Here is a 144,179-nt window from a genome sequence, read left to right as displayed (position 1 = left end):
AAATTATTTTTCTTAAAACATATTATCAATATATTAGTTTTATTATTGTTTTACACAGCCTTGCATCTTAAGATATAAGTATTAAAATACAAAGAAAAATAAATATATTAGGGCTTGGTAATTATCCTGCGCTCATACCAATGCCCTAATTCCACTGCTAATGTTTCCAGCTCTGAAGAATTTATTACAGCTGTTACAAAAAATGTGGAGAGATAATTTCACCACTCTGCACAATATTAAACATCTTAAGCTTTTCATTTCCCCAATAAGCACTCTGCTTTTTGCAGCTTATTTCTCAATTGTTTGATCAATTTGAAAAATGTGTCTAATCATTTACTGCCACCTTGTGGTCGAATTATAGAAGGACTGAATTTAAAACGACTTAAATACATCAATGCCCAAAAATGAAGGTGCTGCACTTTCATTGTAGAAGAAAGTATGGAACCACTAGAATTATTATTTTATGCCTTCCATGTAACTAATTGTTGTTTTCAAAGAACATTTCAAGTTTCATCATATGGTTTTAAAGTGCATGCATAGTTAACCTTTTTAGTTTTGGATACAGTAGAGTAGGTAAAATTTAAATCCCCTGTTAGTTTTTTTTTCTCTCTTTCAGTGACCCATTGGAAAGATTTTCTTTCAATTCCTGTCCTGGAGACCCAATAGGAGGTGAGTGAGGGGAGTTCCCCTCTTAGATAGTTGTCATTGTAACAGGTATTACCATGGGGAAATTGCCCCTTACCACTTGTTCCAGTAACAACTATAAAATATACATTGGATTTGCCATCATTTCTTATCCCAGTGTCACTGGCTGCCAGGACACATAGAGAGAATGTGTCATTTAATTAGTGAAACAGATAAAAACCTGACAGTGGTTCTAATCTATTCCTACTTTAGAAAAAAAAAAAAAACGAAAAAGTTTTGGTTAAACAAGAAAGTACTTTAGAGTCCTATCTGGTTGTTATATATATATGTTGTTTGTCACTATTTTTACTGTACTGATGCTAATTTCTCTGAATGGGAATCAACTGCAATCATGTTGCCTTTCCTCTGTGAATCGGTGTAGACTGCTATGCAAAGTATTTTTGAAAAATACTTTGTTAATTAAAAAAAATAATTGGCTATAGTTTAAATCAGCTATTCTCAACCAGGGTTAAATGGAACCCTAAGATTCCTTAAGAGATTGCTGGGGATTTCTTGAGCTCTTCCTTGAGCTCCTTTTGTGATTCTTTATCTGATGGTGTCTACAAAGTTCCAGGCCCAATAACACTAGGCAGAGCTATCAGCATGGCTGCAGGGGATAAAGGGTAAACAGAAAACAAATTGGACTTTTAAGGTGCCAGTCAAAGACAGCAATATAAAAGTTATACAATTTGTATTATAACAAATACCGTATCAAGATAAAATCACAAAAGGACTGTGGTATGTGCTAATCATTGGATAAAATATCGGCGGAACAGAAAAATTGTATCCATTGACTAGCTCATACCTCAGTTTTACACCACCTTTGTCAATCAGGTGTGTCCCCTGGTTACTGTAATAGACATATTACATGATAATATTTTATGCTGAACAGGCTAATTTAATTTATGTAATTTGTTCCAGTGTATATGCTGCCTTGTTATGACTTCCACACCTGCCCCCTGGGAGAGGTAGCATACGCTTTTGCCCGCACATTTGTGCCTCCCCCCTTTTTGGTACTGGACCTTCCTGGCTTGGTCAGTGCATAATATTGTTAATTGCTTGTTAATACTTATATGTGTATTTTTGTACCCTAAATTGTTTTGATAGTGTTAGTTCCCCTCTTCTTCTGAAGAATCAGGGTGTTCCCATGAAACGCGTTGAAATAGCCTACCCATAGAGGACACCTCATCTTCATTTTTAATCATTTATCCATGGAACTTGTGAATGCGATAGGGTTTGGTGTCTATAGTCCTATGGGAGGTATCTGAGAGAGGCTTTTATATGTACTAGTGTATATATATATATATATATATATATATATATATATATATATATATACACTGTATATACACAGCATCTCACAAAAGTGAGTACACCCCTCACATTTTTGTAAATATTTTATTATATCTTTACATGTGACAACACTGAAGAAATGTCACTTTGCTACAATGTAAAGAAGTGAGTGTACAGCTTGTATAACAGTGTAAATTTGCTGTCCCCTCAAAATAACTCAACATTTAGCCATTAATGTCTAAACTGCTGGCAACAAAAGTGAGCACACCCCTAAGTGAAAATGTCCAAATTGGGCCCAATTAATAATTTTTCGTCCCCAGTATCATGTGACTAATTAGTGTTACAAGGTCTCAGGTGTGAATGAGGAGAAGGTGTGTTAAATTTGGTGTTATCGCTCTCACTCTCTCATACTGGTCACTGGAAGTTCATAGTTACATAGTTGGTGAGGTCGGAAAAAGACATCAGTCCATCCAGTTCAATCTATGATGTGTGTGTGTGTGTTTGATGTTAAATGTACATTGTATACCCCTTTATGTTGTGGTCTTTAAGGTATTTGAAACTATTGATACTCCCCACTGATACCACTGCTTGTGGAAGAGAATTCCACATCCCCACTGCTCTGACATTAAAGAACCCCCTACGTATTTTAAGGTTAAACCATTTTTCCTCTATATTTAGTGAGTGTCTTATTGTATTCCCTTTCTCTGAAAAGTTTGTTCCTTCAGTTTGTTTGGTCTCGTAAGAAACCTAGGCTACAACGCGCACTCCTCACACTGCCGAAATGTCTGGGGGGTTTGGCCCTTCCTGATGTCCACAAGTACCAACAGGCTGCCCACTGGAACAGGCCCAGGTTGACATTTCCTTGCGAGGAGCCCTCTGGTGGTGCTACAGAGATCTTCCAGGCGTTCTTAAACTCCACCCTTTGATAGGGGTCACTCTCTACACGGTCAGACATGTCTGCGAGCGCTTCCGACTTGCCCCCGTGCCCTCCCCTCTACTCCCGATCCTGGGACACCCATCTTTTACCCCGGGCACCTCGGACCGCGCGTTAGTGGATCTTCATCGGCTTGGGGTATTCCAAGCCTCTCACTTCTTGATGGGGCGTCGTTTGCACTCCCCTTTTGGAGGGGGGGCTCATTTGCACTCCCCTTTTGGTCAGCTGTAAGGGTACGCCACTTTTTGTGCTCTCTTCCTGGCCCGGCTGACTTTCTTAGATCCTTGACGGTTTTGGAGGAATACTGTGACAGGGAGGGGATGCTAACCCGGACACTTTCGCTGTCCTACGGACTCCTAACGACACCTTCTGACCCGCCTGATTTGCCCTGTATTGGGAAGTGGGAAGCGGACCTGAATTGCCAATTTTCAGTGTCGCAGAGGCAAAAAATGATACACTTGGTGTTGAGCTCCTCTGTTTGCACCAGGACTCAAGAGACGAACTTCAAAATCCTTACGCGTTGGTACTATACTCCTACGGTGCTGCATAGCATTTTTCCCCGATACATCTGACAAATGCTGGAGATGTGTAAGAGACGTTCAGTTGGACCCAAACAGGCATTGGTGCGCATGCCCAGGCACATTACTGGGTATACAGGAAGAAATGTGCGTATGCGCATGCGCGTACGTGAACGCGTGCATGCATTTGGTGCCAAACGGCCTATTTATGCTGAGCAGTGACAGGAGCACATTGCTGAGTGGTCTTTCAGCTTGTTCCTGTTTACCTGTGCCCTGACCTGCTTCTGGATTACCCGTACTGACCCGGCTTACACTTGACTCTCCATTGGACTTCTGCCTGCCTACCTGTGACCCCGGCCTGTGTTTGACCCTGCTCCTGTCTTTATGCCTTTGTACGTCGCTGCCAGATTGTGTACCGGCTTCGGCTTGTATCCTGACACTGCTTCCGTCTCACGTTCCTGTACCCGCGCTGCCCGGCTGTTGACGACTCCTTGGCTTGTGTTCCGGCTTCGCTCCTGCCTTCTCATGCAGCATCACAGAGTTCCAGTTCCAGGTGCTCATCCGGTGATCCACAGCCATCAGTCTCCTGTCCAGGCACCACCTGCTATACCGGCCCTCGTGCCACTCTGTGTCCTACACCGCCTGTCATCTCTACCAGGGGTGTTGGACAGGAGGTGCAAGAGAAGCCCCCTCTATAGCTCGATCTCCACCAGGTACGTGATAAGATGCCAGAAAACTAGGGGTACGTTGCTGCACATCTCCTGGTCTTGCCTTTTGCTGTCACACTTCTGGAGGGAGGTCAGGAGGATCCTGGCGATGTTCACGGAACAAGTGATCCCGGACGACCCGGCTTTCTTTCTGCTACAGGTGTCGACCATGCTGATTGGCGCCTTTAAAAAATTGCTAGTGTGCCCCATGCTGAACGCTGCTAGAGCCTGCATACCCCTTCAGTGGAAACAGACATCCCCCCCCCCCCCCGAAAATTGCTCACTGGCTTCGGAAAATAGGGGAAATCAACAAGTTGGAGAGTCTTATCTTATGTCTTCACAAGGGTGATAAACACGTGGACAAATGGAGGCTATGGAATCTGTTTATCGCCTCTGGGGAGGGGGCACTCCTAATGGGGTCGTAAACCCCCTGTTTGGGAAGTTGGGTCTTGGAGACTCCATCGTCCGTACTGTTGAGTAGTCCTGTGGTCAGTAGCCTGGGGTGAGAAGGCCCCTTACCAGCAACTTTCCCTTTCCCTTTCCCTTCCTTCCTCTCCATCCCTTACCTAACCCCCCCCCCCCCACCTTTCCTGCTCCTTCGCTCTCGTCCCCTCCTTTTGCTCCTTGCCGCTACGTTCTCTGCTCCTTTGTTAGTCTTTTCTTCTCTTCTTTCTCTTTCACTTTCTCCGAAAGGGGAAACTCTGCACGAAAAAATGGAAACAGGCAACACTCCGGAGGGGGTATCCTTTGTGACACTTATTTGAGGAATTTGCCTACCTCTATACTTTATGCTCACGGATTTGTTATTGCTGTGGCTTTCCTTATGTAATGGAAACGGTTGCACAGAGCTGTTACTAATGTTTACAGTACTTTCCTTTCTATTAATCTGTTCCATATGGACATTGTTTTACCTGTTTTCCGGATGTTCATAATAAAAATTATATTTGCAAAAAAAAAAGAAAAGTTTGTTCCTTATGCTATGGTCACCAGTACAGTATTTGTACATTGATATCATATCCCCCCTCAAGCATCTCTTCTCCAGAGAAAATAAGTTCAATGTTTGTAGTCTTTCCTCATAGCTGAGATCCTCCATTCCTCTAATTATTTTTGTTGCCCTTCTCTGGACTCTCTCCAGTTCCAATACATCTTTCCTGAGGACCGGTGCCCAGAACTGGACGGCATACTCCAGATGTGGCCGGACCAGAGTCTTGTAAAGTGGGAGAATAATCTCTTTATTTCTGGAGTGAATCCCCTTTTTTATACATGCCAGTATTCTGTTGGCTTTACTTGAAGCGGCTTGGCATTGCATACCACTGCCAAGCCTGTTGTCCACTAGGACTAGAACTAGAGGTTCCCCCCCTTACGAGTAGCTTGAGTTCATGTTTCTGACGCCCAAGTGCATTACCTTACATTTTTCAACATTAAACCTCCCATCCCACCCCCAAGACCCACCCCATTATTTTGTTCAGATCTTCTTGTAACGTTTACAACTTTCCACATCCTGCATAGAAGATATTGGCATGCTTAGTTTACAGTAGTATCATCCACAAATACCGAGATTGTGCTAGATATCCCCTCCTGTAGATCATTTATGAATAAATTAAACAGGATTGGTCCCAGGACAGATCTTTGGGGGACCCCACTTTCCACACCTGCCCACTCCGAGTACTCCCCATTTATAACCACCCTCTGGACTCTCCCCTGGAGCCAGTTCTCTATCCAGGTACTCAACCTATGGTCCATACCTACGTACCTTAGTTTGTACAGTAAGCGTTTGTGGGGACTGTATCAAATGCCTTTGCAAAGTCCAGATACACTACATCCACAGGCCTTTCTTTATTTAGATGGCAACTCACTTCATCATAGAAGGTTAGTAGATTGGTCTGGCAAGAATGATTTTTCATGAATCCATGCTGATTACTACTAATAATACCATTTTCATTACTAAAGTCTTGTATATATAGTCCCTTAACATCCCCTCCAAAATCTTGCAAACTACTGGTGTTAGGCTGACAGGTCTGTAGTTACCCAGGATATATCTTGGCCCTTTTTTAAATATTATAAAGAATGGGAGGTTTGGGACTTTGAGTGAGAGACTTGACAAGGCTGGCAGGAAAAATGTACACATTTATTGGTACATACAAATGTAAAAACGTAACATATAAAAATATAGAGAGATCCAAAAGATAAGGGAGCTAGTAAGTAATCCCCAAGTCCAAATTCATAAAACCAACAGGCAAAATTCCAAGTAGTAGTAGAGTAATTTGATATATTCACAGCAACAATGAACTCAAATTCCAAATAGTAGTAGAGTAATTTGATATATTCAAAACATCACAAACTCAACACGTTTCGTGGACCAATGTCGACACTTTATCAGAAGTGGATGTATGATACATATCTATAATAAATGTATATGTAAGGAAATTACCACAATGATGATGAATAAAAAATGAAAAAGGGGGAGAGAGGGGGAGACAAAGCCCCTGGATTCCCAAAACTTACATGGCAGCTCAGGTAGGTATTGGCATTGGAGATAGGAACATGACCCTGACTATCTCCCACGGGAGCTGAGGGTGCACAAGGCAGGCGAACAAGGAAGAACACGCTGCACACATGAGTTTGTGATGTTTTGAATATATCAAACTACTCTACTTCTATTTGCAATTTGAGTTCATCAATGCTGTGAATATATCAAATTACTCTACTACTACTTAGAATTTTGCCCTGTTGGTTTTATGAATTTGGACTTGGGGACTACTTACTAGCTCCGTTATCTTTTGGATCTCTCTATATTTTTATATGTTGTTTTTACATTTGTATGTACCAATACATGTGTAAATTTTTTCCTGCCAGCCTTGCCATGTCTCTCATTTAAAGTCCCAACCCTCCTTTTCTTCTTTTTTAAATATTGTTACTACGTTGGCTTTTTTCCAATCAGCTGGCACCATTCCTGTCCATAGACTATCCGTAAAGATCAAGAATAATGGTCTGGCTATTTCTTGGCTGAGTTCTTTAAGAACCCTCGGGTGCAAGCCATCCCCTCCTGGTGATTTATTTATGTTAAGTTTCTCTAGTTTAGTTCCAAGTCTATCTTCTGTTAACCATGAAGGTACTTTCTGAGGTTTATTATTTAATTTAGCATTACAAGCTGGGTTAGTGTAGCCCCCCAATTCTTTTGTGAAGACTGAAGAGAAGAAATGATTTAGCACTTTCGCCTTCTAACTGTCCTCTGTTGCCAGATTCCCTTCATAGTCTTTTATGGGGCCAATGTGTTCTGGTCTCGCTTTCTTACTATTTACAGTCAGGTCCATAAATATTGGGACATTGACACAATTCTAATCTTTTTGGCTCTATACACCACCACAATGGATTTGACATGAAACAAACTGCAGACTTTCAGCTTTAATTTGAGAGTATTTACATCCAAATCAGGTGAAAGGTGTAAGAATTACAACAGTTTGTATATGTGCCTCCCACTTTTTAAGGGACCAAAAGTAGTGGGACAATTGGCTGCTCAGCTGTTCCATGGCCAGATGTGTGTTATTTCCTCATTATCCCATTTACAAGGAGCAGATAAAAGGTCCAGAGTTCATTTCAAGTGTGCTATTTGCATTTGGAATCTGTTGCTGTCAACTCTCAATATGAGATCCAAAGAGCTGTCACTATCAGTGAAGCAAGCCATCATTAGGCTGAAAAAAAAACAAACAAACCCATCAGAGAGATAGCAAAAACATTAGGTGTGGCCAAATCAAATGTTTGGAACATCCTTAAAAAGAAAGAATGCACCGGTGAGCTCAGCAACACCAAAAGACCTGGAAGACCACGGAAAACAACCAGGCCAAATCAAGAACACTCTCCATGAGGTAGGTGTATGTGTGTCAAAGTCAACAATCAAGAGAAAACTTCACCAGAGTGAATACAGAGGGTTCACCACAAGATGTAAACCATTGGTGAGCCTCAAAAACAGGAAGGCCAGATTAGAGTTTGGCAAACAACATCTAAAAAAGCCTTCACAGTTCTGGAACAACATCCTATGGACAGATGAGACCAAGATCAACTTGTACCAGAGTGATGGGAAGAGAAGAGTATGGAGAAGGAAAGGAACTGCTCATGATCCAAAGCATACCACCTCATCAGTGAAGCATGGTGGTGGTAGTGTCATGGCATCGGCATGTATGGCTGCCAATGGAACTGGTTCTCTTGTATTTATTGATGATGTGACTGCTGACAAAAGCAGCAGGATGAATTCTGAAGTGTTTCGGGCAATATTATCTGCTCACATTCAGCAAAATGCTTCAGAACTCATTGGACGGCGCTTCACAGTGCAGATGGACAATGACCCGAAGCATACTGCGAAAGCAACCAAAGAGTATTTTAAGGGAAGGAAGTGGAATGTTATGCAATGGCCAAGTCAATCACCTGACCTGAATCCGATTGAGCATACATTTCACTTGCTGAAGACAAAACTGAAGGGAAAATGCCCCAAGAACAAGCAGGAACTGAAGACAGTTGCAGTAGAGGCCTGGCAGAGCATCACCAGGGATGAAACCCAGCGTCTGGTGATGTCTATGCGGTCCAGACTTCAAGCTGTAATTTACAGCAAAGGATTTGCAACCAAGTATTAAAAAGTGAAAGTTTGATTTATGATTGTTAATCTGTCCCATTACTTTTGGTCCCTTAAAAAGTGGGAGGCACATATACAAACTGTTGTAATTCCTACACCGTTCACCTGATTTGGATCTAAATATCCTCAAATTAAAGCTGAAAGTCTGTAGTTAAAGCACATCCTTTTTGCTTCATTTCAAATCCATTGTAGTGGTGTATAGAGCCAAAAAGATTAGAATTGTGTCAATGTCCCAATATTTATGGACCTGACTGTATATACTTAAAGAATTTCTTGTTTTTTCCGTTATATGTCTCTTGTGTTCTATTTTAGCCTTTGGATTTTGCTTTTACATTTCTTATTGCACTCTTTGTACTGTTGGAATGCTGCCAATGACCCCTCAGTCTTGTATTTTTTAATGCCTTTTCTTTAGTATTAATATGCCTTTTTATGTTGGAGTTTAGCCACCCAGTGTTTATTTTTGCTCTTTTAAATTGATTCCCCTTTGGAATGCACTGGCCAATCCCTTTGTTTAGTATGTTCTTGAAGCACTCCCATTTTTGCTCCGTGTTCTTTGTTCCCAGGGTTCTATCCCATTTGATATTTTCTAGCAAAGAGCGCAGTTTTGGGAAGTTGGCTCTTTTGAAATTCAGTGTCCTTATATTACCCTTGTGTTTCCTATTACTATGATTAATACTGAAACTAATTAACCTATGGTCACTGTTTCCTATGTTGCCCCATATTTCTATATCCGTGATCAGGTCCGTATTGTTGGTAATCTGTTGATCTAGTATCGCATCGTTTCTTGTCTGTGCATTCACCATCTGACCCATGAAATTGTCCTGCAAAACATTTAGGAACTGCCGAGCCTTGGATGGATGCGTGGTTCCTTCTGCCCAGTCTATATCTGGATAATAAAAGTCCCCCATTATAATTACATTTCCCATCCTTGCTGCCATTCCAATCTGTGAAAGGAGGTCTGCCTCCCCCTCCTCCCTCTTGTTAGGGGCCTATAGCATACGCCCAATATTACTTTCCCCATAGTGCCTTCCCTTTGAAGTTCTACCCATATGGTTTCTACCTCCTCCTTAGCTCCATTATTAATATTGTCCCTCCTATTTACCTGTACACTGTTCTTAATATACAGACATACCCCTCCCCCTTTTTTACCTTTTCTATCTCTGCAATAAAGGGAATACCCCTGAATGGTCGCCAGCCAATCATGAGAGCTGTCAAACCAAGTCTCTGAAATCCCCACAAAATCTAAGTCCTCCTCATACATCAGCAGCTCCAGCTCTCCCATCTTGTTGGCCAGACTTCTAGCATTGGTATACAAACCTCGTAATTTTATCCGGTTGCATACTATATCCTTGTTTGATGTTGTTTTTAGGCTGCTCTTGTGATTTTTTTCCCCATACCAACCTTGGGTTTAGTAACTCTGAACACCCTACCGCTAATGTCCCCATCTATGCCCTCTGAGCCTTGCTCCCTGCTGGCTAATTCTACATCTGTACCCTCTCCCCCATCACCTAGTTTAAAAGCCCCTCTAACTTGTTGGCCATCTTCTCACCCAGTACGGTTGCACCCTCCCCATTTAGGTGCAATCCGTCCCTACTAAAGAGCCGGTAGCTGACTGAGAAGTTGGCCCAGTTCTCCAGGAACCCGAAACCCTTCTTACTACACCAGCTCCTCAACCACTTGTTTACTTCCCTAATCTCCCGCTGCCTCTCTGGTGTGGCTCGAGGTACAGGTAGTATTTCTGCAAATTCTACCTTGGAGGTCCTACTCCTCAATTTAGCTCCTAAGTCCCTGAAATCGTTTTTAAGGACTCTCCATCTCCCTCTGACTTTGTCATTGGTACCCACGTGTACCATGATAGCTGGCTCTTCCCCAGCCCCACCCAATAATCTGTCCACCAGATCCATGATGTGCCGAACCCGAGCGCCCGGTAAACAACAGACAGTTCGGCGCTTACTGTCTTTTTGACAGATTGCCCTCTCTGTGCTTCTAATAATTGAGTCCCCTACCACCAGAACCTGCCTTTCCTTTCCCTTGCTCCCACCCTCACTGGAGGAGTTCTTCCCCTGGCAGCTAGGGGCGTTGCTCTGCTCCAGCAATGCTGGTCCCTGACTGGATTCCCAAACATCACGCAACAGGGCGCGTTTATTGGGATGCTCCAGCCCAGGACCGGCCTCCTTGCCTTGTTCCCTTCTACCCTTCCTAACTGTCACCCAACTACTCTGCTCTGATGCCTGCACCCTTGTATCTCCGCCCTCCTCTGTGCAGGCCCCTGCCTGCACCTGACCGGTACGTTCCCAGCTCTCCTACAGTATGGAGATTCTTCACAGTGTTGCCAGTTGCTTCCCTAGATTCAGGACCTGTGCTTCCAAGGAAGCAATGTGTGTACATCTTGTGCAGCTGTACTCGCCCTCGATCGCATGATTGAGGAGTGTATACATGCTACAAGATGTGCCGCATATCCACACCCACCGGGCATTGTACCCACTATAATGGGGATTTAGAAATTTAAGTCTGTCCTGTGTAGCTGTTTCCTAGCTTCCTAACTCTAGTTTCTCACATTCAGCCTCTCTGCGACCCTCAGGTACTCTCTGACCCTCAGGTACTCACTGACACTCAGGTACTCTCTGACCCTCAGGTACTCACTGACACGCAGGTACTCAGGCACTCACTGACACTCAGGTACTCGGGTACTCCCTGATGCTCCGGGCACTCACTGACACTCAGGCACTCACTGACACTCAGGTACTCACTGACACTCAGGTACATACTGACATTCAGGTACTCAGGTACTCCCTGACACTCACTGACACTCACTCAGGTACTCGCAGACACTCAGGTACTGAGGTACTCGCAGACCCTCAGGTACTCGCAGACGCTCAGGTACTCAGGTACTCGCAGACACTCAGGTACTCGCAAGACACTCAGATACTCGCAGACACTCAGATACTCGCAGACACTCAGATACTCGCAGACACTCTCTTTCTTTCTCTTTCTTTCATTCTCTCTCTCTCCATCCCTCGTTCTTTCTCTCTCTTTCTCTCCCCCTCCTCCATCCCTTTCTCTCTCCCTCCCTTCTTTTTATATTTCTTTCCCTCTCTCCCTCCATCCCTCTTTCCTTCTCTCTCTCTCCCTCCCTCCCTTTTTCTTTCTTTTCTCTCTCTCTCTTCCTCCATCCCTCTTTTTTCCTCTCTTTCTCTCTCCCTCTATCCCGCTTTCTCTCCCTCTCCACCCCTCTTTATTTCTCTCTCCCTCCATCCCAATTTACAAGGCCGGTCACAGACGGATTGAAATTAGGGCAGTTCAGCAGGAACTGGAAAAATTTCAATCCATCTATGGGCAGACTGGTTTCACTGAAGTCGATGTTGCACTTTATTTGTTAAAAAAGGAGTATGCATTATATATATATATATATATATATATATAAACATATACACTCTCACAAACTTTTTTTTTTTAAAGTGGGGGGAATCTTGAGTGAGTTCCCACACTTTTTTTCCCAGGACTTGACCCCTGGTAGTGATGGTCTCCCTCTAACGCCTGATATGCACACTACTTGGTTCAATGTTATCCCAATAAAGTGTAGCATGAGAAACCTCTAGAAACCTGCAAGGGGGACCCCAAGCTGTGGACTGCCTAGGGGCCTCCACAGAGTTTATTCTGGCACTGTATAGATATAGATATACACACACACATTTCTTGGGCCCTTTCTCCTGCACTTACCGATGCACACAAGTGTGAGCCCTGTTCAGTGCAGAAGTATTATGAGCCCAGGCTGGTGTACTGTGTCCATCTGCGATCAGAGGGAGCGAGTTGAATGATGCTGAATGTCATTCCACACCGGAAAACTGGAGACTTCTAGTGGCAGAAAAGGATCCTCCAGATTGAAGGCGAGCATTGCAGCGAATGCTCCTTTTTTAAAATTTTACAGGTTTGATCATTTTTATTTTTTCACTGTTTTAATGAAAAAATTTTACATAAAGTGAAATGAGGGAACCTCAAAGAAAGAAAACAAACACACAAATTCTCTGAAAGTTAGAAATCTTTTAACACTTTATCAAACATCACCAAACGAAAAAAAACCTCAGAGGTTTTTCCCTAACCCCTGTGTTATTCATTTATAATATTAGAAAATAAATCTACCATTCGCGCTCCCATAAAGGTATTTTTTGTCTCTCATTTCTCTTCTGTCCATGGGGCTCTCCTCAATCCACATTGCAAGTGTAATGGATGGTTGACTACGACTCAATGCCACGCCATGCAGTATTAGTCCCCGTTCACACTAAGGCGACCTGGTCGCCTCACAGGTCGCCGTAGGTCGCCTTCCATAGGGAAGCTGCGGACCCGTTCTAATAGGAGCGACACATGTCGCTCCGACTTAGAAAAGGGGTCCGGAGCTTCTTTGGGGTGACCCGGAGGCGACCGCCATAGACTTCAATGTTATGAAGTCCGTGGCGGCCGCTCCGAGGTCACGGCGCGCTGCTCGCACCGCGACCTCGGAGGTCGCCCCCCAAAGTCGGATCGCCCCTGTGTGAACGGGGCCTTATATGTATATATTTATAAACACATACACAATAAATTGTGGCTATATGTAACCAATGCAACATGTATAAATACATCATTGGTCCATATAGTGAACTTGGTGTTGAGTTATTCACTTTCAGGTCATCACAGAGAACAACGGGGCACTCTTTAGGTCTGGAGGAAAAGAGATTTAACCTCCAAATATGGAAAGGCGTCTTCACAGTAAGAGCTGTGAAAATGTGGAATCTACTCCCTCAAGAATTGGTTCTGACCAGCTCATTAGAAAAATGCCTCGATTCTTTCTTAAATGCACTAAATATAACTGGTTACTAATATTTACTGTATATATGTAAAGTTGATCCAGGGAATATCCATTAGCAATTTGGATCATGCTTTATTGCTGTTGTTTTTTTGTTTTTTTTTACCTTTCTGTGGATTAACTGTGGTTATAGGATTGCATAGATGGAGGTTTTCTATTTGCGTGTTTTTATTCCCTGTGGGTTGAACTGGATGTGTCTTTTTTTTTTTTTCAACCAGACTAATTATGTAACTATGTTACTAATCTTGGAATAATTTTATTTTGTGATATTTATTATGTAGCATGTACAAATTTTCCCAATACAAAAGTTGCATACAAAGTACATGAATACTGTTGCATTGTCCAACTTTTTCCCTAAATATATATTTCAGACATAAAGAAACAAGGATGTCAGAAAAAGATCTTTACAAAGTTCATTATCTCATGACTCATTTTGCAAGAAAGAGGTGAAGTTCTACTTTAATTGCTCAGATTAATCTTTTTTTTTTTTTTTTGTTTTTCTGGTCATTATAACTGACAAGATAATCTTCTTACCGGGCAGAGGGCTGTTCTTTGGTTGCTTTTTCACATGTCAATTAAAATGTAATGACTAACAAAAGAATCGCACTCCACCGCAATATTTAAGGCAGGTGCTGACGCTGTGACATTTATAGTTTCACCCTTAGCAGGGAAGATGTTACACAATTTGTGATGTTACTACATAAACAATACCTCGCTTGAAAACATCAAGTCGTCCAAAATGGGTATTTTAAAGTAGCTTCAACTTGCTGAATCATGCTATTCACTTGGTATGATTACTGGGAACCTGGGTGATTTCTGCTCTTCTTGAGTTCCCTGTGCCCCCCCCCCCCACCCCCCCACCTGCTTCAAAGATTAGAAGAGGGTTTGATTCTCCAAGCTGGATTTGAAATTAATTTACTGTAAAAAGCAACTCCACCAGGTACTGATATTTTGGTTATGGATACATGCCAATCAGGTGAACCACTTTTAGTGTTGTCATATCTTTTGGTGGCTTTGGTAATGAGATTTTTCTAGAGAATTTGCCCCCTAAGGGGTTAATATAGCGCTTGCTATTTATACTAACAAGGGTGAGCAATTTCTTGTTCACACACCTGAGTGATAAGTAATAAATGTGAAGGAATATTGCTATTCCCTGAAGGTGATAGCAGGTGTAATAAAGTGCAAATGCTAAATAAATAATCAAATTAGCTTAATAAATGAGTGTACAGCCGAGGTAATAACAAATAAATATGTGCAACACTATAAATAGCCGAAGTGATAACAAATAAATAAGTGCAACACTATAAATATATTGCAAAAGGTAATCAGAAAATCTGTGCAGTGATAGTCCAAACAAAGTGTTCTTGTGCAAAAATGTCCTATTTGAATGACTCCAATATTCAAATTGCTGGTGAGAGCGGCAACTTCTAACATAAGGGGTGCAAACTCACCGGATTTGGTGGGTCCTGACTGCTATACGGCAACAAGACCTTCCGAGCTTGTGGCTTCACAAATTCTCTATTTATTTTAAAACTATAGCAGCTTCTCCATAACGTTTTATCACTTAACACCATATATTTATTTATTTATTATCACTATAAATCCTATGTTTATATTAATTTAATTTAAGCCTTTCCAGAGGCGCGAGGATATATACCCTTTTAGTATATATTTCATTCCTAATGAGATTTTTCTACTGCAGGTTCCATCTCTTATTCTACTGTACTCTGGGCAAATAAAAAAATATCACTTGCAATGGGGCAGTGCTGCTCTGCAAGGGTTAGTTGTTTGTTTATGCTAAGGATAAACTGATTATTGGCAAGGCCGATTTATCGGTGGCCAGTATGCACTTTCCCCGATATATCGGTATCGGCCCCGGAACTGGCCGATATTGCCGATATTTTTGTGACGTCATTCTGCCTTCTTAGGCCACCTCCCTTGCCTTGTACAGCCTCGTCTGGAGTCGGGACTAGTCTTGCGGGAGTGTATCACAGCCATACACTCACCCATAGCAGCCCGGTGCCAGCCAGCCACCCACATCCACAGGCCCTGTACCAGCCAGCCAGTCAGCCACAGGCACTGTACCAGCGAGCCAGCCAGCCACCCACAGGCACTGTACCAGCCAGCCAGCCACCCACAGGCCCTGTACCTGCCAGCCACAGGCACTGTACCAGCCAGCCAGCCACCCACAGGCCCTGTACCAGCCAGCCAACCACAGCCCCTGTGCCAGCCACCCACCACAGGGTGCCAGCCAGCCACCCACCACAGGGTGCCAGACAGCCAGCTACCCACAGACAGGGTGCCATCCAGCCACCCACAGGCCCTGTACCAGCCAGCCACAGGCACTGTACCAGCCAGCCACCCACAGGCCCTGTACCAGCCAGCCACCCACAGCCCCTGTGCCAGCCACTCACCTACCACAGAGTGCCAGACAGCCACTCACCACAGGGTGCCAGCCAGCCACCCACCACAGGGTGCCAGCCAGCCACCCACCACAGGGTGCCAGCTAGCCACCCACCACAGGGTGCCAGACAGCCAGCCATCCACCACAGGGTGTCAGACAGTCAGCCACCCACCACAGGGTGCCAGCCAGCCACCCACCACAGGGTGCCAGCAAGCCAGCCATTAAGCATTAAACAAAAATTAACATGTTCAGTACCAGGTTTGTGTCAAAAATCGTCTTTATTTTTCAAAACTTTAAACGTACAAAATATCAGCCCATATCTGCTGATAGATACCGATACGTTGTTACCAAAATATTGATATCGGCCCTGAAAAAACCATATCGGTCTATCCCTAGTTTATGCTTAGAAGGACATAAAAGTAGCTCACCAGATCCTGCACACAGCTAGACCGATCCCCGCATCTTCTGCACCCCTGTGATCTAGCAGTCTGGGGTGCTGACGTCATCAACACCAGAGCAGGACCTTGGGGGAGTGCCTCCAGTTATAGGAGAAAAATATCAGGTAAGTAAAACTATTTCTCCTCTTCCCTGGGCAAAACAAGCTATTAACTACGGATGCACCAATACGTTTTTTTACCAGCGACTTCAGATATTTTTGGTCAAGTATTCACCAATACTGAATACCGATACCTTTGCAGGGTGATTTAAGCTGATACAAAATGAATGGGCTCATATTGCATTGCAAAGAATTATATATCATTTGAACAGAAATGCAGTGCGATTCCTGACCGAATCACATGCGGTTTCTCTCACCGCTCCTGTGTGAACCCAGGCTGAAGTCACTATGACATGCCTAGGTTCACACAGAGAGGTGGGGAAAATTGCATGCAATTTGGACAAGAATAACACCGCATTTCTGGTCAAATCACATGCGATTCTTTGCAGAGCAGTTTGAGCCCATTTATTTTGCATGGGCTTCAATTCCACTGAAAAGGTATCATTTTCAGGCATTGGAGCATTTGCATGAGTACTCTTCAAATGCTTAGTATCGGCAGCAATACTGGTATTAGTATTGATGCAACCCTACTATTAACAGTTGCATTGCGGACACAGCCCTGCTGCAAGAGATAATTTTTTTCTCTGCCAGCAGGTGGGCATTATAAAATTACAACCTGGAGATATAAACTCTTTGCCTATGGACGGGTCAACCCTAACAAAACAGTCAACGTAGCTTGTAGATCAACATTCAACACTGTGCTTCACAAAAGACTTCATTATAGATGGAATCTGATTACATTAACATTCTGTGCCTTCAACGCCAATATTATGCGGACCAAAAGTTTCCACACTGGTATGAAGAATGCAACTCAGTATCCCCAAAAAACAGAAATATGTGCAGAGGACCCAGTTTCTCATTGTGGTTCCTGGAGATGGCAGGAATTGTCCAACCTTACAGTCCCAGGGCCACTATTAGTGAAAAAATAATTTGCTGGTCCTCTGTAGGGTCTTGTGATGCTACAGAAAAGCCCTGGGGCTATCCTAATGTAGCGCAGACCCGGGATTGGTCTGGTTGTTTGGTCCCATGTCCCATTCCCTGATAGGCACACAGCACCCAGGCAAACGGTAGTTCACAGTCACTTGAGTCAAAGAACAGGCTGCACATTTCTTTTTGCAGTTTTATTTTGCTAAAAGAATTGGGATAGGGTGAGGGTGAGCCTTGGGATACTACAAAGGACTTCAACAAACTGTGGTAGAGGACATTAAAATGGATCTACTCCTTCAGGGTGAGGGTACCCCCTTTAAAGTGAAGGAAAACTGGTACTTAACAGGGTACTTAACAGGGACTCCTCAACGGGACTGTAGTCCTGGATGTACTGAGAAGAAGCTCTCCCAAATTAAGCAAAAGAAAGTCTCCAAATCCAAGAAACTGGTACTCACTGAATACTGTGTTTCCACCTGCAGTATCAGTCAGGTTCTGTACTTGATTTGCCTGTGTCCTGGAACCTTATATGGGCTCTCTGCAAATTTTCAGGAGGCTAGGCCAGAGGTCCCCCAGCCAAAGCAGAATCTGGGATCCAAAAAGGATTCTTGCATTTGCAGATAGTCTCCGAGGGATGTCACAGCCCTCAGGCTGGGCCTTACTCCCCAGAACAAGAGAAATCTGTTCTGGGTCCCAGCCTATTTATACCCCTCTCAGCCCCCTGCTGGTCACTCACTCCCCTGACAAGGGATTAGCTGATGATGCAATTATATGCAGACTAGAGTCTGCATTCTTCCATCCACTATACCCCATAACCCAGTGGAATGCAGGGGAAAGTACTTAACAGAACCCAGAACAGACACTAATAAGCAAAAGAGTTGGGTGAACGGTTCAGGCCGAGCAAAAGTTCAGCCTAAACCACCCCTGTTGGCCCGTTCAGCGAACACCCGAATTTGTAGGGCGTTCAGCGACTGTTCGCTGAACACCCTGCAATGCCCTGGGTGCTGCACAGTGAATTCTAAGTTCTGATTGAGCGAAGCTTTGCCCAATCAGAGCGCAGTGAATAGCTGGTTGTTAAGGAGCGGGACCAGGAAGCTGGCCGCCGCATCCTTAACAACTGATGAGTCATCAGCTGTCAATGGGATTGCTGGCGTCCCCTGGCGGTCTGGTATGAATTTTGTGGAAGACCCCATGCTATTTTTTTTTTTAAATTTCGGCATGGGGTCCCCCTTAAAATCCATACCAGATCCAACGAGCCTGGTATGGACCGGCGGATCGATCCCCGCTGAGCAAAACAGATTCCGCCGAGCGCACCGCCCGTGTGAAAGGACCCTTATAAGTATGGAACTCAAGGGAATACTTTTCCTATGCTAATCTGGGACATATTGTTTGCTCCAAAATTACAGCAGCCTTTTAAATAAAGATAAACACAGCAGAGGGAAATATTACCGCCTGCAGATCTGTTATAACAAGTCACACCTGCAGTTAGGGACAAAGGGAAAATAAGCAACCAATCAGAGCAGTCGTCAAGGAGAAATAATGGACGCCTTTGTCTTGTTAACCAAGCAATAAAAAGGACACACAAAACATTGTGAAACTGGATAGCACCAAACAACTGGCTGTCTAATGTGTTAAGTCAAGACATTCTCTTCACGGGCTCCCAGTACCAGTGCTGCAAAGACTGAGCATGGCTTCACATACTAAAAGGTAACTAAAAACATTTTCCTTCTTTATAGAATCTGCATGGAACAAACATGACTCCATGAACAGGAATATAATCCCCCTATTCCAAAGTTGGCCATACACCAGTAAACAACTTTCGTTTTGAAAAGTTCAATTTTATGATGGTTAGTCGGCTCAAATCAACATTCAAAAGAGAAGAATGGAATTTATTTTCTTGAATGAACACATTTGTAACTGTGAGTGTGGAATTCCTTTAAAATAAATTGTAGATATGGTAACGAAACCTGTTTATTACGTCTGGGATTCCATTCGAATTCCATTCAAATAACAAGTCTGGACAAATGTTTGAACAAAAATCTACCCATGTACCTATAGCCAGCTTAACCCTACCAACAAATATACATAGCTCCCAACATTCCCTCATTTGTAAGGACTGTCCCAGTTTGGAACCAAATCCCTCTGTCCTTCTTTCCTTCTTAGTCTTTTGTTTTGGTCAGACCTATTTTTTAAAAATGTGATTTTTAACTAGCAAAAATGTTATATTTTTTACATGTGTTATTTTGAAAGCTATTATAAAGGAAATGTACAGGGGGGAAAAGCCCATGTAGATTTACCCAACCTATTTTTTTCGTACATCTGCAGTGGGTAACTTTTTGGAGGGAGGCTGACAGGTAGCTGGGAGGGGAAATGTTGCCTTCTTGATAAAGTCACGTGATTTTGTGACGCAACGCGTCGGGAGAAGCCGTGGTGACGTCACTTCCGGTCTACGGCCGAGACCGGAAGTAGAGAGAGGAACAGACCACAACAGCGGGATCCCTTACAATATTTTATGCTGATATCTCTCTACCTAAGTGTAAGTGCAATTGTATTTGACTTATTAAAGCTGTTAAAACTTACTACACTAGGGGAGTCCCCTTTATCATTTTCCTCTGGTAAATGAGTATTCCAGGAAGTACACAGCCATCTCTGTATACCGGAGGTTATTAGAGAAGTTATACCATCCCATCCATCCAGCATATTCAGTGTACTCTCATTGGAGGAGTGTGATTGATTGGAAACTTGATCTGGAGGGTCTGCAAGTTGACCTTACATACCTGAAACGCTCGTTTGAGTGTTAATGGAGGTGATCGGCCATTACACACTTATGTGGATTTCCTAGCTCATGAAAGTTTTCGCACTGGGCTGTCACCGGAAGCATTTTACTTCACTGCACTTTTATGAACATTTATTTGAAATTATTCATTTTCACCCCCTTTTTTTGGGCACAGATTTTGTGCACTGTTTTATCCCTCTTCTTGTCTCTTTTATTTATTATTATATATATATATATTATGGATAAATTATAAATATATAATATATTATATATTTATTATTTATCCATTTTTTTTGGGACACTTGAAAATCAACAGATTGTTATTTACTTGCTAATTCACTGGCACATTTATTGCTGTTCATTTGCTATTTGCACTGGCACATCTTCAACTTTATTTTATTTACCCGCTGTACAACCTGCCTGGTTGTAGGGGTTCACCTTTCAGAGGGCACTTACCCAATTATATTCATCACTTCACCTATTAGTTCAACTAACTATTTCACTTTATTATCTATTATTTACACACCCATTGTGCAACCTTTGGTTGCAGGGGTTCACTCTACAGAGGGCACTCACCTGATTTTTCACATCACTTCATTTATTATCACATTAAGATGTTCTCTTTCCAAGTTCTTAATTAATCATTTATAGGAGCACTTTTTACATCTTTGTATAAGTATTTTGTCATCAACTTTTATTTCACATATTAAGCACTTGATTTTTGCGCATTATTGATATTTTTATGATTTTAGAAGAGTTTAAGAATCATTTATCTTCTTATGAGTTTTATTCCTACATTTATGGTTCATCCAGTAGGGACATCTTGCGCTGATTCATCTTTCTCTCTTTAAATTGCCTTCTTATCGCCTGTTTTAAAAGGCTGAACCCCAATTTACTTGAATAAGTCGCCTTCAGTGGTGGTGTAGCCCGCAAAATGCAACAGGGGGTTTAATTTTTGCCTTGGCATGGCTGCAATCTCAGCATTAAGACTGAAATCCTGGGGCGGTAAAACCATAGCTGAATAAGGGCATGTGAATGAGTCCTTATTTTTTTAAGTTAAATGAAAATAGGTGCCAACATACTTGTATACACTATAAATATCAATAATAAAAGTTCTGTGTGGGTAAGGCTTCATTTATCTACAAAGAGCAGCGTAAGAAATGCTATTTTTTTCTATTATTAATTTGTTTTTTGCCTCATCTGTTCATCCTTCTTGATAGACTGATCAGAATTTTCAATATACACTATATTGTCAAAAGTATTGGGACAGCTGCCTTTAGATGCACATAAACTTTAATGGCCTCCCAGTCTTAGTCCGTAGGGTTCAATATTGAGTTGGCCCTTCCTTTGCCGCTATAACAGCTTCAACTCTTCTGGGATGGCTGTCCACAAGGTTTAGGAGTGTGTCTATGGGAATGTTTGGCCTTTGTTACAGAAGCCCATTTGTGAGGTCAGTCACTGATGTGGACAAAAAGGCCTGGCTCACAGTCTGGGGTGGAGTCGACCCTTGATGATGTCAGACGTGGGCTGACGAAACAGTGTTGGGTGTTCTCGAGATACGTCACTTCTGGTAGTTGGAGTGCAGGTGGAACGCAAACTGGCTACTATAAAACTACTACTATATTTATGTTGATCTTTGTCTACATAGATGTAATTGTAAGACCCCTTTCACACACGGTAGTCCGTCGGCGGACTCTGTTTTCTCAGCGGGGGATCGATCTGCCGATCCCCCGCTGGGCAGGTGGATAGCAGCTCTGTCTCCGCACTGTGTGTGTGGAGACAGAGCTGTCAGGTCCCCATTCTTCTCTATGGGGAAATCGGATGAGAACGGACCGTCTGTCCGTTCTCATCCGATCTGATCCACCAGACGGATGAAAAATAGGGTTTCCATCCGTCCGTATTTGACGGATCAGATCGGATGTCAGCGGACATGTCTCCGCTGACATCCGATGCCCCATAAAGATGCATGGGGCGTCCGTTCAGATCCGCCTGAAAAACTGGCAGGTGGATCTGAACGGTCCCCTTGTGTGAAAGGGGCCTAATACTATTGATTTTTTAATAAATAATTGTAATACTACACCACGAGAGCCCTCTTCTCTCTCCCTCCCAACTCTCAAATGGTTATGGAGCGTTATTGGACTATCTAAAGTGTAGTACTATTTGGAAAACTGAATGGATGTCAGCAGTCATTGAAATTCAATTTACAGTATGGTAACCAACCTGTGATCCTTTGGGATTAACCTTCATGTGCATTTGACTTCCTGTAATAGTGGTCAATAAAGTCTGGTGAGTGTGTAGTGTATTTGAATGCTGATGAGAGGATACTTTTCTTTACTCACAGCGGACCTTATTCACATTTGGGATCCAATTTGGAAAAATTGTGGACTTTATATTTAACAAAAAAAATTAAAGTTTTTGTTTGTTCACTGAATTTATCACTGTGGTGGTGCAATAAGTTACCGCTATATATTTTTTATTATGTGTTTGAGTTGATTTACACAAGACGTGTGGTCATTTTTGACTTGTTAACCGGTTGCCGACCGCCGCAAGTACATATACTGCGGCGGTCAGCTCCAGCCAGGCAAAGTGACGTACCGGTACGTCACTAGCCTGTCACTTCCTTGTGAGCCAATAGCGGGTGAGCGCGCGCCCTCGGAGGCGGGTGAGCGCGCGCCCTCGGAGGCGCGCGCCCGCCCCTGCTCGTTCCCTGGGAAGTCCGTGCGTGTGACCGGCAGACTCGATGTGTGATCATACAGTTCTACTATGTAGGACCGTTGATCACTGTTCCTACACCAGTAGCCATGTCCAATCACAGTTAGAAGCACGCCCCTAGGGACACACTTAACCCCTCTTTCCCCAATAAAGTTAACCCCTTCCCTGCCAGTGTCATTTTGCAGTAACAGTGCATATATATAGCACTGATTACTTTAGTAATGTCACTGGTAACCCCTAAAGTGTCAAAAATGTCAGTCAAGGGTCCGATTTGTCCGCCGCAATGTCGCAGTACCGCAAAAAAAATCGCAGATCGCCGCCATTACTCGTTAAAAAAAAAAACACCAAAAATTACAAAAATCTTTCCCTTAGTTAGTAAACGCAATAACTTTTGTGTAAACCAATCAAAATACGCTTTTTGCGATTTTTTTTTTTACCAAATGTATGTAGCAGAAAAAAAATTGGCCAAAAATGTTAAAAAATTTAGATTTTTACATTTTTTTTGGGAATTTCATATAAAAAATGTGAAAAATAACGGAAAATTGATATCAAATACTTACCGTAATTTTCCTTTCCTGATGGACTCCATGGCAGCATACGTTTGGGTAGGCCCCGCCTCCTCTCCTACCTCATAGGACCCCACTCCCATAAATCTTTGCTCCCTTTCAGCATCAGTGTTCTGTAACTAGCCTACTCAGGAATTGGGAGGGGACTCCTGCTGCCATGGAGTCCATCAGGAAAGGAAAATTACGGTAAGTATTTGATATCAATTTTCCGTTTTCCTGACAGACTCCATGGCAGCATACGTTTGGGAAATAACTCGCTATACACTCCCGGGTGGGAAGATGCTGAACAAAGAAAACTTTAATTGGCACTGTCAACTGACAAGACTTGAACGCCAAAATTAACGGAAGACAAAGCAGCAGGTTCAAAACAATAATGGGAAAGAAAAGTATTAACAGATGACCAAGATGCTGCCTTGCAGATCACGTCAGGTGCGACGTGCTTGGAAGCTGCCCAAGACGTAGCGACACTTCTTGTAGAGTGAGCTGTAATCGCCTCTGGAGGAGCCAAGCCCTTTGCTCTATACGCCCATTGGATAGCCTGAACGATCCACGCAGCCACTGCTCTGGAAGATGCACGCATTCCCTTCTTTTTGCCATGTAGCAGAACGAAAAGGAAATCCGATTGGCGGAAGGAGGATGTGGCCTCCAAATATTGACTTAGAGTGTTGCCCACGTCTAGAGGATGGACTGAAGAATTCTCATCAGTTCTGAAGGTGGGAAGAACTATCTCAGCATTTTCGTGGAAGACAGAGGTCACTTTTGGATTTGACCCGAGCATAGGGATAAGGACCACCCTGTCTTGAAAAAAGGTCAAAAAAGGTTCTTTGTGACCCAGATTGTGTATCTCGGAGACCCTTTTAGCAGAGGAAATGGCCACCAAAAATGCTGTCTTCAATGTAAGTTCCTTGATAGACATGGAAGCAACATCCTTTGAAGAAAAAAAGTCCAAAACTAAAGGAAGATCCCATTTTGGGAATCTTGGCCTTCTCTGAGGCCTAAGCCTGACTGCTCCCTTAAAAAATTGCTGAATCAGATGATGACTTGCCCACTGAATTCCGGTAAAGGCTGAAATGGCGAATACTTGCACCCGAAGAGAACTAACCGAGAGGGACAGATCCAGACCAGATTGCAAAAAACTTAAAATCTGCTGAACAGTAGGTGTACCTACTGGACCTGACCTCTGGGCCTGATGACTCATGAACCTGGCCCATATCCTTTCATATACCCTGTTGGTGCTAGGTCTTCTTGAACTCATGAGAGTCGGAATCACCTCCTCTGGACATCCGAGAGCTTCCAACCTCCCCCTCTCAAGAACCAAGCCCTGAGGTGCAGCCGAGCAGGGCATGGGTGAAGAGTAGGACCCTGAGATAGAAGGTCCGACCTGAGAGGTAGAGGGATTGGATCCCTGAAGCTCAGAAGGGACAGCAGGGGAAACCATGGCCTGTTGGGCCAGAAGGGGATTATTGCCACGATCTCTACTTCCTCCATCTTCAGTCTCCGCAGGAATTGGAGTACTATTGGTACTGGTGGAAAAGCATAAGCAGACTGGAAGTTCCACCTGTCCGTGAGGGCATCCACTCCGAAAGCTCGAGGATCTCTGAATCTCGTGTAGTACTTCCGAAGCTTCTTGTTGCGTGGACTCGCAAACAGATCCACTTCCGGCGAAATCCCCAGGGACAGCACCCAGTTGAACACCTCCTGATGGAGGGACCACTCGTTGTTGTCTAGTTGGAAACGGGATAGGAAGTCTGCCTCCACATTCAACACTCCCGGAACAAAGACCGCCGAAAGATTGGCCAGATGATGCTGAGCCCATGTCATGATCGGCTCTGTTTCTTGGAGGAGAGACAAACTGCGTGTTCCTCCCTGCCTCTTGACATAAGCCACTGCCGTGGTGTTGTCCATCCTTAACAGCACTGAAGCCCCCTGTGTTAGATGGTGAAAAGCCTGGAGTGCTTTGAGGGCGGCTCGTAGTTCTAGAACATTGGACACCACTCCGTGACCTGGGAAGTTCCATCTGCCTTGTGCCACTTCGGTCAGACAGTGGGCTCCCTAACCGGTACTGCTGGCATCGGAGGTTATCGTTATCCAGGAAATCGGAGCGATTGAGTGGCAGTTGGTCAGATTTGTACGGCGTAACCACCAGGGAAGGCATCCCTTCATGAATGGAGTCAGGTGAATAACTTCTGACAAATTCTCCGTCGTCCACTGTTGGAGAAACCCCTTCTGGAAGGGTCTCAGCTTCCACATAGCCCACTTCACCATGGGCGAGGTGGCTACAAGCGTCCCTACTACCTTTAGACACTGACGAGCAGTGAGACGAGAGGCAGCGAGAGCGTGAGACACCCTGCTCTGGACTACAGGAATTTTCTCTTCTGGCAGGGAAATGGTGCACTTCACCGTGTTGAACAGTGCCCCGAGAAACACCAGCGACTGCGTAGGCACCAGATGGCTCTTTTCTAGATTCAGAATCCAACCGAATTCCTGAAGCGTAGATGTCACTTGCTCCAGATGTAAGAGTAACTGATGCTTGTCCTGGGACAGAAGGAGGAGATCGTCCAGATAATGATGCAATCTGATGCCTCTGGTCCTGATGAGAGCAACAACTGCCAGCAAGGTCTTCGAGAACGTGCGAGGCGAAGTTGAGAGCCCGAAGGGAAGACACGTAAATTGCATGTGAGCATGACCTACAGCAAACCGGAGGAACTGATGGTACTCTTTTGCCACAGGAACGTGGAAATACGCGTCTTTTAGGTCAATCGATGCCAACCAATCTCCTGGGAGAATCGAATGTTGTATGGTGACTAGGGACTCCATTTTGAACCTTTCTTGATGGATCGACCTGTTGAGATAAGTGAGGTCTATTACCGGACGCCAGGTGCCGTTCTTCTTCTGGACGAGAAACAGAGGTGAATAGACTCCCAAACCTCGTTCTGCCTCGGGAACTGGCACAACAGCTCGCTGAACCAGTAAGGAGTCCACGTAGGCAAGAAGAATCTTCTTTTTCTCTGCCGAAGGAGGAAGTGAAGTTGCGACAAACCTGGGTTTGGGAACGCTGTCGAACGCCCACGAATGTCCCTGGGACACGATGTTTAACACCCAGGGATCCTGAATCGAGGCCGCCCAGACATCCCGAAATTGGAGCAACCTGGCCCCTACCGGGAAGGCCTGGACGGGCCCAACCTCAAAAGGATTTGGTGGCCTCCCGGTCACCGGACGAAGAGCCTTTAGAGCCTTTCTGGAAGGTGGATTGCCTTGACTTCCAACCTCTTCCGTAGGACTTGCCTGGTTTGTAGCTGCGTGCTTCCCTGGCACGATTGGCAGTTTGTCTTCTCGGGAAAGAGCGCTTCTGAGCGCCTGGGCGTTTATCCTGATTTTCCACCCGTGGCCCAAGTTATGGCTGCATCCAACTTGTTCCCAAAGAGGGAAGAACCCTCAAAGGGAATTCGGCACCATGCCTGTTTGGAAGCAGCATCAGCAACTCAAGGCCTAAGCCAAAGTGCGCGTTTAGCCGTAACCGAAGCCAGCATAACTCGAGCCAAGAGGCGAATGGTGTCTAGAGACGCCTCCCCCAGAAAGCCCGCAGCCATCTTCAGCTCCTGGATTGGGGAGCTCTGGAGCACTTCCTCCGAAACTCCTCCAAGGGTGCCCTCGAGGGCATTAATCCAGACTTCCATGGCCTTTGAAATTGTAGCCAAAGCCAAAGCTGGCTTACAGGCCATGCCGGCCGAAAGATATGCTCGTTTAAGGTCAGCGTCGATCCTCCTATCCAACGGATCCCTAAAAGAGGCTTTATCCTCCATTGGAAGGGTGACATGCTTGACCAAACGCATCACAGCTGCATCCACACTTGGGGAAGATTCCAGGTACTTCACCTTATCTTGTTTAAATGGATACAGCTTCGCCATTTTTGTGGTCAGAGAATTTTTCCTTTCCACTTTGCTCCACTCTTCTGTAATTATATCTCCCAGTTCCCCTAGAAATGGGAAGTCCAAGCGCTCTTTGCATAGCTGCTTGAAATATTTTCGCTGTTTTGGGGAGGAGACAGCTGGGTCCTCCCATTCAAGAGCTTCTCTCACCGCCTTCACAAGAGGGGAGACCTGGCTGAACTCAAATCCTGAACCGGAGTCATCTGAATCAGAATCGGACTCTAACGGAAGGATAGAAGGATGGCTAGGTTGGGAGGACTCAAAAGGATCCTGAACCAGAAGATCACTTTCCGGAGAGGGGGATGGCCCTGCAGAAGTACTCGGCTTCTGTAACCCAGCTAGAGAGTCTTTGAGGACTCTGCGTACCACTTTCTCAATATGATGGTCCGACTTCTCCCTTTCACCCGTAGCTTGGGCATAACAGGGTTTACACAGAGAGGAACCATCCGATACTATGGTCAGGGCTGCCATCAGGGGGGTACAGCCCATACAGATGTAGGGGGCCCAGGCGTCCCGAGGGGCCCAGTCCCGAGGGATGCCCAGGCTCCAAGTTGACACCTCCCCTTTTTTCCTTTCCTCCCCTACACTGGCAATTAGTCCCTACTCTCGCTGGTGCCACCCATTGCACTGGCTCCTGACTCCCAGCCTCCCCCTGGCAGCCGCTGTCAAAATGATTGGTTGCTAGGACCCCCTGGTGTCCTTGCTTTCAATCAAATGCATTCACAGGCCCAGGCAGAGGAGGAGGATGTAACTTGGTGGTCAGGCCCAGGGGGGCCCAGGCCTAAAGCTGTGTAAGGGGCCCCAAAATTTCTGATGGCTGCCCTGACTATGGTACCACATCCCCAGCATTTCTTCCCGTGCGGGTGATCAGAACGGCCATGATGTGTTGAACCAGAAGATTTGCCATCACGTCCCCTACTATGGGGGGAATTGCGTCTGGACCTGGATGAGGAGTGCCGGTGATGCGACTTAGAACGTCTGTCATCTCTGCGTGCGTTAGGCTGCTGATCAGACCTAGAAGAGCTAGAGATAAAGATATGTAGAGGTATACCAGAGAAAAACACCAAGACCTCCCCCCCCCCTTAAATGCCCAGCACATACCTGGTATGAGCGGGCTGGCCACTAGGGGGCGGAGAAGCGTCCATGATCACAGCAATAGAGGGCGAAAACACTCTACCTACAGTCAGATATAAAGACACACTTGTACCAGAATACTTAAGAGAAACTGCAAAAAGAACCCTTAAAATTGCGAGATTCTTACCTGAAATATGCTAGTCAGAGTCTGGGGGAGGCTGTATCAACGTCCCGACCATCCCACCAGCTCTGACAAACACTGACTTTAAATATGCCGCCTCGCGGCCGCCAAACGCTACCGCGCATGCGCGAGTGACGTCACGCGTCAACCCCGCGCATGCGCACCGAATCCTGTGCCCGGCGGCTATCGCGCATGCGCAGAAGCGCCGCGCAACCCGGAAGCGGCGGCCGCAGACGCGGCCACGGCAAGACCGGGAGCCGCCGGGCACCGATAACAGGCACTAGAGGGGAGACAGGCACAAGGCTAACTCTGCAATGTGACGCACAGTAAAAGAACCACACTCAATAAAGTAAGTAACTTTCCAAGACACTAACAGATAGCATAAACACTGGTAAAACGAAGTAAAAAAGATGTCCCATAACAGGGCTTACCACCCTGCCCAGAGCAGAGAAGGGTCCAGAGGCGCACCACCGGTCCATATCTTCGGGCAAATTAAGGCCACCCGCGGCAGCAGGGCTCTCTCGGCCAGACCCCCAAGCTCCCTCAAGGGGGTTTCTTCCATTGCCCCCTCCATACCCTGCTAATAGCCAGGGCTTAGCGGAGACTCTACGACCCCTTCTGCTCCAAAGAATAGGACTGGAAAAGTAGGAACATAAAACCGTATGTATGAGGAGGACGAAAAAAGAACACTGATGCTGAAAGGGAGCAAAGATTTATGGGAGTGGGGTCCTATGAGGTAGGAGAGGAGGCGGGGCCTACCCAAACGTATGCTGCCATGGAGTCTGTCAGGAAATTGTTATTTTTGCAAAATTGACGCTCTTTTTTTGTTTATAGCGCAAAAAGTAAAAATCGCACAGGTGATCTAATACCATCAAAAGAAAGCTCTGTTTTGGGGAAAAAAAGGACGTCAAATTCGTTTAGGTACAGCGTCGCACGACCGCGCAATTGTCCGTTAAAGTCACGCAGTGCCGAATCGCAAAAAAAGCCCTGGTCAGGAAGGGGGTAAAATCTTCCGGGGCTTAAGTGGTTAACTTGCACAGGTGTTTTATACACTTTACAACGAGCAGCTTCTTTATTGCACGTTAATTTACTTTACAATTTATAGCACATCCATCTGCCCAGGTCAGGAGCCTGTTTTCAGGTTCCTTTTTGGTTTTTGTCCCAATACTTTTGACAATATAGTGTATGTCTAAAGGGCTGCGTAATTTGATGGAGCTATATAAGTACCTGCAATAAACCAATCAATAAATAATAAATCATATGCACACTGCTGTAGCTTTTTTTTCTGGCTCATCATTCATCATTATTGAGAATGAAGACTCCATGTTTGAATAAAGCCAATAAATTCACTTATAATTTTGGTGATGGGCCCATTTATGTTCCAGGGGGCCAATACCAGTTTATCCATCAATCTTTCTGTGTTTTAAGCAAGAAAGCAGACCATTCTGAAGCTACGTATGTATGTACAGTGTTTTCAGCTGGTTATAAATCTGTCACTTAACATCTTTTAAGAAGAGATATAGTTCATAACAAGTAATGAAATGGAAAATCAATGAGAAGCAGCAGCAGTGTGCTTCGGTAACTTTTAGAAAGGCCTAGGGGTAGGGAGCTCATTTGATGAGATATCAGCCTATCAATTTATAGTTTAATTTTTTTACGCTTGACTTCAGAAAGTTTTTTTTGCTATTTAACACTGCGCTACTTCAACCAGTAATTGCATCAAAAAACGCCTGGAAAGTAGGTTATGTGGTTTTCAATGGCATAGTCCACACCAGTGCGGTCAGTTCCAGAGAAAAAGTAGAACATGCTGCATTTTTTCTGCACTGGACTGTGCTGGAACGCATCTGAAATGTGCATGCTGAAACGCATTCAGAATGGATCTGGAGTGCGTTTTTGTAGTGTGAACTGGCCGTAATGGCAAAACCATTTATTTTCATTATGGAAAGAGTGAGGGAGGGTTATAACCCCTGTCAGACATTGTTTTGCCATCTGTGTCCCATTGGAGAAATTTATTTGTTTTTTGCCTCATCTGTTCATCCTTCTTGAGGGTAGAGACTGATCTGAATTTTCAATATACACTATATTGTCAAAAGTATTGGGACACCTGCATTTAGATGCACATGAACGTTAATGGCTCCCAGTCTTAGTCTGTAGGGTTCAATATTGAGTTGGCCCACCCTTTGCAGCCTTTAACAGCTTCAACTCTTCTGGGAAGGCTGTCCACAAGGTTTAGGAGTGTGTCTATGGGAACGTTTGACCATTCTTCCACTGGACAAAAAGGCCTGGCTCGCAGTCTGGGGTGGAATTTACCCCTGATGACGTCAGACAAGGGCTGACAAAACAGTGTTGGGTGTTCTTGAGATAATACCCTGTTGTCTTTTAATGTGTTTTATTGTGATTTAACTGTAATAGCCTTCTTTGTGTAGAGCTCTGAGACTGCTCCTGTGTTCCTCTATCTTGGATTTGAGGTCAGCAGCCCCGGCAGACTCAATTCTCACTCAGGTGACAGTGACACTCTATAGCTCATGCGTCAAACACAAGGCCTGAGGGCCGAATCCGGCCCTCCAGGCCATTTTATGTGCCCCTCACACCTCTACTGCAGCTGCGGCACCCCCTTTCTGCAGCCATGGAGAGACTCTTCTCTGCCTTCCTGCCTCAGCAGTCAGCAATAGTGAGGAGGACAGAACTCCCCCTACAGATCCTGCACCTCTCTGTGCAGCCACAGCACGCCTTTATCTCTGCCTCCCCTGGTCTCAGCATTCAGCATACTCCAGCCCTCCTCTGGTCCTGCTCCAGACCCCGGACTTTCTGCTTCCCAGCTCTGCCCTCAGTTTCTTCCCAGCAGCAGCACAAGGTAAGAAGGGTGCGCTGTGATGTATGGAAGGCTGGGACTCTTGACTTATGATGATGGAGGGGCCTCTTGACATCTGATGTAAGAGGGGTGGGGTGCTCTGGACATCTAGTATTACAGATGCAACCGGCCCTTTGAGGGAAACCATTGGACGCAATGAAATTGAGTTTGACACCCTTGCTCCAAGCCATTTTGTGTGGCCCTCTCATACAGGGGGAGGGGTGAAAGTGAGATGTGAACAGTCTTTGAAAGAAAGCTGATTCCTGCACACTATTCATATCAAACCTCTGGGCTCTGTATGTAGCGCACCTCTGAACTCTGCACTCTGTACATAACTCACTCTGCACGCTCTATGTAGCGCACCTCTGAACACTGCACTGCACTTTTTACATAGCGCATCTCTGAACTCTGCACTCTGTACATAAAGCATCTCTGAACTCTGTACGTAGCCCACCTCTGAACTCTGCACTCTGTACATAAAGCATCTCTGAACTCTGTACGTAGATACATAGCACACCTCTGAACGCTGGACTCTGTACATAACGCAAGTCTGAACTCTTCACTCTCTACGTAGCGCAACTCTGAACTCTGCACTCTGTATATAACGCATCTCTGAATTCTGTACGTAGCCCACCCTTGAACTCTGCACTCTGTACGTAGCACACCTGTGAACTGGGCACTCTGTACATAGCACACCTCTGGACTCTGTACGTAGCACACCTCTGAGCTTTAAACTCTGTACATAGCACACCCCTGAACCCTGCACTCTGTACATAGCGCACCTCTGAACTTTGCACAAAGCACACCCCTGAACCCTGCACTCTGTATGTAGCGCAACCCTGAACTCAACACATAATGCACTCCACACATAATACACAATAGTATTTATTGGTCCTTTAGGATTTTCCCACTGTTTGCAATTTGGCCACACCCATCGTTCAATGCAGTTCGGCGGGGTGCGTGGTTGAGTTCCTGCACCCATTCTCTGAGAAAAAAAAAGCCCTCCATAAATTTATATAGTCTTACAGATACAACCGGCTCTTTGAGGACAACCATAATGCTAATGCGGCCCGCAAGGAAATTGAGAATGACACCTCTGCTCTATAGTATTCCTCTTCTCCCTTCTTCCAGGCAGCTACTTCAAAGGTTATGTAGGGTAGTGAGGGAGGGGGGGGGGGGGTGGGATCTGGGTCAGTGCAGACAGTGAGTAGAAAATCCCAGAAGAGAATAGGGCTATTACATGGAAGGACAGAAGATGCTTTGCAAGGGAATGAACTTTACCTGGAGCAAGTTCAGAGGCACATTGCAAGTGTATAAAAATAATTTATGAATAGGAAACACACTGCAAGTAAGCATTTACATGTGATTTTTCTGTGCTTTTACCTGCAGTGTTTAGGTTGATGACAGGTTCGCTTTAACCGGTTGCCGACCACAAGACGTCTATTTATTGCAGCAGTGTGGCTCTCCCAGGCAAACCGACGTAGGGCTACGTCAGTGGCGCGCCTGCAGCTAGGGGGCGAGCGCGTACTGCCGGCTGCATGCTCCCGGCCCCACTTGGCAAAGGGCAAGCCAATGCAGCGGGCAGGTGACTCCGATTGCCGCCTGACACCCACGATCGCTCCCCGCTGAGAGAGAAGAATGGGCAGCTGTTGTAAACACAGCTGACCGTTCTTCTCCCTGGAATGATCACAGAGCGCCTGTGATCCTTCTATATAGGATCACAGGTCTCTATGGTCATTCCACAAGCCACGCCCCCCACAGTTAGAAGCACGCCCCTAGGTACACATTTAACCCCTTGATCACCCACACAGTTAGCCCCTTCTCTGCCAATGTCATTATTACAGTAACAGTGCATATTTTTAGCATTGATTACTGTAGTAATGTCACTGGAACCCCCAAAAGTGTCAAAAATGTCAGTTAGGGGTCCAATCTGTCTGCCACAATGTCGCAGTCCCGTAAAAAAAATCGCAAATCGCCGACATTACTAGTAAAAAAAATAAATAAATAATAATGACATAAATCCCGTAGTTAGCAGACGCAATAACTTTTGCGAAACCAATCAAAATACATTTATTGTGATTCTTCTTACCAAAAATATGTAGCAGAAAACAAATTGGCCTAAAATGTTAAAAAAATCTGATTTTTACATTTTTTGGGGGGAATGTTATATAGCAGAATGTGAAAAAAATATTGTTGTTTTTTTTTTCAGAATTGTCGCTGTTTTTTTGTTTGAAGAGCAAAAAAAAAAAAAAAGAAAATCGCACAGGTGATCAAATACCACCAAAAGAAAGCTCTATTTGTGGGAAAAAAAGGACATCAATTTTATTTAGGTATAGCATCGCACAACCGTGCAATTGTCCGTTAAAGTAACACAGTGCCGAATCGCAAAATATGGCCTGGTCATTAGGGGGAAAATCTTCCGGTCCAGAAGTGGTTAACAGTTACTGATGCATGTTCATTAAACTTTTAATCTTTAAATAAAAAGTTAAAGCAATCTCTACAGTATTTCAGTCTGTTCTACAATACCATAGTTTCATCTCACACATGACAGATTTGTTTAGAGAAACAATATTTCAGCATAAAACCCTCTCTTTTATTGTAGGTGTTGTTTATGTGCTGCTTAAAGCTGCCATCACAAGGAAATGCATTTGCTCATCGAGTGTTTATAGTTTAAAACTGCTCTGCCCCATAATTACAGCATTAACAAGAGATCAGAGATTTGCTAATTTGAACATAAAATATGTAAAGGGCAATCAAGCTCAGCTTCTATTAACGCTAGATACTAATCCCTCAATTACACAAATTCATTTTTAAAGGGCTATTGACCTTTTTTATTTATTTTGGTCTCATTTCCAAAAAATATAGCATAGGAGAAAGTTCTCTAAAGATGGCCGTAAGAAGAAGACAGCTGGATTTAACTGCCTAAGCTGACTTTCCTCTGATCATTCTCACCATTTGGAACAAGATCATAAATGCTTAGAATAACATGGAACACGTTTGCATCATGATGATGTAAAATCCACTTTTTTTTGATTGATTACATAGCAATCACTTCTAATATTTGTAGTACTTTCTACCACAGGAGCCCACAGTTTAAGGTCCTTATGCCCCATACACACGTGCAGATTATCTGAAGACTTTTGTCTGCAGACTTACCTTTTCTATGTAGTGCAAGGGCCTGCCGGATTGCATACAAATTGAAAGTGTTTAGGTTTGACCTCATATTATATGGTTTTGGTAAGTCTGCAGACAAAAGTCTGCAGATAATCTGCACGTGTGTATGGGGCATTAGGGTCTTTTCCAGTAGTTGCACTTGCATCAAGGCAAACAGTAGGCCTGGTAGGCCATTTTATTAACAAATGAACAAAATAAACATTTTCTTAAGACAGAAACAATACATAATCCAATACCCGTAACATAAAGGATGCCAGTCTTGAGAGGCACCAAAAACCAAATTAGAATTGTGTATCAGCGTTAATACATAAAGTGGTGTTCCAGCCTCACCCCCTCCCCCTCCAAAAATTAAAAGTCAGTAGCTACACATACTGTATTCATACTGTAGCTGCTGACTTTTAATATTAGGACACTTACCTGTCCTGGAGTCCCGCGATGTCGGCACCGCAGCCAATGTTTTTATCGGGCTGTCAGTGCTACCGTCGCCATTGCCGGGCGGGTCCCGTGCGCATCGGCATTCGGATTGGCTCGGCAGCGGGGGGGAAGGAGGAGGGGGCCAAACTTCACAGGTACCCGTTCCCCCCTCCCCGCTGAAAGGTGCCAAATGTGGCACCGGAGGGGGGGAGGGAGCAAATGAGTGGAAGTTCCACTTTTGGGTGGAACTCTGCTTTAACTGTCCCCAGCCGCGCAACCCCGACTCGGGGACAAACACACTTCACCACTGATACCTCCTTGTTACCACTTTCCCATTAATCCACCATTAACTGGGATCCACTAGAGGGCTCCATACCTTAGATGGGTGACCATTTGAATTTTTCCAAGAATATTAACGCCTCCAAAGACTTCAACCGCCAAACCCCCTTATTTCTTTTAAACAAATAAAACAACCATCAAGAATAAACAAAGAACAAAGCAGGGTGGGAGGGCAGGGATTCCTAATCATCAGTCTTCCAAACAGGGGTCTACCGCACTTTCTGCTCTGCCCCTTGCATCCCCCCATCCACAGCTCCACCTTTCTCTCCTTGACCAATCCCAGTAATTGACCTCCAAATGATCCCCGGAGTAATTGACCTCCAAATGATCCCCAGCTAATTAACCCCTGTTGTCCTGTATCTCCTGTAAACCCCATGATAAGGCCCGGCGCCTATTTTATTTTATTTGTTTTGCTTCGAGCCTGTCTTTCATTGTGCTTTATGAAGATATGCACTAAAAGAACTATTTTATAAGAAGCTCCAGGTGTGGCTTACATGTGTGCGGTTTTGATTAGAAATTTGTGGCCTCTGATATCAAACACAGCCAGGAACATGAAAATATAGGACTTCGCTTACCGCGTTACTTTCTCTGTGTGATATCTACATTGCTGACAACTTGAAAATGAGAAAACTCAGTGTTTCCTATCAAAGGATGGACACTTCTCTGTGTGGTAAGATTCCATCACAAACAGAAAAGGTTCTGTAAAAAAAAAAAAGTGAGAGTGAACTCAAGCAAAAAAATACCACACCCAAACTAAAGGCCCGTACACACGAGTCGAAATTCGGCCGGGAATTTTCGTCCGACGACCGATCTGCCAATTTTCGGCTTGTTAGTATGATGCTTCCGACAACCGACTCCGACTTTTCGGCCGAAAAAAATCTGGTGTGCAGGCTATAAAATTTTTGTCCTCCGTCAAAACACGGCCGATTTTCGTGCAGTCAGTACAGATTTCGACAGGGAAAAATCTTATGAGCAAGACTGGGCATGCTCAGAGAAGAAAGAACACAAAGATAGCAAACCAACACATGACATCACTTCTGAAGTAGAATTTTGTTGGCCGAGAAAATTCGTGTGCAGTCTAGGCACTTTCCAACCAACAAAACACCACTCTGGACAAAAGATGGTCGACCGGTCGGCGGAAATTCGTTGCGTGTGTACTAGGCTTAAAGCTGCCCATACACCAGTAGAATTTTTTGTTCCCAAATTTTTACTTTTGGAATATTCTTTCAGTTTTCTAATAGTTATTGGGGTCAAGTCGTCAATTCAACAATTTTTGACAATGATGAAACATTTAAGAAACAGGATGGAATTTTTTTTTTCTGGAAAGACAAAATTCTAACAGTAAATGGGGTTTTTGTTTATGAAATTCAAACTACGGTATTCCAAAATCGAATGATAAAAGCAAATAACATTTTGAAGTAGTTTCAGACGACATTCAGGTCTCTGATGGCATTATCAAATGTACTGACAAGGCTTTGGGGTTGATTTACTAAAGGCAAATAGACTGTGCACTTTGCAAAGCGCAGTTGCTCCAGAGCTTGGTAAATGAGCAAAAGCTCTGCTGGCTTCCATCATCCAATCATGTGCAAGCAAAAATGCATTTTTTGTTTTTTTGTTTTTTTATCTTCCTTGCACGTGATTGGGTAATTTTTGCAAAGTGAAGCTTTACCTTATTTCTAAGCTCTGGAGCAACTGCACTTTACAAAGTGCACAATCTATTTGCTTTTAGTAAATCAACCCATTTATGTACAAATGTACGTATGAAAATCTACCAGTATATGACCAGCTTTACTTTGGGTCCCATTCATACTAGACGAAATGGAGAGTGAAGATTTTACCCATTTTAACAATGTAGATCATTAAAGAGGAGTTCCAGTCCCCCAAATACATTTTTTTTTTAATTTATACACTCCTCTCCTCTACTTGTTTAAACATATCTAGCAACATTTAGAACACGTCCAATGTGTAGTCCCTGTAGTTTGTGTTAAAATATTTGTAGAATAACCAGATCTTGGAAGCAGGCAGGTTTCATGTCATCTGTGGGCATCTGAAGACCTCTTCTCTTGATTTCTGATATTCGATGCAGCTGGCTACCCAGCATGCACCACCCAATCTCGCGCCTGCCCACTGAGCGGCTCTCTGTCTCCCCGACAGGTTGCTATAACAATGGCGGCATTGGCGGAAGTTCCTGCCCTATTGCTATAGCAACCTGTCAATCATGACATCCTGATCCTCCCGTTCACATCATTTCCAGGCCTGAAATAACATGAGATTTCGTCACTAGGCGATTCGCAAGGACTCCTGGGATACATGACGCCGCTATCCCAGGAGCCCTTGCCAATTGCCTAGTGAGGTAATCTCCCAGGTGGCCGCAGCCGGAAGTGCTGCAGAAGAAAAGTTAAAAAAGGTATGTACAAATAAAAAAATAATTGCCATTTATTACAGCATTCAGGATGGGCATGAGAGTGATTGGACCTTCAAAAAACAGGTGGAACTCCGCTTTAAATTTTTTTTTTGTTCTCGTTTAGGAAATTGACAACTGGAATCGTATTTGTTGATAATGGGCACAAATGACACCGCTCATTTCAGAAACAAGACTTTTTTTCACAACCACGGAAGCAAATGAAACTTTTTAATGTGTATTTTTTTCCCAGTAGCTTTGGATAGTGAGGAAGGGTTAGAACCCCTGTTGGGCACTGACAATCATTAACACTGATGTGGTTTGGGAGAAGCAATGCCTTCAAAAAGACCACTCTTCCAAAAAGACTCTACTTGTTCCAAAACAATTCCATTTATATTCTATCAGTCCTTTTCTCCCGTAACACTCTCTACTGGTGAAATACATCTGGGACAACAAATCCCTCTGTATACCCTCATCTCTTCTTGCTTTCCCCAAATGCCTTTCCGAGGCAGTACTACAAAGCACTCCAACTGTTCTTACACATTAGCCACACACGGCTAATGTGTAAGGTAAAGTCTACAGGCTTGGAAAGATCAGTTTGTAAATGGATAGAAAATTGGCTAAAAGATAGAATTCAGAGAGTAGTGGTTAATGATTCTTACTCTGAATGGTCTAAGGTTATCAGTGGTGTACCCAAGGTTCAGTGTTGCTACCCTTACTTTTTAATATCTTTATAAATGATATCGGGTCTGGGATTAAAAGTAGCATTTCAGTCCTTGCAGATGACACCAAGCTTTGCAGTGGAATAACTTCCTTACAGGATGTTTAGAATTTACAAGCCAACCTCAATGCACTGTTTCATTGGGCAACTATGTGGCAAATGAGGTTTAATGTTGATAAATGTAAAGTTTTTCACCTGGGGGGGGGGGGGGGGGGAGAGAATATGCATGCATCATACATACTAGGTGAAGTAGAACTGGGGGAATCCATAGCAGAAAAGGATTTGGGTGTTCTGGTAGAGCATAAGCTTAATAATAGCATGCAATGCCAAGCTGCTGTTTCCAAAGCAAGCAAAGTCCTTTCTTGTATTAACAGAGGCATGGACTCCAGAGAGAGAGAGATATCATTATACCCCTTTACAGATCATTAGTAAGACCTCATCTGGAATATGCAGTTCAGTTTTGGGCCCCAGTTCTCAAAAAGGATATCGGGGAACTGGAGAAAGTGCAGGGAAGGGCAACCAAACTGATAAGAGGCATGGAGGACCTCAGCTATGAGGAAAGATCAGAGGAACTGAATTCATTCTCTCTTGAGAAGAGGAGATTAAGGGGGGATATGATTAACATGTATAAATACATAAGGGGTCCATATAGTGAACTTGGTGTTGAGTTGTTCACTTTAAGGTCAACACAGAGGACAAGGGGGCACTCTTTATGTCTAGAGGAAAACAGATTTTGTCTCCAAATACGGAAAGGTTTCTTCACCGAAAGAGCTGTGAAAATGTGGAATAGACTCCCTTTCAGAGGTGGTTCTGGCCAGCTCACTAGATTGATTTAAAAAAGGCCTGGATTCTTTCCTAGGTGTACCTAATATAAATGGGTACTAACATTTATAGGTAAAGTTGATCCAGGGAATATCCGATTGCCTCTCGGGGGATCAGGAAGGAATTTATTTCCCCTGCTGTAGCAAATTGGATCATGCTTTGCTGGGGTTTTCTTTGCCTTCCTCTGGATCAACTGCGGGTATAGGATTGTGTATGGGATTGTATGGTTGGGTTTTCATTACTGTTTTTTTTTTTTTTTTATATTGGTTGAGCCAGAAGGACTTGTGTCTTTTTTCAACCTGACTAACCATGTAACTATGTAACTGTGTTCTAAATGGTAAGATGGTGTAACCACCCTCATTCAAAACAGGGGGTCCAGGTTGAGCAGGAATACAGCCCAGTACTATTGTTTTGCCTCCTGTGGTTTCCCACAAGCCACTCAAATACTCTAAAAACCCACCTAACTATAGGAGCCACTATAAGCCTAATGTCACACACATCCATGAAGGCTGGATTCATTTTTCCTATAGTTTCTCTAATAGATGAAATACCATGATCGCCAGTTCCACCTAGTGGCCAAAAATGCAGTATATTTTCTCATTGAATAATTTTAAAAACCTATACCAGATTTTTGCCACTAGATGGAGCTGACAATTATATTAATTAATCTATTACAGAAATTACAGGGAATATTAATCTAGTTTGCACAAATGTGCATGACAATTATCCAACAATTGCTTTATAAATAGGCCCCCGAGGGTCATAGAGCAGATTTTTTTTCTTGCACATAATCTCTCAGCAACCCTTGCCAATGACTCTATTGCTGGAAGATTCTGCAGTTGAAACGCCTCATAGACACGGGCAGCTACAAACTTCTGCACTTTTTACTGTATCTCTAAATGGTGGGTTAACCCAAAAAGGAAAAAGACCCCCTGTTGGGCTTTTACTGCCATCCATTAGAGAGATTTTATCCCACCTCCTGTCCTGCTGACAGCACAACATTCTTAGACAAGCCATACATTATGCAATTTTATTTCTTTTAACCACGGATTGAAGGAAAGGAAATTGCTCAATTCCTCCATGAACACAGTCAGTGTTGATTGGGGAATCCCTCCCGTTGCGCTGTTGTATTCTCATAGCAGGAGGTTTCCCAGCCATCAGAATACAATGATCACTGCTGGCAGCTATAGCCAGCGTCAGTGATCAAAGGAAAAAAAAAACAAAAAGGCTGGTTGTACTGAAGTTGACCAATAGATCGAGTTCAGTACAATTACCCTGCCCATAGATGGAACAAAATTCGGCAGGGTCCTGGCCTATTTCTGACATTTGTTGCTTACAAGTTAAAATCAGTATTTTTTGCTAGAAAATTACTTCGAACCCCCAAACATTATATATACTTTTTTAGCAGAGACTCTGGAGAATAAAATGGCGGTCATTGCAATATTTTATGTCATATGTATTTGCACATCGGTCTTTCAAGTGCATTTTTTGGGGAAAAAAAACACTTCACTGACTTTTAAAAAAAAAAAAAAAAAATAGTAAAATTAGCTCAATTTGTATTGTGAAAGATTATGTTACACCAAGTAAATAAGTTGGAAACCTCTTTGGCCGTGCCCCCGACTCGACTTCCTTCCTCCCCAGCAAAAAAAAAAAAATTGTCAGGGGGCAGTGGGCCGCATTGCCTGTGGTTCCGGGCCGCTCGCGGCCCCCGGGCCGCAGGTTGGACATGCCTGGTTTAAAGGAATCACTTTTTGTTCCTTTTTTAGCATAGTAACGCAGCAAAAACGCATTTGTGTGAAAGAAACCTGAAGCTCTTTTTTTTTACAAGTCTTATACAGTAAAAGGAAGGGATGCTCCATGCTGATAAGCCCTGAAGCTATTGGCACTCTAGCGTGACGAGAAGGAATGCCATTGATGTTCTTGGGTTGTATTCTGTTTGCTTATAGACAAAGTAAGTGCAGACAAAATGACACCCATCAGCAGTGTGAGAAACCAGTTCTTCCTGTGGGCAGGTTTTAGGAAGAGGTTATATATATGTAAGTCTTCCACAAGACTTGTGAGTCTCTTCTACAGAAAAGCTCAGGAGCCGAACACACAAGTAAGTGTATTATTATTATAAAGCTGCTCACTGACATGAGATGACAATTGCCCAATCTGGACTATATTGGTGTGCGATTTCATGGATGTAGTAGAGGATGCTCGCCCTGCACACGTCGCAACGAAGATCAATCAAAAGCGAGCTGGGTTTACACTACTAGATTTCTGAACAAAAATTTCATTTTAGAGCCGGATCGCATCAGTGCGGTGAGAGACATCACATGTGATTCGGAGCACACTGTTCTGCAAATCACATGCGATGTCTGTGCAATGCAAATTCAGTCATACAGATTGTATGGTTGAATTTGCATCGCATTCGGACACAACTTGCACAGGACCCTTTTTTTGAGTCCGCACCCTTTTTTGGGTGTTCACACCTATGCGATCCGATTTATGTCCGAACTGACAGCTCGCACTGCGATATGTGAACTGATCTGGGGGTGTCGCTAACTTTGTATTGACACCCCCAGTGTGAACTGCCTGTGTGTTGAATGCAGTGGATTCACAGGGTTCCCACATCGCATATGTGTGAACCGGGATTTAAGAATGTTGATTGGACCTTCTAGATTTTAGCAGGGTGAAACTGAACTGCAGTGATGAGAATAGAAGGAGCAGGATGCAAAATAATTGTCAAGGAACAAATTTGTAACAGTGTATGAGGTTTTTGTTCAGTACATCCATCATTACATAATCGAATGTTAAATGCAAACTAGATGTTATTCTACTTTCTGGACTTTCCAGCCCCCTAATCTACATGCAGGGCGCTGGATGCATGGATTCCAATGGGTTTTTTTTTTTTAAGCACGTGATTAGAGCCAGAGGCTCTAATAGGCTTCAAAAAAGGGTGGGTTCAGGGTGCAGAGCACTGCGTCCCGAGCCCACCCGGTTGTGTGACAATAGCGAATGAATATTCGCTATTGCCACACGGATTCTCCTCCTGGCCAATCAAGAAGCGAGTCCTGAGACCCGTTTTCCGACTGGCCCGGAAAGGAAAAGCCATGCTATTGGCCAAGGAGTGGAGGAGGAGGAGGGAGGAGACTGATGGAGTAGCCGCCACCGCCGCCGCCGCTGCCTGCCCAAGGTGAGTGAGCCAGCAACCTGGGCAGTGCAGGCTGGAGCTGGTGGGGGACAGTGTGGGCTGGAGCTGGTGGGGGACAGTGTGGGCTGGAGCTGGTGGGGGGCAGTGTGGGCTGGAGCTGGTGGGGGACAGTGTGAGCTGGAGCTGGTGAGGGACAGTGTGGGCTGGAGCTGGTGGGGGACAGTATGGGCTGGAGCTTGTGGGGGACAGTGTGGGCTGGAGCTGGTGAGGGACAGTGTGGCCTGGAGCTGGTGGGGGACAGTGTGGCCTGGAGCTGGTGGGGACAGTGTGGGCTGGAGCTGGTGGGGGACTGGCGACCAGGGGGGGGGTACAGTGCGGGCTGGAGCTGACGTGGTCGGGGGGGTATGGTGTGGTCCGTCTGACGCGCCCCCCCGGCCTAGCCTATTCCCGCATCTCAAACACACCCTTGGCAGTTCACACTGCCATATGCGATACGCTGGGGGTGTCAATTAAAAGTTAACGACACCCCCAGTTTGATCGCATATCGCAGTGCGATCTTTACAGTTCGCAAAGGATCCGATCGCACAAGTGTGAACCACTGTGCGATCCGATCCTGGTGCGGCTGAAAAAAGGGGTCATGTGCGACTTTGGTGCGGGTGCAGTGCGAATTTAGCCATACAAAGTGTATGGCTGAATTCGCACCGCACAGCCGATCGCATGTAATGAAGGAGCAGTGCGCTCCGATATTACATGCGATCGCCCCAGCCGCAAGAGTGTGAACCGGCATGAACATGCTCTGAAAATCCCAGCGTACATACTTATGCCAAGTGTTTTGCCTAAGAGAAAACTGAAATGTGTTTTGAAATATGACCACCTTTCTATGACTAAAAGAAATCTTAAAGCAGTATTAAACCCAAAACCAGAAATATATTGCAGCGTACCGATCATTACAAGTGGTGGCTGCATTTGTTTTATTTTCTTTGTCTTTTTTTCTCTCACTGTTTTCACCTGGCGATATGGCCAGGAACACACCTCCTGTATTAGTGAGGAATGGGAACAGGAGGCAAAGCAGAGAGCAGCATTGTGAGTCGGGGGGGGGGGGGGGGTAATGCTAAGTGTATTAGCAGATTTAGATACAGGTACAGAGGTTTTGCACAAATAACGCCTGCCAGTGTAAGGCCCCATTCACACCTATGCAGAGTTTTTTTTACTGTGATTTTGGAAACGAATACAGCCATCACATCTAAGAATTGTTAAGCTGCAATATAAAAAAAGTTTTAATAAAAAACAAAAAAGGTTTAATAATGTTGTAAACACCAGAAGAATTTAATTAAAAAATGATAATTTTAAGAACATTCATTCATTTTTCTAATGGTTAGTGGGGTGAAACAGTTGTTTGTTTTTCTTTTTTTTTTCTTTTTTTTTTTTTTTTTTTCAATAGTTTTTATTAAATCTTTTTCAAAAGGAACAAATAACAATTACAGCATACAGGTACACTGGTTGAAGACAGCAACAATCATAGTAAACATTGCGTACTTACTTGGCACCACCACTGGCCAACGCCATCTCAACCTCCGGAACGGGATGCCCCCCAGACCAGCCCCCAGCCGAAAAATCCCGCAAGTTCCGACAGGAAGGCCGCGCCAGACCACCCCTATCGGGACCAACACTGTGGCCCAGCACAACCCCCCGCCGTCCCCCGCCGGGGCCGGGCACCGGTCCCCAGGGCACCCCCCCCACGCCCAATGGGCGCCAGATAGGGTGGGCACCTATACCACTAATAACTCTTCAACCCTTGTATAACTGGGTAGTTTAAATATTAGTACACAAGACTATCAACAGGACAGTCAATAACCTTAGCCTCTAAAGCATTTACTCGTCAACATTCACAATTTACTTAGAGATAAATACATCAGTGTTGCCAACCCCCCGGAGTGAAATTTACTGGCAGAACGCCAATTTTTTACGGACGGCACCAATTTTTTACTGGCACTGCAAAAATGTACATAAAATAGCCATTTTCAGTGCTAAACCGTGCAAATATGAATAATTAAACTATAAACATGTAGATAGTGCTATTAGCACTGTGTTTAAGTTAAGTTGATTTAAGGGGGAACTCTGATGTAAGCGGGTGCACCATTTAGGAGATATTTACAGTGCAAACTGCCGATGACATCATCGGCGCAGGCGCTCTCAAGGAATGGCCACCCATGCCGTTCCTTCAGAGCTCAGTGCCGTCAATGGCGGCTCCCGCGCGCAGGGGCAGGAGTGATGTAATCGCGCCTCCGGCCAATCAGATGGCCGGAGGACGCTAACCCGGAAGCAGGATGGCCGGACATGTCGCCGTCCTGTCGCTGAGGTGGCGGCACGGTGGGGGCTTCGTTTTAAGGTAAGTACTTCATAATGAGCTAGTATGCGATGCATACTAGCTCATTATGCCTTTCTCTTTACAGGGCTTTTTTTTTCCTCGTTTTTTTGGGGGACTTTACTTCCTCTTTAAGCTACAATGTAAAATAATTTTTCAGCAAGCATTAGGCTTTTAAATTAAAGTTATTCTCTGGGCATTGTTAAACCACTTTCCCAATTTAAAAGCCTAATGATTGCTGGAAAATGGTTTTACATTGTAGCTTAAAAGCTCCTTTCTAATACAATACATTGTCTTCAGCTCTGACATTGCCAGAGGCAGAGCAAACATTCTTTTTAGTAAAATAAATGACTGAAATATACATTAACCCAGGTCCATCCCATCTACACAAACTAAATCTATCTGCTGCATTATGTGTTAACACAGGCAGTTGAAGTTCAGCTGCCTGTGTTAACACATAATGCAGCAGATAGATTTAGTTTGTGTAGATGGGATGGACCTGGCTGAACAGCGAAGACTTTATCTGACCGACCTGTGCCTGCCTGAGCTGGTGTCCATGATGACTCCCTCTGTGACTGTGGATGGATGTGATGCTGTCCGTCGACTCCGTCCTGCAGCACAGTCAACACTCCGGCACCACGACACAAGGCTCCATATTCTGCTTTCCGCCTGCTCAACTCTGCAGCTTGGGGCTCCTGCTTTTTTAAATTCTGGCGCCTGGCGGTGGTGTGGCGGGCGGGAAATGCGCCATGACATCATCAGTAATCCGCAGTCAACTCGAGCCGTGGCGGCGGCGCGCCTTATCACAAGTAGGCGTGCACAGAGCTTCTGACAGGAGCCAGACCCACCCCCCTGGCCAGGGTACCGCCCGCCCGCTCGCTCGCTTGCTCGGCTGAATCCGGCGCGCCTTATCACAAGTAGGCGTGCCGCAGAGCTTCTCACAGCAGCCAGACCCACCCCCCTGGCCAGGGTACCGCCCGCCCGCCCGCTCGCTCGGCTGAATCCAGATTCCAGGAAATGACAGATCGGATCATCTCGGGCATTTCCGGAACTGCACATGCGCAGTTCCGAACCCAGCCCATCGCAGCCATTTGTCACGGGCACTTTTCTCCTGCTACGGGCATTTACGGGCAGGAGAAAAGTGCCCTGATTTTACGGGCTGTCCGTAAATATACGGACGGTTGGCAACACTGAAATACATCGAAATGCCCCAGCGCAGGACTGTTCCTACCCTGGGAATTTCAGTGACCAACTATTCCAGGTTTGTTCGAACTGCAGACTGCGGCTGTTCATATTAGCAAAAAATTTCTCATAGGAGCATTGAGCTCGGACCCTAGCAACCACTTCCATTGTTGAGAGGGCAGTATCAGACCTCCAGGCTGCCGTGATTGTCATTCTGGCCGCTGTTAGAACATGGGTCACTATGATACGATGGAGAGGAGGGATCTGTTGGATTCCTAGGCTCAGGAGAGCCAATGCTGGGGACATCGGGATCGACTCCCCAGTCAGTGACCGAAGCAGGGCGAACACAGCCGCCCAATAACCCTTCAATTTCTTACACTGCCACAGAAGGTGATACAGTGTCCCCAACTCCCCACAACCTCTCCAACAGGAAGGGGCAACCTCTTTAAACATTTTCTTCAGTCTAACTGGGGTCAGGTAGCTGCGGTGGAGGATCTTTAGGGACACCTCCCAGTGATTGGTGCAATGAGAGTAGGAATAACCGGAGCGGATGGCAATCTTCCAGTCCCGCTCCGAAAACTCCTCCCCCATGTCGGCCTCCCATGCTGCCATGGAGGCCGTTTTATTACATCTATATTGGTGTTGCAAGGTGTGATAAAACCACGAGAGGCCTTTCGGCTTATGATAGCTGGTGAGCATATAGTCCCACACCTCCGATGGCACCTCAATTGTCGGGTCTGGGTGTTTAATATGATAGTGGTGCAATTGGGCCCAAAAAAAAGAAGGCCTATCAGTACAGGTAGAGCGCAGCTCCCCATATGTGGCGGATCTAGATATCACCTCAGGCGGAATTCTCAAAGATGGGATAAGGAATTCATAAGCTGCTAACTTCAGTGTCACCTTATTCCTAGGGATCCCTTTCAATGTTTGCACCTCCCCCCACGCTCCCAACGTAGCCCTGAGAGAGGCCAATTCCGGGGTATACACCTCACGTTTTGTCAAGGAAGCCAGTAGCAGGGCTGGGAGTTCCTTATCCGCTACTACTGCCTTTTCCAGGTGGACCCATAGTTTGTCTGGCTCTGGGTCAAACCAAGCTTTTGCCTGATCCAACAGAGCCGCTGAGTAGTACTTCCTAAGGCATGGGAATCCTGTTCCCCCTTTGGCCCTAGACCTTATCAACACAGAGTATGGGACTTTTGGTACTTTGCCCCCCCACAGGAACCTCCTAAACATCTTGTCCATATTGTGAAAAAAGGATGCTGGTATTGCCACCGGTAGTGTCCGAAAGTAATATAATATCTTCGGTAGCACCAACATCTTGAGCGCAGCAATGCGCCCTAACCACGACAGTTCATAAGATGCCATATGCGTTAGGTCCTCCGTGACGGTAGATAGTAATTTAGAGAAATTAACATGGTATGTTAGGGATGTCGGAGCCACCAAAGATATACCCAAGTACGGGACTGATCTAGAAGACCACTGAAAGGGATACTGAGTTTTAAGCCCCTTCAGCTCCCTGGCGGATAGAAAGGTCGGCAGGCACATGGATTTAGTCACATTTAGTTTATAATAAGATATAGCTCCGAAAGCGTCTAGGTGACGCTGCAGGTTTCGAAGGGACCCCTCCGGGGAAGTCAAGGTGAGGATCACATCGTCCGCGAAGAGCCCAATTTTGTGGTCCCTGCCCCCCACTTTGATTCCAGAAATTCCCGGGTCGCTTCTAATGGCCTCTGCCAGAGGTTCCATTACTAGGGAAAAGATAAGCGGGGACAACGGGCACCCTTGGCGCGTACCATTAGTGATTGCAAATTTGTCTGACAGCGCACTCGACGTAAACACCCTGGCCGAGGGCTTCGTGTAGAGTGCCGAAATCGCAGAGAACATGGGTCCCTGAATTCCAAATTTAGACAGCGTCGCCCTAAGGTACCCCCAGTGCACCCTGTCAAACGCTTTCTCAGCGTCCAACGTCAGGAACACCGAGGGCACCTTCCTATTCTCCGCAATCTGCAACAGGTCCAGCATTCTTCTAGTGCCGTCCGGTGCCTGCCGACCTTTCACAAATCCCGCCTGATCCGCTTTAATTAAGCTGGGGGTTACCTCTGCTAGTCTTACTGCCAATATTTTCGCATAAAGCTTGAGATCGGAATTTAAGAGGGATATGGGACGAAAGTTTTGGGGCGCGTCGGGTGGCTTACCAGGTTTGGGAAGTGCCACAATGACTGCTTGCAGCATTTCCTCTGGAAATGAGGAGCGCTGCCCAGCCTCGTTAAACAATTTACATAGAAACGGGGTTAGGGTGTGCGTGAAGGCTTTGTAGTACTCGGCGGAAAAGCCGTCCGCTCCAGGGGATTTATTCGGGGGCAGTGACAATATAGCCGTCCGCACTTCTTCCTCTGTTATTGGGGAGTTTAAGGTTTGCAACATCTGTGCTGACACAGTAGGGAGTTGCAGCGAGTCTAGGAATGAAGCTATAAGGGAGTCCGAGGGCTGTGGAGTATTCCCGTCATCTTTAAGATTGTATAATGATTTATAATAACTGGAGAAGGCATTGGCGATTGCATTGGGATGGTGCACTAAATTGTTCGTTTTGGGATCCTTGATAAAGGACAATTTTGCTTTTTGTTGCCTCTTCCTCAAGTAATTGGCCAGCATCTTACCTGATCTATTGCCCTGTGTATAGAAGCGCGCTTTGGTTAGAAATAAAAGACGCTGATGGTCCTCTAAAAGCCTGCGGCGGACAAGTAGTCTGCAGGCGGTTAGCTCTTCTAACCTAGTAGGGGTGGGGTCCGCTTTATGAGCGGCCTCCAGAGAGCGGAGCCTCTCCAAAAGCAACTTCATGGCCTGGGCCTTCTCCCTCTTAATCCTAGATGCCTGCTGAATTAATAGCCCCCTAGCAAATGCCTTGTGGGCACACCAAAGAGTAAAGATATCCATCCCAGGGGTATCATTATGCTCAAAATACTCCCGGATCCGACCATCCAGCCGCTCCCGGTGGCCCGCGTCCCGGAGCACAGAAGCGTTGTTCCGCCACAGATGAACTGGGGTACTCATATGGGGCTCCGAAACCACCACCGAGACCGGAGCATGGTCAGACCAGGACATTGTGTGAATCGTGGATTTTTCAACCACTCTTAGAAATTGCAAGTCAGCCACAAATAGATCCAACCTGGAATAGGAACCATGTGGGGCTGAGTAGTAAGTGAAATCTTTATCTGTAGGGTTGAGACAGCGCCATACATCATACAAATCAGCTGAATGTAAAAATTTTTGAAGAGTAGCCCTTGCCTTACCCTGGGCGGGAGAGCAGTCAATCTGCGCATCCCCTATGGAATTAAAATCCCCGCAGTACACTGTGAGACCCCTCTTCACACGGTCCACCTTTTTCACAAGTGCCCTCAAAAATCTAAGTTGTCCCTGGTTAGGGGCATAAAGATTAACGATTGTGTAAGTAATGTTATTAATATCACATATCAATATTAGGAAACGGCCTGCTTCATCAGCAACCATATCGTGCAATTGAAAAGCCACAGAGCTTTTAATCGCGGTGAGCACTCCCTTCTTCTTAGGCTCCATGTACACGGGACGTTGTTAAAAGTCCCTTTGAATGCTGGAATTTTTAGGACGTTTGAAACGTCCGTTCAGTCGCGTTTGTACCCGCGTTTAGTGGGCGTTTAGCAGCGTTTGCGGGCGTTTGCGTTTAGAAGCGTTCCTAGAGGTCAAAAAAATTATTCCCCTTTAAAATGGAAAAACGCGAACGCTAAACGCGGGTCATCGCGTTCAGATGCGTTCGGATGCGTTTAGACGCGTTCGGACGCGTTTGTGCGTTTGAAACGCCGGGAAACACACGTTCGAACGCAAATAATTGCGTTCTAAAAACAGTCCCTGAACGCAACTGCCTGCAAATGACTGTAAACGACCTGGTGTACATGGACAGATAAGATAAAATGTAGATGGGTTCAGGGGCTTCTGAAAAAAACGCCCAACTGCTCCTAAACGGCCATTTCCAGCGTCCCGTGTACATGGAGCCTTAGTAGCACCAGAAGAAGTAAAAATATGAGGGTATAATTTATCAGAACACTTAGGTGGTTTGGACCGTGCAAAGTGGGTCTCCTGCACACATACAACATCTCCCCTAAGCGCTCGAGCCTCCCGCCAGAGAGATCTGCGCTTGAAGGGGCTGTTAAGACCATGGGCATTAATGGTGACTATATTAATAACCATCTATGGGCAGTAAAACAAGAGATGGGCTAACATGGCAGTCCATAAATCCAAAAATATTAAAATAAAAGTATGCAGCATTAGCAAGAGAACAAAAATGCCCCCCAGCAGGGAACGGAGGGAACAAGTAGAACTGGAGAAGACAGTACGTGCAGTTCTCATACATTGGCACAGTCACAAACCCCTGTTGGCGACTTGAATACGGTCCGGAGCCACTGTCCTTGGTCACTCGAGTTGTAGTATCCAGTTCATCGTAGAATTCAGTGAGGCTAAAAAATTGTAAAACACAACAAAAGAGAACAAAAAAGGAGTACAGAACATTTAAGGAAAGGCACGGGGTAGACCCCGTCATGCGAAAATATCGCAGGCTCAGGTGATGGGGGTTCAGCTCCTATCACCCGGTCACTCCTGGACTCTGACTCATCCAGGTAGTAAATCCACAAAGGGAAAAGATTATAAAAAGAGAAACAAAAAAAAAAACAATAGGCAGCATCAAAAAAGAGATCCATTCTGAGTAGAGGAACCGCAGCGGGTTCCCAAGACGGTAAGCCCTGAGGCCCAGGGGGATGCCAGTAACTCACTTGTTGACCCGACGCCATTCCGGTTCCAGCCTGGAGGGTTCCGCCCTGGGAGAAGATTCTTGCGGGTCTGGTAGGAGTCCCCATTTCTTGGTCAGCTCAAAGCCGTCCTCCACCGATCTGATGACATACGTACGACCATCTTTAACGATGAGGAGTTTAGTAGGGAAGCCCCAGGAATACTTCACTTGGTTGTTTCGAAGTAGTTTGGTCAGAGGTACCAGCTTTTTCCTCGCCGCCATGGTGAATTGTGATAGGTCAGCATACACTGAAAGTCCATGATATGGTTCCGGCAGTGGAGAGGTGTTCCGCGCAAATCGCATGAGGTCGTCCTTAATGTGGTAAAAATGGATGCGTGCGATAACATCCCTAGGGATTTTATCAGGTAGATGTTGCGGCTTTGGCAGGCGATGCGCACGATCCACCACTGCCTCCACAACTGGTATGTCTGGCATGAGTGCCAGCAGCATAGCCTGTACATATGCTCTCAGCTCCGATGGGGAGACTGACTCTGGGACCCCCCGTAGTTTCACATTGTTACGGCGGGCCCTGTCCTCCAGATCCGCCATTTTGCTCTTCAGGGTCTCCATGTCGTCCCCCCTCGCATTGTGGTCATCCACCAACTCGTTGTGGGCGATAGAGAACTCCGCCATCTTATTTTCCATATGATCTACTCTGCCCCCCAAGTCCACCACCTCCGTTTTAATACCATTCACACAGGCCACTATCTCCCTGTGAAAGGCGCCGTTAATGGACATCAGCATTTCTTTCATGGTGACATCCGTTAGAGGTTGCCCCGTTGTGGGAAAGTCCTTAATGTTGGCATAGAATTCCAAAGTGCTATCTAGAGAGCCAGGGCCGGCGCTGTTGTCCCCAGCGCAGCGGTGCGTCTCGGACCGTTTGGGTGCCGTTTTTTGTGGGCTGCTGGACGGGGAGCCTCCCTGGGATGATCTGCTGCTGGCAGAGGGTGACAACAGGCTCGGATCTCCCCCGATCCCGGGAGGCGATCCGCCCGAGGCTCCGGCGCTTCCAGCCTTTGTATAGGCCTCGGCGCCATTTTGGGGCCTCGGAGTGCTCGTGGAGGAGAAAAAGTCCGTCACCTTACGTGGTCCCCTGCGGTCCTTTCGTTTCCGCATCGTCGCCAGTGGTGTCCCTAAGGGTTGTGAGGGTCACTGGAGTCGGAGTCGCTCACCCACGTCGCAGGAATCGTTGCGGAGAGACCGGGAGCTTCGGAGCTCTACACTCACGCGGCCATCTCCGTCGGCTGCCGGCCACGCCCCCCCAGTTGTTTGTTTTTCAACCACAGTGACATAAAATATCAAAGGAGCAGGATGGAAATGCTTTCTCCATTAAGCACATTTCTAACAGTAATATACTTTTTAAAGATAAGCCATCGAATGTACCAATAAATCTACTAGTATATGATATGTGGCAGTGATGTTTTGGAAAAAGGTGTAAATTGTTACAATGTAATGTTTTGTTTGTTGGTCTTTCAAACTACCTTTCAGAAAAAAGTTAACACAGTAATTGCATAATTGTTACAGGGCAGCCCCAATCAGCATGGACATATTCAGATTTGTGATAAAAAAAAAATTCAAAGATTTCTGAGCTTGAAAATTTTTTTAAACTCAGAATTCTGACTTTTAATCTCAGAGTTGTGTTTAATAAATTTTAGCATGGTCCAAACTTGTAATCTCAGAATTCTGACTTGCAAAGTCAGAATTCTGACTTTTATTCTCAGAATTCTGACTTTGAAACTCAGAATTCTGTAAAAAAAAAAAAAAATTTTCAAACTCAGAAATCTTTGATTTTTTTTTTTTTTATCACAAATCTGAATATGTCCAAATTTTTTTTATGATGGCCCAGGGCTCTTCCATAGGTTGGAGATTGTAAAATTACAACATATAACTACCGTATGTTCTGTGATTATTCAGTGAAGTTGTATTGTCCTTAATGCATCACTTGAGCATGATGTCCATGGTCATAATAGTCAGTGCCAGGACATGGTCACCTAGAGCCCAGGGCGCACATGCCAATAGCACCGCCCTCCCCAAGATGTATAAGCATTAGGTGTCAGCAAAAATCCCCTACCCCAAAACAAATCAAGCACTTATCTGCATGCTTACTCCCTCAGCATAAATTCCCCCTCCCAGTACAAATCTGCCCCCCCCCCCCCCCAGCTCAAATCCTCTCATTCCACATATGCTCCCAGTACAAGTCTCCAAATCACCGAAAAAATTCCCCTACCCCTAAAATTCCACCTTCCATGTTTCAGGATGGAGAGCAGGGAAAGGGGCCGCTAAATATGTAATTTACTGGCCCCTTCCTTTCCTGAATGAACACAGTGAGCAATTGGTACCAATCAATCCTGTGTCCATTCAAAACGGAAGCATAGTAAACTGTGCTAACTATGCTTCAGCTTGTGAATGACCAGGAAGTCTTGGAGCGCATCATATTCATTCATCTGTGCAGCTGAGGCTACAGAGAAAGGGACTGATAAATCAATGTCCTCAGTCACTTTCGGCTGGGGGGGGCTGTCAATTAGGCTGTATGGGGCCCGGTGATTTCTAACAGCAGCCCTTTCCATAATACAGTCATATAAAAATCATATAAAAATCGCCAATGCAACTTCTGCTGATTGCGTTGTTATAATTCTAATGCAAGAGTAGGTTTTGCAGCAGATGAAATATAGATCCATTTAAGCCCTATTCTATCATTCTAAGCCCTGATGAAAGGGAGTTTCGTTGCCCCCAAAACATGTTGAATGTTTTTATGTGACTGTTCCCACTGAGGGAGGCCTGTTTGTTTAGGAGCAGCCAGAAGGCAAATACTGTATGACATTTTTTTATAAATTTATATAAGTAATACTGGTAAATGCAGACACTGATAAATCCCTGTAGGTGCCTATACAAATGAGGTGCTCTTCGGAAGTGCCTGATGCCAGTCGACACTGTAAATAGGTCTCAGCTTCAGGTCTGATTCACGGCCTGTCAGATCTGCATTTCCATCTGTAAAAGTCATGCCAAGCAGCTTGAATCAGGGTAGAAAGATGTCAGGAGTGGCAAGTATAATGTTACCCATACACAATGCCCAAAATCATTCATTACTCAGAAGGAAACTAAAGAGCTAAAGTTCTGACTCAGCAAGGGACTTGAAGGACCTCTGTAGAGAAACCACTGCTTCCACACAGAGACACAGAGAGCAAGTGTCAGTCTCTATATCGTGCTGGCAAGGGATAGGTGGGGGGATTGGGGCTAGAATAAATAACATCAATGTAAAGGGAGAGACGATTCTTTTTAATGTGCACTTGACGACCAATGTAAGGTAGATTGTTTGCTTTAGGGATCGACCGATTTATCGGGGGCCGATATGCACTTTCCCACGATATATATCGGAATCGACCCCTGAGTTTAACGATATTGCTGATATTTCGGGAAAGTACTTGTACCGGAGTGATGCCTACAGCTAGAGGCATTACACCAGTACTAGCGTCCATAGCCGACGGTCGGCTGTCTTGTAATGACAACCGATGCTGCTGAGAAGCCGCTCGGCTGTCATTACAAGGAGCGGGAGGGGACGCCCCCCCCCCTCCCGCCATCTTCCGCGGCTCGCCTGGGTCTCCCGTGCCACCGGGAGACCCGGGCAACCAGCCTGCATGGCCACCGAAGAGAAGACCCAATCAAAGCCGCATTCGGCTCTGATCGGGTCTCCATGTAATAACCCGGAAGTGATGTCATGACATCACTTCCGGGTACTCTGCGCCAAATTCAAAAAAATTACAGCATTCAAAACAGCCAAACTTGGCGTTTTTAATGCTCTTTTAAGTGCAGAGGAGGGATTTGGGGTCTTTTAGACTCCCAGATCCCTCCACAAGAGTACCTGTCAAAAAAAAAGATTAAAACATTTTTTAATGTACGAAAATATCGGCCAATATTGGCCGATACCGATATGCGATGACCAAAATATCAGTATCGGAAATAAAAACGATATCGGTCAATCATTAGTTTACTTCAATGACCACCAAGGTAAATGGACACTTATCCACTAACTAAAGTAAAAATCATACTCCTTTACTGGTCACTAGGGATGATCGAACTTTTGAAAAGTTCGGTTCGACCAGAACACCCGAACTTCACGAAAGTTCGGCCCGGATTTCAGAACCCCATTGAAATCAATGGGACCCGAACTTCTGTAATCAAAAAACACCATTTTTAAGCCCTAAAACCCAATAAATGCCCCTAAAAAGTGCCTAGGGTTCTGGGTCATGCCCCATTAACTATTAATCACACAAAAAAAAGTTCTTAAAAATTGTCATTTTTGATAAAAAAGCCAATTATTGAAAAATTAAAAAAAAAAAAAAAAAGAGATTTTTTTGATTTTTACTTTGGATTTAGTATCTGGGGGGTCTAAAAGGTGTGCATGTGAAGTTTCAGCTCTGTAGCATGTCCAGAACCATGGAAAAAAAAAAGATAATTTTTCAGTAGAACAGGGATGTGGTTCGGGAGCCTCCTTTAACTTTAACACCTATATGATCTTTTTTTCTGGTTCTGGACATGCTACAGAGCTGAAACTTCACAGGTACACCTTTTAGACCCCCCAGACACAAAATCACACAAAAAAAGTTCTTAAAAATTGTCATTTTTGATAAAAAAGCCAATTATTGAAAAATTAAAAAAAAAAAAAGAGATTTTTTGATTTTTACTTTGGATTTAGTATCTGGGGGGTCTAAAAAGTGTACCTGTGAAGTTTCAGCTCTGTAGCATGTCCAGAACCAGAAAAAAAAAGATCGTTTGTATTAGAAAACTTTAAGCACAGGAATATGGCTTCTCTGCTGTAACACCTTGCCGGTTTAATAGCAGGCATTTTTTTGGGTTCTTTGCAGTCAGGAAAAACATCTGAACTTGTGTATAGTAGTACTGTGCACAAGTTCTGATGTTTTGCCTGCCTCCAAAATTCCCCAAAAAATACCAGCAAAAACACACCTGGGCATTTTTTTTTTTGACGCTAACGTTTTTTTTTGGCATTTTTTGGGGTTCTTTTGAGGCAGGCAAAACATCTGAACATGTGTATAGGGGGGATATATAGACATATATGTCTGAATATATACCCCTAGACATATATAGGTGTGATAGTAGCAGAAATAAATGCTTGCGCTAATGAAATCATTTACAGTAATATATTTCTGCTACTATCACACCTATATATGTCTAGGGGTATATATTCAGACATATATGCCTATATATACACCCTATACACATGTTCAGATGTTTTGCCTGCCTCAAAAGAACCCCAAAAAATGCCAAAAAAAACGCTAGCGTCAAAAAAAAAAATGCCCAGGTGTGTTTTTGCTGGCATTTTTTGGGGATTTTGGAGGCAGGCAAAACATCAGAACTTGTGCACAGTACCACTATACACAGGTTCAGATGTTTTTCCTGACTGCAAAGAACCCAAAAAAATGCCTTCTATTAAACCGGCAAGGTGTTACAGCAGAGAAGCCATATTCCTGTGCTTAAAGTTTTCTAATACAAACAATCTTTTTTTTTCTGGTTCTGGACATGCTACAGAGCTGAAACTTCACATGTACACTTTTTAGACCCCCCAGATACTAAATCCAAAGTAAAAATCAAAAAAATCTCTTTTTTTTTTTTTTTTTTTTAATTTTTCAATAATTGGCTTTTTTATCAAAAATGACAATTTTTAAGAACTTTTTTTGTGTGATTTTGTGTCTGGGGGGTCTAAAAGGTGTACCTGTGAAGTTTCAGCTCTGTAGCATGTCCAGAACCCCAAAAAAAGATCATATAAGTGTAAAAGAGGGGTCCCACCATCCCTGCTCTACTGAAAAATTATCTTTTTTTCTGGTTCTGGACATGCTACAGAGCTGAAACTTCACAGGTACACTTTTTAGACCCCCCAGACACTAAATCCAAAAAAAGTCATGCCTGCCTCCAAAAATGCCCGATAAATGCAAGAAAAAGCGCCGTAGAGAAGCCGTATTCCTGTTCTAATAAAAATTATAAGAAAATGCTAATTTTTGGGGGGTTCTGGACATGCTACAGAGCTGAAACTTCACATGTACACTTTTTAGACCCCCCAGATACTAAATCCAAAGTAAAAATCAAAAAATCTCTTTTTTTTTTTTTTTTTTTTAAATTTTTCAATAATTGGCTTTTTTATCAAAAATGACAATTTTTAAGAACTTTTTTTTGTGTGATTTTGTGTCTGGGGGGTCTAAAAGGTGTACCTGTGAAGTTTCAGCTCTGTAGCATGTCCAGAACCATAAAAAAAAAGATCGTTTGTATTAGAAAACTTTAAGCACAGGAATATGGCTTCTCTGCTGTAACACCTTGCCGGTTTAATAGCAGGCATTTTTTTGGGTTCTTTGCAGTCAGGAAAAACATCAGAACTTGTGTATAGTGGTACTGTGCACAAGTTCTGATGTTTTGCCTGCCTCCAAAACCCCCCAAAAAATGCCAGCAAAAACACACCTGGGCATTTTTTTTTTGACGCTAGCGTTTTTTTTGGCATTTTTTGGGGTTCTTTTGAGGCAGGCAAAACATCTGAACTTGTGTATAGTGGTACTGTGCACAAGTTCTGATGTTTTGCCTGCCTCCAAAACCCCCCAAAAAATGCCAGCAAAAACACACCTGGGCATTTTTTTTTTTTGACACTAGCGTTTTTTTGGCATTTTTTGGGGTTCTTTTGAGGCAGGCAAAACATCTGAACATGTGTATAGGGGGTATATATAGGCATATATGTCTGAATATATACCCCTAGACATATATAGGTGTGATAGTAGCAGAAATATATTACTGTAAATGATTTCATTAGCGCAAGCATTTATTTCTGCTACTATCACACCTATATATGTCTAGGGGTATATATTCAGACATATATGTCTATATATACCCCCTATACACATATTCAGATGTCATGTCTGACATCAAACATGTCCTCAAAAAAGCACTGGCAGTGGCAGCCCCTGCAGCATTAAAAAATGCTTGCTGGTGAGAAGCCACATACCTGTCCCGAAGCAGAGAAATGATCATTTCTCTATAGCGGTCACCCTGCTATGGAAGGGTTTTGTCACCCTGCCATAGCAGTCACTGTCAGTTAACCCTACACTACACTACGGTCCCCTGACACTTAACACTTTCCCTACAGAAACTAAATTTTTGAAGCTAACTTAAGTGTAAAGGAGCACTCTAACTACACTAGATATCCCTTTCCTCACACTAAAAATAGCTAAATGACACTTTTAAAGTAAAATTAACAGAACTGCTTCCACTCTCTTCCATGTCCAGTATAACAATGCTGGGAATATGGCGGGGGCGATCTTATATACTGGGGGGCGTATTCACTAATGATTGGTCTAGGGACCCCCTAGTCACTCCAATCACATTCCTAGCATTCTCCTGCCCCCTCAATTGGCTTTTGCTAATGGTTCTGGTCCAATCACGGGCTTTTAAAGCCCATTTCCTGAAGCATTGCATTTTGGGCGGTTCTGGTTGCCGAATTCCGAACTTTTTGGGCAAAAAGTTCTAAATTCGGCCGAACCTCGAACACCCAATGTTCGGGCCGAACCGATGGTGGACCCGAACCGTTCGATCATCCCTACTGGTCACCAATGAAGGAAGCTGGGCCATCTTTAATGCAGGGCAAAAGGGGTAGCCACCCTGGGCCAAGTTATTGTTGTGGGGCCCAAAGCAGCTGCCCCTTCAGCCCATGCTGCACGCAAATAGTTGATAAGTGGATTTGGGGGGGTGGGCCCCATGAAAATGTTTGCCCAGGGTCCAATCAATATTAAAGACAACCCTGGCAAGAAGAGACTATCAGTGTAAAGGGATACTTCTTTACTGTTCACCAAAGAAGGTACTTCTCCATTGACCACTGATGTACGGAGGAATTTTTCAATGGACCACCAACGTAAGGGGATTCACACTGGCCACCAATGTAAAAAGGAACCAGTGAGAGAGAGATTGTTAGTGTGAGATCCGGTGACCCTGCTCAACTCACTTAGTATACACGTGGAGGGGCTCTCTGTAAGCCCATTCACCCATTATGTATACCCCCCCCCCCTTCGTTTCTGAAATCCTCAGACTGAGGATGTGTGGTATTTTTTCAGTGTCTTATAGATTTTCAACTAGCTGGTCGATTCACATGCTGCTATTGATGACCCTGATCTTATATCTTTTCCGTGGTGCTTTCCCCTTGGGTCAGCTACAGTTATTGGTGTCTCCATCTTCTGGATTGTTTGGCATTTTTTTGCCTATGATTGAAGTGGTGTTAATTCAATTGTCTTGAATCCTGAAGAAGCCCCTAGCTTTGGGCGAAACACGTAGATCCGGAATTACCCACATTTGCTTCAACCATTATTCTATGCCTAGTGAGGCACACCATATGAAATAATGTATTGCTATTGCATTATCAAATGTTAATGGTTTTTATTGACATATTAATAAAATGTATTGTTTTTAATTATTGCTTAGGTGTGAATTTGTGCCTGGCACCTCTAAATCCCTCTTATTTGTTTCCATCCCTTTTTCTCCCAAGGGAGGGAAAGGGGGTGGGATCTCCCTCCTTTCTACTTTAATTTCTCAGGGATAGTGCCTTGGCACATAATCACTATTGGTGTCTTTTATGGTGTTAGAACAGAATCTCTCCCCATCTTCCCCCCTCTACAATGTAAAAAGAACAATCAAAAAGGACAGATCCTGCAAGGGACCTGAGGAAGGAGGCTCCGCCTCTGAAACGCGTTGTCCGTAGTAACAGCAGAGGCAGTGCACCCGTGTCTTGAATCTCCCACCTCGCAGCTCCGTACAACTTGTGGCTCCGGCTTTGGCTGAGGCTCTCCTGAGGCGCCGTAGATTACGTTGGTATAGTGCGCAGGCGCACTAGAACCAGCATCCGGTGACCAGGCAACACAGGAAGTGAAGGAGAGCGGGGATACAGCGACGGCAGCCGCGAATGAGGAGACCGCAGAGTCACCATCTGGAGGGACGGGAGGAGCGAGTAGCTCCTGTTGGAATGCTGTAAAGCGATTGTCTTAAAGGAAAAGTGTGAGTGCAATTCCAATGTACTGTGTTGTTGTCCTTTATTAAAGCGTTATTGCCCGAGGTTGCGTGCGCTTTTCTTTACAGATTTGAATTACAATCTAAAAAGGAACGTCTCCATGGACCACTGATTTAGGGAGGGATTTTTCCATGGACCACCAATGTAAGGGGGATTTACACTGGCCACTAATGTAAGGCGAACATTTACAAATAGGATTCTGTCTTTTCCACTAGCTACCATGATAGTTGGGGCATTTATTAGTGTGGGCTGTCCATTGACCATAAATGTAAATGTAAATTTTTCTACATGGGTATCTCTAGTCCAAGCATAGTTGCGCTATTGGATCAGCATGGCAGCCAGGAAACGAACATTTTTAGAAGGAGTTTTAGCCATGGGAGATCTGTATTTCCCTTACATGTTCTTTAAAAACTATTGCCTAACCTGATGTTGTGTGGGATTAGTGAACAGGAAGTCGGCTGTGTGGTTAAAAAAAAACACATATTACATCATCTTCAATTGAAACATTCAATTCATATCTGTCTCCAGCTTTCATATATTTGTCGATGCTTTACATTGACCGCCTTGTAATTTAGAGACCCTTCGCAGAATACATAAAGGAATGACAATGCATTTTCCTTGCCATACTTGAGCTAACTTTGTTTTGCTTATCTCTATCTTGGCGGAATAGCTGTCTTTCAGTTTCAGTTCAGTGATAAAGTCACGCGAAGGAAGAAGAAGAACGATTTGTGGTTTTTAGCAATTTGAGAAAACTAAAAATGGAACGTGTTTGTTGTTTTTATCCTAGAAGGGCTAAAAGAATGAAGGTCGCTTCATTTAATGTCAGAAGGTTCGGGCTGAAGAAATGTAAAGATTGCAAGGTGTTTCCAATCATCACAAAGGTGAGTTTAACAAAGATAAGATATATGTAATAATGCAGGGCCTCACTTATCTAAACGTGTAAAAGAAATTTGTTTTCTAATTAGTATCCAATCAGATTGTAAAGCCTGGTACACACTAATTTTGAACGAAAAAAAAAAAAAAACAGTCAGCTCTGGTCAGAGCCGCTGTACTAGCTGTGCAAAGTTAGTACAGTGATCTCCCCTGTTGAGCTCTTGTGTTCTTACAGGGGGACATCCCCCCCCCCCATTCCCCGGGACACCCCCCGCCAGAACACTCCGATCAGCGCTCTCCGACATTGGCCAAGAGCGCTGATCGGGAGTCAGTCTGCAGCTGGTTTTCTAGCATGCTCGTCCGACAGAGCCGGCCAAACGGACACGGTGGCATACACACCGGCCGAATATCGACCATTTTTTTTTTTAACCGGCCGATGTCTCCTGACATTCGGCCCGTGTGTACAGGGCTTTAAGCCCCATACACACTGGGTGTTAAGCCTGGGTGCATGGGACTCAGGGCTGACCCAAGACATTGTGCTGCCTGGGTCCAAAAATGAAATGCTGCCCCCCACCCCCCCAAAAAAATAAATAAAAAAAATCACGCCCACTAATAGGCCCCCACATCCAATATTTTATATCATGATAATTAAAACTAAAATTTAATTTATCAGGAAGTCAGATTTACATGCAACAGCTCCTTGTCCATATGCAAAATCATATGACATACCATTATGTTCAATTCCAAACCACAAACTCCAGTATTATTTTATTTGTCTGAATGTCTGACATCATTGCGCACACCACAATCACATAAGGGACGTTCCCTGGAGGAGACGCTCCGCCTCCTCCAGGGAACTCAATAGTTTGCACTACGGACGGCAGTATGAGATGGGGAAATGCCAGTAGTAACGCACCACAAACCGATGATACACAAAAGTGCTGGAAAAAAATCTTGGGTGTCAGTTTGCTGCCCCTCTCAAAGTGCTGCCTGGGTCCAATGGACCCAGTGTGACCCATAGTAGGGCCGGTCCTGATGGGACTCCAGGGTGTAGCTGCATGAGGAAGGCACAAGTGCACTGGCCAGCCCTGCTGCCGGCAACCTGTGAAACTCTACGAGATGTTGACGGCTGCTGGGGCTAGACTTAGGGCAGTATGCACCAATGGATAAATGCCCGGAATGCAAGAAGTCCTGGGTGTGCTTGAGCTCTATTCCCCTACAGCCTGTAGGAAAAATCCACACCACACACATACACAGCAATTCTCCCCTTGTTGCTTTTAACTCAAAAACTTATAGCCCAAAAATTAACCTCTTGAGCCCTTCCAATACATGCCTTATGGGTGAAAGCAGTTAATGATGACTTTTTCAGGAACACTTAAATTGTTACTAAACCCAGGAGCTTGCATTCACTATATCTGGTCTCCCACAGTACACAGAACATGGAAATGCAGTTATTTTAGTAAATATAAACTGCTAAATACCTTTTCTTATCAGCAGTATATAGCAGTCTTATAAATTCTGTCAGTGTCTGGTTAAAGCTTGTAGGAGGAGTTTTCTTTCTACTCTGTCTTATGAGGCTGCAGAACCCTTGACCCTCTGTTTGGACAATGCTGATTGGCCCTATGCTGATCACATGCATCCTTCCCAAGAAAAAAACTCTCAAACTGAGCATGTGCAGAGTGCCCCCAATCCTCTGTACTGTCAGGAGATGGATTGGTGACAGTGGAAGGGGAGGATCAGAGAAGACAAGATCAATCAGGCTTTTTACACAATGTGGAGGATTAACCCCTTAGGCTCCACAGTAAGTATAACAAGCATGCTTTACTGCATATACACACTGGTTTTACTGTTATGGGTTTAGTAACACTTTAATGTACCAACATAGAAGTAGCCCTGGCAAATTTGCAAAATGATGGAATGCCTGGCTGGATGTACCAGGTCCAGCCCTTCTATAGCTGATTAAAGATAGGTTACTGTGCTGATCCATAGATATTCATGTTTTATGATATTGGTCTCCACCTACCCCCATATTTCTAAATACAGTCAATGCCACACATTTGATTTCAGGGGTTTGAACTCTGACCCAAATGTATAACCACATCTACATACGTAATGTGTCAACAGTTTAATTTAGATATAGATGACTGACCCTTTCTGATTTATGTAGAACGCGTGACTTTACAGTCTTTTAAAGCCCAGGGTACAACATCCTCTTTTCTCGAAAGCTTTACTGTTGTTTGTGGGTTTCCTAATTACCATGGCACACCTTACTTATTATATCATAGACGTACTTTAATATGAGAATAATTGTGAGCTATTCTACTGGAAACTAAAGCTGGGACCAGCTGAGATTCAAACCATGTATGAGCAGGCTGAATGTATTCAAGTCGGATTTTACATGTGATTGTTGCTGGCGGTTGTTAAAGCCGCTAGCAGTAATCACTGTGTTCTCATGGTGGAGAAGGGACCCTGCGCCCCCCCACTGGGAGAACACAATGGCTCCACAATGGCTCCTCGTGAGGGATTCCCCCATCAACACTGATTTTGTTGATGGGGAAATCGAGTGATTTTCTTTTCTGCAAGAAAATCCATCTATGGCCGGCTCAGATCTTTTAGAGATGTTTACTCTATCTACCTGTTGCACCTACCAATATGGCAATTCGGTTAAGCTATTGTCTGAAGATAATGCCTGTTGAACCTTTTTTTTTATCTTTTTGTTACATTTTTTTAATGTTTTTGTCCCCTTCTCTTTTTTATTTTTTGAGATTTTGTATTATGACCGAGTGTTGTTGAGTCGAACAGATGTATATAATGTATGTAAAAACTTTTCATTTAAACTATCTGAGTTAAAAAAGAAAAATCCACTTTGGGCTGGAATTCCTCTTTCACAAGACTTTTGAATGTACCTTTATGAGAAGTGGGAGTGGGGGGTCTCAGCATACATTTGCTTAAATTTTCATTTTTCATCAAGCCCTTTTAATAAGGTAATAGACTATATGCTAAATGCAACAGCAAGGTGTCCCAAGCGCTAACCCGGATTTGGATTCACACTGTCCCTATGGTAGGGCCCACCCAGTGCAGCCATCACAGTTAGTATATGGAGGTAGTAAAATAGGCAGGCAACAGAAAGGACAGCGCTATCTGGGGGGATGATGACCACTACTTCCTTGTAAATGATGAAGGCCAATGGAAAGTCTCAATACAGTTTATTGCACACAGGGCCGCTGATAGAAATCATGGGGCCCCGTACAGCCTAGCTGACGGGGCCCCCTTAAGCCCCACCCATGGCCCCACCCCAACCCCGCCCCTGGTCACATCCCAGCCCCACCCCCGGCCCCACCCTAGGCCCCGCCTTTAAACAAAGTGCAGTTTTGTCTTCAAGTGATATTTACCTTCCTCCAGACAGTTTTGGGTTACTTCAAATGAAATGGAATCAGTATACAGAGGTTTACTTTTTCTGAGAGATATTAAAGGAACACTCTAACCACCACGACCACTTCAGTGATCTGAAGTGGTGATGGTGGTAGGAGTCAGATACACTGCACATGCTGGGATATTTACAGTTATGTGCTGGGGGATAGTTGCACCCCTAGTACCTGTGACTTAGGTAGCTAGAACATGTCATGTCGTCCTTATTCATACGTGTATGAACAAGGACATGACATATTATGACAAAACACAACTAGTTATTAAAAAACATATTGTAACAATTGACACACGCTAATGCACATACCTTTTCTAAGACTGCTGTCGGTTACTGCAGGCGGGTAATGCTGGTGGTTACTGCTTGCGGGTAATGCTGGTCATGCGGGTACTCTGGAAGAAGCAGCGGCTGCAGTAGAGAGCAGAGCTGCTGCTTCCTGTATCTAAAACCAAAAAAAAGAGACTAAGCGCTGTGATAATCATGTGCCTATAGCTGCCAGAGAGGATCAACCTAGGGACCGTGAGGATGCTAGGAAAATGCACACAAAAGAGTCGCTTGGGAGTCTCACCAGGAGACGCTTGGGGCTGTGATGAAAAATACTAATGCCATTGCAAATAAAGTAAAACAACTTACTGTTTATTAAGATGAACAAGGGAAACAGTTAAAATAATAATACTGTCATGTGCTTTCTGCTTCACTGACCCTTTAAGACAAGCCGAGTGTTCTGGTCAGTGGATAGAGCCGAATAGGAGCCAATCCTGCAGCTGTCTAAAAAAGGCTGGGAGTGCTGGGAGAAAAAGGACAACCTGTTCCTTGTAATGCTAACCCCAGTGGACTGTGTAACATACCATGGGGGACTTCCAGCGGTCCGCTTGTAGACACACAAAGGGCTCTGTCCAGGCAAAGAGGTGGAGGGGAGATCAATGGCGATGGAGCCGAACACTGCAGCTGGAGGATGACGTCACCGCTGTGAGCCGACCGACAATCCGATGGTATGGGACAGGCCGCACTCGGCTACTGAAGGCCGTGTGATGCTTGGACAAAGCCATCCCATACCACCAGAGTGTCGGTCGGCTCACAGCGGTGACGTCATCCTCCGGCTGCAGTGTTCGGCTCCATCGCCGTCGGTCTCTCCTTCGGCAGACATCCTAAGTCTCCTGCGGCAGCTGGGAGATCGCACGGCAGTTGCGGGTGTCCGTGAGCCACCAGCCAAAGGTGGGAGACTCCCGCAAGTCGCGAGAGACTTGGGATGTCTGTGATCGGCTCCAATACCCGGAAATGTAGAATCTCATATATATATATATATGATCCTGTGCAGCGCGAAGGCCCTGTAGCAGTAAATCTGCTACGGGGCAGTCAGCAACTGGTTAAGATCATCAGCATTATGATAACTCTGTCGTGTGTATGGTAACATCCATGCCATATTGTGCTTCAGAGACAGTGCCATCCATGCCATTGATGCAATGCCATAATGCATGTGCTGCAGAGATGGTGCCATCCATGTCGATGCAATGTATGTGCTGCAGAGACAGTGGCATTCATGCCGATGCCATGTATGTGCTGCAGAGACCGTGCCATCCATGCCAATCCAATGTATGTGCTGCAGAGACCATGCCATCCGCTGTAGAGCACCTACATGGCATTGGCATGAATGACACTGTCTCTGCAGCACATACATGGCATCGGCATGGATGGCATGGTCTCTGCAGCACATACATTGGATTGGCATGGATGGCACGGTCTCTGCAGCACATACATTGCATCGGCATGAATGCCACTGTCTCTGCAGCACTTACATTGCATCGTCATGGATGGCACGGTCTCTGCAGCACTTACATTGCATCGGCATGAATGCCAGCAGACAGTGCCATCCATGCCGATGCAATGTATGTGCTGCAGAGACTGTGCCCTTCCAATGCCATGTATATGCTGCAGAGACAGTCCCCCCATGCTAATGCCATGTATGCGCCGCAGAAACAGTGCCCCCCCTTCCAATGCCATGTATCATACATGGAATTGGCATGGGGGGGGCACTGTCTCTGCGGCACATACATGATATATGTGCTGCAGAGACAGTGCCCCCCCATGCAAATGTCATGTATGTGCATCAGAGACAGTGCCCCCACCCCATGCCATGTATGAGCTGCAGTCAGAGACAGTGCCCCCCATGCCATGCATCATACATGGCATGGGGGGAGGGCACTGTCTCTGACTGCAGCACATACATGGCATGGGGGGGGGCACTGTCTCTGTCAGAGACAATGCCCCCCCCCCCCCCATGCCATGTATGTGCTGGCGCTGCAGCTAGAGACAGTGCCCTCCCGCTCCCCCCTCATGCCAAAGCCATCCCCCAAGCACACACCTGTTGTAAAACACTTGCGTCCTCCTCCTGTCTGGACTGCTGAACTCACACTTTAAAAAGCAGCTGCCTCCTCCTCTGATTGCTACACAGCCTACTACAGTCTACACCGCTGTAGCTTCTAAGCTGAGTTGGGCTGTCACTCACTGAGTCACTCACAATCACGAGTCTCACACAGCACAGGCAGCCTCTGTCTCTCGTCGCAGGATGAGTGGAGAGCAGAGCAGAGCTTAGTGCCGGCCGTGGGCGGAGCCGCGGAGGATAATAGATCCCTCCGCCAGAGAAGGTATAGGCATTCAAGGCAAAGTGAAAGTGCAGACAGGCGGCCGGGACTTGAGCCGGACGGCGCCCTCCGTCAGCGTAGAACGCGGCGCGGGGCTGATGACATGATGCGCCGGCGCCCGAAATAGAAAAAATAGTCCCAGACTCCCCCCAGCACACAACATCGCAGAGGGGCCATAGAAAGAAAAAAAAACACACACACACAGGCGCAGCCTAAGATGCATGCAGTAAGGCTTTTTTTTTTTTTTTTTGCGCTGTTTAGAGATTTCACCGGGCCCCCCTACTGAGCTGAGGACTCCGGGCCCGGTACAACAGGGCCGGTTGTACTGGCCTATCAGCGGCCCTGATTGCACATAATTGCATTAAAACCTTTAGTCAATAAAAGCCAATACAGTACTGTATATGCTAAATGCCACAACGAGTAGATTCCAATCTGAATTGATATTTTAATGGTTTTACAGCAAATTTAAAATTTGATCCAGGTAATCAGCTGTCCCGATTTGAATGCTATAAAAGGTGTATCCAATTTTCGGCCAAGTATGTCTAGATCTTGGTTTCCGAAAGTCACAGGGGAACTTATAGTTTCTGATTCAATTGCAAAAAAAAAGCTATGAGATATAGATTTGGCTTTGTATGAGTATATATGTGGCAGCCCACTTTTTGTTCCTCTGGTGTTTGTCCTTTTCAAAGTTTCTAGCTGCAGGCCAAAGATGATGAAAAAACAATCTCCATCCTTGTTTGCAGATTGTATCCCGTTATGATATCATTGTACTCCTGGAAGTTTTTGATGCAAAAGAGAAAGCTGCAAAAATGCTTGTAGACCAGCTAAACAGGTAGGTGTTGAGATTAAAATACTATTATTACTATTACAGGTATTTATATAGCAGCTACAATTTACGTAGCACTATACGTATACAGTATATTGTACACTCACATCAGTCCATTCCCTCAAGGAGCTTATAATCTAAGGGCCCTAACTCACATTCATACTGTACATACACATACTAGGGCCAGTTTACCTACCACTATGTCTTTGGGGCATGGGAGGAAACCAGAGTACCCAGAGGAGACCCACAGAAGCATAGGGAGAAAATTCAAACTCCATACAGAAAGTACCAGGATTGGGATTTGAACTGAGGAGCCTAGTGTTGCATAGGAGAAACTCTACCACTAAGCCACTGTGCCTAATAAACTTTTAACCACTAAGCCACTATGCCTATTAGGATTTACATAGTATATAGACATTGGTGTGTAAGCAGGACCCTGATTCATCGCCAGCGATCGTCATGCTGGCCCAAGGCACCTCCCACCATCCTCATGCAACCATAGGCATGCGCACAGGGTGTGCCAGGGCACACCCTAATCACCCCTTGTGGTGCAGATTCCCCCTGTTTAGACCCCTAATATTTCACCAAAGCTCTCTAACTAGGCTAACAACAAAAAACAATAAAACTACAGACACCAATCTCTACCCTACTGGCATCATCAGTATATACACATGGATATGTGTTTGGGCTTTGGGGTGCACACCCTAATGCAATAGGCTGCGTACACCTATGCATGCAATAGGAACGATGTAGGGTACCAGACACCGGCAACATGGAGCAACTCCGCCATCTTGGTTACTCATATTCCCCCCCTCCCAAGGCCCACCTCCAGCACTAAAGGAATGTCTACATGTTCAGCCTTTTTAACCTTTACTCTAGCAGGAAAACAGCATACTTTGCCACAGCACACATTCATCTCTGCCTCTTTACACCCGACATCAATAGCACTGTACAGTTTAAATTAAACCTTACTACAGGGATGCCGACCAGTGCTTCCAGTTCCCTCACTGTAGGGTCCTTTAGGTGGTTTCTCCAACGGGTTCACTTACGTGGTGGCATGTTAAAGGTAACCTCTTTCCATCAACCTCTGTACTACAGTTCTTACAGTCCCAGATTATAAAGAGAAAGGCTAGCCCAATACCAAGTATCCTCCTGAGGGAGGAGTTTCCCTAAAGGGGTACTAACCCCTGCTTACACATGTACAGTGCCTCCGCTCCAGTGCTGAAACAACCATATTAGATGCCACAATGCCCCATACAGGAAACACTCCTGTCTGGTGCTTAAAAAGATGCCCATGACAATAAGTTCCACCCTGAATGTACCTTAAGTTGGCCATACTCCAAATTTTGATCAGTCTATGGGCTCCTCCACTTGACAGAAGATGATTGTTTAATTAACTTCAGCCCAAGGGAAATATTAGAAGATTTTCCACCGATCAGTGGATGCAGCCAATCATTGTATTCCGATCCATGCATCGATCCTGTGCAGATGTACAAACTGGGATGCATTTGGAGATCTGCAGAAAGCTGTCAACCTGTCATTGATCTGAACATGCTGCCAGCACAGGGCTGCACAGAGCACCTGTGCAGGTGTAGACAGCCTTTTGCACAGGTGTATTCACTCTTGTGAATGTGACCTTACGGCGCTTTTCCACTGCATGGAACCGTACCGGTTCGGCACGCTTTTGTGCTTTTCCACTGCTGGTACCGCATGGTATAGTGTCGGAACGGTTCGGTACGGTACGGTATAGGTTTGCTTTTCCACTGCATGGAACCGAACGGTACAGCTCTGAAAAAACAGTACCTACTCAATTGTGGTTCCAACAGGTACCAAACTGGTACCATATCCCACAATCCTTTGCATGCAGTCACTACTAGCCACTGATTGGTCAGAGAATCCCACCCACCCCGTTGTTATCCCACCCACTTAACTTTAGTACTACTTTAGTGGAAAAGCAAACCTATACCGTACCGTACCGAACCGTTCCGACACTATACCATGCGGTACCAGCAGTGGAAAAGCAAACCGGGCCAAGCAGGGCCGAGTAGAGCCGAGCCGGTACGAGCCGGTACTTGCAGTGGAAAAGTGCCATTAGATTGTCTTTAGATTTAAAGTGTAACTTCACCCTTATGCCTTGTACACACGTACCGATCGTCGGCCGAACGATCGGCCGTCTTTTGTCCAGGGCTGTCGTGTCTGTTGAAAAGTGCAAAAGACTGCACACGAATTTTGTCGGCCAACAACAGCCGACTGCAGAAGTGATGTCATGTGATGGTTAACTTTCCGTGTCTTTTTTATTTTCTGAGCATGCCCAGTCTTGCAAATCTGCTGTCTTTCGGCCGAATTCTGTACTGACTGGCGAACAATCCGCCGTTCTGGTGTCGGCATACAAAAATTTTAATGCTTGCACGACAGATTCTGTTCGGCCGAAAGTGCGCTGTCGGCTGTCGGAAGCATCATACTAACAAGCCGAAAATCGGCCGATCGGTCGTCGGCCGAATCTTTTCGGCCGACAATCTGCACGTGTGTACGAGGCATAAGGGGAAAGTTCCACTTTATGCCTTCCTCCCCCCTCCTCTCCTATTTTTGCCACTTTTGGTGTGGGGGGGGGGGTACTTGGTTTTGACAGGTACCTGCTCCAACTTCCAGTTGGTATGCGCGGCCATCCAATGGAAGTTCTCTTCCCCGCATCATAAGTCCCAGAAGGCTTCAGGACCAAAAAGTGCAACACGGCACGCACATGCGCAGTGGGCAGCAGGCTTTGAAACTGCATGGAATCACAGCGGTTCCTCACAGTAAACATACTGGTGCCAGAGGCCTGAAGACAAGAGAATGATTGGTTTGGGTGAGGATGGCGCTGGACCCCTGGACAGGTGAATGTCTTTTTATTAAAAGTCAGCAGCTACAGTACTTGTAGCTGCTGACATTTATTTTTTTTTTTCAAACAGGGCGAAGAACCTCTTTAAATGCTATTTCTTTTTCAGATACTGCAAATATTCTTTCGATTTTTTAAAAGTAAAGTTTTAATAAATTCTGGTAAAAAAACAGTACCTAAAATTTTCTGGTGTAAGTTTCCCACACTCTTAATTCCTGGAATTGGTCTATTTTGGTATAACAGGCTGGCTCTAGTCTTGTCTACTGAGCTATGGTTCTACATCACATGACCGCACCCATGCCTGAATAAATATTACAACATACAAGTGCTCATTGATAGTCATTCCAATAAACAGGTTTATACAAGTGCAAGAAGTTTGAGTGCCGGTGTTCTGTCAGATTTCCCTACCCCGTCAGGATCTCCAGTCTGACAAATCCAACATGGCGGTGTTGTGTCAGATTTCCCTACCTACCCCATTCAAGCGCACTAGGACATGTGATGCTGCAACAGCTGATGAGAATGACGCACCCGCACTGGAAGTGACAGGGGTAGGGGCATCTGACGGGGTAGGGAAATCTGACAGAACACCGGTTCACACATGCGATGCAGGAACCCTGCGAATCCACTGCGGTTTCCCGTATCGCATTCAAATCGCAGGCAGTTCACACTGCCATATGCAAATTGCTGGGGGTGTCAATACAAAGTTAACAACACCCCCAGATCAGTTTGCATATCGCAGTGCAAACTGTCAATTCGGACATGAATCGGATCGCATAGGTGTGAACACCCATGCAATTTGATTCTGCTGCAGACCCAAAAAAGGGTCCTGTCTGAGTTGTGTCCGAATGCAATGTGAATTTAGCCATACAATCTGTATGGCTGAATTTGCATCGCACAGACATCGCATGTGATTTTCAGAGCAGTGCGCTCCGAATCACATGCGATGTCTGTCATCGCACTGATGTTATCCGGGACTCATAAAAAGCATTGTTAATGTGCTATTTGCCAGTTTATTGTGGAATAATTTGTTTTGGCCAGTGGGAAATACAGAGGGCTACTGGGAACACTGGGGACCTGAATACATCTACAGTGTTGTGTTTTTACCTTTGTTTAAAAAGTAATTGCGGCCTTTTTTGCTAAATATTTCTGAATACATTCTTTTGATGCCAACTTGTTTTAGCACGTATTTTAATTATTTTTATTTATTTGAACAGCACGGGTGAGAAAGGAGCTTCATACCAGTACATTATAAGTAAACCATTGGGAAGAAATGATTATAAAGAGCAATACTTATTTATATACCGGTAAGTGATATAGTTGTATGTGTGTCCATTCATTAATAGGTTAAAATAGTATTAAACCACCAACATTTTGTATTTTAACACTTTGAACAGCGTGCTTATATGTGATGGTAGCCCAAGCTCAAGTGGTTTTAAGGTGACAATGTGGTCAATCCTTGATTTTAAGGGTGATTGGAGGACTTTCTATGCCTTTATGGCTAAATGTTGTTTTTTGATGTGATCACAATAATGTTTTCTACTGGTTACACTGCTGTTGGTCCTCTAGTGAAGCTACTTTGGTGAGTTGTCCTTCTTTGGCCTCCCTGTTATTAGAGAGCCTGTTTAAGGCCCTGGTTCCCAGGTTTGGCATGCATTCGTATGTGGGTAGTGTAGGGACAGGTTACCCGTCTGTCAGGGACAGTATTAGCAGCAGGGAAAGATTCTAGATGATAAGGGAAAGCTTAGAGCTCGCAATCTCATTGGGTATTAGAAGGCCAGGCCCTCCCAGACAGACGCTGTCAGTTTGGCTGATACCTGCTCGGCTAAAAGCTGTTGGCATTCGTGAGTGTTCCTGGTTGGGACTTCTCCCACCAGATTTGTTGTGAACTGTTTTTGGCTTTACTACTATGCAAGTTCTTCCAATTGCACTTGGACTGTGTGTATATTATTGCAACCGCTCCCCGCTGCAACCACCCACCTGCTCATCTGAGTCTGTTTAAGCGCAGTCAAAATTCTTTAAGAGGAACTAAAATATACATACACACCTGTCCAACAGTCCTGCACCTGTGCCGCAATCCTTTTCTGAGTGCTGGTCTTCAGGCCTCTTTATTGGCCAGCAGGGGGGGGGGATGACATCACATGTGCAGGAGACTATCATCCCAGCACTCTGTAGACTCTGAAGACCGGCTAAGCACTATAAGCTGAGCTGCGAATGCGCAGCTCAGTTTACAGTGCCGGAGGAAAAGGCAAGCAGGTAGGTAAGTGCTTTTTATTGCAGAAGAGACTGTGCTTGTTTCTTCTGCAATAAAAGCCTGACTGCTAGCAGTTTTTATAGTAGGATTTAATTCTGCTTTAAGCCCTGATGAAGGGGGAGTGTGTCTGCCCCCCCAAAATGCGTTGGGTTTATTCTGACAATGCGTTGGGTTATACAATGATATCAATACATTTCCTTTGACGTTTGGACATTTGTTTGGCGTCCGCATTGGATTATATGTATGGCTATTGTATTTAGACTGACACATCCCCTGTGTCCATGTAGATACCTGAACAATGACTCCATTTGATAGGATGTAGTCAATGTTTAGCCAACAATTTTTCGACTCCTTTTAATTCTTGAAGTTTTGTCAAGTCGGTAGTCCCATCAGGACCACCCACAGCTTAAATGTTGGTTGATTCGGCAGGAATTGGGTGAAATATAAGCTTTGTATAAGCAGTATTACAACGGATGAAACAATCAAAAGGGGCAGCAAGGAGGAGATACAAATGTGTACTGATATCATCAGCAAGGCAGGGCAGATGCTGAAAAAAGTTTATAAATCAGCGCAAACTATAAAATAATATAATAATATATTATGTGCGACACAGCAGCTATACTAACTGTGCTTACCACTGCAAAGTCAAAGAATTATAATATAAAATAAGGTACAGCGCTATTGAAGACTGAATATCAATTGCCAGTATATGCTAGCTGGCTAAATTCCTAGATACAAAGTGACTCAGTGTGCAAAAGTGCAAAAGCTAGTGCAAATTGACAACTTAAAGTGCTTGAGACAAATAATAAAGTGACAGTGTGCCAGATCAAAGCACATGAAGCATTATGGATACATGACGTGTAAAACAATGTCCAAACTTTCAAAAGTCCATAAACCTTCTTTTGCCCTTGTGCAAAAACAAGTAGAAGGTGCTTGCTTGACCACCAGTGCTTAAAGAGTGCCAGTGCTTCCGCCACCACCATCCAAAATATGGCCTCTCACCTGCAACTATACCACTAGGTCAAACGAGCATTTCCCCTTAATGGTTAAATATCTCTGTCCACAAACCCGTTTCAATAGGAGTAGCTAAATGGTTTGGATCTGATGGTAGCTTATCGCTCACAGCATCATTCTCAGCGTGTATCCCGTATTACATAAAAAGACAGAGGCAGAGAGATCTAATGCTCTCCCTTATAAAATAATTTATTGGGAATTAGCATAATAAGAACTTACATGGTAGAGCACTGAATACAGTACAAAATACAGGCGCTTGTCCCCGCTCGCACAGAGCTGGTTGCCGGCTTTCTGGTTGCTCTGGAAGTCTCCACCCCCTATACGTGTTGCGTCATCGGTCATAGGACGCTCAACTTCCTCAGTAGGGGTTGCTAGGGCAGATGCTGAGTTGACCTAGACCTGGGGCATTCTTGATGTACCAGCCAGAGAAGGTCATATTGGCCATTTCATAATTGTAATGAGCTATACACAAGGCATCCATAATAGAAAACAGGAGTGATGGGAGCAGGGCGCACACATTTGTAAGGGAAGGTTGGCAAGTATTTGAGCAGAGCATCAATACACAAAGATGGGGAAGTTTAGCTTAGATTTGTGTAGATTTAAAAGCCCAACTGAACCTTCATTAAAAATCAGCTAAACAAATGTCAGTTGTATCAAAACAAATAGTGTAGAAAGTCCTAAAGTTTGTTTTCTTTAGAAAGTAGCCTGAGTAGAAAAGCCTTTCCCCTGCCAGCATGCTACAGAGAAGGATCCTTTTTCTTTGTGGGGAAACAGTGATTCCAATATAGAGGTCTGACCAGGGCCGGTGCTAGACTATTTTACGCCCTAGGCAAGACCAGTTACTTGCGCCCCCCCCAAAAAAAAATAAAAAGGGAAGGGGTTAAAAACTACTCTATGTCATACCCAGTGACCCTGATCTGATGGTTCCTCCATGTTATGCTGTCATACCCAGTAACCCCCATATTCCTCCATGTCACACCTGGGGACCCTGATGTCCCTCTATGTCCCACCCAGGGACCCTGATGTTTTTCCATGTCACATTCTGGGACCCCAATATTCCTCCATGTCTTGCTGTCATACCCACTGACCCCGATGTTCCTCCATGTGGCACCCAGGGACCCCCGTGTTCCTCCATGTCATGCTGTCATACCCAGTGACCCCGATTCCTATATGTCACCCCAGGGGCCCCTGATGTTCCTCCATGTCATACCCGGAGAGACCCTGATGTTTTTCCATGTCACACCTGGGGACCCTGATGTTCCTCCATGTCACACCTGGGGAGCTCAATCCCGCATGGCACACCAAGGGACCCCAATTCCTCATGGCACACCTGGTGACCCTGAACCCCTGTTACACCCAGTGACCCCTATCCCCCATGGCACACCTGGTGACCCCAATTCCCTTTCACACCAGGGATCCTCCATGTCACACCCAGGGACCCGGATCCCCTGTTCTGGGGATACTCACTGGGCAGTATGAAGAGAGTGGCCTGCACTCTCCCCTTCTTCACTGTGATTCCTTTTCCCAGGACACTCCTCTTCTGGACCACAGTGCTCACCACAGCTCCAACAGGCTCCTGGTGGAGGAAGAAGCAGCAGTCAGAGAGCTCCGCACGTCCTTCATCACCAACCTCCTCAGATCATTCCGGTGCCTCGTCAGCCGACGCTTCTGCTCCAGTAAAGATGTCGCCCTCCAGTGCCGAGCTTCGGCTCAGGTTCAGCTCTCCTCCGCTCCCTGCTTAATACCAACCCAGTGAAATGACGGCTGCCCACCAGCTCAGCGCAGAGAATCACTTCCTGCCCGGGGTTTTGGCCGGCCGCTCAGCTCCAGCCGAAGAGGATCATCATGCAGGCACCACTCCAGTGGGCTCCCTTCCTGCCTTCTGGGCCCTCCCCCAAAGCCCAAGGCTTGGTAGTTCCGCCACTGCCCCTGACACCTGGCATCTTCCTCTGTCCCTTCTTCCTCCCCCCACTGCCGCCCCTCCCCTCAGCTCACAAGGATCATTAATAAAGGAGAGAGAGTGCCGACTCCTGGCTGCGCCCCCAGGTGGCGATGCACCCTAGGCGGCTGCCTAGTTTGCCTAGTGGAAGCACCGGCCCAGGGTCTGACACAGCCCCTGCTGATTGGATGTCTTTGACTCATCAATGTTATGTCTGTCCTCTATAAAAGAGATGACTGCTTTCACACAAAGAGCAAGGGTACTTTTCTGCAGCATGCTGACCGGGGACAGGCTTTGCTGCTTTCTGAAGAAAATAAACTATACGACCTTGCACATCTTTTGCTTTGATAAAAATGGAAAGCAATGTATTTAGCTTATTTAAATTGAGGTATAAATAGGCTTTAACATTCTGCAGGGTCTTAGGTATAAGTAATCACTAGCTTGCTTAACTAACGCATGGCAAAGGCAAGGAATTCTGGTTTGCTGTATAAGTGAATGAATCTACGGGCGAAAGCACTGACCTGAATCAATTGATGCAAAGGCCTGAATAAGTACCAAACTCTTTAATAAGATGAAGAGATCGGGGATTGCCCAGGGTCACAGGTACAGTAGGATATCATCTGCATATAAACTCCTGGAATTCTCCAAGTTTGAGAATTGGACTTTAACTTTCTGTCAAAATTTGACCAGGATTTTTGAGGGCATGCGTTGATCTGGTGGCTAGGGAGCACAAATAAAGTTGGAGCAGACACTTTACAGTTCCTGCTACTCAGCTGTGGTATGACTTTTTTTAAATATGGAGTCTCTTTAAAACAGTGGTCCTCAACTCCGGTTCTCGGGGCCACTAATAGGCCATATTTTAAGTATTGCCTTGGGGAGATGCAGACTAAAATACTGCAATCACTGGGCAGCAAATTAGATCACCTGTGATGTAATTTAGTTATCTTGCAAACCTGGCCTGTTAGTGGGCCCCGAGGACCGGAGTTGAGGACCACTGCTTCAAAACACATAGAAGTAAATTGCGCAGGAAACTGCAAAAAGCAATACATAGCCTACACATGCACTTACAGCCAGCTTGGAGAACGCAAGGACTGGTGACATGCATGAGTGCATGAGTAGGTGGAATAAGCGGGTGAAGAAACTGCGGTCAGTGGGCCATGTAGGCATAGTACCTAGACTTTGTTTTTATACAGAATCTCTTTAAAACACAAGTAAGTACACTATGCAGAAAATTGTTAAACGAGATACATAGACGATATATGCACTTACAGCCAGCATGGAGATAGCAAGGGCTATTGATATGCAAGAGTGCACAAGGGAGAGGTGTAAGCGGGTGAAGAAGCTGTGGTCGGTGAGCCATGTAGATGTAGTGCCTACAAAGAAGATAGCAGGATAAAGAGGTAGGAGAAGCACTTGAAGGTAACAGGTAACAGGCAAGTAGTAAATGAAAGAGACAGAATGGGGATTGAGATGCAAGGATTGGAACTCAAGGACTGTAGAAGGAAAGAAACAGTGAGTGATGAGGGGGTAATTCACTGTGAAGAGAAGTGGAGGCAATAAGTCAGCAGGTCATTGAAAGCTTAAGTGCAGAACCTTTTATGATTGAGAAGAAGAGTCAAACAGAAGGATCAAGCCATTTAGGAACATAGAGGAACTCTGGAACAGATAAAAGCAGAGAGAGGAAAACAGGCTGCAAAAGAAGAAAACAGTAGAATAATAAATGAAAATGATTTTGGGTTTGAAACAATTTTATTTACTGTAAGCTAGTTTTTTTTAACTCAATTTATATATAATTGTGTTTGCAATAAACATGAATGCATTAAAAATGCTTCCCAGAGCACTATGGGTTAGCTTACAGGATAAGTTCACCTTCTGGGAAAAAATAATAAATGCACATATTTTTGCAAGAAAAGAAATGTGCATTAATTATTTTTTTCCCTAAGGAGCCTGGAAAACATTGCACCCATAATCAGGGGTGGATCAGGGGTGCAATGTCAGACTCCTGCAGACAAGCCCCTTAGCTTTCAGCCTGTACCTGCATGCGGGCTGACTGTTTACAAGCTGCAGGGCTTGTGAATGAACTACGAGGCTGCTCATCATCGACTTCCAAGTCTATTCAGAACTACAAGCCGCAAATTTCAAATAGTGACAGCAGGCGGGAGGAGAGAATCCCCTGTTGGCTGTTGAAGGTGGGGGGCTGAAATGTAACATGTTCCAAAAGGTGAACTTAATCTTTAGGAGAAATCTGAGCAGATTCTGCTACTCTGAGCAGAATATGAATCCACTCTAAACCCCTCCTCCCAACCACCCGCCCCCCGTTAACACATCCTGGTACTGGTAGGCCATTTTTCCCACCTGACGAAGCAAAATATACACACCTAAGACCCCATCCAGGTCTCTTGCCTCCACCAGAGGACTGCTAATCCTCTTCTGCATGCTGAGAGGTCCCTGCCACTGGAGAACCTATAGGAAGTGTCCACAATGTGTAGGTAGTGACATATACTCTCGAAGAAGGACCCCCTGAAAGTAAACAGAGGAAGAGTGAAGACTCATGCGATTGAGGCTTTTAGTCATTGTTAGCATTAGTAACACAGATAGGCAGGGCCATCTTTAACACAGGGCAAAAGGGGCAACTGCCCTGGGCCCAGTCATTGTTGTAGGGCCCAAAGCAGCTGCCCCTTGAGCCCCCATTGCTATTGAATATTAGAAAAGTGGATTGGGGAGGGCCCAAGAAAATATTTGCCCAGGGTCCAATCAATATTAAAGACAGCCCTGCAGATAGGCCTATTTAAAAAGCAGTGAATATGTCACCAAACATTCTCAGGTGGAAAGTCAATCATTGTCATTTAAAACTATGGACCTGGAAGATTCTCCACCTGAGAACATTTGGTGTAAGTCACATTCACTGCTTTATAAATTGACCTCCAAATGTACTATAAATACCACGAATGTTAGGGCAACTTCACACAGGTCACCTGCCGCGGCTGCACAGACACAGTGGCTGTGTCCAAATTTGACATGCGGGTGAGTGCAGTGGCGGAGCTAGACTTTTAAAACAGGGGTGGCAAAGGGATGGCAAGGTATTATTTTGGGGGGGTCAATATATTGCAATATTTTTTTGCGGCGGATCCTCTTCGTCGCACATTTTTAGTAGTGCAGAGTTACTACAGCGTGCCCCCATTCAATGCAGAGTTACTACAGCGTGCCCCCCATCAATGCAGTGACCAGCGTGCCGTGTCCCCTTCAATGCAGTTACCAGCAAGCCCCCCATCAATGTAGTGACCAGCATGCCCCCCATCAATGTAGTGACCAGCATGCCCCCCCCCCATCAATGTAGTGACCAGCATCATGCACAGCTAACCAATCACGTCGTGAGTAGCGGCACAGCGAACCAATCAGGTGTGCAGGCACGCGTGATTGGTTAGCTGTGCAGCTGCTCACAGCGCCGCTGCTGCTCACCGCTCAGTCAGGAGAACTAGCTGCAGGCGCCCACGCTCTATCGTTCAGCTAATGAGTGTAATGTTTTCAGCGAGCGAGGTGGCAACAGGGGTGGCAAGGACTTCGTCTGGGGTGGCAATTGCCACCCCAGCTAGCCCTCTGGCTCCGCCACTGGGTGAGTGTGAGTCCCTGAACGTACCTGCACTCACCCCCATGTCATACCAGGGCACAGCAGCTGTGTCTCCATGCAGCTACGTTTCCCAATAAAAATGAATGGGATGCTGGAACGGGGATGCACGCAACACCTGTGCATCCCTGTGCTGGGAAATAGAGACCTTCACGGGGCCCGCGGTAAAGCCCCCCATATGAGTAAGCCCTTACAGAGACCCCGTCTTTTAAATGAAGAATTGGAAATCCAGATTGTAAGATCTAGGCGGTAGAAGAGACTCACCTATGTGAATGTGTGAGTAAATCCAACCAACAAAACTATTTGTATATATAGCAAATCTTCCAAATGGGGTCTGGTAGAAACTGAACCTTATATTCAATACTTTGTAAATAGGCACCTCAATGTGTTTCTTTAGGCACAGGTACTGCATGGAAAAAACTGTCTTTTACAAGCAATATCCATGCTTAAAAAAAATGATTACTCTAGTTTGTTTTCCTTAAGATTTACCAAACCTTCAGGCTATGATTCTAATTAAATATGACAGGAAATACTACTTGTATCTGTCAGAGGTCCCTCTGGGGGTACATGTACTACTCATAGAGAACCATTGCTCTAGGCCTAGACTGTATTTAACATTTTTCAGAGACATGCATATACTGTACATGCAAACACATTATAGAATGAATTATAATACTGCCCTGTGTGAACTCACCTTATATATGGTCTTTTATTGATGCTCAGTAAGGAATAAAAATACATTTATGAACAATGACATCCTCCCATACTATAGAAGTAAAGTCTTTAGATAGCTGTTTATCATACACAGATCCTGATGCCATACTATTAATTTCAACATCAATCTTCCCATAAGATTGGATTGTGTTTAATGTATGTCATGGATGTGATTTACCTGTAATAGCCTCCACAGTAGACATTCAAAAGCTCTGAGACTGCTCCTGGGTACCGCCATCTTGGATGTCATGTCAGCAGCCCCAGAAGACCCAGAGCTGTCACTCAATTGACATTCTATGGCCCTGGTGCCCAACCTGGAGAGAGTCCTGGTGAGAAATCACTTTAAAAAACACCCATCTAGCATTTCTAGCCATGACCATCTTGAGTAAGGGCAAATTATTCATTTAGCATTTACTTTCTGGAATCCATCTGCACTTAGCTCGGGCATGCAGGTGGGAGGGTTTGCTTAGCTGAGAAAGCCCCTCCTTTCCTCCTTCATATGAAAGAAAAAAAATGCCCATGAAGACTCCTGGGATGTATGAGATCATTTTGGCCTAGGCCAGAAACCAGGAAGTAACTGTAAAAAAAAGTTTAAAACAAGTGGATATAATATACATTCCTATCTATTTACTAAGGCTAGCAGTATAAGGATTAAAAATAATTCATATTGGTTAACCACTTGCCGCCCGCCCACCGTCAAATGACAGCGGAGCGGTGCGGCTCTCGTTCTGGGACAACGTTATATGACGGCGCCCCAGAACGGAAGGTCTCGCATGCCCACAGGGACGCGCAGCGCGGCGATCGCGGCCGCGCCTTGTTTCTAGGACACGGCGCGACCCCGATCTTGGTAAAGAGCTAATGACGTGGCTCTTTACCCATGTGTCCAATCACAGCTGGTCACATGTAAATGAGGAAGTTCCGTTTGTCTGCGTTCCTCCCCTCACACTGTCAGAGTGTGTGGCAAGGAGAGCCAATCAGCGGCTCCTCCTCTAAGGGGAGTCTAGGACAGGTAATCAGGGCACTGATCATCAGTGCCCTGATTACAGTAAAGGTAAAACAGTGCCCAAAAGTCACCCCCAACAATGCCCATCAGTTCCCACAATCAGTGCCCATAGTGTTGCCAGTCAGTGTCCATCAGTGCCTGCTCATCTGTATTGCCCATCAATGTCCATCTGTGTCGCCTGTCAATGCCCATCAGTGCCACCCGTCAGTGCCCATCAGTGCTGTCCATAAATGCTGCCTATTAGTGCCACCTCTCAGTGCTCATCAGTGCTGCTTATCAGTGCTCATCAGTGCCGTCTATCAGTGCCACCTATCAGTGTCCATCAGTGTGGCATATTAATGCCTCCTCATTAGTGATGAGCCGAACACTACCCGGTTCGGTTCGCACCAGAACACCGCGAACAGAGGAAAAGTCTGTTCGAACAAATGAACCCCATTGAAGTCTAGGGGACTCGAACCTCGAAAATCAAACGGCCTCATTTTGAAGGCTTAAATGCAAGTTATTGCCCCAAAAAAAGTGTATGGGGGTCCGGGTCCTGACATGGGGAACATGTAGCAATGAAAGAAAAGTTTTTAAAAACAATAGTTTTTAAAGGAGCACTGATTTACTGATTTTAATGAGGCTTAAAGTGAAACTATAAAAATGAAGAATCCTTCAAATATCGTGCCTGGGGGGTCCCCTGAATGTGCCTGTAAAGTAGGGCATCTCTATGATGTATGTAGCCTGCTGCAGCTATACTGACATTTCTAAAGCAAAAAATGTCATATACAAATATACATACAAGTTTCAAATCACATGTACTTGTCATACGGGTGCAGAAAAATTGGGCCTTGCTTGTTGATGGTGCCTGAACACCGTAACCCCTCACAGTTACTCTTGCTGGGTGCAGGAACGGGCCCTGCTGCTAAAAAATCCATACAAATATGAAATCGTATGTACTTGTCATACAGGTCCCAAAAATTTGGCCTTTGGTGTTGCTGGTGCCTGAACACCATAACCAACCCCTCGCAGTTACTCTTGCTGGGTGCTGCTGGTAAGAATTCCATGCAAATTTGAAATCGCATGCGCTATACAAGTGCCAAAAATGGGGCCTTTGCGGAAGGTGGTGCCTGAACACCGTAACCAAGACCTCAGGTTTGTGATCCCTATAGAAAGATCCACAACTGAGCAAAGGTTACTGTGGCTGATATCTGCAGTGATCCCTATTCCTAAAGGTCTGTGATCCCTATAGAAAGATCCACAACTGAGCAATGGTTACTGTGGCTGATATCTGCAGCGATCTCTATTCCTACAGGTCTGTGATCCCTATAGTAAGATCCACAACTGAGCAAAGGTTACTGTGGCTGATATCTGCAGTGATCTCTATTCCTACAGGTCTGTGATCCCTATAGAAAGATCCACAACTGAGCAAAAGTTACTGTGGCTGATATCTGCAGTGATCTCTATTCCTACAGGTCTGTGATCCCTATAGAAAGTTCCACAACTGAGCATTGGTTACTGTGGCTGATATCTGCAGTGATCTCTATTTCTACAGGTCTGAGATCCCTATAGAAAATTCCACAACTGAGCAAAGGATACTGTGGCTGATATCTGCAGTGATCTCTATTCCTACAGATCTGAGATCCCTATAGAAACATCCACAACTGAGCAAAGGTTACTGTGGCTGATATCTGCAGTGATCTCTATTCCTACAGGTCTGTGATCCCTATAAAAAGAGCCACAACTGAGCAAAGGTTACTGTGGCTGATATCTGCAGTGATCTCTATTCCTACAGGTCTGTGATCCCTATAGAAAGTTCCACAACTGAGCATTGGTTACTGTGGCTGATATCTGCAGTGATCTCTATTCCTACAGGTCTGAGATCCCTATAGAAAATTCCACAACTGAGCAAAGGATACTGTGGCTGATATCTGCAGTGATCTCTATTCCTACAGATCTGAGATCCCTATAGAAACATCCACAACTGAGCAAAGGTTACTGTGGCTGATATCTGCAGTGATCTCTATTCCTACAGGTCTGTGATCCCTATAAAAAGAGCCACAACTGAGCAAAGGTTACTGTGGCTGATATCTGCAGTGATCTCTATTCCTACAGGTCTGTGATCCCTAAAGAAAGATCCACAACTGAGCATTGGTTACTGTGGCTGATATCTGCAGTGATCTCTATTTCTACAGGTCTGAGATCCCTATAGAAAATTCCACAACTGAGCAATGGTTACTGTGGCTGATATTGGCATTGATCTCTATTCCTACCGGTCTGTGATCCCTATAGAAAGATCCACAACTTAGCAAAGGTTACTGTGGCTGATATCTGCAGTGATCTCTATTCCTACAGGTCTGAGATTCCTATAGAAAGATCCACAACTGAGCAATGGTTACAGTGGCTGATATCTGCAGTGATCCCTATTCCTACAGGTCTGTGAATATTATAGAATGTTGTAGAAATTGACTGATGAACAATACTGTGACTGGTATCTGATGTAAAGAAAGAAAGCTCTCCCTACCTCACACAGAAACCTGGCCCTCCCTACACTGCTACTCACTCACTGGCGCTATACTGTTTGATATGATGTAAAGAAATCAATCTCTCCCTACCTCACACAGGGACCTGTCCCTCCCTACACTGCTAGAAATGTCTCTCTGCACTGTCTGACTCCAAAAAAACTATTCTCTCCCTGCCTGAATCGCGTGCCTGTCCCTGTCTCATTGCCCGCACTATGACACTACACGCTGCGGCTGCGCGAGCAGCCTTTATGTAGTGTGGGGCGTGTACTTGGCCCCTGAGTCATGATTGGCTAAAGGCAGCCTGCCTTTAGTCCAATCATGGCAGAGATCATTTGATTGGCCAAGGCATGAGTTCAGGGTGCAGGCTTTGGCCAATCACATAACGCGCGGCGCACATGCAGTGCACTATGGGAAACTCGAATATCCTGCAAAGAATCATCATTCGACAAACGATTGAATTAGCGATGTTCGAGTCGAACTTACCTTCGACTCGAACTCGAAGCTCATCCCTACTCCTCATCAGTGCCACCTCATCAGTGCCCATAAGTGCAGCCTATCAGTGCCGCCTCATCAGCACACATCAGTGAAGGGTGAAGTAGAAAAATTACTTATTTACTAAATTTACTGACAATAAATAAGAAAAACTTTTTTTTTGTTTTTCAAAATTTTCTGTCTTATTTTAGTAAAAAATAAAAACCCAGCGGTGATTAAATATGACCAAAAGAAAGCTATATTTGTGTGAAAGAAATTATAAAAATTACATTTGGATACAGTGTAGCCTGACCATGCAATTGTCATCCTAAATGTGACAGCACTGAAAGCTGAAAATTGGCCTGGGCAGGAAGGGGGTGAAAGTGGCCTGTATTAAAGTGGTTAAGAGAGTTTAGTTCCTCTTTATAGCAGATCTTTACCCAAACACAATGAAGTAGTAAAAAGCGAGAGTTCAGAGTTCGGATTTGAGACTAAAGGACATCCAAACATCTTCAGCGTGAATGGGCCTTTACGTTAACCAGGGAAATAATCCACATACACTATGGTATGAATTGGCCCGGCTAAAGTGACATCCTAGTAGCCCCCATGTGTTTTCCTGCCTTCTTTGGCAAGATGACTGAGCTGCCTATGGAGGAACAAGTCCCCGAGATATGTCATCCACATGCATGAAAATATCAGCTTCAGTTACACAGCCTGTGAACAAAATCATGTTGCCATGCAACATCAACCACCATGTTGCACATTAGCCCCTCCCCACCTCTCAAAAGGGATCACCACCTACACCTCCCCTCACCACACTCTGGAAACCCCGGATTCCCTTTCGTTCCCCTACCACACACCCAAGATATCCTTCTTCCTGCTATTATTTTACCTCACAGCTGGTTGCCATAACAGAACAGCCCACCCTCAAAAACAGTCAATAAGGCTGTGGGGATTTTCTCCAGTCCACCCCGCTGACCAACCGCAGTGTCCATCTCCTCAAAGACCTCACTGCCGCTCCGATGGAACATGACCCACTCCCCCCCTTCACTAGGCCTTTGTAACGCTCCTGCGTTTTTGTAGTAGGCTGGATTTTCAGCTGCAGAATCTCCACTCAGTAGTCATGTAGAGATGTGTTGAATAACCAGATCCAACTCTCCAGACTCATCACTGTGGGCCTGTCAGCTTCAGCATACAGATATACACACTCAATAAGATGTTCCTGGAGTGATAGGATGCATATGATAGTATGAAGATGATGTGCTGAAGGGACAGGTGTGAACAGTGACAGAGATGGTAAGCACTTGATAGAAATGTTCAGGAGAGTATTAGATGGTATTAGGTAGAATGCAGATAGGTTAGTAATCGAGTATGGTAACAGGTGGTAAGGACAGCAGATGACAAATACAGGATAGACTAACCCAGTGCAAGGATAGATGGTAGTAGACTCAAGAGCTAGCAATCTATGTAACAGTGCAGATGATAGAATTAGTATGCATAGATAGTAACAGTCCTTAATGTGCAGAGGTAGATAGTGTAAGTAAGGTTATGGAGGATTCCCCTGTGGGGTACTTATCACTAGTAAGGTTAGTAGTAGAAGGGTCCAGTAGTGAGGGAGTGATCCAGTAGTGAGATACAGGGATCAGTAGCGAGGTTCCGGTCTGTTTCCAAGTAAAAGAGAATAGCTGGAGGTTCCGGTAGCAAGACAAGCTTGTAAGCATGTGGACACACAGGCAGGTTGAACGAACAATGTGAGAGAGAACGCCGGCGGTTGAAATAGCCGCTCTGCGGCGCTCGGCGATGACGTCATCCGTCTTAAAGGTGTATGCGTACCACCCAATTAGAAAGGTGGGACGCATATTTGAAAAGAAAATGGAAAATAAGGGTACCAGAGGTACCAGAATCTTACAGCCTTTCCCATTAGCTACAGTATTTGTCTGTGAAATGAGGTGACAAGAGAAATGTAAGCGGGCACACAGAATAACCAATTAGGTGCAAAGAAGGCGTTATTTTGGGAGCCAAAAAAGTGGCAGTTGGCCAATTTGGTACTAAACAGTCATTCTAATGCATCACTCAAATTATTTTAAAGTCATATAATAAAAAATGAATAATGGTTGAGGATGCTGTGAGTTGAAGTGTGCTCAGTCAAAAGGAAGATCAGATATTGGAAGTGTAATGGCGGGAACCTGCAGTGGGTCTGATAACTCATCTTCAGTCAGTCCTCTTGCTTCAGTTTTACAGAGAGTCAGCCTTGGGGGGAATCCCCAGTGTGACCCCATTTCTGAGGAATGGCCCATCCCTTTCCTCAGGATTGGAGTCACACAGGGGAGTCACTCCGCAACTCCCTATTTGGGCTGACTGTTAACACAGTGCCTCTGCTGTACTGGCAGCCACGAAGCGCACTATGCTTCCTGAATGGCCCAGCGGCGGAGAAGGAGGAGGGGGGCCGAACTTCTGAAGGTCCAACGAAAGTGGGGACGGGTACCTGTCAAAAATAGGTACCCACTGCCCCCGAAAGGTGCCAAATGTGGCACCGGAGAGAGGGGGAGGAGACAGATAAGCAGAGCTTCCACTTTTGGGAGGAACTTTGCTTTAAGTTAACACTGACAACCATTGCAGATCGCAAAAGCAGGGCTGTCTTTTTAACACAGGGCAAAAGGGGCAGCTGCCCCGGGCCCAGTCATTGCTGTGGGGCCCAAAGCAGCTCCCCCTTGAGCCTGCACTGCCCACAAAAGGTGACAAGTGGATTTGGGAGGGCCCAAGAAACTGTTTGCCCGGGGTCCAATCAATATTAAAGATGGCCTTGCGCAAAAGCAATGCGCTTTAAATGTGGTGTGGGAATAGAGCACGGAATGTGGTTTTCCCGCATTGCGTTCTGAGATGAACTGGCCCTAAGTCAACAATAGTATGCACAGATAGCCATAAAAAATCTGACCAGAGAGCCTTCTCAAAGAACATAACTAAACTAGACATACAGGAACTACATAAACTAAAAAGTAAATACCAATGACAACTAAAAGATGCCTAGTACAGATAGAGGTGGAAAAGGTGACAACATTTCAGAATAAAAAACCCAATATCAAGTCAAGTTGTCACCTTTCCCACTAATGCTGTGGTTGAAATACAGCTACTAATAAAGCCTTTCTTTATAATTCACTGGGCAGGTTGGAGCTGAGATAAATTATTTACAACATGCCCTTAGCCCTCTGCAAATCCCTTTGGAAATTATAGTGATGTAACCACAGAGACATACGATCCTACATAGCAGGATCGTATGATCTCTGCAGTTAGATCAGGGAGAATGACAGACGGCTGTGTTTACATTAGCCGCCTGCCTTTCTCCCTCTCCACGGGGAGATCGCGAGTGACCGGCGGACATCGTGTCCGCCGGTCACACGCGTGGACATGTTAGGGAACGAGCAGGGGCAGGAGCGTGCCTCCGGCGGCGCGCGCTCGCCCCCTAGAGGCTCACAGGCTAGCAACGTAGTACTACGTCACTTTGCCTGTACGGGGCTGACCGCCGCAGTAAATAGTCGTACGGCGGTCGGCAAGTGGTTAAGGGGGAAAATCTTCCGGTCCAGAAGTGGTTAAAAAGAATAAAACACTGGGAAATGTGTATGTATTAAAAATCTGTAGTGCATATATATATTTTTTTTGTTTTTTGCCCTGACATGCACTTTAAGTCTGTTTCTAAAACCTTCATTTGACGAATGTTACACACATTAATGCAGGCTGGATGAATTTCCCTGTATTTTCTGTAATATAATATTTCTTATGACCGTCAGTTCCATCTAGTGGACAAAATGCTGAATTTTTTCTCATTAAGGTAGTTAAGGACGCATTTTGGCCATTAGATGGAGCTGACAATCATAGGAATTAATGTATTACAGAAACTACAAGCCTGCACGAATGTAAGTGACATTCATCCATCTATAACTGTACAGTATAGATGACAGTTCTGAGGTTTGTTTAACGTGCTTTACATTTCCTTGGCCCCCATGGGTCCTATTGTGATTAGTTTGTATTGTAGGCAGTCACAGGTCTGCAAAGCTTTTCAGTCACTTCCTGTCCCTCTTTAGCCTCAAACCCACAATGAGAATATTGGACGGTCCCTTTTTTCCGCATGTTAGCCTCCATATCGAAAATGAAGAGGTTACTCAACTTACAAAAATTCTCGTACGACAGGATACAACTTTAGAAGTGATGCTATGTATTGTATTCTATTTGTATTGTATTTTTGGACAATAACTATATTGATTAAACGAAAATCGTACGATCTGCTGTCGTACAAGTAAAAATTGTGGTGTTCGTCCTTTGGATAATTTCGGATGAACTGTCATGATCAGCTCTCGAAAACTGTGTACTATCGATCAGATTATCGAACGATTGCTTAGAAAGCGGTATTTTTCGTACGATTTTCTGATTGTGGGCTTTACACACTGTCAACGACACAGGAAGGGTAGAGACATCTGGTCAATGGGGACACAGACAGCAAAAGAAGCCTGAAAGAGGTCCTAACCCTTTTATAACCCATTGAAAACTGAATGTCCTGATTATACACAGTAATGTTAGGATGTCAAAACCCATCATAACCATCCATGGTTACATGTTATATGTGGTTGCGGTTTCAGGGGAGACTTGGTGAAGGTAAAGGAACAGTATCAATATCTAGACATGCAGAAGGGCGATGAGGATTCCTTTGCACGTGAACCATTTATCATCAGGTTTGAATCCAAAAAGACTGGTATGTGAAAATAAAGTATTATTATACATTCGTGTATATTTATTACTATGCAGGGCTTTTTTTCTCAGAGAGTAGGTGCAGGAACTCCCCCCTTCTTTGTCTCCGCCCCATACCCACCCCAAGCACGTCCCTTTGGTCCCACCCCCTACCCACCTCCCAGTACCGCCCCTTTTAGAGAACACAGAACCCAGTAGCATTCTGTGATGATAAGTAATTTGCATGGAACTTGGTAATTATAACAAGAAAAGCAGCAAAATAGATCCCCTGCAGTCAGCAACAATAGACCCCCCCCCCAGAAACAAGAGATCACCCACACAACAATGCCCCCCCACAACAAAATACCACCCCAGCAATAATAGATCCACCAGACCTCCAGCAGCAACAACAGATTCTCCAGCAGGAAGCCACAATAGACCTCTCTCTCAACAGTAGATCCCTCCTAGCAACAACTGACTCCCCAGGTATATAAGACCCCCTCCCAGAAACAATAGACCCCCATGAAAAAAAAGATCCTCCACCAGCAACAATAGACCCCCATGCAAACAAATATCCCCACCAGCGACAATAGATCCCCAGCAACCATCATTAATAGACCCTCTATCACTCCCCAGCACCCCTTGCAATTACACACTTACATTCAGTGTTGGAGGTGCCAGAACTGCGTTCCCCCGCGTTCCCCCAGAAAAAAAGCCCTGTTACTATGTATTACTATTGTATATGTACAGCAGCGTTTCTCAACCCTTCTCCAGTCGGGGCGCCCGTGAAAAGTATTTTTAGTCTTGAGGCACCCCTGTCCCTCAAGAGGCTCGCTCTTTAGGGGTGCCATTAATTCTTAATGGTACCCCACACATTGGCAAACGTGGGGTGCTTTTGGTGCGGCGCAATTTTTAAAAAAGGGTCAGGGACTTCTTTTCCTGCATTTCTGCATGTATGGAAGCCCATTGAAATGAATGGGCTGCCCTACACACAGCCACACAGATGTGAACCAAGGGCTTATTCACATGTCAGGTTGGAGGAGTGGTAAAACACATACAGACACATGTACACACATATACAGACACACACGTACACACGTACATACACACACAAAGTACACACACGTCCACAAATACAGACACATGTACACAAACGCGCGCACACACACACAGACACTCACGTGTACACACACGCGCGCGCGCACACACACGGACACTCACATGTACACTTACAAAGACACATGTACACACACACACATGTAAAAAGCCCTCTTAAAACGTTTTAGCACAGTACCTTTCCTCATTCAGCCGGGTACTGCACTGTAGGGGGAAGCAGAAAGCATAGTAATCCATGTCCTTAGTCTGCTTGTCTTCAGCAAACTGTTTGCGGGCTTTCTTGTGCATCATCTTTAGAAGAGGCTTCCTTCTGGGATGGCAGCCATGCAGACCAATTTGGTGCAGTGTGGGGCGTATGGTCTGAGCACTGACAGGCTGACCCCCCACCCCTTCAACCTCTGCAGCAATGCTGACAGCACTCATATGTCTATTTCCCAAAGACAACCTCTGAATATTACACTAAGCACGTGCACTCAACCTCTTTGGTCAACCATGACGAGGCCTGTTCTGAGTGGAACCTGTCCTGTTAAACCGCTGTATGGTCTTTGCCACCGTGCTGCAGCTCAGTTTCAGGGTCCTTGGAATCTTCTTATAGCCTAGGCCATCTTTATGTAGAGCAACAATTCTTTTTTTCAGATCCTCAGAGACTTCTTTGCCATGAGGTGCCATGTAGAACTTCCAGTGACCAGTATGAGAGAGTGAGAGTGATAACACCAAATTTAACGCACCTGTTCCCTATTGACACCTATGACCTTGTAACACTAACGAGTCAAATGACATGGGGGAGGGAAAATGAAAAAGTTATTTTGAGGCGACAGCAAATTTACACTGTTATACAAGCTGTGCACTCACTACTTTACATTGTAGCAAAGTGTCATTTCTCCAGTGTTGTCACATGTAAAGACATAATAAAATATTTGCAAAAATGTGAGGGCTGTACTCACTTTTGTGAGATTCTGTAGGTATTTTGGATATTTTTTTGAATGCATTGCACAGTTTTTTTTTTTTTTTGATGGAGTAAAAAGTTGCACTGTGCAGTAAGGTATAACCACCAATTATCATTTATTCTTTTCATTACTCTGAACTGTGGTCACAGCTGGTCCCATAGTGATACGATGTCTGCTTGATTTAATTCCAGCTGTACAGGATTTTGTCCTCATCCCCATTCACACAACACCGAAAGACTCAGTGCAAGAGATAGACGAGTTGTACGATGTGTACCTTGACGTGAGCGAAAAATGGGACACAAAGGTAACAACACACTGCTGTCACAACAGACTTGACCGGAAGTTCTTTTGTTTTGTTATATTCTGCTGATTCGTTCAATTCGTATTCGGGATTCAAATTCGGAATTCGTATTCGGAATTCGTATTTAGAATTTGTTTTATGGCTTTTTCAAATTTACAGATTTTTTCAACTCGGAACGTTTGAATCGATAAATCTTGAATTAGTCAAATTGAAAACTTTAGATTTTTTTTTTTTTCGGTTCAAGTGTGGCAAAGTGAACTAACAAAAAAAAAATCTTCATCAAATGATTACAATGATTTTTTAAATCACCTTTGGCTTAACAAAATAGCATTATTTCGAAATGGTACTCTAATAACACACACAGTCTTTGATTTCAGAAATATGTTTACAGTTCGAATTCAACTGGAGTTCAATTCGAATTTCAATTTGAATTTCCGAAATGCTGACTAATTTAAATTCGTTATTTGGAGCATTCGGCAAACTTAATTTATACTGCAATTTGGGTATTCAGATATATCTGAATCTCCGAATAACGAAAAATTTGTCCAAATATTTATTCGTACCGAAACAACCCGCATATGTCTAGTGTAATGGGAGGTGCTGTGCTATCCAAAAAAATGCAGCAGTGCACTGGATGGCACTGAAACTCACTGCACTGTGCTGCCATGCAGAGGCATGAAGTGTCACTATGGGGGAGATTTACTAAAACTGGTTCACGCAGAATCTGGTGCAGCTGTGCATAGTAACCAATCAGTTTCTAACTTCAGAATGTTCAGTTAAGTATTGAAAATTAAACCTGGAAGCTGATTGGTTACTATGCACAGCTGCACCAGATTCATCGCACTGCTCCCTGCCTGACCCCGTGTTGTATCATGGTCACGTGATAGTTTAAATTCTTTTAGGGTTTTTATTCAATATGTGCAAAGAGAGATCAAACAAATACTTTAAAGTATAACTTTTATTAAAGATAATGACAGGTAAAGATAAAGAAAATATGACAAGAATACTTGGCTAAAGATGCTGTTTCACCATGGAGTCCCATCTGCTTTTCATACAGCATGGCCAGGTAATCAGCCAGACGCATGCATAACGCAAGCTCTGGTGTGAGACTAACCCTACAAGTTCTAGCTAGGGTATATAGGTCTTGTATATAGGAAATGGTCAAGCCCACCTTCAGAGCAAAATGACCTTCTAAGGAAAATGGCAAATTCCTGAAGGAGAGGGGGCTGGCTTGTCCAATGTCCATATAGGCAGTTCACATTCCAATAGGATGAGTAACGTAAGGTAACCAGAATAACCAGAATATTAGCGGCTTTATTAGATATTTCTGAGGCCAACCTTAATAAGGAATATAAAATATGCAATTTCCCCATCATTTCGCACTGACAGCTGCCCGCATATTAAGCGCTGAGTTTTACCGCAGACGCTAGTGTGAACCAAGCCCAATGAGTACCCCTAAAATATAGGAGATCTCCAGGCAAAGCAATAAAACAATAAAATATGTAATAATTGCTATGTAGCAGTGTTTCCTTGATATCATTTTTTGGAAGAGAAATAACCGGATCCATGTAAGACAGTACTTGCCCTTTTAAATCACACTTTCAGGGCCCATTCACACTATTGCACTGCAATATTGAGTGGCAACATTTGTTACATGCGTAAATGTCACAGTGCACTTTGCTGATGGACACACGGCAACTCACTAATGTGCTGATGGATATGGTACATGCACCATTTTTGATGTGTTAGGTAGTTCATTCAAACGAATGGACTGCCATAGCGCAATACATGCCAAAGCACTGTAATGGTGTAAATGGGCCCTTAACAGAATGGCTGCTGTAGGCACAGACTTGATAGATGTGATGTAGTTCTCCTCCACAGCAGTCTCCAGCTGGTCTGAAGCACAAATTAACGATGGGCAACATTTTATTTGTGAGTGGTAGTCATGCTAAAGTTAAAACCATGCCCCACAAGAGGAAATGTTCATAGATGAGCTAGAATTTTACATAAAGTTAGTTAGAGTGTTTGTAAAGTCACAAAGTGACATTACATGTATCCCCTCGTTCTGCACTCATGTGACCTGTTATCAACAGACGACAGGCTGAATTCCGCTGTCTGCTGACATCACAGAGCTGGTCCAGGCTGGGGCAAGATTGCGACACTGGGGTTGGGATCTGCCCACATGCCTGGAGCGGCAACTGGCTCAGCCTCTCAGCGAACTGCAGAGAGCCTGAGCCGGCCGCTCCCACTCCCCTCACAGCCCAGCGCTCCAGTGGGCGGGGGGGAGGGCAGAGCAGAGAGTGGTGACTGACAGTCACCAGCTCTCTGCTCTGGGAGCTGTGACAACTGAGCGATCTGCGGTGTTAGATCGCTCGGTTCTCAGTGTTCGAGCCGGAAGGGTACAGATGGAGCAACGTACTGGTGCTGCATCCACCTAGGTAAATATAAATCTGCAAAACCCCCATACTTCTCTTTTAACTACTGTATATGTGTTTTTTTTTTAATTAAAAGGTTAAATACCTATTTTCACACTGCTGCTGTGCGGTACATGATCCCCCTTCGCTCTTCTTTCCCGATCTATGGAGAGCAGTGTGATGGGCCGAGATTCCCCTGTGACATCAGCCGGCCAGCAGGGGGGGGTCACTTGACTGGACAGCAACGGTATGGGAAAAGGTATTTAGCCTTTTCATTAATAAAAAACACATACACAGTAGGTAATGACAACATAATCCAGAGAGGATACATGTATATTTGCTGTATATTGCAGCTGAATAGTGGTGGGAGGGGCAGGGAGGAGACTCGCTCTCACGCTGACAGACAGGGAGGAAGGGGGAGACACTCACAGCAGAGCAGCGGGCTGACTGAGCCTTGTAACCTGACCACAATATCATGGCTCAGCAGCCATGATTACTGTGGTCAGCACAGACAAGTGGATACAGGAACAGGCAGGATCAACCAGGTAGTTCACAAGATAGAAAGGTACAAATTAAAGGACTGTGCTATAGATCATGCCTTAGAGGAACAGGATATTTGTGGGTCTTTTTAGGGTTACAACCACTTTAAACCTAGTACACATTGTGAGAAAATTGGACGAGCGATCATCTATTGTTTTTTTTTTTTGCACGCTTGTCTGATTTAGAAAACAAGGGACTTACGGTATGAAAATTCTCCTACAACAAAATACAACTTCCCGCTATATTCTAGCATGTTATCAGAAGTGATGTAATGTACCTCTGACCCCTCTAGCTAAGCGATACACAATCGGAGTGCTGAGGAGTTTTCGTGCATTGTTCTTTGCTCCGAATAAATATTTTTTTACATAACAAGATAAAAAATAGTCCACAGCTCTATCAACATGATAATAAAATATTATTTACAAAATGCAAACTATTGATTTAAGAAAATGTTTTGGTGTAGACGATAATTGTTTTCATTGCCATTTTCTTCTTCCGAGTCTTTCATTAGTTTCCAGTCAGGCGCGGCCTTGGTCACTCAATTCGTTTCGCACGAATAGAATACTAATTACACTAAAGTTGGTAATTCTGTTATCAAACAAGAAACATTTTCACTCGTGTTCCTTTGGAAACATTTGTCTGAACTGTCATGATCCGATGTCGAAAGCTGTGTACTAACGATTCGATTATCGAAGGATTGATCTGATTGCGGTTATTTTCGTTGGATTTTCTCATTGCATGTACTAGGCATTAGAAAAGAATCCACAATACATTACACAATTATACTGTAAATGCGTGCTCAGGAGTTTTTTGTTGTGTGCTTTTTACGGTTTAAATTTTTCAATTCTTTTAACATTTTTATTTTTTTAAATGCAGAATATTATGGTGCTGGGAGATTTCAATGCTGATGGAGCTTACGTCTCGGGGAAGAGAATGAAAACAATCCAACTGAGGAGCGATAAGAGTTTTCACTGGTTGATCACAGATGACACAGACACAACAGCCACCAACACTACAGACTGCTCCTATGATCGGTATAAAATTTATTTAATGAGTACAAATCCTTTTGTGATAAAATATTCAGTATATGGCCAAGTGGACAACTGTCCATCACACCTATAAGAGCTTACTTTATCTTCCATTCCAAAAACAATGGGCTTTAATATAGAATTTTGCACACCCACCCTCACCAAAAATTTCTGGGTTGTGGGAAAGAGTTTCTTCCATTTACAATTGCGGTGCCCCTGAAGAGCGATTGCTTTTTCACCCTCCACAACGTTGGGTCAACACCATGGCTGCGGCATGTAAGCATCCCTGTCCTCTGCCTATTGCACATTTTAGGCGACCTCTGGCAGGTGACGGGTAGATGGCGAACATGTCCCTGCCTCGCTGACCCAGTGCTTTTCCCTGTGCTGCAGAGCGGCGCAGGCGTGTGCTTAGCCAATACTAGGGTGCAGAGGCAGCCCCTGCTCCTTGCATACTTGTAGCTGCAGGGTGGGAAAAGCCAAGCCACCAGAATAGCTCAGGTGGGTTTGGGCTCTTGTCGGAACATGCTAGAGCTTTTTCTCTGAGTCCTGATTGTAGTGCCCTCCTCCTCTTTGATCCATCTAGCGCGTTTGTGGGATGAAGGAGAGTGGAGGGTTGGCGGGGATCAGTGCCAGAACATTTAGATAGGCCACAGCCGCTTCCCTGCTCCATTCTGTATCTGGTAACAACTTCTATACCCCCCTGATCCCCCCAGTATTATTCCTTCTTGACCCCCCCAATACCATACTCCTATGAACCCCCAATTCTATTCCCTCCTGACTCCCCAGTACTATGCCCTCCTGACACCCCAGTCCTCTTGGCCCCTCAATACCTTACCCTCATGACTCCCCAATACCATACCCTCCGAACCTTCCATTCCTTCCTGACCCCCTAGTATCGTGCCCTCCCTATACCCCCAGTACTATTCCGTCCTGGCCCCCCAATACAATACCTTCCTGAGCCCACAGTACTGTGCCCTCCTGAATCCCCAGTACCATTCCCTCCTGGCCCCCCCAATACCATACCCACCTGACCCCATAGTACTGTTGCCTCTTGATTCCCCTGTACCCTGCCCTCCTGTCCTGCTTACCCCTGTACTCTGCCTTACTGATCCCTATCCACTGCTCTTCATACTGCTGACCTCTGTATACTTCTCTTCATCCTATTGACCTCTGTACACTGCTCGAAATCCTATTGACCTCTGCACACTGCCCTAAATCCTACTGACCTCTCTAGACTGTCCTACACACTGCTTACCTCTATGCACTGCCCTACATACTGCTGACCTCTATACACCGCCCTACACCCTACTGACCTCTGTACACTGCCCTACACACTGCTGACCTCTGTACACTGTCCTACACACTGCTGACCTCAGTAAACTGCCCTACATTCTACTGACCTCTGTACACTGCCATACATCCTACTGACCTCTGTACACTGCCCAACATACTGCTGATCTCTATACACCGTCCTACATCCTACTTACCTCTGTACACTGTCCTACACACTGCTGACCACTGTACACTGTCCTACATCCTATGCCAGACCTCTGTACACTGTCCTACACACTTCTGACCTCTGTACACTGCCCTACATCCTACTAACCTCTGTACACTTCCCTACATCCTATTAACCTCTGTACACTGTCCTACACACTGCTGACCTCTGTACACTGCCCTACATCCTACTGACCTCTGTACACTGTCCTAAATCCTACTGACCTCTGTACACTGCCCTACATACTACTTATACTGGCCAGGAATCAGAGCAGATAGCCTGTCCTGAAAGTAGTCAAGCAAATCAGCCTGAAGTACCAGATGTTCTGCTTTCATGATGGACTCTGGCATCAGCCTTGAGGGGGTGACCAATTGCTCCCCAGACTTGAAAAAAAATGTGAATTGAAGTGAATGCTGAGTTTCTCACTGAAGCTAAATTTTAAGGAGGATAAGTTTATATTTCTACATTGACATTCGTTTGATCCTGCACCCCGGTGATCTGTGATCTCTTCCATGTTGTCCAGGTAGATCTTTACCTCTCAAAGGTTGCCTACCCCTACCTTAGGGTAAACAGAACGAATGCTGTTTTTGATATTTACTTATAAAATCAAAATGTTATACAATGTTTTTTTAATTTATAAAAATGTAAACTGATTTAAGGAATGACTCTGATTCTTGCCTTTTAGAATAGTTGTCCACGAGGATCTCCTCAAATACATTGTTCCGGACTCCGCCAAGCCCTTTAACTTCCAATTGGAGTATAACCTGACAGATGAGGAGGTGAGCTGGGGGGTAAATCATGGGGGACATGTTTACAGATGAAAAGTTTCACCCCAGATATTTCAATAGCATCAGGATTTCTATTATATTCATAAATGGAACACCGACCAGGACAAAAAATCAATAGTGAATTTATCTTGAAAAGCTAATTCTTCATGTCTGCTTTTTTTTTTTTGGATACACTAAAATAACCTTATATAAAATAATGGGTCCATGTTGGGAAAATAAAACTGTAGTTTGAACAAATAATGGAATTTAAAATGTATGTTGCCTCAAAATATATAATTTACAATATGTGCCTGTGCTACTTACAGTGCTGTGAAAAAGTATTTGCCCCCTTCCTAAATTTTTAACTTTTTTTGGAATATTTGGAACACTTAAAAGATTCATATCTAGCCTTCTAGTTGGACGCTGTGCCTATGTACTTCTATGATCAGCTTGCAACTGACATCCCCCTTCCCTATGCATGAGGGGTGGTTAAACTGGCATATACCAGAGTACAGCTGCACACAACCATTCATGTCTATGGGAGGCTGTACACAGCACCTTGGCTTTCCAGGCAGGGTGAATATGCTGCAATTTACATTGCTTGGGCTCAGGTGTCCATGTGCCATTGTCCCTTTATTTAAAGGAATGTGAAGAGCTAGATCTTTTTCAACCAGTGTGCCCAGGCACTCTGGGGTGCCTTGAGGTTACTTCAGGGGTGCCTTGGCAAATTGCCTATAATATTCCCAAAAATTGTATATAAGATTGCGTGTGGATGAAGGCTGCCTTTTAGTTACACTATGTCACAGCTTTTCATTGTACACCATTACAACCTTCTAGCTGCCCGCGTCCTAACGACCAATTACATCATCAGCTGATAAGGAGGATGTCTATCGCCTGCATAGCATCCTTGTTTGACCTTCCCCTGCCCTTCCCCATCAGCTGTGGGGTCACATTAGCACATTAGTGATGGAGAAAAACTGAGGGAGAAGATAAACATTGGAATACTAGTCAGTACCAGTGTGCAAAAGTGTATTTGCATTGAAAGAATAAATCCCCTCTAGCGTTGGGTGTCCTACTTGGACTTGTGAATGTTGCTGCATTATGTAAAACTATTAGAATAGTTTTTACATGTTAAAATGGGGTGCCTCAAGACCGTCCATGATTTTTAAAGGGTGCCTCGAGATTGTCCATAATTTTTAAAGGGTGCCTTGACTGAAAAATGGTTGAGAAACACTGAGCTAGATCATAGGCTAATGATTGTAGAATGAGGCAGGATTCATAGAACTTGATGTTCAGACTAAAGCTGGCCATAAACTAGTAAAATGTGTTAAATTTTTTTGTTTTAAGAACATTCTTGGATTTTCGGAACGTTAGTGATGTATTACAGCAGTGGTGATGCAGAAAATTTTCTTGAACGAATAAAATTTCCAACAGTGATTGTGCTTTTCGTCTGGGGAAAAAGACCATTCATTACAAAATCAATTGTTAAAAGCAAATAAAATATTGAAGTACTTTCAAACAACCTTCACCAAGTCTTCAAATATATATAATTTTCATACGAAGGTCCGTTAGAAGATCTACCGTACTAGTATACAGCCAGCTTTAGGCAGCTCACGTACACCCAAGGACCTCATGGAGCACACCAAGAGAGGTCTAAAAATGTATTTCATGACAGGTGAACTTACATAGTTACATAGTATTTGAGGTTGAATAAAGACAATAATCCATTCAGTTCAACCTGTGTAGGTGTGTGTGGGCATATTCATTACCCATACCCCTAAGGCCCCTTTCACACAGGCGGACCGTTCAGATCCACCTGTCTGTTTTTTTGGCGGATCTGAACGGTCCCCCCATGCATTCCTATGGGGCATCGGATGTCAGCGGAGACATGTCCGCTGACATCCGACCCGATCCGTCAAATCTGGACAGATGGAAACCCTATTTTCCATCCGTCCAGCGGATCGGATGGGATCGGGTGGGATCGGGTGAGAACGGACTGATGGTCCGTTGACATCCGATTTCCCCCATAGAGATGCATGGGGAACTGTCAGCTGTGTCTCCGCACACAGCGCGGAGACACAGCTGTCCTCCTGCTGTTCAGCGGGGGATCGGCGGCTCGATCCCCCGCTGAGAAAAACGGACTCCGTCCAGCGGACGGAGTGTGTGAAAGAGCCCTAAATCTTGGAGATGTATGTGCAAGAGTCTTTTAAAAGTAGCCATACTCCCCGCAGTTACTACCATTTGTGGAAGCGAGTTCCACAATCTTATTGCCTTTACTGTAAAAACCCCTCTGTGTAGCCTGAGGTTAAATCGCTTCTCCTCTAATCGCATTGAATGGCCTTGCACTCCTTGCGACTGAATAGTTTTTTTCTATGCTGAGATCACCGTTGAGGTATTTGTAAACCGCTATCATGTCCCCTCTGAGGCGTCTCTTCTCTAGGGAGAGTAAAGGCCTGTACACACGATAAGAAAATCTGATGGGAAAATTCGTACGACTACCGGTCTGCCGATTTTCGGATTGTTAGTATGGTGCTTTCGACAGCCGACTCTGACTTTTCGGCTGACAAAATCCTGATGTGCAGATCAAATCAATGTCCGATTTTCGTCTCATTAGTACAGATTTCGACGGAAAAAAATCTTAAGAGCAAGACTAGGCATGCTCAGAGACGAAAGAACACATACAAAACAATCCAACAAATGACATCACTTCTGAAGTAGAATTCTGTCGTACGGGAACGTTCGTATGAAAATAACCTCTTCCCTTTCCACATCAGACTAGCATGCCACAAAAAACAGACGACAGATCGTTCGATAATCTGATTGTGTATACGGGGCTTAAATTGAGTCCTCCAATCCCCTAATTAGCTTAGTTGCCCTTCTTTGGACTGTTTCCAGTTCCAGCACATCCTTTCTGAGGATTGGCGACCAGAACTGGACAGAATACTCCAGATGTGGCCGGACCAGAGTTTTATAAAGTGGCAGGATTATAGTTTTATCTCTGGAATACATCCCCTTCCTTATGCATGCTAATATTCTGCCAGCTTTGGCAGCTGCAGCTTGACATTGCATGCTTTTGTTAAGTCTATCTTCTACTAAGACTCCCAGATGTTGGAACTTGGAAGACCAATTTTCCTTAGATTTCAAACGGTTTAAATCAGCAAAATATATTACAGACGGGTACTAATAGTCAAGTTTGTTTTTTGTTCCTGCCATGTCTCCTGTATATCCACTATTAACCACTGACATTAGAATAACAGAATCAAGGTTTACAATCTCACAAAGAGTTTGTAAAACCCCTTTTAATGATCTTACATTCATGATAATATATGTTTATTACAGGCTCTGGCGGTCAGCGATCACTACCCAGTGGAAGTAGAGCTGCAACCGAAACGAAAACGTGGAAAGAAAGAGTGATGGAACATACTCCAGAAATGTGATCTGCTACTGAGTATTCTGTGCAGCAGTACGGCCCAACCTCCAGAACCATGAATTACCGCACATTATTTAGCTTGCTGCCATTTTGCATGGCAAAGGCAGCCATTTTGCCAATGTCCCAAAGATCTAGGCCTAGATATTTCACATAAACCCTTTCTTGAGAGATAATGAAGGTTGCAATTACCCACTTTCTATTCTGTGAGCTCCATGTGGCTGTCATGTTGATTCGTGCCTTCTAACAGAACTTACTTTGTTTTTAATTCCATGTAGCCTAGCACTGTAAAAAATAAGTTATCCACTTCTGGACCGGAAGGTTTTACCCCCTTAATAACCAGGCCATTTTTTGCAATACGACACTGCGTTAATTTAGCTGACAACTGCGCGGTCGTGCGACACCGTATCCAAATAAAATTGATGTCCTTTTTTTTACCCACAGAGATTTCTTTTGGTGGTATTTGATCACCTCTGCCATTTTTCTATTTTTTTTCATAATTTTCGGCCACTATGTATTCTGTTATATATTTTTGGTAACAAAAATCTCAATAAGTGTATATTGATGGGTTTGCGCAAAAGTTATCACGTCTACAAACTAGGGGAAAGATTTAAGGCCTTTTTTTTTTTTTTTTTACTAGTAATGATGGAGATCAGCGATTTTTAGCGGGATTGCGACACTGCGACAGATCGGACACCTAACTGACATTTTTTACACTTTTGGGGGGACCAGTGACATTACTACAGTAATCAGTGCTAAAAATATCAACGGTTACTGTACTAATAACCCTGGCAGGGAAGGGGTTAACACCAGGGGGGATCAAAAAGTTAAATGTGTCCCTAGTGGGGGTGCTTTCTAACTGTGTGGGGGATGAGCTTTCTAAATGAACACAGAAACCTGTGTTCTTAAATAAGAGGAATCCCGGTGTTCATTATTGACAGAACAGCGGTCTGCCGTGTTTACAACGGCACACCGCCATTCTGCCTCCATGAGGAGCTGCTCTGTGCAAAACCAACAGCACAGAGGAGGCAAGTATAACATGTTTGGTATTATATAATTTTTTTTTTTTAAACGAGACTTTACAATCACTTTAGGCTTTGACAAAAAAAAAAAAAACAAGAGCTGCAATATATTTTAAACTCTCCAATTATAGTAAATCAACCCCTGTGACAATGCTTACTCATCGACCTGTGCAAAGAGGGGGATGACAGATTTTTCCTAATAGAGTTCTGCTTCCAATAACTTAAATCAGCAACCCAGAAAAATGTCTGACTTTTCTGATCTGAATACTCAAAATTTTGAAGCTAGTGGGCGACTATAAGGCCTCATGGACACTGGACATTATAAGAACACCAGTAGCTTTATAGTGAGTTTTTCATTGTTTTTTAGCTTTTTTTGCATTGGCGTTTTTCAGCGTTTTTAGCTAAAAATCACCTCTCTGCTATTTTAGTAACTCCCACTTTCCCACAATGCAATGCTTGCCAGAATTGCATCACATGGATGTTTACACCCATCCCATAAGATTTAGGTGCGGGGAAAAAAGGGTCCTACAACATTTTGGTGCAAATGTGGACCCTTTTTCCCTGCATCAAAATCACATTGCATTGATGTGAACACCCACGCGATGCAATTCTGTCAAGCGGACTGCATTTTGCAATCTGTTTCGGGGTGTTGTCCATTGAACTTTAAAGCGGTTGTATCCTCAAAAAAACAAAACAAACCCTGCAGGACAAAGGCATAATGAGCTAGTATGCATCGCATACTAGCTCATTATGAAATACCTTAGAACGAAGCCTCGACATGATCGCCCAGACACCGCTGAGGCAGCCGACATCTTCGCACAGTGTGTCTCTTCTGGGTTTGGCGGCTCTGGCGCTGTGAGTGGCCGGAGCCACGATGACATCATGCGCGGGAGTTCCCTTTCCAGCAGGGAGCCAGACCTTCAGAGCGCATGCGCCGATGGTGTCAGCGGCTGCATGCAGGGCAAATATCTCCTAAACCATGCAGGTTTAGGAGATATTAATTTTACTAAAAGATAGGACTTATTATAGGCTTACCTGTAGGTGAAAGTTAAAAAGCGGAGTATACTACCGCTTTAAGCACCCATTCACATCGGGCAGATTTGACATGCGATTTGACATGTCAAATCTCATGCCACATCAGAGCCTATTGCCAGCAATGTTACTTTCCGAATTGGTGAAACTCACGATTTTGCGGCGCCGCACTGATTCCCAAAAGTAGTATCTGTACTACTTTTGGCAACTTCAAGGCGATTTCAATAGACATCTGTGCATGAACCGGTACAGATGTCTGTCAAATCACCCCCAAAAGTCACACTGACATGCGAGTTTAAAATCGTGCGCGTTCAGCTGAATGAATTTAAACCCGCCCTCAGTGTGAACCGGTGCCGTTGCCGGCAATAGGCTCCGATTCGACATGACAAATCACATGCCAAATCGGCACAATATCAACGGGCGCTTCATGTTCCATGAACGATACCCCCGAAACAGATTGCAAAATGCAGTGAGCTTACTAGAATCACATCGCATAGGTGTTCACACACATGCAATGCGAATAGATGTGGAGAAAAAAAAGGGTTCTGCAACAATTTGATGCAAATGTGATGCAATGTGAGCCATTCAAAATATATGACTCAAATAGCATCACACAGACATTGCGTGTGATGTGCACAGGTATGCGTGCGTTTTGCGTGCAAATCACATGCAGTGTTCAGCATGCACCAGTGTGAACCCAGGCCATGAAAGACACTCGGGAACAGAACCCAGGCTTAAAAAAAGCAATGGAATCAAAAATGCCAGTTAGCAGCGTTTTTTGACATTTATAAGCGTGTATTGACGTTAGAGCGTTTTTTACAGCTGAAAAACGCCACCCAAAAACCACTAGTTTTCGGGGGTTTTTTACAGCCAGAAACTGCTGATAACAGCCTACGTGTGCATGGACAGATAGGATAGCATGCTGGGGAGTTTATTGGCTGCAGAAAAAAAATGTCTGACGGCAAAAACAGCAGCTGTAAAAAAACGTCCCGTGTGTATGAGGCCTTACAGTCAGATAGCTAACCGTAAACAATGGCATTTCCCATATTTCTCTTACAGAATATGTAAACCCAACATTTCATATTCCTGAAATATGCCTGCTGTACCATGTACTTGTATGAAAGTCTCCTGTCCTCTTTGTATTGCTTCCTTTGTGTGAAATCCCTGGTGTCCCTTACAGTCCCTCTGCTTTCCTATGAAAAAGTGACCACACTAGGCACCAGAGCACAGCCTGGTTAGTTTTCTGGCTGTGCTGAGAACTCAGCCTTGGTCTCCTCCAATGATCAGACTTTTCCTCATGACACGCCCTCCCGCACAGCCAATCATGAGGCAGAACTATGTGTAGCCGTTTCTCATTCCTAGCTTCTGATACAACAGAGAACAGAGGGTGCGTGGTCACTAATTAACCACTTTACCACCGGAGCATTTTGCTGTCTTACGTCTGGTCCACTTTTTGCGATTCGGCGCTGTTCGACTTTAACTGACAATTGCGCAGTCATGCGACACCGTACCCAAACGAAATTTACGTCCTTTTTTTCCCACAAACAGAGCTTTCTTTTGGTGGTATTTGATCACCTGTGCGATTTTTACTTTTTGCGCTATAAACAAAAAAAGTGCGTTTATTTTGGAAATATAACAATATTTTTAACATTTTTTTATATGAAATTCCCCCCAAAAAAGATGTAAAAAACAATTTTTTTTTTTTAATTTTTGGCCAATTTGTTTTCTGCTACCCATGTTTGGTAAAAAAAAAAAAAAAAAAAATCGCAATAAGCGTATTTTGATGGGTTTGCGCAAAAGTTATCGCGTTTACTAACTAAGGGAAAGATTTCTGTCATTTTTGGTGTTTTTTTTTTTTTAACGAGTAATGGCGGCGATCTGCGATTTTTTTTGCGGGACTGCGACATTGCGGCGGACAGATCGGACCCTTGACTGACATTTTTGGGGGTACCAGTGACATTACTGCAGTAATCAGTGCTATATATATATGCACTGTTACTGTAAAAATGACACTGGCAGTGAAGGGGTTAATTTTATTGGAGAGGGAGGGGTTAATGTATGCCTGGTGCTTACTAACATGTGGGGGGGGGGGGGTGACTGAGTGAGCCAGGGACAGACTCCCTGTCACTTAGGAGATCCGCCCGCTCAGTTTACACAGGCGGGCGGATCTCCAAACTGGATTCCCCGACGATCGGGGCAGAGCAGCGGCGATCGCCGCCGCTCCTCCCCTGGCCCGACTCCCGCTGTGAATGAAAACAGCGGGAGCACCGCCTACAGGGGGAGGAGTCCAGCGACGAGCATTAGCAGCACAGTGGCTAGTGGTAAAGTGGTTAACAAAGGGAAAAAAATATTTATGTTTTTTATATCTATACAGTAATGTGTTGCCTTTCATTTCTATTTTAAACTGAATGGGTTGTTTTCTTTAACCACCTGGCACCGGCTCCCGCTAACCCTTTAAGGGGATCAGAATGCCAGGGGGGAAGGGTGGGGCAAGTGTCCATGTGACTGCCGGGATCTTTGCGTGAGCCGCCAGTCACTCTCTGGACACAAATACCCGGCCACTTGGCACCGAGGCCGCATATTTGCGTGCGCTTGGCGCTAAAGTGTTAATGACCTTTGTGGCCAAGAGACACATCAATGTCCATAAACATATCAGTGTATTTTCATATTTTTTTTATATAATGCTTGTGATGGAATATCTTTTTTTAATCTTTTATGTGAATTTATGTAATAAAAATTTTTTCTTATTAATATTGTGATCTACTGGTGAATATACTTTGTAAACAAATGATTATACTAGGACTGGCCATACATTATACACTTTTCTTGTACAACTTTCCTTTAGCTTCACCAAAACCATATAATATGAGGTCAAACCTAAACACTTTCAATTTGTATGCAATCAGGCCGGCCCTTGCACTTCATAGTTGAAGGTAAATCAAAAGGAAATTGAACAAGAAATTTGTATAATGTATGGCCGGCTTTAGAGGGAGTTGAAAGTCTAATTGAACTTTCAGTCTAAATTAACCAAATACATTCCAGGTGCATCGAAACACAAAAAAAGGGTGAAAAGTCATAGGCTCCTTTCACACGGGCGGTGCGCCCGACGGAGTCCGTTTTGCTCAGCGGGGATCAATCCGCCGATCCCCACTGAGCAGGCGGATGACAGCTCCATCACGCTGTGTGTGCAGAGATGGAGCTGTCAGATCTCCGCTCTCTTCTATGGGAGATCAGATAACGGACCGCCTGTCCATTTTCATCCGATCTTATCTGATCCTCCAGACGGATGGAAAATAGGGTCCCCGTCCGTCCAGATTTCAGGGACAGGATCGGATAGCAGCGGGTGTCAGCAGAGATGTCACCGCTGACATCTGCTGCTCCACAGGGCTGCATGAAGCATCCAATCAGGTCTGCCTAAAAAAAAAAAAAACAGACAGGCGGACCAGATCGGATCATTCTTGTGAAAGGGACCTTACTGTGCATTTTGAGCAAATGGCCAGCCTAAGCAGAAAAGCCTGTACCCTGCCAGGAGATGCAGGGAAGGACCTTTATTCTCTGTGCTGAAGCAGTGTTGTCTCTACAGTGGTCCAACATACTCCCTGCTCAGGAAGCGCTCACCAATCCCCCAAATCAGCAAAACGCTAGGCTCAGACTATAGGACGTGTGTAAAGACGGCTGCTCCCATCTAGAAGCTCCTTTTCTGCAAATTGTCAGGGGACAGACTTTTCAATTCTGGCTGAGAGTGCTTGCTAAAATGATTGCAACACTATCATCCCTATTGAAGATTTTCTTTCCCCTCAAGTGATGTGAATGATTGAAAATCCTAACAGACACAGCCAAAAAAAGAAAAAAAAAAAATGCTGCAGAACTAATCCTTTAACCACTCTAACAGATGCAGAGGATCAAGGCACCACAAAGTAGTACAGAAAATGTCAGCACATTGTGGTTGGGGTATATCCTTCACAGAGACACTGTCAACTTGTATAGGCAAGGTGAGCGTGGTTGATTTACTGAAACTGTAGAGTGCAAAATCTAGACCAGTTGTGCATGGTAGCCAATTCGCTTCTAACTTCAGCTTGTTCACTAAAGCTTTGACAAAAAAAAAAAAAAAATCTGGAAGCCGATTGGTTCCTATACAGAGCTGCACCAGATTTTGCACGCTCCAGTTTTAGTAAATCAACCCCAATGTCTCTTTAAAGGATAAGTTCACCTTTCCTAACATGTTACCTCCATATTCAGGGTGTAATATGTAACCTGTTAAGAACAGACTGGCATCTGCACCTCCCTGATGCGATAGCTAGCGGGGTTCTTCTCCTTCCATGCTAGCTGTTACAATTTAAAAAAAAAAAAACATGGCTGAGCGGGGCTCCACCTACCCGTTCGCATCACTGATTGACAGGGCACTGGGCATGGAAAACTAAAAGGTCCGTCAGCCTTTGCAGCTGTTGGCCTGTAGTTTTCAATTAACTACCACGGCACTGTGGAGCGCCGTGGTAGTTCATTTATGGTTCCTGTCAGATTGTATCGGCTTACCTGTACGGGAAAGCACATATACTGGCTCTGCTGGAGATCTGCATGGCGCCATCGATCTGCTCATCACTGCTACAATGCAGGGATCAGCAACCTATGGCCCGTCACTGCTAAATGCCTGGCCAGTCAGTGCCTGTGATGAATTACCTGCACCCAGCCCACTGACTTTGTTGCTCTCCTCTTTATTGGACAGCAGCCAGTATCATAGGGCTGGATGGGGTCAGGAACTGCTGGAGTTCATTTTTCACATTAAACAGCAGGTGATTGGTTGCCAGGCCATCCTAGCAACCATTTACCAGCCCGTTAATGTGAAAAGTAACCTTAAGCAGTTCCTGTCCCCATCCAGCCCTGTGATACCAGACAATCTCTGCTCTGCTGTACACCTCTGTAAGGTAGGAGAGTGTTTTGGTGGAGTGGGGTGCAGAGGCCTCGATGGGGGCACAGAGAACACTGCTTTGGGGGGGGGGGGGGCACAGGAAACAGTTATGGGGGGAGAGGGGCAGAGGACACTATGGAAGTGATGTGAAGGGGGACAGAAGACACTGCAACAGGGGGGACCGATTAGGGATCCTATCTCCCATGGGGACGGGGAATCCCCTTCTCCCTGGGGACAGGAACCCCATTCTACCTAGGGACAGGAACCCTATCTCCAGATCATGCTGGCTGGCTGGCGTCAGCCACCCTTGGGTGCCAGGATGGGGGAGGGGGCAGTAAAAGCCGAATCCCCAGCCACATGCTCCCTCTCAGGGGCAACTGGCTTTGTATTAACGAAGCACCTTAAAGTGAGGTAAACCAGTACAGTTATTACTGTTTGGTAGATTATCTTCATTCATTAGCAGGTGAATGCGGCCTTCCATGCATTCACATACATTGAATACGGTCCTTAAATGGAAAAAGGTTGCTGACCCCTGCTTTAGATGCTCCAAAAAAATAAATAAATGCACATTTTTTACATGCAAAAAAAATGCATTATTTTTTGCAAAAAGTGATTCTTTAAGACTATAGCAGATAAATTTAGGGTCGAAAAACCCATTGATATAATCCCTGCAATCTGTTTAAAAATTAAATAGAATTTCTTTACATATTTATTCCTTTGGGAAGAAACAAGTCATGGGAATTAGTGGAATAGTTAACATCGCTTAAGTCACAGATACCACGGCATTCAAAACGAAAGGGAAAAAAAAACAAACACTTTATTATCACTGTACACAAAACATACAAGAGATCCACTGAGCTGTCACTTCTAAGAGATCTTCACAGTTCCAACGCCACAACCAGAACAAAGTCATGTAAACAATCTGCTCACTTCTTTCCCGATTTCTTTATCCCGCCGCCAGCTGAAAAGAAACGCATATGTGTTATTTCTTCTTAATATTCCTTTTTGGCAAGCAGAGCGGCATAGAGAGGAAGATTCCACACAATGTCATTACAAGCATGAGCCCGTCATACAGGGAAATTCGGAACGGCTGGAGGATATTCTAATCTAGAGTAAGCCAGCTTATAGATAAATGGTGTTACAGGAGACAGAAAATAGGATTACATCCAGATATGTAACTGAGCAAGCACAACGTGGAAAGACAGCCAATGCCCCGACTAAAGCCCAGAGTATAAAAATGTCAAGGTGACTTTATCTAAGGCCTCATAATGTGGGGAAAAAAAAAATGGGAATTTAAAGTAGTTTCTGACACACACTAAAGCCGGCTATAGATGGATCGAACCTCAGCCCATTCAGCAGAGACCAGCTGAGATTTGATCCATCCATTTGCAGAATGATTGAACTGGTGGATATTTTTGCATTCGATTACTGCCGGCAGCTATAGCCACTAGCAGTGATCACTGTTCTGTTGGCAGGAAAGCCCCCCCCCCCCCAATTGGCAGAGGACAATAATGCTGTGGGGGAAACAATCAATTTTCTTTTCTGGAACCCGTGATTTCAGATGCATAAAACTGCAAAGTCTATGGCTTGTTTGAATTCCCTGACACTCAGCGGCTTATTAAAGTGACCCTGTCATCACAGGGTCGCTTTGTATACAAAGCATACCTGTTTAAAGGAGAGTTAATATCATTTTCTAGTGGTCTATGCAGTGGGACATGGACTTCCCGTCACGCTCCTAAAACAAAATCGAGTAGGGTTGCTCATTGATTCACAGGAAGCTTTTTATTTTCTGAATAAATGCAGAGCTTCCTCTAAATGGCTAAGGCAGAGAAGTGGGAAGATGACATCATAATCTCCTTAGCTAATCAGATAATCAGAGGAAGTTTTGCATGAATTCAGAAGATACAAAGCTTCCTGTGAATGGCTGAGCAGCACTCAGCCAAAATAGCAGAACACAGCGCTCTATACTGTACATAGCTGAGGATACATAAAGTTCACACAGCGCTTACAGCCACTTCATGAGTTAGTGAAGGAAGTAGTTTTTTTGGACCAGCTTAATTCAAACAAACTATTTAAAGTTAAGGCACAGGGGCCCCTCCGTAACGTGGAATCCGCTTGCTTAGCGGGGGATCTCTTCGCTTATCCCCGCTGAGCAGGCGCATGACAGGTCCGTGTCTGCTCCACTATGCACAGGGTACACGGACACAGTCCCGCTCTCCTTTATGGGGCAAAAGGATGAAAACTGTCGTTTCTAGCTGATCGGCCAGACGGACCACCATTCGTCTGTTTTTGGCAGACAATATGGCGGATGGGATGGTGGCGGGTGTCAGCGGATCTGCTGTTTCATAGAAGAGACTAGATGTTCAGATCAGGTCCGTCTGAAAAACTGACAGGTTGACCTGACTGGATCATCCGTGTGAAAGGGGACTAAACCATTTTAGCTTTAATCGCCTCCACCAGTCAACCCTTGGGTGAGCCAAACACCTATGTTCTCTGCTGCACACTGTGGTCCCACAATATGTTCTGTACTGATGCATGAGGTGGTGGAAGAAACCACAGCATGTGGCAGGGGAGCAGGAATTACATACCCCCATCAGTGTAGAATAATGAAGAAGCCACTGAGCAGAGAAGCGGCAGCATTTCAAGACATGGTCTGACAGGGTTACTTTATTAGACATTGCAGACTGGGTCCTCCCATGTAATGCTGCAGACAGCAATCTGTGACAGACCAGTCTCCCCTTCTGTTCCCAACCCTAATTCATTTTAACAGACTTGGTTGCTTTGGATTCCTGTGTTTCTCCCTGTGTCTGTTTTATACATTTGCTCCCCCCCCCCTTTAAAGAAAGGTATGGTTGCAGTAAAGTTTTATAAAATGGGCCCCAAAATTAGAGCTGCATGATTAATTGTTAAAAAAAAAAAAAAATTGCGATCTCGATTCAAGCTCCCTCACGATCTTAATTCTTCATTTTCGTGGTTCAGTTCAGAGTCGTTCTCTGCTCACAGCCACAAAGTTTATCACAGCATTTTTAAGTGCTGAGAGTATAAGATTGTATCATTTTGCTCTTTTAGATCAAAGTGATGAACTTTGGTCTGTAAATTAGGTCAACTTAACTATTTAAAGCGGAGTTCCAGCTGTTTCTGTGTAGCTGCTTTTACTAAACATACTTAGCTGTCTCACGAGCCAGCGATGTGGCCGTCCGAAGTCTCCATTCTCAACCTCAGCTTCACAAGTGTGGGCACCTGGCCGTGACAGCTTGCAGCTTCACAGTTGGGTGAGCACTGCGCATCCTGAATAGCCAGGCAATTTTTAGGGACCTGTGATGTGTCCCAGAAGATTGCAGGAAGGGAGGGGGAGAGGAGAACTTCCGAATGAACCGCCTAGGCGTTGTAAATGAGAGCAGCAGCAGCTCTCTTCCTCCTCATAGACTCAAGAGACAGCTGTCAATCATGCCCAGTAAGGTGGAAGAGGGGCCGAGCTGTGCATCATTGGACACACAAAGCATGGCTCGGGAGGGACCCCCTATGAGTGCCCCCAAAGCAAGCGGCCTGCTACGGTGGGCACTCAGCAAGGGGAGACACCAGAGCAGGCTGCCCTGTGCAAAACCATTGCACAGATCAGGCAAGTATGAAAATTTTGTTATAAAAAAAATTACTTTAAAGACAAGTTAGTTGAGGCTGGAATTCTACATTGATGACTCAAATGACACAAAAGTGTTATGCTAAAGGGAAAATGTCACCCAAAGCCATATTTTAATTGAAGGCAAATTGAATCTGGTGGGCTATGCCACCGCTCCCTAGCTTCTTTTTCATCATTTCTAAACCCCTCTCACTCCTACTGTTGCACCGATTAAAAAAAACAACACATTCTACAGGAAGAGAGGGAGGCTCTAGTGAAGTGCCCCAGCAGTTATGTACATCGGCCCCCCCTCAACTTGATCAGACAAGAGATGCTTTTTATAAACAGAGGCCATTATTTCCTGTGCTGTGAATATTTTATTATTGGAGGACTTACTGAGAGGCCCCTTCTGGCCGGCCTTACTCTTCAACTCATCCAGCTTTTTCTGCTCTTCTTTCTGTTTCTGCTTAAAGGCGACATCCTCCTACAAACAGAATGAACGGTGAGAGTAAAAAACCATCGGCTACTAATGCTACTTCTAAACTTATTAGGCCTTATAAAAGCTGCAGGGACCAGATATTACAGTAAAGCTCTGGCCAAAGGTTTTGAGAATGACACAAATATTACATTTTCACAAAGTCTGCTGCTTCAGTGTTTTTAGATCTTTTTGTCAGATGTTACTATAGTGAAGCATAATTACTAGCACTTCAGAAGTGTCAAAGGCTTTTATTGACAATCACATGAAGTTTATGCAAAGAGTCAATGTTTGCAGTGTTGACCCTTCTTTTTCCAGACCTCTGCAATTCCCCCCGGCATGCTGTCAATCAGCTTCTGGGCCACATCCTGACTAATGGCAGTCCATCCTTGCATAATCAATGCTTTATGGCCGGAATACACTATAAGAAAATCGGCCGAAAATTTCCATTCAGCGAAGGATCGGCCGATATTCTACTCGTTAATGCCCAGCCATCAGTGACCGATATCGATATTGTGAACAAAAAATCCTGAAAAAAACGAAAAATTCTGTCGTCTCGTTTGCGAACGAACGATATTCTATACGTTGGTGTTAAGGTTGTTCCATTTAAAATCTGTAGAACATAAATCACGCATGCACTGTTTCAATGGTCGGCGGTCAAACGGTCAGGCGATATTCGGCCTGTGTATGTTGGCAACGTTTTCGACCAAGGAACACTTTTTCATAAGTCGGTGGTCGAATGATCGGGCGATATTCTACTCGTGTATTCCAGCCATAAGAGTTGGTCAGAATTTGTGGGGGTTTTTTTGTTCTCCCGCCTCATAAGGGTTGACCACGAGTTCTTAAAAGGATTAGATGTTCCATTTTTAAAGTGTTACATTTTGTATATATTTTTTCAATAAAGATATTCATTTTTTAGCCTATACCGCTTGGGTTTCCTTCCCAATCTTTTTCTAGCTTTCTTGCTACCATTCCTTTTGTTACAGGTAACTATTTATTGGGAACCCCACACCCCCTCCCCTTTTTTTGAAGGGGGTGAGACGGTGAGGCCATTATGTCCCTGTGGCACCCCAGCTCAGTCTGGTTTTTGCTGTGGTTTGATTGTTCCTCCCCAAGCTGTTCTTGGATGGTTGGGAAAAGTTACTCTGGGAAGTTGTTTCTATACCATTCTTTATTCATGGTTGTGTTCTTAGGCAATATTGTGAGTGAGCGCACTCCCTTGGCTGGGAAGCAACCCCACACATGAATGGTCTCAGGATACTTTACTGTTGGCAGGACGCAGGACTGATGGTAGCACTCACCTTTTCTTCTCCGTACAAGGTTTTTTCCAGATGCCCCAAACATTCAGAAAGGGGATTTATCAGAGAAAATGACTTTACCCCAGTCCTCAGCAGTCTAGTCCCAGTACCTTTTGCAGAATATCAGTCTGTCCCTGATGTTTTTCCTGGAGAGAAGTGGCTTCTTTGCTGCCCTTCTTGACACCAGGCCATCCTCCAAAAGTCTTCTCCTCACTGTATGTGCAGATGGACTCACACCTGCCTGCTACCATTCCTGAGCAAGCTCTGCACTAGTGGTGCCCCGATCCCGCAGCTGTATCAACTGTAGGAGACAGTCCTGGCGCTTGCTGGACTTTCTTGGGCACCCTGAAGCCTTCTTCACAACAAATAAACCTCTCTGCTTGAAGTTCTTGATGATCCGATAAATGGTGCAATCTTAGCAGCAGAAATATCCTTGCCTGTAAATCCCATTTTGTGCAAAGTAATGATGACTGCACGTTTCCTTGCGCGTAACAATGGTTAACAGAGGAAGAACAATGATCACCACCTACCTTTTAAAACTTCCAGTTTGGTATTCTAACTCAATCAAATCAGCATTAGAGTGATTTCCAGCCCTGTCCTCGCCAACACTTAGGCCAGGTTCATGTGCGAATTGGATCCGCATTCCAAAAGGGTCCTGTGCATGTTTAGGTCCGAAATCAGGCAAAAATTCACACCTTAACCGGTGAACGGGAAAGCACCGGACCCCATGCTGGGCACCACAGCCGCACATGTGAACCCAGCCTGACACCTGTGTTAACAAGAAAATTACTGACATGTCGTCAGTTAGTTCTTTTGTGGCAGGGCTGAAATGCAGTAGAAATGGGGTTTTTTTGGGGATTACATTCATTTTCATGAACTTTGCAAATAATTGCAATTCATCTGATCACTCTTCATAACATAATTCAAAAAGAAAAATTGGACAGGGAGCAGAACATACGATCAAGCCAAGGGGGCTAGAAGAATACACGGACCGCAACCTGCCAGGAGTATGGGACTTGAAGGCATAGATAAGGTGGTAAAGACAATTTATCAAGGACCATTGTGTGATAAAAAAGATTATATTCCAAATATAATTACTCCTGCAGGTTGCGGTCCGTGTATTCTTCTAGCCCCCTTGGCTTGATCGTATATTTGATCTGCTCCCTGTCCAATTTTTATTTTTGAATTACGTTTCAGGGATGTGGCAATGATTTGTGGTTCAATGTGACTCGGTATTCCTTCATTTCTTTTTTCACTCTTCATAGCAATTTGCATTTACTCCAGAATGTTATCATAAAAACTAAGGCTGCAGACTTTTGTGAAAATTAATATTTGTGTAATTCTCAAAACTTTTGGCAAAGGCTGTACAATGGTCAATTGTGACAGACAACCCAGCAAATACATCAGTACCCACACTCAGGCCCCACCAAAGCAACTCATGGCTGTAGTGCTGGAATCAACACTCCAGGCACCTGTAGAAGGTAAGGTGTCAGTTTATAAAATCCGATTTCAAATACCATTCTTCCCCACAGCTGTCGTTACCAAGGAGTGAATTGTAATGGCCACAATTCTAGCTATTGTAGGAAAAGGTGTGCCTAATCCCAGAGGGTAGAACACCAATCCATCCATGGGTTCCACTAACTGGAGAAAAAAGACCCCGTTCACACTGGGGCGACCTGGTCGCCTGACAGGTCGCCTGCCATAGAGAAGCTGTGGACCCGTTCTAATCGGAGCGACACAAGTCGCTCCGACTTAGAAAAAGGGTCTGGAGCTTCTTTGGGGCGACCTGGAGCGACCTGCATTGACTTCAATGATATGAAGTCCGTGCCAGCCGCTCCGAGGTCGCGGTGCGAGCTGCGCACCGCGACCTGTGAGGTCGCCCCCGGCAACTAGCGTCTCCCCAGTGTGAACGGGGTCTCAAAAAAAAAAAAAAAAAAAAAGAACACCAAAGAATGTTTTAAATGCCGAATGTTTTTTTTATGATGACAAGTTATAATCATTATGCACACGTAAAAGGAATAGATGCTGAAACATTTATTCTTTTTTTTTGTGTTGGTTTACAATGCATCAGGTCAGCCGTGCAGAACAGGACCCCGGAAGTAAGTGGCGATCACTGGAGTAGCAGTGTCTATTTCAGTGATTTTCAGCTTCCAGAGACATCGGTCAGACATGGTATATACATAGTTACATTGTTCCAAGGGGGATCAGTGTACCTTTGTATAAAATATCTATGCCTGGAATTCATCTTTACATTTTTTTTCCCCAATGTCCTGCCTTAGGGCTCTTTCACACGGTCCGCCTCCATAGGCGGATCCGTGCTGCTCAGCGGGGATCGATGCGCCGATCCCCACTGAGCTGGCGGATGACAGCTCCGTCTCCGCTTGCAGTGCGCAGAGGGAGGTGTCACAGCCCCCGCTGCTCTCTATGGGGAATCGGATGAGAGCGGACCGCCTGTCCGCTCTCATCCGATCCCCAGGACGGATGGAAAATAGGGTTTCCATCCGTCCGGATTTCACGGACAGGATCGGATACGGATGGCAGCGGGTGTCACCACTGACATCCGCTGCTTCATAGGGATGCATGGGGCATCCAATCAGATCCGCCTGAAAAACTGACAGGTGGATCTGATCGGAACGCCCGTGCGAAAGAGCCCTTACCCTAACACATTGCATGAAAGCAGTAGTTGGGAAGGTCTGTACACAATTGCTCACTGTACCAAGCTAAAGACAAACTGGTAAGTACCTCATCCATCTCCTTGGAGGCTTTCTTAGGCTGCTTCAGTGGCTTCTTCTTACCGCCTGCAAAATGAAAACATAAGAAAGGTACTTTAAAATAGTATCGCTATCCAAAGATATTCATTATGATGTCTGCATCAAACAATCTTTATGTATAAATCTGTGACTTTTCAATGGCTTGGTCTATGCGGGGTCAGGCAATGTTTAGCTCCACCAAGCAGTGAATAGCCACAGAGAGTAACAGCAAGTGCCAAGCTGACCGATGGACAGGTCATGATTCTCTATGGCCAGCACTAGAACATACATACATACATACTACTGCAGAAGCGGCAAGGAGGATTTAAGGCCATTTCACACATTCTGGGGTGACCGCCGTTTTTCTTCACTGGAAGAATGCCAGTCACTGCTAGGACACACAAAAAGCAATTGTTTTCATAAGTGTCCTATACACACTGCAAGACAGCCCAGAGGTGCGCTGCATTTTATCACAGGACGGGATCACGTCACTGTACAGCAGCACACACACTGCCATAGAGTGATATGGAGTGTTACTTTGTATACTTCAAATAAGGGTAAAGCAGTATTAAACCCAAAAGTAAAAATTATATTGCATCCTACCAATTCTCATGTGTGATGCTGCATTGGTTTTCTTTTTTAGGCTCGCTCTCTATTCTCAATCTAGTGATCCAGCCAGCAAGTGTTGCATTTAAAAAAAAACAAGCTCTCTAGCAGATGTAGCAGTTACAGGGATAAGACAAACAATTGAACACAGAGCCGGTTCACACTAACGCGGCACGGCTTCGGGGGCGACCTGTGAAGTCGCGTGCACCGCGACTTTGGCGCGACTTGCACGGACTTCATGTAATGAATGTCTATGCAAGTCACTCCGATGTCGCCCCGAAGTAGTACAGGAACTATTTTCTAAGTCGGAGTGACTTGAGTCGCTCCTATTAGAACGGTTCCCGTAGCACGGCATGGACCGCGACTTGTCAGGCTGACCACTCGCGGTAGTGTGAATGGGGTCTGACAGGGGTGCTTAGAATGATCAGCTTTTGTTTAGGTAAAACCTTTAGCCCAAAAGGAGGGAAAAAAACAGTTTGTTATAATTGCTTATAAAGAGTAAGCTAGAGTTTGGCTTCAATTTGTTAGTGTATTTAAATCTGCTAATACATCCAACAATCCCCTCCCCCTAGACTGCTGATACTGCTGTTCAAAGGTGCCCCCTGTACTCCTTCATCCAGAGTAAGGGGACTCTAATACAGGAGGTGTGATAATGGCCAGATCACCAGGTGAAAACAGGAGAAAAAAAATAATGTGGAAAAAAAAAAAAAAAAAAATGATGGCAGCCACCACATCTAATGATGGTTAAAGCGGGGGGGCGTGGCCGACTTCCGGGATGTGAGGAGCGTTCTTTCCTAGCTCCGCTGCCGACCATTAATCCGACATAGAATCCTGGTCCATCCGAGGCCTGATTTACCTCCACACTGCCCTCGGAGTCTCCTTACCTCCTCTGGCATCCTCCAGCGATGGTCAAGTATGGTAGGGACCGGCCGGCTTCTCCCGATCGGGAGCCGGGTCCCTCGAGGCAGATCCAAGATGGCGCCCGTTCGTCTCCTCCACACAGTGCGCTCGAAGCTGCATCACAGTCATCCTGGCTGGGGGACAGTGCAGAATGGCCGGTGCTGTCACCGGAGGCTCGACCCGGGGTGGAACATGAAGAACATCCTCCCTCTCAGGTAACGGAGCCCACGTTGTCCCAAATCATGGAGGCCATTAAGACCTGCCACACATCCCTGGCCTCGCACATTGATGCCCTTAGAGTAGACTTTTCTCTGCTTAAGGACGATGTCCAGAAGATCAGACAGAGGGTCACTACCGCTGAACAGCGCCTTAGTGCAGTAGAGGATGATGTCTTTCCTATTCCTGCGGCCCTGCGTGATATTCAGGCGGAACAGAAGGCTCAGGCGGCAAAGTTGGGGGACATGGAGGACCGTCTCCGCCGCAATAATCTCCGGTTTTTGGGATTCCCTGAGGGCGCAGAGGGCAAGAATCCGGAAGCGTTTGTGGAATCATGGCTGAAGCAGACTCTGGGACCTGATACATTCTCCCCGCTCTTTGCTGTGGAAAGGGCACATAGGGTCCCATTCAGGGCCCCCGCACCGGGTGCCAGGCCCAGGCCTTTGCTTGCTCGGATTCTCCATTACAGGGATAGAGATGCAGCCCTGCGAAAGGCCAGGGATTCCCAGGATCTACGCTTTGATAATGCCATAGTTACTATCTTTCCAGATTTCTCAGCGGCCACTCAAAGGCAGAGGGCCGCGTTTGTCCATGTTAAAAAGAGGCTCCGGGAGCGTCAATTTCCCTACAGTATGTTGTATCCTGCTAAATTGCGTGTGGTGGCTAAGGGCAAGACGCAATTCTTTTTGGATCCTGCGGAGGCTGATCAATGGCTAGACTCTCTGGGCAGAGGATGAGGGACTGGGAGACTGTTCGTTACACCTTTATTGTTCTGTTACTCTCTGACTGGGCCCTCTCCCTGGATCCCGCTGATCTGTGGTGCCATTGCATCTCTGAGGGGATTTGGGGGCTTTCCACATTGGATGTGTCTTTCTCTTGATCTTTTGCCTCGGATGGACACAATGCTCGGGCTCGAATGCTCGGTAGCTCTCTAGGAACACCCCTTCTACCTGTTTTTCACCCTTCTTTAATGACTTGGTTTTGTTCAGGGTTCAAGCTCGGGCAAGTTGGGGCTGCGGGCAGGGTGGGGGGTTTTGTTTTTTGTTCGGGGACTGTTTTAATACCTTCACAAATTATTTCTCTGTTTTCTGATCTCTGTATGGTACTGTCTATGACTCGTGCTGCTGTGCTGCCCCCTGCTGACCGGTCCTGGCATGGACCGCTTCCCCTGGGAATGATGTTTCTGCTCATCGGGACGCGGACATTTTTTCTGATACTATGGCTACGGACACACTAACTGTACTGTCCTGGAATGTCAGGGGCCTAAACGACAAAGTGAAGAGGGCCTTGGTGTTTAATTATGTTAACAAATACAAACCACAGGTGATATTCCTCCAAGAGACGCACTTGACTGGGTCCAAAGTTCTGGCCCTGAAGAGGGCGTTTGTGGCGCATGGTTTTCATTCTATGTTCTCTAGTCATGCTAGGGGGGTATCCGTTTTAGTTACAAGAACTCTTAAATGCTCGGTGAAACATGTTGTTACAGATGTCTATGGGCGATATGTCATTGTTCTGCTTCAAATTGATAATGCGGTTTATACATTTTTATCTCTTTATATTCCACCTCCATTCACTTTGGCCTTTTGGGACAAGGTGATGGCACAGCTGCTGCAGGTGGCGGAGGGCCCTCTCCTGATTGCGGGGGATTTCAACACCGTGGTGTCGCCCGATATGGACAGATGTCCGGGGGATGGGTCGGCTTCCTCTCCTCTAGCGGCCTCGATGGAGAAATACCGTTTGGTGGATTGCTGGAGGTGGAGGAATCCGACGGGAAGGGAGTTCTCCTGCTACTCTGCCTCCTATAAAACACTCTCTCGGATTGATTTGTGCCTTGTCTCTCCAGATTTGCTTTCGAGACTACTGTCTGTCTCCTATTTACCCAGAGCCATATCGGACCATTCTCCTATGCTGGTTAAGCTTAGCCTTTCCTCATCGGTCGGATACAACCTGTGGCGCCTGAGCCCTCAGTGGCTCAATGAGGAAATTTTCTTTAACATCACGGCTAAGGAGATGGCCCATTTCTGGCTGGTCAATCAGGACACTGCCTCTGGGGCTATTGTGTGGGATGCCTTCAAGGCTACCATGCGGAGTACAGTGGCCAGCGTGATCAAGCAGCTCAGGGAGGATAGAGAGTGGAGAGTTGAATCTCTGCAGTCGGAGGCATCGGCTGCTGAGGTGGAATACATCCGGAATCCCACTTCCGCTAACTATGCCTTGTGGAGGGACAGTGCCCGACAACTGGACCTTGTATTACTGGAGAAGACCCAGAAAAAATTGCTCTACCAGAAACAAAGGGTATTTGAATATGGTGATAAGAATGGCAAAATATTGGCGTATCTCTCTCGCTCTGAGCAACCGGCTACGGCCATCTCTGCTGTGTATGATGGCCAACACCGTTTGTGCACGGAGGGACCGGAGATCGCGGGGGCCTTTTTGGATTTTTTTCGTTCTCTATACTCCTCTGGAGCCGCCTACTCTCGGGAGGAATTGGCATCTTATTTGCAGGACATCCCGGTGGTCTCGCTGGAGGCGGAGGACAGCCTGTCTCTTGAGGGACCTATTACTCGCGCGGAGATTGCGGAGGCAGTCTCCTCTTTTGCGGCTAATAAAACGCCGGGATTGGACGGCTTTCCGATCGAGTGGTACAGGGCTTACTCGGAGGCATTGATCCCACGTTTGTCTGCGGTATATGCCGAAGCCTTTGAGAGTGGTGTGCTTCCAGCCTCCCTTCGGGAAGCGCTGATCGTGTTAATTCCTAAACCAAATAAGGACCCTAGTTATTGTGATTCATATCGCCCCATATCCTTAATCAATGTTGACATCAAGATTCTGGCGAAGGTTTTGTCCCGTAGAGTGAACACCGTTATCTCTACTATTGTTCATTCTGATCAAACTGGGTTCATTCCCGGGCGCTCTACGGCCATAAATCTACGACGTCTTTTTACGAATCTCCAGATGCCGACTACTGAAGTGGATACTAGACTTATTGTGTCGCTAGATGCTCATAAAGCATTTGATTCGGTAGAGTGGCCCTATCTGTTTGCTGTGCTGGGCAGGTTGGGATTTGGGCCGAACTTTATTAAATGGGTTAAGCTCCTTTATGACACCCCTGTGGCTCGCATTCGGGTTAATAATAAGATTACTGATCAGTTTCCTATCTGCCGGGGCACGCGGCAGGGGTGCCCTTTGTCCCCCCTGCTGTTTGCCCTGGCGATAGAACCATTGGCTGCCTTGCTTAGACGAGATGCTAGGATCCGGGGATGCCGAGTGGGGGACCTGGAGGAAAAAACGTCCTTGTATGCTGATGATATGCTTCTTTATTTAGCGGATCATCGGGCATCCTTGGATGCAGCCTTGGAGGTGATTGAATCTTTCGGGAGGTTCTCCGGGTTTAGAGTGAACTGGGACAAATCGGTGGCCTTCCCCTTTGACCCTCTTAGTGCTCCTACCCTGGTTCTTCCTCGTAGGCTACAGGCGGTGACTAAATTTAAATACCTGGGAGTGGTCATCCAGCAGCCTATTACGATGTTTGCCGACAATAATATTGCCCCGATGGTCCAGCGGTTGAAGCAGACTCTGCCCACCTGGGGCAAGCTGCCACTCAATTTGCTGGGCAGAATTAATATATTTAAAATGATATATCTACCCCGTTTTCTTTACTTGTTCTGGCAGGCCCCGGTGTATCTGCCCAAACGCTTGTTTGTTAGTATTGAATCCCTGTTGCTGTCGTTCATGTGGGGGGCGAAGCTGGCGAGGATTTCCCTTAGCACGCTAAAACTCCCTGCGCACGCTGGGGGTTTGGCGGCTCCGGACCTCCAATCCTATTACTTAGCGGCCCAACTGACGCATGTGCACGCCTGGTTTTTCCCTGACTTGCCTAATGCGGCGGTTACCGCCTCGGCGGCGGTCATGGGATCCTATGAAGCACTCCTGAACTCCTTATATAGGAAAGGCCCGTATCAGAGGGAGGGAGCTGGGATTATTCGGATGGCATGTAGGATTACTCATATGTGTAATGCTAGGATGGGAGGCTCCTCTTTTAATGAATCCCCCAACGCCCCTCTGTGGTATAATCCGGGATTGCAAGACCTATATAAATTGGCAGATCCTAGGCGTTGGGCGGGCTTTGATTTGAAGTACGCTCATCAGTTGTTCTCGGACCATACGTTTAAGACCTTCGCTGAGTTCAGGTCGGAGCTGGGGGTCCCCTCGACATGCTGGTTTCTGTACCAGCAACTTAGGCACGCGGTGGCAGCACAGTTTGGACTTCGGGGGGTCCACCTGGTTCCGACTCGGCTGGAGAAGGAGCTGATGAATTCCGACCACACTAAACTTATCTCTCGATACTATGGGTTGCTTCTTGGCGATGGGGGAGGGAAAATGGCGACCTTACAGGCAAGGTGGCAAGCAGACCTGCCTCAGTTGGAAATGGTGGATTGGGAAGATCTTCTTGGGGCTCAGTCGCATGGGCTGATAGCCGCAGGGGATAGGGTTATCCAATTGAACTACTTACACAGGATATACTATACCCCTTATCGCCTCTATGTGATGGGGAGGCTCCCCTCTCCGTCCTGTCCCCGCTGTCAGGGAGACAAGGGGGACTTCTTTCATATGGTGTGGTTGTGCCCGGTGATTCAGTCCTTTTGGAAAGGGGTGTGTACTTTTATGGAAGAGAAACTGGCACTTCCGAATATCTGTTCTCCTGATAGGTGCCTTCTTGGCAATCTGGAGGAGGAGAGTCTTCGGCAGTCCCAGAAAACCTTAATATGTATCCTCTTTTTCTATGCCAAGAAATTGATTGCTCTGAGGTGGAAACAAGATGCGCCGCCTACGGTGTCCGCTTGGGTTGACCTGGTTAATAATGCCCTTCCCATGTATAAACTTACTTATATGGCCCGGGGGTGCCCGAAAAAATTTCGTAGGGTATGGTCCTCCTGGACTGGATCAGTGTTGGGAGCGGCTGAGGTTTAGGACCCCTGGGGGCTGCCGTATATATGGGGAGGAATTCAGATGGTCCGGTTTATACTATGATCTTTCTCTGCCCCTGGGCATTTCTTCATTGAATGTGTGTGCTTTTTTTTTTTTTTTTTTTTTTCCCCACCCATAGGGGTTGTGTCAGCAGATTCATTCGCTGTTTATTAATGGTCAGATGGTATCTATACTGTGGTTAAGGGTATTTATGATGTGAAGGGTTGTGTTGCTGTTTGGGTTTTTTTTATTTTTGATAAAAATATAGTAACTATCCATTAAAAAAAAAAAAAAAAAAAAAAAAGGAAAAAAAAAAAAAAAAAGAAAGGAAATTTTTTTTTTTTTGTTGTTGCTCTGTGGGAATACGGGGGGACTGATTTAATTGCTGGAATATCTAGCCTGAGTTACTGATAAGCTGTTATGTTCGCTTCTGTTATTTTTATGATGTACTCCTGTACCTGTATTGGTTTTGTTACCGGTGTTTGTGTGTTTTTTTGTTTTTCTTTTACTAATAAAATACCTTTAAAAAAAAATGATGGTTAAAGCGGTTGTAAACCCACTTTAAAGACTTTTACATACAGGTAAGCCTATATTAAGGCTTACCTATAGGTGCTATAAATATCTCCTAACTTTGCCCTGTTTAGGAGATATTTACATTGCATGCAGCCGATGACGTCATTGGCGCATGCGCCCTGAAGGAACGGCCACCCGTGCCATTCCTTCAGAGCCCTGTGCCGTGAACCCCCCGGAGGACACGATCCAGGAAGTCCTTTTGCTGAGCGGGCGGCACTGCGGGGGCTTCGTTTTTAGGTAAGTACTTCATAATGAACTAGTATGCGATGCATACTAGCTCATTATGCCTTTGTCTTTACAGGTTTTTTTCAGAGGCTTTACTTCCTCTTTAAACTGCTATATATGACATTTTTGGTTTTGGGTTTAATACCGCTTTAAAAAAAAAAAATTTATCCAAAACTAAAGTTTTGGATAGAGTGGAGAGGGATTAGAACACTTGTCAGCTTTTATTGCTGTCTGTGCTAGGGAGATTCACCCTCTCGATTTGTCTGGTTTGCCATTATAATGGAAAGTAAAAGAAAAAAAAAAAAAAAGGAAGAATCCGACACGGGGTATAACCCTTCCTTGCTCTATCCAAAATAAAAAAATAAAATAAAAAAGTTGCCCATAGTTCTACTTTAAAAAAAAAAAATTAAATAAAAAAGGAACTGTGTAATATGCTGAATGAGCTCACTGCAGCCGGAATGGACATGTGCCACAGTGGGGAATTTCCCCTCCAGAGGTGGAACTGGAAGTCAGAGGAAATCTCTTCAAGTGGAGAGAATCCCCCTCTTAGACCGTTGGGTTTCCCCCCATTCTCTACACTTCTTGTTCTGAGGACAACTCATTAATCGCTTACCGAACACGCACTGTAACTTTAATTCTACAGTGCAGGCGGGCTGCGCAGAATCATGTATATATATATATATATATACATACACACGTGACTCTTCTGGGTAGGGGGGCCGGGGCGTTGCTTGCGCTGTGATTATTCACAGCAGAAGCTGATCAGTGAGTGCCAGCCAATGGATGACCACCGACACCCTCTGATCGGTGAGTGCCAGCCAATGGATGACCACCGACACCCTCTGATCGGTAAAGAGAAAAGACAGGACAGAGCTCTGCATATGTAAACACTTCCTCCCTCCCCCCCTATGTATATATGGATTGCATGGTATGTTACCGACATGTAGCGAGAATTTCATGTCAATAGGTTTCAAGGAAAGAAAATAAATGATGACTTGTTCAATACTTGTTACCCGCTGTATATACTGGAATTTTTGGCAGGTGGTGAAAATGTCATGTCAATAGCACCTTTAAGCCCGGTTCACACATATGTGATACAGGAACCAGTGCGGGTTCCCCACATCGCATGTCACTCACCGGTGGTTCACACTGACATCTGCAAACCGTTGCGGGTGTCCATGTAAAGTTAATGACACCCCCAGATCAGATCGCAGTGCAAAATGTCAAATGGTGCAGAAATTGGATGGCAAAGGTGCGAACACCCATGCGATCCGATTCCAGGGTGAACCAGAAAAAGGGTCCTGCACCATTTTGGAGCAAATGTGATTTCAGCCATACAATTTGTTCACTTTAATTGGGTGCACACACATGTACAGTCCCCGGGACTGAGGTCTTTTAGCAGTCCGGTGGGAAACATGTCACTGATAATTGTAGTTCCACCTCACCTATATAGAGGCATTGGAGGTCTCTGTGCTGCAATCACCCGGATCTTCCACTCATCTCTCCCCCCCCCCCTCATACACCCCGGTACAGCTCCCCCACCCTACACCCCGGGCACAACTCCTACACCCCCCCCCCATACACCCCGGTACAGCTCCCCCACCCTACACCCCGGGCACAACTTCTAGACCCACCCTACACCCTGGGCACAACTCCCCCCTACACCCCCCATACACCCCGGGTACAGCGGAGTCACAGCTGGTCTGCACCCGGCCAGAGCCCTCATCCTTCCCATCACTCCTCACACACAGGATGGCATCGGATCCCGCCACCCCCCATTCAAATCACATACCATCTCTTCCAGACATCTTTGCCGCGACTTCAGGACAAGAATCCCCTCTCTGCACCGGAAATAGATGTCCTCTGCACTGCCTGAGCCGCGCTCCGACTTCCGCCTCTAATCGAGAAACACTATATATATAGAAACAGTTCACTATTTTGACAATGAATATATTATTTGTATTTATTACAGTAACAAGCTTTGCGTGGAGTATAAGAAGAAAAATTAAAAAAAATGTCAGCCATATTGGTACACCACTACATTGAATTAGCTGAAGCCGCTAAATGAGGGAGCACGGCCATATTGGTACTCCATGAGAGCGCCTAAGCAGAAGCCGCAACAATGTAACATTACAACAGCATCGCAGATGTGTATGTACTATATTTTTTATACAGGCTGACGTTATTATTAAAATCCTCTGCAATTCACGACGTAGCTGGGTGTAGTAAAATGTCCGCTACCGCTGTTCTGTCAGATTAGCAAACCCGTTGAACGCATGCGCAGCTGACGAAACGTCACTTCCACTCGCTAATCCGATATAAAACACCGGAAGCAGGAGTGAGGCCATGTTGGTACTCCAATACAGTGTGTTAGCTGAAGCCATTGGCGATAGGAATTCGGCCATATTGGTACGCCAATTGTGCTGTGTTCATCTAAATGGCGTCGGGCAAATTCTGTTAAGAAAATACGCTGACTATACTAGTACATTCCTTCTTTTTTTTTTATTGGTGGCCAGTGAGTACAGGAAGTGCGTGTGCCGCCATCTTGGTACACCCAGTAGTTGTAGGAAGTGTATAGAGTGCAGTGTAACCCTTCTGTCATTCGGATGAAGAGGACTGTGGACCATTGCAGGGCTCGCAGGACAGAGAAATGACCCAGGGCCGATCTCTGACGAAGTCAGGTAACAGAGCAATGTGTGATGTCATGTACTGGAATCACTGACAGCTTGTTATACTGCTATAAACTCTGTAATTACTATTTCCCAGCATGTCTTATTATGGTATTATTTGTATGTTCTGTGACATTTTTATTATGGAGAAAAGGAAAAAATTGTGCTTACCCATAAGTATGAGTATAAGTATGAGTATACCCATTATGAGTATAAGTATGAGTATACCCATTATGAGTAAGCACAATCTATTTGTGTGAAACGCGTCAACTACCTTTCCCTGTGTTTTTGTTTTGGCTTGGTGACCAATAGAGCACCTTTTGTATTCTGACTTCGCTGCAGTGTGCCACCATTTTTTTTGTTTTCTCCATTCATGTTCTCGGTGGCGGGCCTGGGTGTGCACCTGCAGCAGTCGCCATTCATTGATTGCCTGAGCGGTACCCAGATTGTAATTGGATATTTCTATAATGTCCTCTGCTTGCACTCTTTATGAGTCATGAGTGATGGGGGACATGGTGGGGTGTCAGCACCCATATACCCTGAGATGTTGTGTAATGTGTGTGTGGTTTTTTATATATATATATATATATATATATATACACACACACACACACACACACACACACACACACACACACACACACACACTGTTACCAAAAGTATTGGGACGCCTGCCTTTACACACACATGAAGTTTAATGGTATCCCAGTCTTAGTCCGTAGGGTTCAACATTGAGTTGGCCCTTCCTTTGCAGCTATAACAGCTTCAACTCTTCTAGGAAGGCTGTCCACAAGGTTTAGGAGTGTGTCTATGGGAATGTTTGACCATTCTTCCAGAAGCGCATTTGTAAGGTCAGACACTGATGTTGGACAAGAAAGCCTGACTCACAGTCTCAGCTTCATTTGGTGGAGGGGGGATTATTGTGTGGGGCAGTTTTTCGGGGGTTTGTCTTGGCCCCTTAGTTCCAGTGAAGAGAATTCTTTTAAAGCGGAGTTCCACCTTAAAAAAAAAAAAATACAAAAAAATACCCCCGGGACAGTCAGGACTAGTACATTCCACAATGGATAGCCTCTGATCTGTCCCGGGTTGCACTTACCTGTAGGAAGAAATACTTACCTTGAAAATGTATTGTCCAGCGCTGCCATCTCAGGTGTGGGCAGCTTGAAGCCAGCGCGATCCTCTTCTGTGTCCTCTTCCGTCTTCTTCGGTCCCACGATGCACTGCACCGGCCCCGCTGTTACTTCCGGGGCTGCAGCGTCATCCCTGCACAGCTTCTGGGCATGCCCAGAAGCTGTTTAGCAAGGTATGACGGAGCCTGCACCGGAACTGACGTCGGGGCCGGTGCAGGCGCATTGATTCCTGGGAGCGATGACGTTCAGCTCCCAGGAATCATTGCAAAGCCAGGAAGTGACGACGGGCCGTGGCCGCCGAGGGGAGGAAGAGGAAGTAAGGTAAGTATATTCTCTTCTAAACAAGGTAAGTAAAAAAAAAAAAAAAAAATTGCTATTATACATTTGTTTTTCAGGTGACCCCGGGCATGAAAATGGACCGAAGTCACATTTTAGGGTGGAACGCCACTTTAAGGCATCAGCATACCAGGACATTTTGGACAATTTCTTGCTCCCAACTTTGTGGGAAAAGTTTGGGAATAGCCCCTTCCTGTTCCAACATGACTGCGCACCAGTGCACAAAGCAAGGTCCATAAAGACATGGATGAGCGAGTTTTCCGGGCTGCTTTGTGCAAAACCAACTGCACAGAGGAGGTAAGTATAACATGTTTGTTATTTTGGAAAAAAAAAAAAACATAAGACTTTACAATTACTTTAGGCTACGTTCACATGTGGGGCGTAGCAGATCACGGGCAGAATCACAGCGATTCTGCCCGCAATCCGGAATCATTGCAAATCGCGGGACGCCTGTGCGATGCCCATGATTTGCAATGGCACCCCAGACGCTGTGCAATGTTGTCGCAATTTCCACCTGACGAATAGCGGTAACATCTCGCAAACAGAATCGCGGGACGCTCAAAAGAAGCTCTTGTACCTTTTTTGGGCATCATGCGTGCTGCGATTTTGTTTGCACGATGTTACCACGATTCGGCAGGCAGAAATCGCGGCAACATCGCACAGCGTTTGGGGTGCCATTGCAAATCACGGGCATCGCACAGGCGTCCTGCGATTTGCGATGATTGCGGGCGGAATCACTGTGATTCTGCCCGTTATCCGCTACGCCCACATGTGAACGTAGCCTTAAAGCGGTTGTAAACCCGAAAACGAAAAAAAAAAAAAAAAAAAAAAACTGCAAGACAAAGACATAATGAGCTAGTATGCATCGCATACTAGCTCATTATGTATTACTTACCTTAGAACGAAGCCCCGACACGGACCCCCGGACATCGCTGCGGGCGCCGCCATGGTCCCTCAGCGTCTCTTCCGGGTTCGGCGTCTCCAGCGCTGTGATTCGAGCCGCGATGACGTCATGCGCCCGGGAGTGATTTTGCGGGAAGCTCCCGGCAAGGAAAACTGGAGGTCCCCCCGGACCTTCAGAGCGCATGCGCCGCTCGCGTGAGCGGCTGCATGCACTGCAAATATCTCCTAAACCGTGCAGGTTTAGGAGATATTAATTGTACCTACAGGGAAGCCTTATTATAGGCTTCCCTGTAGGTAAAAGTGTCAAAAAGCGGGATACTACCGCTTAAAAGCGGAGTTCCGGCCAAATTGTTTTTTTTTTTTTTTTTTTTTTAACCTAAATATACCCCTAGAATAGTCAGGGCTAGTACATTTAAACAATGGTATCCTCTAAACTGTCCTCTGTTTAGTGTACCTGCAGGATGAATTGCTTACCTTGTGAAGTTCTTGTCCAGCGCAGCCATCTGCAGTGTGGGCAGCTGAAGCCGCAGTGTTCCTCTTCCTGGATTTCCCAAGTCCCAGAATGCTATACCCTCATCACTTCAGGTACAGGCGCGTCATCCCACAGTTTGTTCCGCGTCATTGCGCATGCCCAGAAGCTGTTCTCGTGCCTGCACCGGAAGTGACGAGGGACACCGGTGCAGGCGCATTGACTCTTGGGATTGATGACACTCATCTCCCCGGAGTCAATGCAAAGCAGGAAATTACGTTGGCGGCATAAGGAGGCAGTGGGAGGAAGGTAAGTTATTTTTCATTAAAATTAAGGTAAGGGAACATTAAAAAAAAATAGCCAAATTGAGTTTAGATAGAGATATAGATATGCATCATGTGAAGTTCAAAATTAGGGTGGAACGCTTTAACAATCTAGTGTGTGTATGTGTGTGTGTGTGTATATGCATATGTATGTATGTATGTGTGTATATATATATATATATATTCATCTCGCATAAGGAATATCCCAAACTTCTGGGCGCTACATGTGTCAAATCCTCCAGCTCAATTCTCTATAAAGTAGAAGAGAGAACATTTCCCACCACATTTACAGAACTCTCCATTCAGTGAGGATGTGCACTCTAGCGCGTAATTGTCGCCCGGACTAGAATGTGCGACGCACTGTGGTGTTTCTTTAGGGATGCACCAATATCGGTGCCGATACTGGGTATTTTCACAAGTGCTTCAATATCCGAAAGCGATACTTTGTGGTGTGATTTTTGGCCCCACTGCAAAGATTTGCATGAAATTTGAACAGGAATGCAATGCGATTCCTGTCCGAATTGCATGCGGTTTCCCGCGCCGCACCTGTGTGAACCCAGGCTAAAATCGCGATGGTAAGCCTGGGTTCTGGGTGCGAAACATTGCATGTGATTTGGACAGGATTTGCACTGCATTCCTGTTCAAATCATGCGCCATTCTTTGCAGTGCGATTTTGTATGGGTGCAAATCGCACCGCAAAATATCGGTTCCTTGGTATCAGCGAGTACTTGATCGAAAGAGTCGGTACTCAGTGATTTAAAGAAAGGTTATTGGTGCATCCCTGTTGTGGTTTTTTTTGTTTGTTTGTTTTTTGGGGAATGAATAAACACACTACTGTGGCACTCCAGAAGGGAAGGAAAGAAAAGGAAAAGACAATTTTAAGAAAAAGAAAGAAAAAGGTTTCCTAGTCCCAGTAACAGATAATACTCACATATAATAGTATTCGCAATTAAAGAGAAATGTTGGGGTGGTTGTAGTTAGATACTAATTATTATGTAGCTAAGGGCTCTTTTTCACCTGTGGAAGTCCTTTCCCCCCACCCTTGAGAGCGACCCGGGGTGGATCACTGGGTGTGTGACAGGTGATGAACTTGAGCAGGCTAGGATAAACACATGTGCTCATGTGGGTATAAATTGAGTGTGAAACTGTTCAATAAAGACGGAAGACCACAATTACAGTGTGGGTTGGAGTTCCGTTACACACACACACCTATATATATATATATATATACACACACACAGTGCCTTGCGAAAGTATTCGGCCCCCTTGAACTTTGCGACCTTTTGCCACATTTCAGGCTTCAAATATGAAGATATAAAACTGTAATTTTTTGTGAAGAATCAACAACAAGTGGGACACAATCATGAAGTGGAACGAAATTTATTGGATATTTCAAACTTTGTTAACAAATAAAAAACTGAAAAATTGGGCGTGCAAAATTATTCATCCCCTTTACTTTCAGTGCAGCAAACTCTCTCCAGAAGTTCAGTGAGGATCTCTGAATGATCCAATGTTGACCTAAATGACTAATGATGATAAATAGAATCCACCTGTGTGTAATCAAGTCTCCGTATAAATGCACCTGCACTGTGATAGTCTCAGAGGTCCGTTTAAAGCGCAGAGAGCATCATGAAGAACAAGGAACACACCAGGCAGGTCCGAGATACTGTTGTGGAGAAGTTTAAAGCCAGATTTGGATACAAAAAGATTTCCCAAGCTTTAAACATCCCAAGGAGCACTGTGCAAGTGATAATATTGAAATGGAAGGAGTATCAGACCACTGCAAATCTACGAAGACCTGGCCGTCCCTCTAAACTTTCAGCTCATACAAGGAGAAGACTGATCAGAGATTCAGCCAAGAGGCCCATGATCACTCTGAATGAACTGCAGAGATCTACAGCTGAGGTGGGAGACTCTGTCCATAGGACAACAATCAGTCGTATACTGCACAAATCTGGCCTTTATGGAAGAGTGGCAAGAAGAAAGCCATTTCTTAAAGATATCCATAAAAAGTGTCGTTTAAAGTTTGCCACAAGCCACCTGGGAGACACCAAACATGTGGAAGAAGGTGCTCTGGTCAGATGAAACCAAAATCAAATTTTTTGGCAACAATGCAAAACGTTATGTTTGGCAAAAAAGCAACACAGCTCATCACCCTGAACACACCATCCCCACTGTCAAACATGGTGGTGGCAGCATCATGGTTTGGGCCTGCTTTTCTTCAGCAGGGACAGGGAAGATGGTTAAAATTGATGGGAAGATGGATGGAGCCAAATACAGGACCATTCTGGAAGAAAACCTGATGGAGTCTGCAAAAGACCTGAGACTGGGATGGAGATTTGTCTTCCAACAAGACAATGATCCAAAACATAAAGCAACATCTAAAATGGAATGGTTCACAAATAAACATATCCAGGTGTTAGAATGGCCAAGTCAAAATCCAGACCTGAATCCAATCGAGAATCTGTGGAAAGAACTGAAAACTGCTGTTCACAAACGCTCTCCATCCAACCTCACTGAGCTCGAGCTGTTTTGCAAGGAGAAATGGGCAAAAATTTCAGTCTCTCGATGTGCAAAACTGATAGAGACATACCCCAAGCGACTTACAGCTGTAATCACAGCAAAAGGTGGCGCTACAAAGTATTAACTTAAGGGGGCTGAATAATTTTGCACGCCCAATTTTTCAGTTTTTTATTTGTTAAAAAAGTTTGAAATATCCAATAAATTTCATTCCACTTCATGATTGTGTCCCATTTGCTGTTGATTCTTCACAAAAAATTACAGTTTTATAACTTTGTTTTGAAGCCTAAAATGTGGCAAAAGGTCAAAAAGTTCAAGGGGGGCCGAATACTTTCGCAAGGCACTGTGTATGTGTGTGTGTGTGTGTGTGTGTGTGTGTGTGTGTGTGTGTGTATGTGTATATATAATATATATATATATATATATATATGTATGTGTATTCACAGCGCTTCACTTTTTCCACCTTTTTGTTATGTTACAGCCTTATTCCAAAATGGATTAAATTAATTCCTGCATGCACTCTATATTCACACACACACACATCATTTTTTTTTTTTTTTAAGATAAAAGTAATAACTTGTGTCTGTTTTACTTACAGGTGTTGCGTAAATTTGAATGCATCCCAGGATGAAACATATCTGTGTCATTGGCTCTATGAGACCTTCTCGGCAGTCCCCTCTTCTTAGAAGTCGAGTCACCCATCTCTGTATTAGGACTCTCTGTTCTCCTGCGTCTAAACTTCCTGACCCCAAACCCCTTGCGGAGGATCCGGGTGCGAGCCCCTTGCAGCGATGGAAGGATGTGGGGAAGACAGTGGGCAGAAACACCGTGCAGGCCGTGTCCACCACAGCCAAGAACTGGTGGGAACGATATGAAGAGTTTGTGGGCATTGTAGAAGTTCGAGAAGCTCAGGGACACGTAGGAGAGGTGAAATTATTTATTGGATTCCAGCAACTCAGTCTTAACCTCCCTGGTCGTCTGATTATGTCTAGATTTCTTTGCTAAAAGCGGTACATTGTTTTGCATGGAAATCTGTTGTTTTACATTTCAAAACTCCCCTTCCCCTGCGATCCTCCACCATCCTCCCCGCTGTCCTCCCGCTGTGTGCACGGCCGATGCCGGCACGTGTCTTCCGGTTCACTTCCCTGCGAGCGTTGCAACGCAAGGAGGTGGAACCGGCGGCAATTCAAAAAATGTCCCAGTGACATCGCTCTCAGCCTGCTGGCACCTAGATTGTGGTCCCGCGAGCTGGAAAATCTTTGTGCCGGGTGCAGCGGAGAATGACATTGTTACATAAGTGACAGCGTGGTGTGGGATTGGCCGGTCTGTTGTCACGAGTGAGTGAGGAGGGCAGGGATCTGATACCCATGTCCGTCACAATAGGGAGCCAAAGAAGGTTTGCATTCCAGTTTTAAAGAGACTTAAAGAGTCGGTTCACACTAAGGCAACACGACTCTGTACTACTTCGGGGGCGACTTGTGCATTGCCATGCACCACGGCTTCGGAGCAACTTGCATGGACTTCACATAATGGAAGTCTATGCAAGTCGCTCCGAGGTCGCCCTGAAGTAGTACAGGACCCACACTTGTGTCGCTCCTATTAGAACAGGTCCTGTAGCAGTCATTGGTCCGCGAGGGAGCGCGACTTGTCAGGCTGACAAGTCGCCTGGACCGAGTCTTAAAGCAATCCTAAACCAAAAATGTAACATATTGCAGCTTGCCAATTATTAGATGTGGTGGCTGCATTTGTTTTCTTTTTTAAATCCCCCCCCCCCCCCACTGTTTTCAATTGGTGATTCGGCCAGTAACACTCCTCCTGTATTAGAGCGCCCCCACTCTGGATAAAGGAGCAATAGACACACTTTTGGACAGCAGCATTATTAGTGTTAGATGTTGAGTGTGGAGTGTTAAATGGACTAGCAGATTTAAATATACTACCAAATTGAAGCCATCTCCAACTCACACTTTTTAAGCAGGCACAACATTTTTTCAAACCTTTTCAATAAATAAAAGCTGATCATTGTAAACACCCCTGCCAGTGTTATATGGTTTGTCTCAATCCTCCAACTGCTACATCTGCAGGACAGCTTGCTCTGTTAAAAAACAAAAGACTTACTGGCCAGATGACCTCGTGAAAATAAAGGAAAGAAAGCTTAAAAAAGAAAACGAATGCAGCCACCACATCTAAGAATTGGTAAGCTGCAATATAATAAATAATTGCTTTTGGGTTTCATACTGCTTTATGCTGGCTATGCACTAGCAGATTTTTGAACCGTACGTTTGCACAAATATTGTTACTAGCATTCATTGAGTTGACAAATGTCGTTCAAAAGTAATTCAATATTTAGTTTGCTTTGAACACTTTGATTTTGGATTGAATGGACTTTCCCAAGTGGAAACCACATTTATTCAAGAAAACAAATTCAAGAAAACAAATTCTATCCTACTCCTTCTACATCATCCTACATCATTATGGTCGAAAACGAACATCGATTTGTCCTCACTAACTATTAGAAAATGAGGCAAATGTTCTTTAACTGCTTGCCAATCGCCTGCTGCATATATACTGCGCGAATCGCCGTCCCTGTAAGCCGTTCCTCCACTCGCCAGCAGGGGAGCTGATTCACGGGCCCGGCGACCGCGATCGCTCCCCATAGAGAGAGAATGGCGGTCTGCTGTTGTAAACACAGCAGACCATTGTTCTCTCTGGAATCATTACAGATCCTCCTATTTAGGGTTACAGGTCTCTGTGTTGATTCCACAAGCCCATCCCCCCCACAGTTAGAAAAAAACCCTAGGCTCACATTTAACCCTTTGATCGCCCCTGGGTTAACCCCCTTCCCTGCCAATGCCATTATTATAGTAAATTCAGATTACTGTAGTAGTGTCACTGGTCCCCCCCAAAAATGTCAGTTAGGGGCCTGATCTCTCTGCCGCAATGTCGCTGTGCCGCTAAAAATCGCTGATCGCCGCCATTACTAGTAAAATAAATAAATATGACATAAATCTTTCCCTTAGTTTGTAGATGCGATAACTTTTGCGCAAACCAATCAGGCTACGTTCACATCTAGGCGTTGCTATTTTATAGGCGTTTTCCAGGCATTTTTTATAGGCGTTTTTTGCAGGTGTTTGGAGGAAGGCAAAACACGTCTAAAAAAAATGCCTGTAAAACGCTTGTAAAAACGCCTATAAGAAAACGCCTATAAAAAAACACCTGTAATCTGCCCAAAAAGAAGCTCATGTACTTTTGGAGCGTCTGGCTTTTTGCTCAAGGCGTCGGAACGCTCAGATGTAAACAGGGGCCATTGAAATGAATGGGATTTGTCTTGTTGGGCGTTTTTTTTCTGAGCTGATCCTTAGAGCTGAAAAATGCCCCAAAACGCCTACTTGTGAACGTAGCCTCAAAATACGCTTATTGGGTTTTTTTTTTTTTTTTTTTACCAAAAATATGTAGCAGAATACAAATTGGCCTAAAATGATGAAAAAATTAGATTTTTACATATTTATTTTTTATTGAGAATGTTATATAGCAGAAAGTAAAAAATATTGTTTTTTTTGTTTTTGTTGTTTTTTTTTTTCAGAATTGTCGCTCCTTTTTTTGTTTATAGCGCAAAAAATTAAAATCGCACAGGTGAACAAATACCACCAAAAGAAAGCTCTATTTGTGGAAAAAAAAGGACATCAATTTTATTTGGGTACAGCGTCGCATGACCGCGCAATTGTTCGTTAAATTATCTCAGTGGCGAGTCGTAAAAAATAGCCTGGTCCTTTAGGGGTAAATCCTTACAGTCTAGAAGTGGTTAAAATGACAAATTTTGAGGAAAATCATAGTAGTGTATGGTCAGGTTTACTGTGAGCGACTGGACTTATATGTAAAAAAATAATCGCTACAAATGTACAATACAATCCATGATTTATAGAAAGTTAAAGCATCTTTTATTGCGTATTCCAAGACTACAGTGTAATGAAAAACAACATCCTATGTCAAATATTCCATCCTCAGGCAGAGAAAGACTTCATGGTGGCCCGTGGGATAGTGCGAGAGGCCCGTGAGAGCGTCGAGACCCAGCAGGGAAAGCTGAAAGAAGTTCGGGATCGATTGGACCGCGTGTCTCGGGACGATGTGCAGTACTTGGAGCTGGCCACTCTGGAGCATAAACTACTGCAGGTACAGCATACCACTAGTCTGCTACTTGTGTCCTCCCTGAACCCCGGGATTAGAGGCAAACTGTGTCCTAATTTTATAATATAATAATATAAAAAAAATAAACCAGGCTGGGTGCATTTGATTTGATAACCACTTCCCTCTCATAGGGCGTCATATGACGTGCTGGATTTTCAGTGATTATACCGGTAACGATACCGGCACCTGCAGGCATCATCCCTTTATCCAAAAAAATAAATAAATCAGTTCACCTGGCCCCTAATGATACAAAGCTGCTAAGCACCAAGGGTCAATATATCCAAATCCCAGGAAAAAATACCTAAACAATAAATAGTGCAGCGCTCATATAATAAACACAAATAACTAAAAAATATTAAAAGTCCCAATGTGAAGTAGTTGTGATCATGCACGAGACAAGGAAAGATGTGCTCCGCTCAGTGAATTCAACACCGGGTCACACTATCTCCTCACCTTAACTTTAGCCCCTGTGTCACCAGACGGCAAATAAAGCTAGACGTTGTCTCCAAAGTCAACGTGGTTCTGATCCAAATGACCCAACTCCTATGACCGCAGATCCTCAGACGGGACTCTCCAAACAGTACCAGACTGTTATCTTGAAGTGTATAGGTAAGCACACTTCCCTTAGGAAGTCCCGCCCAGGGACGTAACACGCACAGAGGGGGAGGGGCTGGTGATGTCACCCGCCATCCATCGGCATCGGAGAGTGTCCCTGTGTGTCTCCGACAGGCTATTCCAGTGCACTGTATATAGTGCTTGTTGAGGTAATTTTATGCATTTATATCAATAAAGTGGTTTTAAGGGATAAAGCACTATGTCCGGACTTTCTTTTATATATGGCTGATCGGAGTTCCTTGGATGGGAGTGTGCTTACCTATATACTTTAAGATAACAGTCTGGTACTGTTTGGAGAGTCCCCTGTCTGAGGATCTGCGGTCATAGGAGTTGGGTCATTTGGATCAGAACCACGTTGACTTTAGGCAAATAAAGCTAGATGATGTCTCCAAAGTCAACGTGGTTCTGATCCAAATGACCCATATACTATTCACAGTGCACTGGAATAGCCTGTCAGAGACACACAGAGACACCCTCCAATGCCGATGGATGGTGGGTGACGTCACCGGCCCCTCCCCCTCCGTGCGCGTTACATCCCTGGGCAGGACTTCCTCAGCGAAGTGTGCTTACCTATACACTTCAAGATAACAGGCTGGTACCTTTTGGAGAGTACCCTGTCTGAGGATCTGCGGTCATAGGAGTTGGGTCATTTGGATCAGAACCACGTTGACTTTGGAGACAATGTCTAGCTTTATTTGCCTGTCTGGTGACACAGGGGCTAAAGTTAAGGTGAGGAGATAGTGTGACCAGGTGTTGGATTCACTGAGCGGAGCACATCTTTCCTTGTCTCGTGCATGATCACAACTACTTCACACTGGGACTTTTAATATTTTTTAGTTATTTGTGTTTATTTTATGAGCGCTGCACTATTTATTATCATCCCTTTATCAACGTTTTCAGCAGCCGATGGTGTATAAAGTAGAAGTGATTTGAGTGGCTTTAGAACCACTCAGTCACTTCTACAGTGGCAGAAGGAGGTCCATTCCTGAGCTCTCCCATCCGATCAGGGCCCCTGGGACCACTTCAATCGGAGACATCTTATGCATTGAACAGAGAGAGAGAGGAACTGATACTGTTCCTCCCTCTCTGTGATGTCATAAACCGGAAGCAACGAGCATTTAGTCACTTTCGGTTTTGATTCTTTGTTTACCTGGCCGTTACCAGCCAGTGAAACAGCTGATTATGCCAATCTGTATCTGATCGGCTGCATTGGAGGCCAGAGGAAAGATCTGGAGTCTAATGGTCCATACACGCAATTGCCTACTGCTGGCGGTTACTGCTGGCGGTTACTGCTGGCGGTTACTGCTGGCGGGTCCTGCTGGCGGTTACTGCTGGCGGTTACTGCTGGTGGTTACTGCTGATGGGTCCTGCTGGCGGTTACTGCTGGTGGGTACTGCTAGCGGTGACTGCTGGTGGGTACTGCTGGCTGGTAATGCTGGTGGTTACTGCTTGCAGGTAATGCTTGTGGGTACTGCTGGCACTGCTGATGGGTACTGCTGGCGGTGACTGCTGGCGGTGACTGCTGGTGGGTATTGCTGGCGGTGACTGCTGGTGGGTACTGCTGGCGGGTAATGCTGGTGGTTACTGCTTGCGGGTACTGCTGGAGGAAGCAGCGGCTGCAGTAGAGAGCAGAGTCGCTGCTTCCTGCATGGCTCCTGTCACAGGTGCATTTCATATCACTCCGCCTGTGACAGAGTCGGAACTATACAGGAAGCAGCGGCTCTGTCAATGACTGCAAACATCCTAAGTCTCCCGCGGCAGCACGGCACTTGCGGGTGTCCGTAGGCCGCCTGCCAAAGGCGGGAGACTCCCGCAAGTCGCGGGAGACTTCGGATGTCTGTATTTCTGTTAAAATAATAGTATGACCGATGCCCTGTTCTTATATCTGTAAGGGGAGCTCTTGCCATATAGCAAAATAATAGCATGACGGATACCCTGAAGAGTAACAGTCTGTGTGTTCCACCAATTCCCCTGACACATCCGTTATTACCCATCTTCATTTATTAAGTATTTTATTTTCCATTGTTTGAAGAGAAAGGAAAGCGGGGGGCCCCCCTGTGGTTTGCTTAAAATTAGAACAGTTTGTAAAACGGATTTTGGATTATCAGGGGAGATAGAGATCTTCCTATGTTTCCTGTGACGTTCTCCTCCTCTCTGAGATCTTACTGAAGGAGAGCCAGTGAGTCAACCTCAAATATGTCATTTATTAATCAAATTTATTCCATCCAGGCCATAGCTAATCTGATCAATGGCCTCATGTCCAACATGTGTTCTGTATTTCCAGCTGAAAAGTTATTAATAAAACCCTAATGGGACAAGCTGCAGGCACATGTTAACCACTTAGATGCAGTTCCATGCCAGGGATACCTCTGATCTGTGATTTGTTATTTACTGACAAGTTCTATTGATGGGGCACATGCTTCTCTTCCTGTGTAATATGGATCTGTAAAATAAATAGTTCCTTTTAAAGGAGAAGGTAGAGCGTGCTGTAAAGAAAGCTTGCAGGGATAGTAGGTCTTTCTCATTATTTTTAATTATAAAGGCTTTGAGATATTTCAATATTAAAGGGTAACGGGAGTTTTAGTTTCTATTTAAAAACTCCAATTTCCAAAATTTAAATAAAGGTTTTGCTGCAGTGCTCCCCTCCTCCTTCCTGTTACCTCCCACACTGACGCACCACTCCCAGTCCTGGTGGCCCTCTTCCTTCAGGTTGACAGACGCCCAGTGTTATCAATCCCATTTCCTGTGAGCCCAGGCTGTCATTAATCTGCCTGCTGGGGGCACATCATCATTCAGTGCTAAGGCTTACTCCACCTTTTAGACCACATTTTATGTTGCATCCATATTTTGGGTGTAACTTAAAACATGGTTGCATAGAGAGGCGTAACTAGAACCTTCAGTGCCCCGGTGCAAGAAACCATAAAGGGTCCCCTCTTTCAATCATCAGTGGCAGTGGCGGGATGCAGGTGGGTGGAAGAATTAGCTGCAGTGCCTTGGGCAAAGGGGGGGGGGGGGGCTGGGAGAGAATGGGATCAGTGTGAGTGTGCTGATGGGGGGAGAGCAATGGCAGTTCTGTATGAGGGGAATGGAATGAGTGGCAGTGCTGGTGGGGGGTGAGATCAGTGGCAGTGCTGGGGGGGGGGGTTAATGGGATCGGTGGTGGTGGGAGGGAATGGGATCTGTGGCAGTGCCAGGAGATTGAATGAGTGGCAGTGCTGGTGGGGGGTCGATGGGATTAGTGGCAGTGATGGAGAGGGGTGTAATTAGTGACAACACTGATGGGAATCAGTGGAAGTGTTTGAGGGGTGTGAGATCAGTGACAGTGCTGGGGGGTAATGAATCAGTGGAAGGGGTGGGGGGGAATTGTATCAGCGCAAGTGCTGGAGGGGATGTAAAGTGAAAGTGCTGGGGGTTTGATGTGATAGGATATGTGGCCGTGGATAAGTAGTGGTGGGGGGGGGGAGTGGGATGAGTGGCAGTGCTGGTGGGGGGGGGAATGGGATGTGTAGCAGTGCTGGGGGGGGGGTGCTAAGTTGGCTCCTCCACATGTCTCCAGTGTCAGTGTATCCCAAGATGAGGTCTACTCACACAGCAGAGACCTCTTCCAGCTCCTCCCCGTTCACTCCACCTGGTCAGCAGAGTCAGCTGACTCTCTTTTTTTTTTTTTTCGCCCCACTACAGCATGCCCCATGTAGCTGCAGCTGCAAACTTTAAGTTTGTCATACTGATCCTGTATTCAACACCTATTGAGCTTTTAGATCTGTGGGGTGTTGTTGTATGCAAGCAGTGGCGGAGCTACCAGGGTCGCAAAGGTCGCACCTGCGAACAGGCTCCTGGTGTTCCACTGTAGAAGGGTGGGCAGCACTGTGCGGTTACTATGGCAGTGAGTAGTGTACTATCTCCCGAGCATCACTAGAGAAGAACCTTTAGGCAGCGGGCCCACCCTCCTGCAGTGGAACACCGGGAGCCCATTTGCAGGTGCGACCTTTGTGACCCTGGTAGCTCCGCCACTGGTTGCATACAACAACACCCCATAAATCTAAAAGCTCAATAGGTGTTGAATACAGGATCAGTATGACAAACTTGAAGTGTGCAGTTAACTGTGGCTAACTAATTCTCTCCTGATAGGTCCACTTGCCCAATATTATTTAGGCCTTGTTCACACATGGGGATTCCATGCATGCTTCATGAAGGGCCATGTTTTGCCAGCATGGTGATGCACAGGTATTGTGTGCATCCCTGTGCCGGCATCCCATTGCTTCACAGACACAGCTGCTGTGTCCCAATATGACATGGTGTTGTGGGACCCTGTCAAGGTCGCTGTTCTCTGCCACATCTATGGAAGGCTTCCAGATGTGGTACTAGTTAACTCCAGTCCACAGCCAGAACACTTGCATTGGAATGAGCACGGCTTCTGGGGGTCTGGCAGTGGCAGACCTTGCTTAGGATTCTGATCTGTGTCAGGTAGGGCCATCATGTCAGGATCACTTTATCTTTCTGATGTAAATTTATGATTTCCTTTTTTAAGGAAGAAAAAAGGCTGAGAGCATCGTACATTCATGCAGAGGAGAGCGAAAGAGAGAAGTTTGCCCTTTTTTCCGCCTCTGTCAGGGAGAGTCACGAGAAAGAGAGGACCAGAGCAGAACGAACTAAGAACTGGTCGATCATCGGATCGGTTCTAGGGGCCATCATCGGGGTGATGGGATCTACTTACATCAATCGCGTTCGACTGCAAGAACTAAAATCACTGCTTCTAGAAGCTCAGAAAGGACCAATCAGTTTACAGGAAGCCATACATGAGCACGCCTCGGTGCATCAGAACCAACAGAAGGACCTGGGTGAGCTCATTTTATCATTAAGAAATATGGTACCAACTGTGCTGCCTCCGAGCCAAGAAACGCAGAGAGGGGGGCCTGCGGTTCCAATAAACTCATCTGGTTCAGCTGATCAGGCATTAAAGGTGATTAAGGAACACATGACCTACACTAAGGAAACAGGGAAACACTTAGAAAGTTTGCAGCAGCAATACAGTAACCTCGAAAAGAATATTAACAAAATAGCAACAGATGTGCAAAACGTAAACTCGAAGGTCTCCATGAGGACTGGAGAGCTGCCATTTACTGCTGACATTCCGAGGGATGGAAGTCGAGAAGCACCCCTGCAAAACGTCATTCTTGAGTTGGCTGATGCGGAGCAGAGACTGGGAACACAGATTAACAGGAATTCCATATACAGCACTGCACTGACTTGTACTGTGGTCGCATTAACATTTCCAGTAATGTATGTCCTACTCAAAGGGAACTAAATGCTGCCAAATTAGAAATAAAGAACTTCAAATCTCTGTTTTACAATATATGCTTGTCTTTGCTTTTTGTGTTCTATACCTTTCTTTAAGTCTCCATTCACACTGGTACGACTTGTCAGGCGACTTGGTCAGCCTGACAAGTCACGCACCGTCGCGTCCCATAGTGTAGTACAGGAACGGTTCTAATAGGAGCGACACAAGTCGCTCCGACTTAGAAAAAGGGTCCTGTACTACTTCGGGGCGACTTGCATAGACATTTATTTTATGAAGTCCGTGCAAGTCGTGCCGAAGTCGCGGTGCACGCAACTTCACAGGTCGCCCCGAAAGTCGTGCCACTTCAGTGTGAATCGGCATTAAAGAGTAACTCCACTTTTGTTGAGAAAAAACATTTAGGGTCCTTTCACACGGTGCTGTCCATTCTCTGTTCAGCGGGGGATTGATTCGCTGATCCCCCACTGAGAAGGCGGATGACAGACGTATGGCAATACAGTCATCATCCGTCCAGCGAGTCGGATCGAATGAAAATGGACAGGATGTCTATTTTCATCCGATCCCCCCTTAGAGGAGAGCAGGACTCTGACAGGTCCATCTCTGCACAGTGAGTGGAGACTGAGCTGTCATCCGCCTGCTCAGTGGGGATCAGCGGAGCGATCCCAGCTGAGTCCATCAAAACGGATCCGCCTCGTGTGAAAGGGACCTAAGTTATCAGAAACACAAAGCTGTATCCATTTTAAAGATTAATTTTGCCTCTCTATCACAGTGTGGCATGACTCATTAAAACACTTCATGACAAATGTAGTTCCATTTAATGTTAATATAATACATGGCTCAGAAATATCCAAAAATAAGAACAAAATGCTAATCTCATAAACTGTAGCAGATGTTTTTGTTAATTATGTATAGATTATTGCACATCAAAAATGTATATTTGTGTTAATGCTGAACCAGGCATGTTTTTTTGGCATAAATGCATTGGCAACATTGACCTATAGAAGTATACATATGCCACACTTGACCAATCCCTATGGAAACAGAGAATCACCGTAAGAGCTGAATCCACTACAGTGATCCTTTTTGTCTTCTGGATTCTGTGCCCTGCTGCATGGTAAGCACAGGGGATTGATCAATCAGCATGAATGCCATTCAGAGAACACCTTGCATTTTTCTCAATGAGTGCAAAGCCTTCTCTGATTAGACAAGGTGGGAATTGTGATGTCACAACTCTGCCTCTCCATTTTGTCCAATCAGAGAACACTCTGTATTCATTGACAAATATGCAGTGCTCTGTAACTGGGAGTTAGTGTCACCTTTACCGTAGTGATGGCGTGCTCTGGTGTGCGCTATCACCATATGAAGAGCGAGCTAAACGGGACTCCAGGACAAGATGATGGTGATTTTTTATTTCTTTTTCTTTTGCAATACCCCATTAGGTAACCAAGAACTATGAGGGACACTTTCCCCACTAGACTTGGAGGGAATTCTTTTTGTTGTGGGCAGCTAGAGGGGCCCCAAAAGAAAGTTGTACGGGACGCTCACAATTTCTGATAGCGGTTCTCCCCCTACCTGCAATGGGTTCTCACTTCTGCTGCAGCAAGGAGAACCTTAGTGCCATTATTGTATTTCTCTTAAGCCGGCCTTGGGTGGTTCAGCAGGGACCAGCCAAGATTCAAACCATCTATGGGCAGGCTGATTGTACCCAAGTCGATTCATTGATTGAGTTGGGTACAACCAGCATGTCGGATTTTTACATGCAATTATTGCCAGCGGCTATAGCCACTAGTGCTAATCACTGCCCCCCTGTTCCCCCACCAGGAGAACACAGCTCAGCATACCTGTGGTACTGAGGAAATCAAGCGATATTCTTTCCGGCAACACTCTCCTATCATGCGAATTGGATGCGGCGAAACCCGCATCAACTTCGCATAAGTGTGAACCCGGCCTAAAATCCCTGGTGTTCCTGCCAGTATCTCTGCTTTCTTATTAAAACTGACCACACCAGGCAGGAGAGCTCACTGTGGTCAGTTCCCTAGCGGTGCTGGGAACTCAGGCTGCTCTCCTCCAATGATCAGACTTATCCTGACACGCTCCTCTGCACAGCCTTTCACTATGAAGCTCAGTGTGCTGTTGCTTCTCCTCCCCCAGCTCACATGCAGCTGAGAACAGAGGGAATGTGATCAAAAAAGGTAGTTATCATTTATTTATTTTTTTATATATATATATATCTATA

The 144,179-nt window shown here is 45.0% G+C and overlaps 3 protein-coding genes across 3 annotated transcripts; 2 read left to right on the top strand and 1 right to left on the bottom strand.

The window, feature by feature from the left end:
- Window positions 1-41,399: 41,399 nt before the first annotated feature.
- Window positions 41,400-100,900, top strand: LOC309562139 (deoxyribonuclease gamma-like; the record flags this gene model as incomplete). The annotated part of the gene is made up of 9 exons (XM_082266265.1): window positions 41,400-41,545; window positions 60,783-60,876; window positions 67,678-67,766; window positions 71,850-71,939; window positions 88,788-88,900; window positions 91,130-91,242; window positions 95,070-95,227; window positions 97,405-97,498; window positions 100,826-100,900. Exons 2-9 carry the CDS (start codon window positions 60,796-60,798, stop codon window positions 100,898-100,900), a joined length of 813 nt encoding a protein of 270 aa, XP_082122391.1. The 5' UTR covers window positions 41,400-41,545; window positions 60,783-60,795.
- Window positions 100,901-108,674: 7,774 nt separating this feature from the next.
- On the bottom strand, window positions 108,675-125,381 carry TMA7 (translation machinery associated 7 homolog). The gene is made up of 4 exons (XM_082264838.1): window positions 125,293-125,381; window positions 116,005-116,060; window positions 111,886-111,973; window positions 108,675-108,834 (listed from the first exon to the last, which is right to left on the bottom strand). The coding sequence occupies exons 1-4, from the start codon at window positions 125,306-125,308 to the stop codon at window positions 108,800-108,802; spliced, it is 195 nt and encodes a 64-aa protein (XP_082120964.1). The 5' UTR covers window positions 125,309-125,381; the 3' UTR covers window positions 108,675-108,799.
- A 7,070-nt stretch (window positions 125,382-132,451) lies between these two features.
- CCDC51 (coiled-coil domain containing 51) lies at window positions 132,452-142,000 on the top strand. Its single transcript, XM_082266597.1, has 3 exons — window positions 132,452-132,777; window positions 135,853-136,017; window positions 141,176-142,000. Exons 1-3 carry the CDS (start codon window positions 132,466-132,468, stop codon window positions 141,950-141,952), a joined length of 1,254 nt encoding a protein of 417 aa, XP_082122723.1. The 5' UTR covers window positions 132,452-132,465; the 3' UTR covers window positions 141,953-142,000.
- Window positions 142,001-144,179: the final 2,179 nt, after the last annotated feature.

The sequence above is a fragment of the Pelophylax lessonae genome, assembly GCF_965119305.1.
Source record: "Pelophylax lessonae genome assembly, chromosome: 8".
In the NCBI taxonomy this organism is placed as follows: Eukaryota; Metazoa; Chordata; class Amphibia; order Anura; family Ranidae; genus Pelophylax; species Pelophylax lessonae.
This window is presented reverse-complemented; position numbering and strand designations above follow the sequence as displayed.

Coding starts and splice junctions, on each gene's coding strand:
- TMA7 (XM_082264838.1), bottom strand. Junction 111,974..116,004: donor CCTCCAAGGAGATGGATGAG/GTACTTACCAGT, acceptor TTCTGTTTGTAG/GAGGATGTCGCCTTTAAGCA. Junction 108,835..111,885: donor CGGCCAGAAGGGGCCTCTCA/GTAAGTCCTCCA, acceptor GTTTCTTTTCAG/CTGGCGGCGGGATAAAGAAA.
- CCDC51 (XM_082266597.1), top strand. CDS start 132,466: ATGCATCCCAGGATGAAACATATCTGTGTCATTGGCTCTATGAGACCT. Junction 132,778..135,852: donor CTCAGGGACACGTAGGAGAG/GTGAAATTATTT, acceptor TTCCATCCTCAG/GCAGAGAAAGACTTCATGGT. Junction 136,018..141,175: donor TGGAGCATAAACTACTGCAG/GTACAGCATACC, acceptor TCCTTTTTTAAG/GAAGAAAAAAGGCTGAGAGC.